Source organism: Cannabis sativa, chromosome 4 (assembly GCF_029168945.1).
Source record: "Cannabis sativa cultivar Pink pepper isolate KNU-18-1 chromosome 4, ASM2916894v1, whole genome shotgun sequence".
In the NCBI taxonomy this organism is placed as follows: Eukaryota; Viridiplantae; Streptophyta; class Magnoliopsida; order Rosales; family Cannabaceae; genus Cannabis; species Cannabis sativa.
In genome coordinates, this window is record NC_083604.1 from 68,723,262 (window position 1) to 68,866,269 (window position 143,008).

At 35.1% G+C, this 143,008-nt stretch overlaps 11 protein-coding genes and 3 long non-coding RNA genes across 19 annotated transcripts; 12 read left to right on the forward strand and 2 right to left on the reverse strand.

Annotated features, from left to right (window-relative positions):
* Positions 1–19,090: 19,090 nt before the first annotated feature.
* Positions 19,091–20,588, reverse strand: LOC133037345 (uncharacterized). The gene is made up of 2 exons (XR_009687449.1): positions 20,137–20,588; positions 19,091–20,066 (listed from the first exon to the last, which is right to left on the reverse strand). It is a non-coding gene; the product is annotated as an uncharacterized LOC133037345 (long non-coding RNA).
* Positions 20,589–32,506: 11,918 nt separating this feature from the next.
* On the forward strand, positions 32,507–33,698 carry LOC115713624 (uncharacterized). Its single transcript, XM_061113925.1, has 4 exons — positions 32,507–32,645; positions 32,687–32,895; positions 33,007–33,504; positions 33,588–33,698. Exons 1-4 carry the CDS (start codon positions 32,507–32,509, stop codon positions 33,696–33,698), a joined length of 957 nt encoding a protein of 318 aa, XP_060969908.1.
* Positions 33,699–34,043: 345 nt separating this feature from the next.
* Positions 34,044–40,402, forward strand: LOC115712620 (phosphoenolpyruvate carboxykinase (ATP) 1). Its single transcript, XM_030640926.2, has 13 exons — positions 34,044–34,346; positions 34,474–34,753; positions 35,244–35,425; positions 36,346–36,499; positions 36,599–36,683; positions 37,532–37,632; positions 37,850–38,148; positions 38,389–38,562; positions 38,662–38,727; positions 39,178–39,356; positions 39,441–39,610; positions 39,709–39,877; positions 39,969–40,402. The coding sequence occupies exons 2-13, from the start codon at positions 34,476–34,478 to the stop codon at positions 40,110–40,112; spliced, it is 2,001 nt and encodes a 666-aa protein (XP_030496786.1). The 5' UTR covers positions 34,044–34,346; positions 34,474–34,475; the 3' UTR covers positions 40,113–40,402.
* A 2,502-nt stretch (positions 40,403–42,904) lies between these two features.
* Positions 42,905–47,448, forward strand: LOC115712648 (uncharacterized). The gene is made up of 10 exons (XM_030640955.2): positions 42,905–43,385; positions 43,615–43,663; positions 43,758–44,011; positions 44,495–44,612; positions 45,113–45,190; positions 45,278–45,401; positions 45,499–46,187; positions 46,297–46,436; positions 46,647–46,739; positions 47,002–47,448. Exons 2-10 carry the CDS (start codon positions 43,643–43,645, stop codon positions 47,114–47,116), a joined length of 1,632 nt encoding a protein of 543 aa, XP_030496815.2. The 5' UTR covers positions 42,905–43,385; positions 43,615–43,642; the 3' UTR covers positions 47,117–47,448.
* Positions 47,449–47,909: 461 nt separating this feature from the next.
* Positions 47,910–56,982, forward strand: LOC115714999 (probable starch synthase 4, chloroplastic/amyloplastic). 3 transcript variants are annotated; one of them, XM_030643779.2, is made up of 19 exons: positions 47,910–48,374; positions 48,743–48,776; positions 48,975–49,038; positions 49,154–49,282; positions 49,869–50,073; positions 50,655–50,789; positions 51,312–51,416; positions 51,513–51,611; positions 51,816–51,945; positions 53,293–53,343; positions 53,434–53,544; positions 54,237–54,346; positions 54,444–54,612; positions 54,961–55,047; positions 55,325–55,396; positions 55,748–55,861; positions 56,340–56,401; positions 56,501–56,597; positions 56,782–56,982. In XM_030643779.2, the coding sequence occupies exons 1-19, from the start codon at positions 48,262–48,264 to the stop codon at positions 56,899–56,901; spliced, it is 2,007 nt and encodes a 668-aa protein (XP_030499639.2). In that variant the 5' UTR covers positions 47,910–48,261; the 3' UTR covers positions 56,902–56,982. The 3 variants fall into 3 exon arrangements, with proteins under 3 accessions (XP_030499639.2, XP_060970374.1, XP_030499641.2); XM_061114391.1 differs by lacking the exons at positions 47,910–48,374; positions 48,743–48,776; positions 48,975–49,038 and having other exon boundaries at positions 49,170–49,282; positions 49,824–50,073; XM_030643781.2 differs by lacking the exons at positions 47,910–48,374; positions 48,743–48,776; positions 48,975–49,038 and having other exon boundaries at positions 49,170–49,282; positions 49,827–50,073.
* Positions 56,983–59,791: 2,809 nt separating this feature from the next.
* On the forward strand, positions 59,792–66,845 carry LOC115714151 (probable sphingolipid transporter spinster homolog 2). Its single transcript, XM_030642720.2, has 16 exons — positions 59,792–60,135; positions 60,283–60,414; positions 60,598–60,699; positions 60,795–60,899; positions 60,988–61,063; positions 61,165–61,239; positions 61,514–61,616; positions 61,705–61,770; positions 62,698–62,746; positions 63,570–63,667; positions 63,955–64,031; positions 64,194–64,307; positions 64,607–64,726; positions 64,923–65,051; positions 65,977–66,055; positions 66,326–66,845. Exons 1-16 carry the CDS (start codon positions 59,999–60,001, stop codon positions 66,457–66,459), a joined length of 1,596 nt encoding a protein of 531 aa, XP_030498580.2. The 5' UTR covers positions 59,792–59,998; the 3' UTR covers positions 66,460–66,845.
* A 1,415-nt stretch (positions 66,846–68,260) lies between these two features.
* Positions 68,261–71,772, forward strand: LOC115712158 (origin of replication complex subunit 2). 3 transcript variants are annotated; one of them, XM_030640403.2, is made up of 7 exons: positions 68,261–68,414; positions 69,537–69,694; positions 69,770–69,876; positions 70,228–70,360; positions 70,487–70,784; positions 71,136–71,363; positions 71,459–71,772. In XM_030640403.2, the coding sequence occupies exons 2-7, from the start codon at positions 69,566–69,568 to the stop codon at positions 71,653–71,655; spliced, it is 1,092 nt and encodes a 363-aa protein (XP_030496263.2). In that variant the 5' UTR covers positions 68,261–68,414; positions 69,537–69,565; the 3' UTR covers positions 71,656–71,772. The 3 variants fall into 3 exon arrangements, with proteins under 3 accessions (XP_030496263.2, XP_030496262.2, XP_060970376.1); XM_030640402.2 differs by having other exon boundaries at positions 68,262–68,414; positions 69,518–69,694; XM_061114393.1 differs by having other exon boundaries at positions 68,266–68,414; positions 68,670–69,694.
* A 1,647-nt stretch (positions 71,773–73,419) lies between these two features.
* On the forward strand, positions 73,420–77,566 carry LOC115713945 (uncharacterized). Its single transcript, XM_030642431.2, has 7 exons — positions 73,420–74,019; positions 74,225–74,313; positions 74,453–74,591; positions 76,170–76,268; positions 76,382–76,501; positions 76,596–76,858; positions 77,013–77,566. Exons 1-7 carry the CDS (start codon positions 73,857–73,859, stop codon positions 77,121–77,123), a joined length of 984 nt encoding a protein of 327 aa, XP_030498291.1. The 5' UTR covers positions 73,420–73,856; the 3' UTR covers positions 77,124–77,566.
* A 4,028-nt stretch (positions 77,567–81,594) lies between these two features.
* LOC133036551 (uncharacterized) lies at positions 81,595–84,980 on the forward strand. The gene is made up of 3 exons (XR_009687154.1): positions 81,595–82,305; positions 82,921–82,986; positions 83,430–84,980. It is a non-coding gene; the product is annotated as an uncharacterized LOC133036551 (long non-coding RNA).
* A 19,612-nt stretch (positions 84,981–104,592) lies between these two features.
* LOC115712211 (kinesin-like protein KIN-8B) lies at positions 104,593–111,136 on the forward strand. 2 transcript variants are annotated; one of them, XM_061114395.1, is made up of 16 exons: positions 104,593–104,726; positions 105,112–105,183; positions 105,299–105,370; positions 105,479–105,595; positions 105,964–106,052; positions 106,566–106,710; positions 106,805–106,900; positions 106,999–107,090; positions 107,347–107,595; positions 107,670–107,820; positions 108,200–108,262; positions 108,345–108,581; positions 108,873–108,977; positions 109,063–109,176; positions 109,487–110,077; positions 110,521–111,136. In XM_061114395.1, exons 2-16 carry the CDS (start codon positions 105,136–105,138, stop codon positions 110,770–110,772), a joined length of 2,421 nt encoding a protein of 806 aa, XP_060970378.1. In that variant the 5' UTR covers positions 104,593–104,726; positions 105,112–105,135; the 3' UTR covers positions 110,773–111,136. The 2 variants fall into 2 exon arrangements, with proteins under 2 accessions (XP_060970378.1, XP_060970377.1); XM_061114394.1 differs by lacking the exon at positions 104,593–104,726 and adding an exon at positions 104,775–104,948.
* Positions 111,137–111,848: 712 nt separating this feature from the next.
* On the forward strand, positions 111,849–114,062 carry LOC115712232 (COMPASS-like H3K4 histone methylase component WDR5A). The gene is made up of 2 exons (XM_030640494.2): positions 111,849–112,672; positions 113,458–114,062. The coding sequence occupies exons 1-2, from the start codon at positions 112,010–112,012 to the stop codon at positions 113,749–113,751; spliced, it is 957 nt and encodes a 318-aa protein (XP_030496354.1). The 5' UTR covers positions 111,849–112,009; the 3' UTR covers positions 113,752–114,062.
* A 3,060-nt stretch (positions 114,063–117,122) lies between these two features.
* LOC133037105 (secreted RxLR effector protein 161-like) lies at positions 117,123–117,517 on the reverse strand. Its single transcript, XM_061113926.1, has one exon. It carries the CDS (start codon positions 117,489–117,491, stop codon positions 117,123–117,125), a length of 369 nt encoding a protein of 122 aa, XP_060969909.1. The 5' UTR covers positions 117,492–117,517.
* A 5,094-nt stretch (positions 117,518–122,611) lies between these two features.
* LOC133037347 (uncharacterized) lies at positions 122,612–134,639 on the forward strand. Its single transcript, XR_009687450.1, has 3 exons — positions 122,612–122,774; positions 131,927–132,073; positions 132,192–134,639. It is a non-coding gene; the product is annotated as an uncharacterized LOC133037347 (long non-coding RNA).
* LOC133037346 (uncharacterized) lies at positions 126,268–127,793 on the forward strand. The gene is made up of 2 exons (XM_061114396.1): positions 126,268–127,313; positions 127,420–127,793. Exon 1 carries the CDS (start codon positions 126,350–126,352, stop codon positions 126,845–126,847), a length of 498 nt encoding a protein of 165 aa, XP_060970379.1. The 5' UTR covers positions 126,268–126,349; the 3' UTR covers positions 126,848–127,313; positions 127,420–127,793.
* Positions 134,640–143,008: the final 8,369 nt, after the last annotated feature.

Consider the following 143,008-nt stretch of genomic DNA (forward strand, 5'->3'; position numbering starts at 1 on the left):
TTAATAAAAAAAATTAGAAAAAATGAGAACGTACAAGATTAGGTATATATATTATATTGGTTTTAATTAAATTCAAAATAGGATAGTAAATTTATGGTTTAAATAATATCACATGAGAACAATATATAATATTGTATATATATAAATAATATCAGTTCAAATATCAAATATCAGTTTAAATTTTTATTTTATTATTTTATTATATATTAATAATATTTTATTATTTTATTAAATATAAATAAAAAGTCACACCCATGAATTTCTCATAAACCAAGAATTTAGTTATATAGGCACACTTTATATAGAATAGATATTACGTGTCAAGTCACGTATGTTAATTTTAGTTTAGTCTTTAGTTTTTTTTAATATCATAATTTTAAAATTAATAATATTCAATGTAGTAATAGTCATTGAAATTTAAAAGCATAATAGTGATTTAAATAAAAACAAAAATTACTATTATACTTTGTAATAATAATTAAAATAAAATTATTATTCGTTAAATTTATCTTCGCAATTAATGAAAATGCTCATCTGATTAAACAATCAAAACATTCAAATTTAATTTAAAATAATCTTTAAAATTTAACTAATTCTAAATATCAAAATTTAAAAATAATTTTTAATAAAAAAATAAACAATATGAACAAATTTATTATTAATTGCAACACTTTAGGTAGATTAATTATATTTAGGTTTAACTAACTACATGGATGTTGATCTTTTACGTAGCAACATCTAATAATTTGTTACCCAATAATTTATCATAAACAATTATGTTATATAGCCACATTTTATATCGAATAGATATACATAAATGAATAAATATTAATTATTTATCAAAAACTTTACCATTGGCAAAACAAATTTATGTGAATCGTAATTTTTTTTAATTATTATATATATAAATAAATTTACGATTATATAAATTGAAATGAGGTGAATTGTAACCTTTTTTAAAGTATAATTTTTTAATTTTTAATTTTTTAAAACGTGATGAAGAAAAACAAAAAATAATTATTATTTTAAAAAAAAAAATGAAAAAAGAAAAAATTATGGGAAAAATAAATAAAAATATGTATTTTTATATTAATTAATATTTATGAAATTAATAAGAATTTAAAAATTAAGAGAATGAAGGAGAGAATAATTAATGCTAATTAATATTTATGTATTTTATAGAACATTGCTATTAGACACCAGTGGTGTCTAGCACTTTGTCGATATGTCGCGTTGCGATTGACTAACGGTAAACCTTAAAAGTTATTATATTAAACTCTATAAGACCAAATACTTAGCTGGACCAATAGCAGTATTAATACAGTACTACTAGTACCCTTTAGCATTTCTCTATTTTATAAATATATAGATGTATATAAAAGACATTTCAATTTCAATCCCCAAAAAAAATCAACTCTGCCGGGAGGAATTTCATATCGTAACATATCTTTCACGACTAATTATTTTTTTTTTGGAAGAACGACTAATTAATTTTTTTTTTGAAACAGAATTCAATCAAAGATAATTACCTTACAAAAAGAAAATTGAACAGCACTAACCCTTTTTCAAAACAAAAAACACTTGAAAACAAATTACACACGTATATTCTAGTCAAAACTTTCCGCTTTTTAAACAAATCTCGTAAGTCTCGCCCACACCTCATTACTATTTTTGTATACTTATTTCTCTTTCTCCAATTTGCTTTTATTTTTGGCTTGGCCACCAGATCAATGACAGGTCTCTCTTCCATCTTCTGGATGCTTGGTGGGATTAATTGAATAAGTTTTGCTTTGTTGATATCATTTGTGATTTTAGGAATATGTCTTCTTTAGCTTATTAAAGTTTTTCATTTTGTATTACTGTTGTCATATAATTCTGTATTGGTACTCATGTTTTCATGTATGTATGAGTATTTTATTTAATGGTTTGATAGTTTGTATATACTTTTGTGTATAATTTGTTTCTTTTCATTAGTAATTATAGATTTTAATGGTTAGAGTTATAATGCATAAGAACTGTTTGATAAAATGTCTCTAAGACACAGTGTATTTTTGTCACTCCTTTCTCTTCCATTCTCAACGTCGGAGTTGGTTTTATCATGTTTATCTACATAATTGTTCCACTTTGTTACTGGAAGTATAACACATTTGATGGTCAGAAATTTCCTATTTTTTTCTAATCAACTGTTTACTACCACTGGTCATAAATATGATACCACTAAGTAATTCTGAGACAACATATTAAAGGAAGGTTGATCTGGGCGATCCTTCACAATGTAAGCTCCCATCTGATCTCGTTTTCAGATTGGATTCGAGAAAAACAGCTGAATTTCTGGATCAATTAAGCATCAGAATGAAAAAGTAGGAAAAAAAGGTATGATCTTGTTTTTCTCTACTCCCATACTCTATTTTAATTAGAATTATTTTATAGTTTTGGCTGACCGTAATACTGAGGGATTTTTATCAATCTCTTTCCATTTCGTATTTCTCCAAAATTTTCTCTTGTTTTGATGTTAAGATGAAATTCAATTTAGGTTCTTATTCAATTTAATAAAAACTTAGATTGTAGATTTCTAGTCATTCATTTTCTGTTATGACAGAGTTTAAATTTTTCTCTATAATGTGTTAATTTCCTGTATATATTTCTAGTGTTTGTGTGGATTTTTTCTTTTAGACTTACTTTAGGGGATGTTTTATTTTATTTATGTATGTTAGTGTAATTAGGTAAATGATTCTGATTGATCTAGTTTTACGATTGTAATGGAATTTGCTGTGGAAGATGATATATTGAGTTATTGGAAATGCGGAAAGGTGGGAGGGAGGAGTTTAGTGCCACGGAAAGTGGGTATTTTGTGCCTTTTGTGGTTAAATTGTGCCTTTGTTGGGGTTTCTTTGTGCCATGTTAGGTGGCTTTACTGATATGAAAAGGGATTTTGTTGTTGTTTTAAGGTATTTTGATGTAATTTGTATCAAGTATCTATTACAATTAGGATTTTTGACCTTTTTAATTTTCTTTTAATTCTGTGGTTTTGACCTTATCTAGTAGGATGATTTAATTATACTACCGAATTTGTGGGATTTCAATGGAATTAATTGTTAAGAATAAATTTGAGGAAATTATATTAAGGCTTTAGTTGGAAAGATTTGAGGAATTTTATAAAATCAGTTTTAATTTCATTATTAGTGATTTGAAGAAAGAAGTTTAATTGGTTTTAAGGGAATTGGTAATTATGATTTTATTCGATATGAATTGGTTTAAATATTTTAATTTTCAATTTTAAAAGATCTCTAATGTATTTATAGAATGGTTTTTACAATTAATTAGATTGGTGTCCCATTAGATATTATATAATTATATGTTGGTATGTATTTATATTTATGGTATAGCGTTAAAAGAGATATGTATTTTGTCAAGCTATTTGTGGAAAGTTTGACTTCTTTTAAAATATGTTATTCTTTAATTTGGAATATATGTGATATGGGTAGATTTTGAAAGGTGATTTAGAGATTAATTAGAATAAAATGTTATAGGAAAGTTTCTTCTTTGGTTTTAATTTAATGGAATCCAGTTTTAATGGTATTGATTGATTTGCAATTTTGGTACTAAATTAGGTAATATACACAGTCTTACTATAATTAAGACAATAATATTTAGGAAATTTTAATTAAATTTAATTTTAATGTTGAGAAAATTTTGGAAAGTTGAGGGTTGAGTCTGTTTTGTTATGGTATATGTGTGAGTTACATATTGGAATAATTATTTACTAATTATATATTTAATTTAATTTATTACTATTTATTCATAACCTTCCTTATTATCCCAAAACTTAATTTATTTAATTAGTATATTTTCTTTGATCGTGTAGGATTGTTTTATTTTATATAAGGAAAAAATAATCAATTTGTATACTCTTTATTTTCTTTTCTTTTTTTAAAAAAACTATTATTTTAAGACCAAGTACGTGATAGAATTAAATGGTGGAGAAAATTAAGCTAAGTAATTACCTTTTATATTTTAATTTATTAAAATTTGTATTCATTTCAAATGATTTTACATTAAATTATTCTTTTGTTGTTATCAATTAGATATTTTATATTTAGTAATTGACAGGTTGATTTGTGCGTCAATTATGTCTTTGTAATTGTATTAATTTCATTCACTTTTTCAAAATCTTAAATAATTTTAAGTCAATCTTACTATTTATATTTTATTAATTATTTCTTTTAAACTTCTTTATATTATTGACAGCCAACTAGTATTTTTAATTATAATAACAATAATTTAGGTATTTAATATTTTCTAAGTTTGGTTTTTACAAGTTTATAGTTTTGAAAGGTGAATTTCTTTTGTGATTTTTGGGTATTTATTTAGAAGATTTACACAATTAATTATATTTGTAATTGATTTATTTATGTGTATTTTTATATTAATTAATTTTTCAATTTATTTATAAATCAATTAATAAATTTAGTTGATATTTTTTACTTTAATTCATATGAATTTACATTACTTTTTTATGTGCTTTTTATGGTTTTTGTACCATTTTTTATGGCTTGTCCTTATTTGTTTAAAGTAGTTTTGTGGTATGCTCAATTGGCAAGAGAAGTGATTTCTTTTGTGCTCATGATTTCTACTTCAACAACCTTTTCACTTTAAACATGTTATTTTGGAGGGCCTACAATAATAGAGAATTTACTCATAACTTTAATTTTATATATAATTTTTCAACAATTTATTTTTAGGTGTTAGTATGTTGTTACTAGCCAAAGGGTAAAACCTTTGGCTAGTTATTCTTAGTAATTTTATTGTTTTTTATTTTTTTTTAGTACTGTTGAGCTAGTGATATGAGTTGCGTGTTTATTTCTTAGTTTGTATATTTATTTTTTTATTTTTTTATTATTTTTTTCTTTTATTTTGAAGATTGTCATTCTAATATAACTGTATTTTTGGTTTGCTGTTGTATTGTTTTTTCAGTTTCGCTAGCTTTGGAGACAATTATTAATAATGAGAAGGCATTTTTTCAATGTGATGTGGTGTTGTTCTGAAGACATAGCTTGATTGTCTAAATTTCCGGGGGCAGTTTTGTCCCATGTGGCTCGGGATTAAAATTCTGCAGTACATGGTTTGGCAAAGCATGCCCTTCGGTTAGACGATGAGCTATCCTGGTTCGAGGAGGTGTCTCCGCCGATTGTGGATTGCTGCTTTGTTTAATCATGTGTGATTTTGATCACCGCGTCAAAAAAATAAAAATAAAAAAAACTTTCCGCTTTAATTTTTCTTTTTTGGTAAGTCGCTTTAATTAATTCTTATTGAGCTTTCTAATGCATTTTCTAATATTGCTAATTCTAATTAAGTAAAATTCAGAATAAGACATGAAAATGACACTTAAATGTGAAAATACTAACGTGTAGGTTCCAAATAAATAATTAACTAAAATGGTATAAGCCTTTATTTTTCAATGAAATTTTTCTTCATTGTTCAGAAAGAAAAAAAAAAGAAGATAAAAGCTTCATAATATTCCCAGCTAAGATTTGATTGAAAATAAATACATAAAAGCGAGTGAGGGTCTGACCCTCAACTCTCAAGTCTCAGCCTAACTTTATTATTTTTCAATGAAAGTAACTAAACTGAACTCCCCTTCATAATTAGAAAACTTCCAAGGCCATGTATAGAAAATATGATGTGAGATTTCATGTATGGCACAATCTCCCTCAAGCTTGGAACTTCCCCCACTCTTTTATTAATTTCTTTTATTTGATTTAATTATTTTTGGTGGTTACCTTTTAATTATATATTTATATTTTCAAGAAAATATAGAATCCACCTCCCCCGCAAACCACACAAAAGCAGGCCACACCATTTCCCATTCCCATTCCATTCATCCTCACCCATCAACGTCCCAAACCATTTTCAAAAGAAAATTGTTAAAATGTATTATTGAAATTATTATTAGTATAATTAAATATTAGGTCTCATATAAATTAAGAAAATAACTTTTAAAAAATATCGCTAACTAATTAATTATAAAGTGTCACTTATAAAAAATATTAGGTAACACTAGTACTTAAAAAAAATCTTTTTCCAAAAAATAATAATATGCAAAAAAGAGGTAAGCCCTTCTGACTGAGCCTCTACCACATATACCCTCCCCTAGTTTCCTCCTACTAGAACCGTTAACACTAAAACCCCACATTAGTTGGCATTTGGCAATCAAGATAAAAGATTTGTGGGTTTTTATTCATGGATAGGTCTTATTGATATCTCCAATAACCCAGCTTTCTTATTTATTTATTTATTATTAATTCATCAAACATAATATATTTAGGGTGATTCTACAATGTACCCCCTTAAAAGGGATGTATTGATGCACCCTTAACTTGTTTCGGCATCCAGAAAAATTTTTTAGTCTAATTTTTTTTCATATTTATGTACGTTATAGCTATTTAAGATATCCTACAAAATTTTGAAAAATTCGGAATAATTTACAATATAGAAAACAATGTTCAAACAGTCTATTTTACACGCGTATAAAATAAAATAATCACGCGTGCAACACACTATTTGAACATAATTTTCGGCGTGTTAAACTTTTCCAAATTTCTTAAAATTTTGCAGGATGTCTTAAATAACTATAACGTACATGACCATGAGAAAAAATTTGACTAAACAATTATTTCGGATACTAAAACAGATAGGGGTACATCAATATATCCATTTTAAGGGGGTGCATTGTTGAATTTTTCATATATTTATTTCTTATTATTTTAATATCTTTTATTTTAACATTTGGTATCAAATGTTAATACATTTTGCATGACGTTTCAACATCATTTTCACTGTGATATTATCACTAAAAGGAGTGAACATCAACATATTAGATTCTTACATGGTTATTCAAAATTGTCTAGTGATGTTATTCTTTTGGTAATTTCCGCTATCTGAATTTTAAGGTTTGGGAAAATCAACTCTTTGAATTAAAATTTTGGAAAAAACCTTTCAAATTTTATTTTTATTTTGATTAAGGTAGACTGCATTGTATACACAAATGTACACATGCTAAATTTTTTTTGTCCACTTATTATTAATAATTTAAATATTAAGAAAATAATATAAAAATACATTAATTATTAAAAAAATATATAAATAATTAAGAAAATTAAAAAATTAAATAATTAATTATTGGATTATTTACGGCATAAATACTAAATATTTTTAATTTTATACAGTTAAATACTACATTTTTTTTCAACGAATTAAATACCCAAATATAGTTTTACTTACACCCGTTACTACTTTTCTGTTAAATATAACTGAGAATATTTCTATGCCACGTGTTACTCAGGTATCGGCCCACTTCATAATTGTCTTAAAAAAATATTAATTAAATTTAAAAATAAGAAAAATAATTACAAATAAATTATTATTTTTTATAAATATTTGTAAATAAATTTTAAAAACAAATAATCATTTTTTTTTCAATCTCTCGATCCCACATTGTAATCCTAAGAGAACTAATTAGATCTCGTTATCATGTGATCTAAGTAGTATTATCCATCAGTATCAATACAACTAAAAGGGGAGTAGGTCATTACCCGTTAACTAAGAGGGTCAAACCACTATAAAATCATGTGTCTATTTACTTTATTGCTCTAATTGTGTAACATGTGGCAAGCATCAACATTAAATTTGACTCCGCTATCGGTTGGCAAAATGTGAGGTCAACAGTCTTGAGGATTGTGTTAGAACATAACTTGACAAATCCTTTCACAAAGACGCTACCAGTGAAATCTTTTATAGGTCATATAAATAATATGGGACTAAGGGAGATGACTAATTTTCTTTTAAGAAATTGAGAGATTGTTAGGGTTTATGCCTTGAAAAGTCTTTAAAGACATTTCTAATTATGAATAAGAATTGAACATTTTGATATATGCATGAATGTTAAGTTATTAATATTTAATATTGAATAATTTATATATAAATATTAAAAAAATTCCTTTTCATAGATGAGGCCATGACTTGTATTGTACGAAAAATTAAGATCACTTAGCCATGAATAAAACAATTAGCAATATATTAAGGTTTAGGAATCTTTAATCAATAGTTGCTAGTGTGATTCACTGATGCTCGTTATTCGGTGCAAGTAATCTCGATTCGAATTTACTAATGTATCATGACATCTTAGTGAAGCAACTATATATAATAGAGATTATAAATGAAAATAATTGATAGATAATTAAGCATTTTTTATCAAACAAATCGTTTACTATAAAGACCTCATTCATATCATAATGATGATCAATGGTAAATCGGCCTAAATCTTAAGTAATCATGAACTCATGTTCATATTATTAGTTGCTCTGATTCACTCGTTAAAGTTTCTCAGAGGGAGATGATTCGTACAACTTTTGTTTTGGGAATCTAATAATGCGGATGGCTGGAACATGATCTACAATTATGGAATCCTAACTTTCCTAATAGATCGAATGTTGGTTCTCTTTATGTGTTAATTCTGAAACTAAAAAGTTACGCACAAATCTAGATTGGATCTAAATTATACTTTCACTAGTAAATTAACGAAACTAAATGATAAAGAAGTAATCGGAACAGTAAAATGATAATTTGACCGAAACTAACTACGAACAGATACAAGGAGGGCTAATCATTAGAATTGATTATATCAATAGACACTGTAGTAAAACTTAATTAATATAATTCTATAATAACTTAGAGTTCAATTCCATATTTATTGTGGAGTAATCATGGAATTAATAAACATGATTATTTGATTTATGAGATTCAATAAATAATCTTGTTTATTAGAGTTTAGAGTTATAGTTTCATGGTCTCCGGATCGCCACCTTAAAATACTGTCAAGGAGAGGAATAAAAGTTGTATATGAAAGTTTGGAAAAATCTATTTTGAATTGTCAAAATAGTATTTTTTTTTTAATTTTGTAATAAATAGTTTATATTTCAAATTAATAAATTGGGAAAAGACAAAAGACACATCTCTTGACTTAGAGGCACTACATGCATTGTGTCCTGACACAGTGCATGCACCACCTATATCGGGTGTCCCCAATGATTTTGTCTTTTTTAGTTAATTAATTAATTGAAAAGATAAATATTTGAATTTGAAAAGTAGTTGAGATATTCGCTCAAGTGGTTAAGACATTCCCTCAATTGGTTATAAGATATAAATATCTATAATAGAATTTGGTTATATTATTTATTCAAATAATTAAATGTGATTTAATAAAAAGATTTGAATTTAAATAATTAATTAAATAAAATTTTATTAGATTTATTTCATATACTGTATAAACCAAAATTCAAGACAGTTTTTGAAACAAAAGAATTTGTATGTAACTTTTCTAAGAACCTAAAAATGATTAACCAATAAATATTTTTCTCTCTATTACTACACCAAGATTGTTCTTGCCCATTAGTTGAGAATACAAGAATTTCATATACACTATCATCCTACTAGCCAACACTAATCTTGAAAGATCTAGAAGATCAAGGTGTGAGTTTTATCATTACCGTTTTGAGAATACAACATACAAAAAGACTCGAGGATATCCTGATAGGCTTTGAGAGATAAATATTCTTTTTATCTATTTACTTTCAATTTAATATATATATATATATCTATTCTATATAAAGTGTGCCTATATAACAGAATTCTTGGTTTATGAGAAATTTATGGGTGACTTTTAATTTATATTAAAAATAAAATGGTTTATTATTAAAAATAAAATAGTTTATGAGAAATTCATAGGTCAGTTTTTATTTATATATAATAAAATAAATCCCATTAAATCCAAAAAAAAAAAATATTATTGGGTTTTTGGTGTTGTACATTTACGATTGAGTTTTCTTTAATTATTTATTGTATTCCTTTTCCTATTGCAATTTGGACATTCTCATGGGATCACACATAATATTCCAATCCGCACTTTTTCATTTTTTTTCATTTTTTTTTATCAATTTTTTTTTTTCTTTTTGAATAAAGATAAATATGAAATTTTAATCGTATAGAGTTTTATTTTAATAAAATATAGTATTTTAAAATAATTTAAATTCAAATAATTTAATAGTATTTTGTTATAGAATACTATCACTTTTTGTTAAAGATGGTTTCACTTTTTGTCGACATTACCATATTCAATTTATCAACGGAAAAATGGACAATCCAGATATATGCGGACTTGGCTAGAATGAAAAGTGTAAAATACAAATATTACACTATTGTCTCTATCGAAGCAAATGAAGATTGAAATCCACCAATGACTATCATTAGTTTTCTTGATCTACAATTTTTAGACAAATACTATCTTCAATTATCAACAATTTAGAGATTGATTTTTAATTTTCTTTTTATCTTACACCCATTAAAGTAATGTTTTTTTAAGTATTGGAACATCAATTCTTAATTTATTTTTGGATTAACTTAAGAACATATTTAAATCATCAAACTTTCTTAAACACTAATATATTGCATTCGGTATTCACTTTTAATTGACAACATTATAAACTATAATATTTAGATACACATAATATTAATCTCACCTAATAACTAATAATATTTTTTCTTTAATTTTTAATTGTATCACTTTCAAATAACATAGAAAAAAACTAGCATAAAATTTAGTATACGTGCTTCGCACGTAGCTTTTTGCTAGTATATATATATAAATATGATAATCTTAGACATATAGTACAATGATAACCAATCACATACGTACATGATTTAGTACCATAAAACTAATATATTATGGGACGATGATTTGTTGGCTAAAAGCTTAATTTAGAAAATTGGTGATGGGATCGAGTTCTATTTGGAAAATTGAAGACCACTGGATTCCTATGAATAGGTACCCATTTTTTTTCTTCTTCTCATTCTCTTAGTACTAATCATGTATCCTACTTTATTACTCCTTCCCGGGATTGGGACTTAGAGAATTTCAGAAGATACTTTGACGAAAATACTATTGATGACATTTTGAATGTATAATTCAATGAATTTTCTGTTAGTTCAGCCTACCATTTTTTCCTCTCGTCTAGAGATATTCCTTCTTCTTCATCTTTTAAAAACTCTAAATCTTTTTGGATTAAACTTTGGTCTTCTCCTTCTCCTCCTAAAGTTAAATATTTTCTTCGGATAGTTCTTTCCAATTTTGTTTCTGTTGCTAGCTCTTAATTTCATAAATCATGGACGCACTTTAATTTTTGTAACTTCAATTGTGATAATAAATGTCATGATGTTATTGATTTCATTAATAAAGTTGTTGATACTTTTGATGAGCGTGATTTCTCACTATTTTTATGTTTTATCTAAGCTACATGGAACCAAAAAAATACAGCAGAATTTATTGAGACTAAAATAATATTTAATATAAACTTGATGATGAAATATAATTAATATACTTTTATTAATATGTTTTAAGATACACTATACAAATTTATAGAGATAAAGATTATTAACCGTAAATGTAATTTTTATTGGAGATTCGTATTATCCGGTTGGTGCTAGATAGATAAAAAAAATTAACCGCACTAGGAAACTTTGTTAATTATCTTCAAATGAATAATAATTATATATGTTATAAATTTTGGTGTAATTTTAAAATAAAATGATTTAAACATATTTATAGCGTTTGATATTTGCTAAATTTACTTCAAAACTAATCTGGGATAAAAACCAACTTCTTTTTCATTCATAAAAAAAAAAATTTGTTAACAAATTCAACTTTTTCCAAAAAAAAAAAAAATGATTTATTTTTTGTGATGTACTTGGCTGGTCTAATTTATACTTGCAAAATTATAGTAATGCTCAGCAGGTCTTCCAAAAAAATATTTGAAGGATACTAATCGGGTTTGTACTATGTGTCTGCTTTATTGAAGCATGAAGATCAACAGTACACTCATGCAATTAATTATAAAATAAGAAAATATAATCTTAGTGTTGTGGTTCGGGATGGTTAAAACAATATTAAGGCAGGAATCATCAAGCCTACGTGTGGTAATATTCCTTCTGTTATAGTGAGATTTCTTTCACCTAGAAACTCGAGACAAGACTCCTATTTAGAGGACACGTATATTCAGATTTCCAATGGGAGCTGAAATGTCCATGAGAGACTCCTCGAAGTTTGAACCTCGCCAGGATAAAGCCAGCGAGATACTGCGAGTACGACCAAAGTCGGATCGCGTAACTGTAACTCGCATTATGCAGGATGAGAGGATGGATCCAACTCGCATGTGTCGGGACATATGCGAGTATCCTCTCTATACTTCTGCGAAAGCGTAGGGATCAACTCTCTATGATGCGATTTGGTCCCAACGACCCAATAGCCTTGATAAACCGGTATAGACTCGCATGTCTAGGTTCTATCAGCTCGATACGCGATGTATACAAGAGGCGATTACCTAAGGACGCAGACATTCCAAACGTAATGATAATCCTGCGAGCTCAACAACGGAACATGAACAGTCAACTCGCAGATGCGGAAGACGCATACGTTGGTGGACTTAGTAACTGTCATTCATTTATTAATGTTAACGTTGCTTGGGTTTAATTATTGCAATTCAATATGTAAATAATGGATTAACAATGAATGTGATCCTTGTGTAACCGATTGGACACCTGCTTTGTATATAAAGGGGTGATCCACCATGAAATGGCACCTACAAATCCTTTGCTACAGTGGACTAAGCAGATCACAATCTGACTGAACCACTATAATTCTTTGTCTCACTGATATTTTCCAGTTTTGTTGATTGTTCTCACATTCCCAGTCGAGTACTCGTCGTTCTAGGTCGAATACTCGACAACATTTGGCGCCGTCTGTGGGAAACGACTAAAGATTTCATTTATTTCAAAGAACACTAATCATCATGGCTGGAAATCACGCTAACGGAGCTAACAACGGGTCCATCAACATTGGAATGATGAATGTACCGTTATCTGGAGCTGGAGTGCCACATGTGGACGTCATTAACGGCGGAGTAGGGAGAAGCAATATCAGACCTCTCAACCTATTCCCAGAAACGACTGGCCCTCAAGTTGGGGACACATCCACGCCACCAGCAACCATGCATTTTCCCCCCGTCACTCCGGCGGTGGTATTCGAGGGAATGATCCAGCTCACCATTGATCAATATGCTGTGATTCAGGATCAACTGCGGGCACTACAGGCCGAAGTAGATGGACAGAGCCGAGCTCGACGCCCTCCTCGAGTTTCCGCTATTCGCACCGATAACCCTCAGGTAACAACTTCTAGACATCATACTAACCATGTACGCAGGGAACGAAGAACCAATCCTGAAGGTCTGGACCTGAACCATCCAATGTCAAGGGATCAATCCGCAAGGTTTCCAAACTAGAGCGCACAAATCGATGAAGATCCTGAGAGCCGTAATCCTCGCAGCCGACCATCAAGAGACAACGACGCAGAATCAGCCTCTTCGTCGTCGCATGGTCGCACTCCAAGCAGGTACACAAGGTCCGGCTCTGTACAGACACAACAGGGAGGACGTTATCAGGTACACCGAGGTGATCTGCGTGATCATCTCAACGCAGTTTTCAGGGCACGCTCTCGCAGCCCACATAATACTGAGACACTCCGTGATCCCCATGCGGGCGATCAGGGTGCCAACACTGATAATAACCCGCCTACCGCGCCGATCGCGACCGCTGGGATTAATGTCCCAGCAAATCTTGCCGCAGTAGTTGCGAGCCCCGCAGTTGCAGCGACTCCGGCTCCTGCGACAGGAGGAATTGACCAAAGCATGCTTCTGCAGGCTTTGAAAATGCTCGAGCAGCAACGTAAGCCTATATATAAGTTGCATGGCACCTCGCCTTTTACTACAGAAGTGCGACAAGCTCAACTTCCAAAAGGGTTTCGTCTATCTGAGTCCCTCAAATATAAAGGTACTTCTAACCCGATAGACTATCTTGAAAAATTTAATACTATAATGGAAGTGGACCAGGTACCGCAGCTCGCAAAGTGCCGCATTCTTGCGGCAACACTCGAGGAAAATGCCCATGATTGGTTCACCCAATTACCCGAGGCATCGATATCGACGTGGGAAACCTTCGTCGACCTATTCCTCACACATTTCCAGGCCACAATGACGTATAGGCCACCTTATACGACTTTGGCCAACATCAAACAAGAACCTGGTGAGTCTTTACAGGACTATTTCAAACGTTTTAACGCAGAAGTAACAAAGGTCGAGAAGGCCCCCGAGTCTTCGCTTGTTTGCATGTTGATAACAGGTATCTTGCCGAGGACCGACTTTTGGAAGGAACTACAAGCTCGAAGGCCCGAGTCCTTAGTATAGTTCTTCGCCATGGCCAAACCTCACAAAAGAATTGAGAATTCTCTAGCGGAGTTAGAGAAGGGGAAGGACAAGCGCCGGTCACCTATACCGCGGTCACGATCTCGTAGTCCGCGAGGGAAGAACTCCAGGGGCCGAAGCCCAAGAAGACGCAGCCCGCGAAGACAGCGAAGTCCGAAGCTGGCCAAGTCTCCTCCAAAGAAGGAGTCCTCGCCAAAAAGGAAGGGTGGACCTCGCTTCGTCAATTATACTGAACTCGCAGTCCCTCGAGACCATATCTACGCAATTGAAGAAAGAAACGGAGTCCTCAAGAAGCCGCCCCCCATCAGGGGAAATCGCGACAGGAGGGACCCTAAAAAATTCTGTAAGTACCACAAGGACATTGGTCACACTACTTTAGAATGTTGGGTCTTGCAGGATGAAATAGAGGAGCTGATCCGGAGAGGAAAATTCGACAAGTACAAAAAGAGCGAGGAAAGTCGTCCCCAAGCGGATGACAAAGGAGAAAACCAGAATGCGAGTGGCTCCAGAACACCTCGCAATATCCTGACTATAATTGGAGGACCTCACATCGCAGGCGACTCTCGCAAATCACAAGAACGATATGCCCGAGAAGCCAAGGAGAAGCCGCTTACCAATTTGAATAATCTTGGTGAGCGGCCCGAGAAGCTCTTTAAGAAAGAATGCGACGACATCATCTTTATGGAGAGTGATGCGAGATGGGTCCATCACCCGCATTTTGATGCACTGGTGATAGTCGCCAATATTGGTGGGGACAATGTCCATCGCATACTGGTTGACAATGGGAGTTCAGTGAATCTGCTGAATTTCCAAGCCTTCAAACAAATGGGGTTACAGGAGAAGGATTTGTGACCTATGACGTCGAGCATTTATGGCTTTTCGGGAGATGTCATAGCAATTAAAGGAATGATCAAACTCCCAATCACTTTGGGAACTGCCCCAGTGACTGCCAAGTCAATGGCAGATTTCGCAGTAATCGACCAGTACTCAGCGTATAACGCCGTAATTGGTCGACCAATCCTGAAGGAGATGAAGATCATAACTTCGATCTATCATCTGACAATGAAGTTCCCTACTCCCGCTGGAGTAGGTTCGGTGCGGGGAGTCCAATCCGAATCACGAGAATGTTATAACGCAGCCGTTAAACTCGCAGAAAAAAGGACGGTAAATGTTATCTACCTTTTGGAAGCACCACCTCCTCGCCAGGAGATCCTCAGAATTGAGGAAGTGCCGCACATAGACGAAACAGACTTAGATCCAAGAATCCTCGATCACACCGCCGCAGCCCAAGCAGCGGAAGACATAATCGAGGTACCTATAGATCCTGTAGATAATAACAAAGTTTTAAAAATTGGTTCTAAATTAAATTTACAGCTGCGAGAACAATTAACGACCTTTTTAAAGCAAAATCTTGATGTCTTTGCCTGGAAACATTCAGATATGGTCGGGATATCTCCGCAAGTCATGTGTCATCGCTTGAACATTGACCCTGAAGTGGGAGGTGTCCGACAAAAGCGCCGCAAAATGGACCCCGCGAGGTACCAAGCGCTAAAAGAAGAAGTCGACCGCCTCCTTGCCCGCGGCTTTATACGGGAGTCGTTTTACCCCAACTGGTTAGCAAACCCCGTACTTGTGCCAAAGCCTAATTGCTCATGACGCACATGTGTTGACTTTACAGATCTAAACAAAGCCTGTCCCAAAGACAACTTTCCTCTTCCTAGCATTGACCAGCTTGTCGATGCCACTGCAGGTCACGAACTCTTGAGTTTCATGGATGCATACTCGGGATATAATCAAATCTCGATGTATGAACCAGACCAGGAGCATACCTCGTTCATTACTGGTCGAGGATTATACTGTTACAAAGTAATGCCTTTTGGTTTAATAAACGCAGGTGCGACCTATCAAAGGCTAGTGAATATGATGTTCGCAGATCTCATTGGAAAGACCATGGAGGTATATGTTGACGATATGCTCGTAAAATCACAACATGCAAAGGATCATATTGCCCACTTACAGGCCATGTTCGATATATTGCGACGATATAAGATGCGCTTAAATCCACTGAAATGCGTCTTTGGAGTTGGCTCTGGGAAATTCCTTGGTTTCATGGTTAATCAACGAGGAATAGAAGTCAATCCTGCGAAGATCAGGGCATTGGTGGAAATTCCATCACCGACCAAGCCAAAGGAGGTTCAGAGCCTCACAGGTAAAGTCGCAGCTTTAAACCGCTTTATATCCAGATCTTCTGATAAGTGCAAGGAGTTTTTTCAGATTTTGAAAGGCAACGACAGGTTCTATTGGAATGAAAAATGCGAGCAGGCTTTTCAAGCTTTAAAAACGCACTTGGGGCAGCCTCCGATCTTGTCAAAGCCATTGTCCGGAGAAGTCTTGTCCATCTATTTGGCCGTCTCAGAATATGCGATTAGTTCGGTACTAATACGCGAGGACCAAGGACGCCAATACCCAGTGTATTACGTCAGTAAGCGATTACTGGATGCCGAGACACGTTATCCCCAAATGGAGAAATTGGCTTTCGCCTTGATTATATCCTCAAGGAAATTGCGACCCTATTTCCAGGCTCACAGCATTGAAGTTTTGACGAACTTCCCCTTAAGACAAGTTCTAGCGAAACAAGAAGCATCGGGGAGATTGTTAAAATGGGCGATGGAGTTGAGTTAGTTCGACATCAAGTATAAACCGAGAACTGCGATCAAGGGGCAAGCCTTGGCAGATTTTATACTTGAATTTCCCAGCACCGAGGTGGCAGTCGTAGAGGATAAAAGTGACCTTGCTATAGCAAGCAGAGAGACTTGGACATTGTACGTCGATGGAGCCTCAAATAGCGAAGGTTCTGGTAGTGGGATCTTGTTAATCAGTCCCAATAATTTCAAGGTACACGCTGCTTTACGTTTTGAGTTTTCTGCATCTAATAATGAAGTCGAGTATGAGGCTTTAATCGCAGGATTGAAACTTGCCCTCGAGATGAAAGTCGAGTATCTTCAGGCTTTTAGCGACTCCCAAATCGTGGTATGCCAGGTGAATGGAGAATATCTAGCAAGAGGCGGGAGATTGGTTAAATACTTAGCCATTGTTCGCGAAATAATGCAGAAGTTCAAAAATGTAGTCGTGTCTCGAGTACCGCGTGCTCAAAATGCCCACGCAGACGCATTGGCCCGTTTGGCCTCAACTAGAGAAGCCGAATTGCTCGATGTGATTCCGGTAGACGTATTGGCTCACCCAACCATAAATCAAGAAGTAATCATGGAGATAGATGCCGTTCAGGAGATTACCTGGATGACTCCTATCCTCGCATATCTGGAAAAGGGGCTCTTACCCGGTGATAAAATAGAAGCAAGAAAGTTGCGACAGCGAGCTGCCCGTTATGTAATATATGACCAAAGGTTGTATCGCAGAAGTTTTAGTCAACCGCTTCTCAAATGTATCAGCGGAGAGGATTGTGGTTACATACTTCGTGAAGTACACGAGGGAATTTGTGGCAATCATACCGGAGGTAACTCCCTTGCGTTAAAAATCATGCGGCAAGGGTATTACTGGCCAACATTGCGACAAGATGCTCTCGCGTTTGCAAAGAAGTGTGACAGGTGTCAGCGAATAGCCACTTATACCCACCAGCCTCCGAGTAACCTCCATTCTATCACAAGTCCATGGCCCTTTGCAATATGGGGAATTGATCTAATCGGTGAGTTACCCAAAGGAAAAGGCGGAGTCAAATATGCGGTAGTCGTAGTTGATTACTTCACGAAGTGGGCCGAAGCCAAAGCACTCGCAACCATCACAGCAACAAAATTGCGCGAGTTTGTCTATACCTCCATCATTTGTCGCTTTGGCATTCCGCATAAACTCATTTCAGACAATGGAAAACAGTTTGACTGCAAAGAGATGCGACAACTATGCGACGATTTGGGAATTAAAAAGGCTTTTTCCGCAGTTGCTTACCCGCAGAGTAATGGACAAACTGAAGCCATTAATAAAATAATCAAACACACCATAAAAGGGAAACTAGAAGATCGCAAAGGAGCTTGGCCAGACAAGTTACCGCAAGTCCTATGGTCTTATAATACAACTCCTCGATCTACAACTGGCGAAACACCCTTCTCACTTTCTTATGGGTGCGAGGCCATGTTGCCAGTTGAGATTGGGGCAGGTTCCCTGCGCAGAGATATTTTCAACATCTCGCAGTATGACGAGAAACAGCTGTTCTGCCTTGATCTTTTGGAGGAAAAGCGTGACCAAGCGCACTTAAAAAATGCGGCTTACCAACAGCGAACTGCAAGATACTTTAACTCCAAAGTGAAGGTAAAAGCCCTACGAGCAGGAGACTTGGTCCTTAGAAGAGTAATGCCAAATACTAGAAACCCGTCACATGGGGCCTTTGGGGATAATTGGGAAGGACCATACCTCATCGTAGAAAAAATTGGTGATGCCACGTACCGACTCGCAACACTCGATGGAACTGCGATTCCACGAGCATGGAATGGCGAGAGTTTGAAATTTTATTATCAATAGTACTCGCATTATTCGACTATGTTCACTCTTGTACTTATACTTAGATATTTTTCATGCAAGGAAAAAATCCTAAGTATAGGGGGGTATATATGCCCGAATGTACTATTGATTATATGAATGAAATTGATTGTTAAATTTTCAAAATTTTCAAAATTTTATCAGCCTTGTAAATATTTCTACTTATTACACCAAGCTGTAATTAAAGTCGCAAATATATATAGAAAACGCGAGTACCCATGTACTGCGAAAATGTTAAAGGATAGTTATCCCCGCGAGGATATAAATTTGTCCAAAATAAAAGGAAATTTGTCTAAGTACAAAAGCGCGAGTACCCCTGTACCACATATAAAGAAAAAAAAAAGAGAAGTAAAATTAAAAAACATAACATAGAGGAAAATTAAACATCTGGAGCAGCAGGAGCAGTCTCATCCGCGACTTTGCTGATGACCTCGTTTTCGACTTCTTCAGCATCCGCACCCTCGACCTCATCAGGAAGGTTCCCTCCACCACCTTGGGTCTGAGTAGGCGACATGGCACGAAAAGCCTCGGCCATCTCAGCGGCTTCTGCTCCGAGGAGAGAGAAGTCGAAGTCTGGAACTTTGAAAAGAGTGGTATAAATATAATCAGACACTGCCTGATCATATTGCTTCTTCCCATTCTCTCTCTCAGTCTCCAAATCGCGGGTCATCTCCTCAATCGTCGCCCGCGAGTTCTTCACCTCAAGCTCCGCCTGCTCCTTAGCCTTGCTAAGCTCTTCGAGCTCCTTCTCCTTCCTAGCCACTTCTTGCTTCAGCCTTTTTATGTTCTCCTGAAATTAGGCATTTTGCCTCTTCAGCGAGTCGGCTTCCTTCGAAGGAGTAGCAGCAGCTTTTATGAATAGGGTCATCGACTGCGCGGCCAACTCAGCAGAACGCGTAACAAGCTCCTCATAAGGGATCTCGGCCAGGAACTTCTCTTGCATGGCTAAGAAGTCGCGAGCTCGAACAGGTGGATCTATTACGACTTTCTTCCCCTTGTCCTGTGCGGTCTTGGCCAGCTTCTTGGAAGAGTCTGTGACAAGGGTAGCCATCGCATCGCTCTTCCTCTTTTGGGCGACAACGGGCGAGGTCGTCGTTGCTCCACCCTTCGGCTTGATCTTCAGGACAGGTGCGGACTTCAAAAAAGTCATATCTGCGAAGATAAATGAAAGATAAGTATAAGTCAAATTCTATCTATTAGTTTATAACAAGAGATAAATTACCTGAGATTGGTCGAGAAGTTTGCTTGGAGAGGCGTTTGTCTATTCGCTCCTGTTGCCTCTCGGATGGTTCTTTGTATACTGGCTCCCTTTGAAGACTTGCGTTCTCAGGAATCAGCTGGTGTTCTCGCAACTTCGCAGTTGTACACAGTAATCGCCAGTCGCGATCTTGTACCGGAAGGCTCCCGAGGATTTCAGCTGTCTCTCTGCGAGTCGCGTCAAGTGCCGGTCGAACTGGTCTATCTGCGAGAGCAAGAAAGAGCGAGTAAGAAAAAGATCTCAAAAGTAATTCAGAAAATGTCTAAGTTAAAACATACGCGACATACTAGGTCTGCGATTAAAGTCAGTTCTAATCCCAGGGACTTTAAAGACATAAAACCACTTCGATTTCCAGTCCCCCATGTTCGATACCATTCCTTCTACTCCATTGATCTCAGAAGTCGCCCATTTGCTAAAACAGTAGAAGCCATTATGAAGACCTACGCTTTTTATGTCGTAAAAATAGGTGAACTCTTCTACTGAGGGGGCCCTATGAACATATTCCATGTACATCGCATAGAAGGTTAGGGCAGTGCGATAGCTGTTTGGAGTTAGCTGAAAAGGTGATACATCATATCGCCTGAGAATAGCTGCGATGAAGGGATGGAAGGGGACCGATACCCCACACCGTAGAATGGGTATTGAGACTACCACATCCTCAGTGGGAATAATCACAGGGTTAATAAACGGAAGATGCGCCCTCTGGGACGGTTTAGGTCGCTGAAACGCGAGTCGCAGCAAATTTAACCTCACAAAGGTAGTGAAATCTGATTTGGAAACCCTCAAAATCAGATCCCCACACGCGAAGGGCTCATTCAGCTGGGTATCGTCAACCGAATCTGTCCCACTCCCTTCCGCCTCCTCTTCGTCCTCACCCGACTCGCGAACTGGGGTCGTCCATTCATCATCCATCTCCTCGACCTCGACGTCAGGAGCATGCCTCGAGTGGATAAGGTAGTCGCGGGCCGACACTGTGGACTCGCTGTCTCGAATATCGATGGTCCCAGGTTCGGCGAGTTTCGATGTCCACAGAAGACATCGGGCCTAGCTCTATTGGAGCGGCCTCCTCTTCGAAAAGCGAGGTTGGGAGAAAGCTGTCCTCCTCCTGGTCAACTTCGCCGTCGAATGCACGACCTCCAGAACCGAGCTGCTGGCTATCCGACAAGTCGCTCATCTGAAAGATAGAAGATCTTTTCAGCGTGATGGATGTGTGAAAAGCAAAATAAGTGATCTCACCCGCATTAAACTATAAAGTCACATTCGAAAGAATGGTCAACATCCTTGCGAATACTGACCGCCCCATCAATATGCGAGTAGAGATAATACCTTCTTTGGCGAGTAATTCACGCATCCTGGGCCAAGCGATATACCTCCAGAAACGGCTGGGAGAATCCCAGTGACTCAAGGGGCATGCGTTTTCAAGCATAACCCTGAAGTTACTGGGATACTCTCACCGTTCCGAGACTACCTATCAGCCAAAGAGTACGATCATTTGAGTATCATCGCATATTGCAAATGGCTGGGTGTATCTCAGTATCTCAAGGGCATATAATCGCATATATGAACATTAGAATACTGAGACACACCCACCATTTGGAACAGCGATTGATACCCTCGCAACTCAACCCACGACATATAAAAATCCTAAAAGATCTAGCTATCAATCAATAGAAAGTAAATCTTGGTAATACGCGAGTATTCGAATTGTTCATCTGAATACCCGCGAGTATTCAAGACGTGAAACAGTGTCTATTCAAGTATATCGTGTGCGGTTATGTCAGTTTACAGGTCATATTCTATGAATTTACCAAGGTTTTTTACCTAAAACACATAGCCTCATAAACATTCATCCTTACACGACACTCATACATACCCCTTACAAGCATACATTCCTAAAAAGCCTCAAAATACCAAAACCCATAAAGAAAATCATTTTTTCTCCAAACAGAAAACGAAAATACAATGACTCGAAACTAACCTTTAGTTTTGGTTCCTGCGATTGCTCTCGATCACTTCTGAGATTGAGGATATTTTAGAAAGAGTGGTAGAAATCTGGGCAAAGTACGAAAGTGGGTTTGAAATCTCTGTAAAGGAGGGAAGAAGGAAGTTAAGAACAAGAGGGAAAAATGGAAGATTTGATTCGTATCAAAGGGTTTAAATACCCATATCCCTTATTAATTGGGATTACGACACGTGGCAACCAGAATGCCTAAGGTCGCCCAATCTAACGGCCAACGATGGCCACGCCTACACGAAAACCGAGGAGTTTTGTGACGTGGCACCATAAATGCAATAAAAAGTAATAATTACAGCCGTCATTTTTCGAAACCCTCGACGGGACAACCAAAAGGTCACCTCCTCGTGACAACCTTTCACCTGTCTCTCGAGTAATAGTTTCCCTCTGTGACTGCACCTGTCACATCGCGAAACTAGGGGCATGTGTTATAGTGAGATTTCTCTCACCTAGAAACTCGAGACAAGACTCCTATTTAGAGGACACGTATATTCAGATTTCTTATGGAAGCTGAAATGTCCATGAGAGACTCCTCGAAGTTTGAACCTCGCCAGGATAAAGCCAGCGAGATACTGCGAGTACGACCAAAGTCGGATCGCGTAACTGTAACTCGCATTATGCAGGATGAGAGGATGGATCCAACTCGCATGTGTCGGGACATATGCGAGTATCCTCTCTATACTTCTGTGAAAGCGTAGGGATCAACTCTCTATGATGCGATTTGGTCCCAACGACCCAATAGCCTTGATAAACCGGTATAGACTCGCATGTCTAGGTTCTATCAGCTCGATACGCGATGTCTACAAGAGGCGATTACCTAAGGACGCAGACATTCCAAACGTAATGATAACCCTACGAGCTCAACAACGGAACATGAACAGTCAACTCGCAGATGCGGAAGACGCATACGTTGGTGGACTTAGTAACTGTCATTCATTTATTAATGTTAACGTTGCTTGGGTTTAATTATTGCAATTCAATATGTAAATAATGGATTAACAATGAATGTGATCCTTGTGTAACCGATTGGACACCTGCTTTGTATATAAAGGGGTGATCCACCATGAAATGGCACCTACGAATCCTTTGCTACAGTGGACTAAGCAGATCACAATCTGACTGAACTACTATAATTCTTTGTCTCACTGATATTTTCCAGTTTTGTTGATTGTTCTCACATTCCCAGTCGAGTACTCGCCGTTTTAGGTCGAATACTCGCACTTGTCGTTTCTCTGAAAATTCTCTTTTGTATTAATCAAATAATATAATTTGGTGTTGCGAAATTCACTCGACAACACCTTCAGACATAGCTACTCTGTATTTCGTAATGTTTTAAACTTTTATTAAAAACTTATTATCTTTTAGTGAAGGCCTTGTAATTAGTTATGCTCCTAGATCTCAAAATACTGTTGCTCATAAATGTGTTAAGTCAAGTTTGGACTAGATAATAATTTGGAATGGTCTTCTACTTTCCATATGGTCCTTGTTATTTGTAATCTTATTCTTGTTCAATAGAATAACATGTTTTTCAGTAAATAAAAAAACATAAAAAACATATTTGTGTTAAAGAAAAAACATGATTTATTAAAAATAGAAAAACACTTATAAGGTACGAAATTTATGCAAGGAAATTTCTTTATCTCATCCCTCCATTTGATCAAAGTGCAAGAATAGAAACTAAAATAACACCACACATGTGGATAGTACTAGTGGCACTCACCTAGGTCTGTATAGATTCGCAACACGCCACCTATACAAGAGAAAATGTCGAGTAACATCAACGGTTTATAATCAATCATCTAAAATCAATGGCTACGATTTAGTTTTAGGTAACCTCTACTTGATGTGGCGACCAGACACAGATAAAAAAGTCTTTTACCTTTCACGAAGCTCAATACCATACAGAATCTCAATCTTATTTATTAGTATGACAAAAAATATTGATGTAAGGTGGAATAGGTTTAACTGGGCCGTAAATATTTGATTAATTATTATAATATTTATATATAAAAAAAACTAACGGTAGATTGACTGCAAAAGCAGACTTGAAATTTTATCCAATTTGATTTAATTTCAACAAATCTATACGCACGAACGATTGCGCATTTGGGATAATATTTTAAAGAGTCCATGCATATGTGTGGGGGCTACGTCGTCTGCCATTTTCGTGTGATTTTATTGTACAGCTTAATTAGCAATATTCCCCTGCCTGCCTGACCACCGGCCTCGCGTGCCACCAACCAGTAATTAATTTCCGAAAAAGCACTTTCTTATTCTTTTAATTTTTATTTTTAAGATTGCGCAATATTCTAGCATTGAGTTGTAAGATTCAAATGTATACCAACATTTTGTAAGAATAATTTTTATAGTAGAATAAATACCGAAATTGATGAAAGGTAAGTTATTAGTTACATGTCGTTTTAAATGATGTGTGGTATTTTTCTTTTTAAGAAATAAATTATATATGGTACTTGTTGATGGTATATGAATAATCTTTTTATTTTATTTTCATAAAAAATTTAAAAATAAGAATTTTAATACTCTAATTTGATAATAGATATTAGTACAAATTGGGACCAACATATATTGTGGGACAAATATTAACTTATCTAGGCTTATATTACTCATAGATTTTTAAAAGAGAAATAATTGTTGAATTTAGGAGTCTAAATGGGTGGGGTCAGATCTGATTCAACTATGATCTGACCTGATCCAGATCATGTAAGGATCTGCTCCACCTCGCCCCGTTACATTAGATCCGACCCAACTTATTTAGATCGGATCTTATCCGACCTGACTCTCTCTCTCTCTCTCTCTCTCTCTCTCTCTCTCTCTCTCTCTCTCTCTCTCTCTCTCTCTCTCTCTCTCTCTCTCTCTCTCTCTCTCTCTCTCTCTCTCTCTCTTTTAAGAATATTAATATTAACTTATAATTTTATATTCATTTTAATTTTGTATTAGTATTATTAAATACAATACTATGTTTGGTATTGACATGTATTAATAGATTGTGTAAAGATCCAGGTCTGGGTTTGGGTCCGAGTCTCGGTCCGGGTCCAGGTTCAGATCCCAGGTCTCGGTCCGGGTTCGCGTTTGGGTCCCGGGTCCGGGTCCGATTCTTGGGTTAGGGTTCGGGTCCTTCTCTCGATCCCAGGTCCCGGTCCGAGTCTGGGTCCGAGTTCGGGTCCGGGTCTCGGGTCAGGGTCCGGGTCCGGGTCCGGGTTCAGGTCCCGGATCAGGGTCCGGGTCCCAGGTCTGGGTTCGAGTCCGGGTCCCAGGTTTGGGTTGTTGGAATTATTTTATCAGGATCTAGATTTACTACCATGTATGTTATTTAACATCCTAAATATGAATATCTAAAACAATGAAATAAACACATATAAAGTTTGAGAAACCTTACAGTGGGTGCAGCGGAATTAAATGACTTCTTCCGCTCAGATCTCTAACCCTTGTATCTTTTTTGTAGCAGAGTATCACCAAGATCTGAGCCCGATTCTTCTTCTTTGTGTTTGAATTCTTCACGGTCTTACATACTCTGATTGAGGACCAACTTGATGTGTGTGGACACTCACTCTATCACTAATGGCTGAATAATATTTGTGAAGAAAGGCTTAGTGTTTTTCGAAATTGAAGAGGAAGAAGAAGAAGGAAGAGGTCTCATCAGAAAGCTAGGTTTTTAGCTTTGGAGGCATTAGTTTGGATGAAGAGACCATAGCCTTCCTTTTATATTATTCTTCAATAGGGTTATGGTTGAATTATTAGGAATAAAAAATTGATAAAAATATAGTAAAATAAGCACCCTATGGCCGACCACTTAATGGGCCCCACATTGGTTTGGGCTTTGTCATTTTTCTCAACTATTTTATCTATTTTTCACAAATACCACTTTTTGCAACTTCAGCCCTATAAATGCCAAAACTATATATTTAATAATTAAAATAACTATCAAATAAAGTCTCTTAATTAAGAAATAAAACCTAAAACACTATTTCTTCACAATCAAACCAGATCTTAGTGAAAAATTCATAAACTAGACATAGTCTAATTTTAGAATTATAATTGATTAATTAAAATCAATTAACTGAGTCTTACAAGCAGTTTGTCTCAACTAGTATGAGGACCATGGGCCTATATAACCGAGCTTCCAATAAGCAGATTTAGAATTTACCAAGTAAATCCACTAACTTATTAATTCCTCATTGCATCTACCATAGAACTTGGAATTGCACTCTCAGTTATATAGAACGCTCTATATGTTCCTCGATATAGATACGCTATTAATTATACATTGCTATAATCCCAATAATCAATGATCCTCTATAGATGATCTACATTGCATAGGGATAAAATTACCGTTACACCATTTCAACGTATTTTATTCTTAAAACACTTGGCCATCTATAAATGATGTTTTGTGAAATAATATAATCACTAAAATGAGATCTCAATCATTTATCTCTATTCAGCAAGCTCGAAGGAAATCATCGTTTTACTTCTATGTCCAGATAGAAGCTATAGATTGTTGGGAATTATTTTACCAGGATCTTAGATCTACTCACAAGTATGTTTATTAACATCCTAAATATGAACTTTCTAAAACGATAAAATAAACACATATAAAGTTAAGAAAACCTTACATTGATGCAGCGGAATAAATGTCTCCTTCCACTCAGATCTCTAACCCTTGATTCCTTTCTGTAGCAGAGTATAATCAAGATCTGAGCCCGAATCTCCTTCTTCTTCAAGCTTTGATCCTTCACAGTCTTCCAATCTATGATTGAGTTGCGCTTCTTGTGTGTGGGCACTTACTCTTTCACTAGGGTCACGAAAAAGATGAAGGAAAAGAGGGAGAGAGGTTTCAGCCAAGGTAGAGAGTGAGGAAGGCTCGGTTCGAAGAGAGAAATTTCTGTCAGAAAGGCTTATTGAAAACTTGTGTTTTGACTGAGCCATCACTTTCTATTTATAGGCAACTTACTAGGTTTAAGTTTAGAATTATTTGGCATTAAAATAATAAAAATAATAATTTGAAAAAGCCTTATAAGTGGCCGGCCATAGGTGTTGTAATGGGCCCCACTTAATTTTGCAATTTTATCAAATTTTATCTCTATTTTCTCAAAAATGTCAATTTTCCAATTCTAACCTTTTAAATGCCAAAACTAATTATTTAATAATTAAAATACATTATTAAATAATATTGTCATTTAATTTAATTATTAATTAGACATATAAAGTCTATTAATAAATAAATAAACCTAGAAAACTCTTTTCCTTACAATTTCACCCCTGCTTAGTGAAAATTCATAAAATCAGACATAGTCTAACTTTAGAATTATAATTGATCAATCACGAATCAATTAATGAGTCTTACAAGCAGAATGTTCTCAACTAGAATGGGGACCATGGATCTATATGCTGAGCTTCCAATAAGTGAACCAAATTTACCAAGTAAATTCCTACTTATTAATTCTTCGTTGAATCCACTCTTAGAACTTAGAATTGCACTCTCAGACTTATATAGAGCATATTGTATGTTTCACGATACCAATATACTATCTCATTTAACCATCGTTATAATCTTATTGTGATTTAAAGATCCTCTATATAGATGATTTACATCGAGATGGGATTTCTTTACCGTTCTCACCCCTCAATGTATTTTGCCCCTTAAAACACTTAGCTACCTGTAAATGGTGTTTAGTGATCTAATAATTAGTCAGTTAAACAAGAGCTCATCCATTTACTTCTATTTGCTAAGCTCGAAGGGAATCATCACTTAACTTCTATACACCAGTAGAAGCTATAGATTCCATATTTATGTTCAGCACTCCCACTCAATCATACTATCATGTTCCCAAAATATACGTATCACCCTGACCCAAAAGTAGACTTAACTAATAAATCAAAGAACATGAATAGCACTCCTGAGTTGAGCCCAAGCATATCAGGATTTAGATTCTTTTTAATCTTAAGATCAACTACTGATATTGACTTGGAAAGATATGTATAACGGTAAGTTTGTAATATCTTAACTTAGTTGCAATATCGGTCCAGTCCAATGTATACTCCATACATTCGAAACTAGTATACTTTACTAATGTCCTGGAAAGAACATAACACTTACTCCAAGTGTAAGTACACATCATCGCTGATTATCACATTAGTGTAAATCCAATAACACTGATGAAACAGGGACCAAAACTTTTGATTCATATGATCACAATCACATTCCACTGTGTTGACGATACTGTAATTGTGAATAAACATATGATCTGGATTTAACTGATTTTGTGTGTATGAATGTAATAAACATATTAAACATATTAAACCATTAGCATGTAAAATTCATGCAAACATCAATCACTTCAAATTTCTTATATTGATAACTAATCAGATTGTAAAGAGTTTTATTTAGGGCATAAAACCTAACATAGATTTCATATCTATGATTAGCGCTCCCACTCAATTGTACTACCGTGTTCCCAAAATGTACGTATCACCCTGACCAAAGAGTGGGCTTAACTAACAAATCAAAGAACACGAATAACACTCTTGAGATCGAACCTAATCATGTCAGGATTAAGATCATTTGATCTAGGATCAACTAGGTGATATTGAATTGAATAGATATTACGGTAAATTTATCATATCTAATTCAAGTTCAATATCGGTCCCATCCAATGTATATTCCATACATCCGATACTGGTAAACTTTGCCAATACCCTGGAAAGAACATAACACTTATCCAAGGTGTAAGTATACCTATCGCTGATTATCATGCCAGTCTAAATCCAGTGAACTGACAAATCAGGGAATTAAACTTTCAAACATATAATCATGATTATATTCCACTCTGTTGACAACACTATAATCATGAACAATTACATATGTTCTGAACTTAATATAATTTATACATTATAAACATGAAATAAATCATGTGAACCATGCAACATAAAATGTGATTTCTGATCTTTATTAATTAGTAAATCTGATTATATTGAAATGGATTTTATTTCGGGCACAAAATCCAACATGTGTTCGAGTCCGGGTCCCAAGTCTGGGTTCGGGTCCCAGGTTCGAGTCAGGTCCCGGGTTTCGAGTCCGGGTCCAAGTCCTGGGTCCCGGTCCTGGTCTCGAGTCCCCAGTTTGGTATTGGTCTTGGGTCCTGGGTCCTGGTGTAGGTCCGGATCCCGGTCCCGGTTCGGATTCGGGTCCGGGTCCGAGTTCGGGTCCCGATCCGGGTCTGGGTCTGGGATCGGGGTCCGGACCAAGTCTGGGTCAACGCTCTGGGTCCTGTGTCCCGGGTTCGGGGTCTGGGTCCTGGTCCAGGTCTGAGTTCGGGTCTGGGTCTGGGTCTCGAGACTCGGGTCCCAGGTCCCAGGTCCCAGGTCCGGGTCCGAGTTTGGGTCCTGGGTCCGCGTCCAAGTCCCAAGGGATCCGAGTCTGGGGTCCAAGTCTTGAATTAAGCTTTTTTTCAAATAAATTGAAATCAGGTCGGATCTGATCTGATCCAGAAAAAAATTAGGCGGGGCGGAGCAGATCTGATCTAAGATCCAATAAGTATCCGAATGTTTCGGATCAGAGGTGATCTTTCGGATCGAAGCTCCAACTAAATGAATCTTTTTGACATGCCTAGTTGAATTCATGTATATAGAAAATCTATATTACGCATAAATTTTTAAAAGATAAATTATTATTATTTTTTTGTATTGAGGTGTCTATATATATAGATATATTAGATTAGATTATAAGTATGCACGCTAGGTTTTTTCTAAAATATAGTGGGTTATAGAAAAAAAATTATTTTTAGACTCTTATTTTAGAAAAAAAAAATATGTAATTTTAAAGGTAGAAAAAATTAGCCCCTAAATCAAGTGGACCGTAACACAAATTTAGCCACCTTATGCCAAAGTCGGGCATACACATACTCTCTTTTTATCTATGGGATATTGGCGGCTAAACTACCTGAACTTTACGGTTTGTAACACTTAACCACAAAAACTGAATTTTTGGCGGCTAAACTACCTAAACTCTGGTTCCGTTTTGCTCTGCACACCTCCGTCTAAAAATTACAGTTAAGTGCCACGGTAGACTATCCACATGTACACACTTGTACACGTGGCAAATTTTTAGTGGTCCACGTAATATTAATTTTAAAAAATAATTATAAATATTAAAAAAATTAAAAAATCAGAAAAAAAAATTACTTTTTTTTTTTCTTTTTCCTTTTCTTTTCTTTTTTTCTTCTTCTTCTTTCTTCTTCGTTTTTCTACAGAATTCCATCTCCAACCCCCCTTAACCCGACCCTCCATCTCCGCCCAGCCCTAGATCAACAAAACTCTGGTCATTACGCGACCCTCACCTCGTCAGCACCCAAATCGCACCCAAATCAGTGTCACAAGTTCAAAGTATCAAAAACAAAACAAAAACATAAGCAGAGAAGTGAGTAGAAATACATCTTGGAAAGCTTGTTGGGGGCACCGCCGGTGACCTTGGCTACTCGAAGGAGAGCGAGCTAGGCCTTGAGATCCTTAAGCTGGGTCAAAAGGTCTGCCTTGTTCTTCTGCCTCAGCTCGTGAACCTTGATTCTCGCTGTCCCATTTCCAAAACCAAAAAAGTTAAATTAGGGAATAATAAGAAAATGATTCAGGAAACTTGTGACACTAAGTAAAAGAGTGAAGCTTTAAGGAAGGAGGGATTAGAGGAGTACCCATTGCTGTGTTTTCCGAGCTCCCAAACGGCGCGTCTCTGTTTCTCCTTCAGAAAATGAAACCCTAGCGATGAGAGGGGTTACGCTTGGGTTATATGGGTCTGTAATAGGGGTATATAAGGGTCCGCCTAATGCATTGGGTTGGGCTCTCGAGTTTGCTACTAATTTGGGTGCATGAACGGAGGTAATGGTGGTGCTGAAGGTGGAGGGTAATGGTTCGGGTTAGGGGGTGGTGGTTCGGGTTAGGGGGGTTGTTTGGGTTAGGGGGTGGAGGGTGTAAGATTTGGAAGATGGGTTTTGATATGGATTTGCTGATAAGAAATGGAGATAATTATTTTGATGTGGGTTTTGATGGTGGGGAGCTGAGGGTCGGCAGAAAAAGAAGAAAGAAGAAGAAAAAAAAAGTAAAAAAAATTAATTTTTTAATTTTTTAAATTAAAAAAAAAATAAAAAAGAAAAAAAAATTCTAATTTTTTAATTTTTTTAATATTTATAATTATTTCAAAAAAAATATTACGTGGACCACTAAAAAATTTGCCACGTGTACAAGTGTGTACACGTAGACAGTCCACCGTGGCCCTTAACTGTGATTTTTGGACGGAGGTGTGCAGAGCAAAATGGAACCAGGGTTTAGGTAGTTTAGCCGCCAAAATTTCAGTTTTTGTGGTTAAGTGTTACAAACCATAAAGTTCAGGTGATTTAACCGCCAATATCCCTTTTTCTATTTACTTGAGCTAGCAAATTAATTATAACGATTGAATTCATGTGCATACAAATCTATTATAATTATGACACAATTATTTTTTTTTTCGAATTAAACTTACCATATTATATATGTGGTCCATTTATTATTGTCAAAATGTTTTAAGTTTCAAGCCTCAAATTAAATTTGCCAAAGAAAAGAACCCTCAAATTAGAAAATCTATTATAATTATGACACAATCATTTGTTTTTCGAATTAAACTTACATATCACATATGTGGTCCATTTATTATTGTCAAAATATTATAAGTTTCAAATCACAACACTACAAAAAATTTTATTTTTAGTCACAATAAATTTTGTGATTAAAATTAAATTATTTTGTGGCTAATTATAAATTATTATTATTATGTTGTGACTAAAAAGTCTGTGGCTAAAAGTATTAGTCACAAAAATTACAATTTGTTGTGACTAAATGTGTTTTTAGTCACAGTATTTATTGTGACTAAAACTAAATTAGTGACAACTTGTAACTAAATACTAGGTTTTAGTCACAAGTAACTTTTTGTTGTGATTAAAAGTCACATTTATTCACAAAAAATTTATATTGTGACTAAAATGTTATCATTAAAAGTAACAGTTTTTTGTAGTGTAAATTTAAATTTGCCAAAAAAAAAACCCTCAAATTAGAAAGAAAAAAATATTAATTTATATAAATAAATTATTTTTTTTGATAATGATCATATCATTAAAATAAATAATAGTGTACAAAAAATAGAATAAATCCATCCAAATAAATGTTGGTTTTATGGTACTAAATTAAGTACGCAGCAGAATAATCGTATATTTGATTATTATTGTACCATAGTCCCAATAGATCTTTAGATGTATAAATATTTAATTAAAACATAAAATGCATATTGATCGTAAGCAATGGGATCTTGAGGTTTTACATGATTTGTTTGAGGCAAGGGATATTGGCTTGATAATGCAGGTTCCACTAAGTGATCATGTTAATGTTGATTCTTGGTTTTGGAGTAAGGAGCCGATAGGTTTTTACTTGGTCAAGAGTTCTTATATCACTATCTCCAAGAGTTGAAAGGTGAACGGGGCCTTCAGTTGGAGCCTGAATTATGGAGGGCTCTATGGAAAGTCAAAGTTCCTCCCAAGGTTCTTCACTTAGCGTGGAAAGCCATCTCGGGGTGCTTACCAACTCGTTCCCAGTTACGTACTAAACATGTTCCTGTTGACCCCCGCTGTGTGTTCTGCAACTCTGATGAAGAAACCATTGTCCATGTTTTGGTTGGATGTCATTTTGCACAATCTTGTTGGAATAGGTCTGGTATGGGCCGGGTTGCAGTTAGTTTTCTACAGAAGCTACCTTTGCTGATTGGTTTAAGGCATTTTTGGTAGGGTAGAGTGGCCTTGGTGGATGAGCTATTGATGGTGGCATGGGGTATTTGGAAAGCCCGAAATGAGTTTCTTTGGCAGGGTCGTTCTTCTCAGGCTGTGAATGTGGTTCGAATGGCTAGGTCTACACTTTATAATTGGTTGTTGGCTCAGAAAAGTAGGTTTGAACCGCTGTTATTTGATGATGTTGTTGCTAGTAGCAGTGTGTGTTGGGAGAAGCCGCCTGCTGGGATGTTGAAAATCAATACTAATGGGGCGATTTTTGCTGCAACGACTCAGTATGGTACGGGTATGGTCATTAGAGATTCTCATGGGAAGCTAATCGAAGCTAGCTCTTCTCTGTATCCTAGGGTTTGTCAGCCAGCTGTTGCTGAAGCTTTGAGTGTCAAGGAGGCTCTCTGTTGGTTGAAGAGGAGGAACTTGTCGAATGTGCTATCGAGACAGACTGCATTGCTGTTGTTCAAGCTATTAATAGCTCGATTGCACTTCCATCTGTTTTTGGTTTGTTTATTCAAGAATGTCAATCACTTATTTCTATTTTACATATTGTTTTTGTTTGTCATGTTAAACGATCTACTAACAAGGCAGCACATTGTGTTGCTTGCGGTGCTTATTTTTGGTCTGATCGTCTTTTTACTGAGAGCAATGTTCCCTCTGCTTTTCAATTTATTGTAATAGCGGATATTGCTATCTAATGAATTACTTTATTTCAAAAAAAAAAAAAATTGAAACATAAAATGCAACATAAGAATACATAGATTTTAATAATTAGTAGGGTATCCTCAAAACTTGTTCTATATTATAGAAACTCTTTCTAAATTAATATGCCAAACTCAAAGAATATTGAATTCTCACGAGCTATGTAAATTCTTACGAATATAATTAATAAATAAAAAGGTATTGACCAAAATTTATTTATGCATTTATTATTGTGTGACAAAGTACTTGATTGAGAGGTGCAGGAGCAGCCAGCTATGGTGGAGGTGAGGACCAGCGGATTCCTAGTCTATATCAGGCTACCGCATCTCGTTTAATGGGTTTTGGAATTTCTCTCATCTGGGTCTTGACCAGGGATAGGGTTTAACCATGGTTAGATCCAAACCCTAGTTAAGAAACCCAACTAGATCGATGAACCTGAACCCTTTATAAGGAGTCCCTCGCCTTGTTTCGTAGCTCCATCATCCCCACTCATTTACTTTTACCTCTCTCAAGAGAAAATCCATTACTTGCATTTTGATGGTTTCTCAATACTCTCTTCATTCCTATCTCATTTCTCATTAGCCTTTTCGATCTTGTACTTATTATTTCTTTCTCTATCCATTTTTCCCAGCTACCGAACTAAGGCACGTCTCTCCTTTTTCTAATATTGATATTACTGATCGTGTTTTGCATGGTGTCCTTATTTTGATCATATGATATTTTATTGTGTTAATGTTTGATATTTTTATTTATTCTCGTGATCATGAACAGATATGGCTTCTAACGGTAACGCTAACGGCGAGTTCAGCTTCGGGACCGGGAAAGGGACAGCACGGAACGGACTGTCGAAAATTCAGACGCAGAAAAAACATAGCGAAATATGCCATGACGACAGTGCGCCAACGGTGAAGGCCCAAACCATCGACGAACTCCATTCGCTGCAGCAGAAGAGGTCTGCTCCAACCACTCCCATTAAGGGTGCTCAGGGCGCGTTCGCACCACCGCTTCTCTCCGACGAGGACCGCCAGAAGCAGCAGCTCCAATCAATCAGGTATATATATTTATATGAATAATATAATTGGTTATTAATTAATAATAAAAAATTTAAATGATGAAATGAAAGGTTACTTAAAATGGACAAAAAAAAGAAAGACTCCACTCCTGTGATGAGTTGGATTTAAACTCCAGTATTTTGTGACGTAAGCATGAAAAAACGTGGGACCCACCAGATATAGTTTATGTTTTGGAGTGTGTGCCATACGCTAAACGACAGTGCTTTGGCTATGTTCCGAGAATCCGATGGAAAATAGGGATTTTCTGATTTAAAGTATATTTTATCTCTGCCCTCTCAAAGTGGGACCCACCGTTTGATCACTTGTTTGACACGTCATCATATAAAGTTTTTCTTCGATAATATTTTTCTTGGAAATTGTGAGGATAATTGATTTTTTTTTTTTTTCTGGGAAATTATTTTGGAGTAAAGTTTTGTTGATATGGTCGTCGTGATCCAACTTTGTTATTTATGAATAATATTGTAACAGTGCATCTTTGGCGTCGTCGGCAAGAGAAACTGGACCAAATGTGGTGAGAGGAGATCCGGCCAAGAAGTCTGAGACTCCGAAGGTGTCACACGTGTCACAACACCACTTTTTCACACCCACCATAAGCGTTAGTGACAGTTCCTTGAAATTCACACATGTCCTCTACAACCTTTCTCCCGCTGGTAATTATCCAAACCTTATTTTTAAATTTGCTCCGTATAAATTTGTATAAAAACATATGGTTTAATAATTTTATTTTATATTAAAAAAAGCATATGTTTAATTTATACTTAGTTTTGCTTAATTTTTTTTATCCTTCCTATTTTTTTAATATAAAAAATATATATTTTAAATAAGTGCAATTTTTTTAATATTGGAGATAAATATAACTCCAAAAAAAAAACCATTTTTTTATTTTATATTTATATTTTTGGGTAAGCCTGTTGTTTCAATGGTATTTAAAAAAAAATAATAGTATTTACTCTTACCTGATAGTGATACCGTACATAAGATAAGTTTTTATTCTATTTTTTTTTTTTAAAAAAAAGAACATGTATGTTAATAGTTTTTTAGGGCTACTTCCAAATTTTGAGAATTTTTGTTTATTTTTTTTAATGTGTAGTGATAAGTATTTATTATTAAAAAGATATTTCTGAAGTTTCTTTATTATTAATCATTAAAAATATTATCATAATTAACTTGTATAAGGTTATTATATTTTCAATGAATTTTTATTGATTGCTTTAAAAAAAATTATTAAAAATATTGAAAAATCTTTAGTCATTCAATCTGATGGCTTTTTCAACCAAAAAAAACGGATGGTTTTGACTAATTTTTAAATACTTTTTTATATATAAAAAGTAGTTTAAAGAAAAAATCCAACTAGCATTGATTTATGATTACCGGCAAGATATATATCTTGGATTTTACATGACATAGAGAAAGTGGTCAATCACATGTTTTATGAGAAAGTACGTAAATGTGATCTTTATAGAATTAATTAACCTATATTTGCATACGTACGTAATATAGAGTTACTATATGGTGAGGGTTTTATTTGGTAGAAAGTAATAATAATAAAATGAGGTTGTATGTGGTGCAGAGCTATATGAGCAGGCAATAAAGTATGAAAAAGGATCCTTTATTACGTCGAATGGTGCCTTGGCTACTCTCTCGGGAGCCAAGACCGGTCGGTCCCCAAGAGATAAACGCGTTGTTAAGGATGACACCACTGAGGATGAGCTTTGGTGGGGAAAGTAAGTTGTTTCTTTCATTTTTCTTTATTATTCTCTTTATTTAATAATATTATTATATTTTAGTAATTTAATATTTATGGTTTGATTTACTCGTTTCAGGGGCTCACCTAACATTGAAATGGACGAGCACACATTTATGGTGAATAGGGAAAGAGCTGTGGACTACTTGAATTCCTTGGACAAGGTCATACATTTTTCTTATTTTTTCTTACAATTAATTAATTCATGGTATGGTTTTTTTTTGTCCAAGTATCTTTATGAGGCCACACATAACTTAATAAGTACATGGCTCTATTGGGACTACTATTTTAGGTCACACAACTATTTGTTGTGGGGTTCACAGAAAAAAGAAAAAAAAAACTATTTGTGGGGGTACATGTACATGGAGTTAATTGGTGAAACCCCTTTACATCTTTCCATTTTATGATGGTGATGGGGGGCAATTGGTATCTTTTTCGTCCTCTTCTGTATATTTATTATGGGCCAAGAGTTACACTCTGATTCTTTGGGAGTAGCAATCTTGTCGTTTATGAATGATTCCACTTATCTACGTTTAAGCGGTTCTCCTTAGTTATTCTTGTCCTTGTGTCGTTTTCCACATTATACAAGATGTCTTGTCTACCGTAGGGTTATGGGGAGGGACATAGCATATATTGTACTCTAGAGAACAAAAACAGATGTATGTAAATAAGATTGTAGGTTTACTTACTTTTTACTAAATTGAACCAACAAATAACACCTTCCCTGGTTTCTTTCTTTCTTCAATTCTAATTTTATGGAGTAAAATAGAGGATTAAGATGCTAATTCAAAGCTAAGCAACCCTTCACGTTTAACTTAATTAAAGTCTTAATTCTAATCATTTCTTTTGTTAATTACTTAATAATTTGATTTGGGGGTTTTTTGTCAACACTGGAAAAAAGGCCTTTGGTATCTTATCCCATTTAGAACAGCCTTCACACTTGTGATATTTTCTCTGTGTTTGACCATGCTCTGTACATTCATTTGCTAAATTTCATTATTAAAAATTTCAGGTGTTTGTGAATGACCAATTCTTGAACTGGGATCCAGAGAACAAAATCAAAGTCAGAATCGTATCAGCCAGAGCTTACCATTCACTTTTCATGCACAACATGTAAGTAAAGAAAAAGAAAAAAAACTTTTATAAAAGAAAAATCACACACTCATATACAACAGCTCCCCAGATAAGTTTCCTAAACGTTATATATACATATAACAGTAATAATAATATTTGTATGGTTAGATGTTAATAAAGTCCCAACTGGCCAAAAAAGAAAAGAAAGTGTTTAGCTTAGTAGTGTACGTACAATGGATAACTGGGTAGGTTGCAGGTGCATCCGACCCAGTCCTGAAGAGCTGGAGAGTTTTGGTACTCCGGACTTCACTATTTACAATGCTGGGCAGTTCCCGTGTAATCGTTACACTCACTACATGACATCCTCGACTAGCATAGACCTTAATCTTGCTAGAAGAGAAATGGTCATCCTCGGCACTCAGTACGCCGGGGAAATGAAGAAAGGTCTTTTCAGTGTTATGCATTATCTCATGCCTAAGCGTCAAATCCTCTCCCTACATTCTGGCTGCAATATGGGAAAAAGTGGAGATGTGGCTCTCTTCTTTGGACTCTCAGGTATTGTGTCATCATCGGCATCATTATCATAATAAAGCCGATGATGATCGCAACAATTCATCATATCCCGTCCCATCCCTTTTGGCGTTTAAGCCCCGCCAATGCCATGACATATCTGATATTTGCCTATGCTATGCTATGATGATGATGATGACTACTTGGTGTTTTTGTTTTGATGTTATTGTTGTGAATTGTGATGATGAGTTTTCTCTTTTGGTGTTTTTTGTTCTGTTTTTCTAGGTACTGGGAAGACTACTCTGTCTACTGATCACAATAGATACTTGATTGGAGATGATGAACACTGTTGGAGTGATACTGGTGTGTCGAATATCGAAGGCGGTTGTTATGCTAAGTGTATTGATCTTTCGAGGGAGAAGGAACCTGATATTTGGAATGCCATCAAGTTTGGAACTGGTAAAATTATTGAACTCTTTACTTTTTGTTCATCTGTGTTGATGGTGATTTAGGTGAATGATATGAATTTGATGTTATGTTTCTACTTTGTTTCTTTAGTGGTTGAGAATGTGGTTTTTGACGAGCATACTCGGGAGGTGGATTATACTGATAAATCTGTTACAGGTAATTTTCAAACTCTTTTAATTTTCTTTAAAAAATATTTTGAGGCAACTTTTCCATCAATGGTATTTGATAAAGTTCAAGATAAGTAATGTGACTTGGATTTGCATTATAAATTTGAAATCATAATACCATTTTCAAATGAAATGAGCTGCACATTTTAAATATGACTCTGACAATGAATGGTGGCAATTATGCCTGTTGACCTTATCTGTTTACTTTTTTTTTTGCTAAACACAGCTGACTTTACTTAATTTAATAGTTTACTCAACAGTTTAAGCAACCTAATATTAGATTACCTCAAGTCAATACCTCTCCTCTCCGTACAGATGAGCTCAAGTATATTTTTTAGTTTATTATAATAATAATGATGCAAACAATTTAGTCAATAGTCAACCAACTCTTTTATTTTTATTAATAATTATAACACTTTTTTTTTTGTTCTTGTTGCAGAGAACACTCGTGCAGCCTATCCAATCGAATACATTCCCAATGCTAAGATACCTTGTGTTGGTCCACACCCAAAGAATGTCATTCTTTTAGCCTGTGATGCATTTGGTGTGCTCCCACCAGTGAGCAAGCTCAACCTGGCTCAGACCATGTACCACTTCATAAGTGGCTACACAGCTCTGGTGAGTGGTCACTAAAAAATTAAAACCTCACCCAACTATCCATTGGCTTTGGCTAAACTCTCTGGCTCATTCATGAAAATTCAGGTGGCTGGGACAGAAGAGGGAGTGAAGGAGCCTCAAGCAACATTCTCGGCTTGCTTTGGTGCCGCTTTCATTATGATGCACCCTACCAAGTATGCAGCCATGCTGGCTGAGAAGATGCAGAAACATGGCGCGACGGGATGGCTCGTCAACACTGGCTGGTCTGGTGGAAGGTATAGATGACATGACGATCATGTACTTGGTTGTGACACATACCACATTTCATTAATTGCATATAGTTTACTCTATTGTGACTCTTTGAACCCTGCAGATATGGTTCTGGAAAGAGAATTAAGCTTCCTTACACAAGGAAAATCATTGATGCCATTCACTCTGGTAGCCTCTTGAATGCAAATTACAAGAAAACCAAAGTGTTTGGACTTGAAATTCCCACTGAAGTGGAAGGAGTCCCTTCTGAAATCCTGGACCCTGTGAACACTGTTAGTTGACTTTTTTATCTTCCTTTCTTTGACCTTTCTTTCTTATGTTAGAAGTTTTATTGGGTCATTTTAACTCTTTTCTTTTTTCCAGTGGGCAGATAAGAAAGCTTATGATGAGACTTTGTTGAAGCTGGGAGGACTTTTCAAGAAGAACTTTGAGACATTCACAACCTATAAGATTGGGAAGGATAACAATCTCACTGAAGAGATCCTTGCTGCTGGTCCAAATTTTTAAAGCTGGCAAAAGAAGAAATTACTAGTGTCTTGGGAATTGGGGGCAAAAATAAAAGATCTTAGTATAATTATTATATTATATATGTAATCAAAATGTGGTCTGAGCACCCCAAAAAAGAAGAGGTGTGGGGAGAAAAAGTTGGGTTATGTGATATGTGTCAAATGGTTATTGTAATAAGTTGATTTATATTAGTAAAAAATGTAGGTGATGAACAATCGAGTCAGTCGCGCCTTGCATCAGTTCATATTATATACCTTGTATTTCAGTGGAAAAGCATCTTTGCTCAAAAAGCTTTGGCCTATTTTCTTCTTCTTCTTTGTCTTTTATTTTTAGATTCTTTTTTATTATTGCATTAAAAAAGTCCATTATAATATATACCTAGCACCTCAACGTTAACTGTTTAGTATTTATGGAAGATTAATTTTTTTTTTGGCTTTCAAGTATTCTTCCGTTAGATTTTTCTTTTTGGCATACAGAAGATGGTTTCAAATACTCATGTTATGTTATGCCATGTTATGTTTTATGTTTTGTTGTTGTTGGTGATTATTGGATAGTATTGTCCTACATGGATTAATAAAGATAAAATATTAAATCATATATAAGATTATATACTATTTTTGAAAATTAATCTCATGTTTATTGACATGGTATTAGAGCCATGTCTAGAGGAAGGGAAGGAAAGTTTATTTCTTCCGTCTAAGATTTATATGTTTATTTTTCTTATCTTATTTATATTTTAGTGATGTAAATGTTATTTTAATGTATTTTTCAAGCCAAACTTGTATTGTAGCTGTGGTGCTAGACTGGTTGTTTGGGATTGGACTTCCACTTAATTTTATTGAGTCAAGTTGTTTAGTTTGATCTCTGATTTTTATAGAAGATATTCGTTTTGTAATAATTTAGGCTTGTTAGAAGATAGTACTAGTTTACTTTCTAATTTTTTTTGAAGCGTCTTATATTTGTAGTCTGACTATCATAGCTACTCATGAATTAGTTGTGCATGCGACACACAACTCTTTCCATAAAATTAAGTGGAACAGTTCAGAACCTAAACAAATGACTTGGCAACTCACTTTACTTAGGCAATCGTTTTTCTTTCGCTAACTGTTTTGAACATACTTCACTTAGGTATTAATTTCTTTTGTTGGAGTTATATAGTGAAACTTCTATGTAGCCTTAAGCAATAAACATATAATATTCTAATTATACTTATAAGTGAATGTTTGAAGATAAGAGATTATTCCAATGTAAGTTGAGAAAAAATTTAATATATTTTTTTATGTATTTTAAATTTTATTTTATTTCATTATATTTTTATTTTTATTCCTGTATTTTTATTCTACGCAACCAATCGTTACAATTACTAAGGAAAACAAGAATAATATTGTATCTAATCTAGCTATGACTATTGATAGATTACATGTAATAAATTGGTTGATAGAATTAGTTAGGATATTTACAGTTAAATTAGTTAGTTAATGACTGATTGATACACTTGTACAATTCTGTTACAAAGTTCTTGTTACAACTCGTTGACTTTTGTAAGCTTTTGTCTAAAAATAAAGCTTAGTTTAATGACTTGATCAAAATTTTTACAAACCTTTGAGATACATTGTCAATTTTGTGTCTAAATAGAGTTATATTATGGCATCAAGAAGCCATCGACGAAAGTCGATCATGGATCTTACTCATGTTTCCACCTCGTTCCACTATTTAGAATCCCACCATCGCCATTGCTACTCTGATGGATGTCGTTCCTCAACAACAACCAAATAATCGATTTAACAATTCTTTGAATTCTTCCCTCACTGTTCGTCTTGATCGCACGAATTTCCTTGCCTGAAAATTGCAGGTCATTCCTATTGTCATTGGTTATGGGCTTGATGATATTATTCTCATAAGAATTAATTCACTTAAAAGACTAATCACCAGTATCTAAATCCTGAGTACCTTGCATGGAGAAGAAATGATCAACTACTTCTAAGTTGGCTTCGGTCATTTGTGTCTAATACTGTTCTTGGATCTTTGGCTTATCACACCTTATCATATGCTGCATGGAAGGCACTCAGACAAAGATTCTCAAGCCAGTCCAAAGCTATTTATTGCAAAGCAAATCTCAATTTTTGACTATATAAAAGGGTAATCTTTTAATATCAATTTACTATGACAAAGTCAAATTACTTATTGATTCATTATCCACTATTGGCATGGGCGGCTCTTATGGAGTGCAAGCTGGGCTATTGCACAAGGTCCCAAAAAATAAAGAGCCAAAAAAAATAGACCCTTTATAAAATGATAAAATGGACTTTCTGTTATTAATTGGACTTTATGTTTTGTTAAATGATAAAAATAGACCCTGTATTTTTCAAAATAGTACAAATATGATCGTGAACTGATTTTTTGTCAAAATAAAATTTAATAATAATCCGATCTAAAAGTGATATAACAAAATTGTTTACATTTTTTGTATCTGTTCGTGTTATAAATTGTCTTCAAGTTGGTTATATTAAAAAAAAAGTTATCAAAAATTAAGTTAAGGGTCCTATTTTTACTATTTTAAAAAATACATGGTCTATTTTATCATTTAACAAAATAGAAGGTCAAATCGATAACTTTTGCAAAACAAATACTCTAAAATAGTATTTACTATTTTTAGTAGAATATTTACCCATTCTTAAAAAGAATAAATAAAAAATAAATAAAATTTGATATAATTTATCACCAAACAAAATACAGCTAATTTTCATAAAAAATAAATAAACAAAATAAACTGTCTTCATAAATTTTAGGGTTGCAAACAAAATTAAAATGAATATAATTTTGTATTGTAAATTTTGGTGTATATGAAGTCGACCTTCCGGCCCAGACTTCAAACACGCTCTAATCAGAAACATAATGGACCTCAAATCTTACGGAATGAGAGCGAAAAGAGGCGGGCAAAACAGAAACACCCAAAAATTAAAAAAACTAATTAATAAAAAAGGAAAAACCAAAATAAAGAAAGGAAAAAGAAAAAAAAATTAGGGTTGAGGGGTGCGCACTACGCCACCCGCGTACACTAGTATTCATCCCCTTTATTTCTGGGACCTTCGGTTTCCGTCCTCTATATCCCCCGTTATCTCCTTTTCTTGACGCCCAATTCGTTCTCCTTCGTTTCACACAGATCTGAGATTGCTTCGTTTTCTCCATCCTAGACTTGCTTCGTCTCGCCGCGATTGGACGCTGAAATCGCATTATTTTGCCGAATTTCGTCGATTTCGGCCACATTTTCAGGTATTTCGTTCAATTTCATGTCAAATTCGATTTTTTTGATCGAATCTGGTCGGTTTTGATGTTTATTTTGTATTTGAGTACGTTTCTCTGTCTATTTGATTGGTATAACGCCATCGTGAAGTCGATGGATTTTGATTTGGACGGAGGAGAGGAAATTAGGGTTTTGGATTCGACGATTTTTGTCAAAATCGATTTAATTTGATGATCGGTGGACTTTTTTGCGTTTCAGGTTTTTGCGTTGAAGTGATTTTTAAGCTATGCGGGCGTACGATAGAGAAGTTAGTACTCTTCAAATCTGTACCTTTGTTGCGTATTGTTCTTTTTCTATTTTTTTTCTTATTATATTTGGCAATTTCAATTTTTTTTGTACAGGAACGGCATCCACAAATGGAAGATGAATATGAAGACTACGATGATTCTGGATACGGATATGAGGAAGAAGGTGATGAGGAGGAGGGGGAAGAAGAAGAGTATGAAGAAGAAGATCCAAATCTTAGCAAAGAACGGTTGGAGTACCTTGCGTACAGACAACGTGTAAAAGAACGAATCAGAAAGCAGAGGAAGAAAGAAGGTGGTTCTGGTCCCAACAATTCTTATGGCGATAGGAAGAAGCTTCCGTATGATAAGTGAGTGATTTAGTTCACTGTTGATGGCACTTTTGTTTCAGAAGTATACCATACCCCATATGTGATTCTAACATTTTGATCAATCGGTATCTTGTTTAAGGATTTGTAAATTTTGTAACTCACGGATTAGGGTTTGTAGAAGTCATATTGGTAGGGTTTTTTGTTTTTTTTTTTTCCTTTTTTCTTTTAGTTAGCTGGTTTGGTTTTTCTGAATTTTCTCATGATTATTTAAACCATGACCATGGACGATCACTGAAGTTTTAATTAAGGAGTTTGTTGAGTATGCATCATGGGAGCATTTAGGTTTGCAATTCCTTTCTCTACGAAGAATTATTTTATTTTAGGACTATCAAGTTTGATTATTGTCACGTTGTATTGCTTTCGGATATGGCATTGCAATATGCTGGTGTGCTCATATTTTCTTTTCTGGAGTATGACAGAATGATGTTTGTGCTAAGTAATTTTGTTGTGTTGTTTTTGCAGTTATGGATCCTTTTTTGGCCCATCCCAACCAGTTATTGCTTCAAGAGTAATTCAAGAGAGCAAGTCATTGTTGGAAAATCAACATTTGACACCTCAACTTTCCAATGCCCTTCATCCTGTATGTAACGCAATTACTATTTGATTTTCACTTAATTGGATGCTGCACTGGATGATCTTTTTCGTTTTACTGAAAGTTCCTGTATTAATTAACTGAGGGTTGTTACCTTTTAATGATCTGTTTTGTCTTTTGTGTAGTAATTTTATGCTTACCTTGGTTATGGTTGTTATGATTATGCCCTTTGTGTGTTGCAGCTGAAGCAAAACAATAAAAATTAAAGTTAGAAGCTGAAGCATACAATGAAAATAAAAATTAGGAATAGGAGCTTAGTTTTCATACTTTGACACACACACACACATTTATTTGATATATTCTCTTTAGCTTACATAGGACTGCCAGAATGATATTGCAATGCTGGATACTGTTCCAGTTCCTTGCACAGGTTTTAAACATCTGCATGTGAAATCTCTTTTCATAAGCACGGACTTCGAAGCTTTGTTTTTGTTTTTATCTCCCCCTCCCCTAGTGTTTAAGATTCTTACTGCTGATTTTCTTGGCAGAGAAAAAAGAGCCCAAGTTCATCCTCTGCTCTTGCAAAACCCGGAGTACATAGTCTGAAACCGAAAGTTGTAAATGAGGTATATTTAGCATACATTATTTCACTGGTCCTTGAACATACATAATCTTTATTTTGCTTAATTTGACGGATCTTTTGGCGCATGCAGGTTAAAACTAAAGTCCAGAAACTAAAAGATACAAGAGACTATTCCTTTTTAATGGATGATGATGCAGAGATTCCAGCTCCTGCAAAGGTGCCTCCTCAGAGAAATGTCTCTGCTCCAAATTCTGGTGTGTTGCTAGATCTTAACTTGCTCTTGGCTATGGGGCTTGAAAACTTCTATTTTTCATTGAGGAAACTTATACAGGTTTTTTGCTGATGTTGAAGATGCACGATCTGCTCAACTGCCGATGAAAAGTAAACAAGCATTGGGAAATAACGTGAGTCACTCACAGGGCAGTCATGCAGAAAGGAAATCAGCTCTTATGAATGGGCACTCTAGTAAATTACCTTTAGCAAGTAGGCCCAGTTCGGCAGTAATGGATTCTAGAAGACAGCATAGTAGCAGTAATGGAAGTGGATCTGGCCGGCATAGTATCAGCAATGGAACTGGGCCTGGCCGGCCTAGTAGCAGCCATGGAACTGGGTCTGGCCGGGCTAGTAGCGGCAATGGAACTGGGCCCGGCAGGCCTAGTAGCGGTAATGGAACTGGGCCTGGCCGGCCTAGTAGCGGCAATGGAACTGGGCCTGGCCGGCCTAGTAGCAGCAATGGGACAGGGCGGCCTATAGTGACAAAAAATTTGCCGTTGAGGAGTCCAGCTCCTGTTGTCAGAAAAGTTGCCACACCAGCTGCGAAGAGTTCCATCCCAAGTTCTAAGAGTTCAATTCCAAGTACTAAGAGTTCCATTCCTCGTACCAATAGCTCATCCATGCCAAGTATGCAGAAACCCTTTTCTTCAAAGTTGCAGCCCTCTATTTCTAGGCAGCAGCAGCAGTTAGGACAGAGAAGGGAATTACAGGCTCCTGCTAAGGCTAAATTGTCGTCCAAACAGTCAACAGGATTATCAAGACCTCAGGTTTTTATTGTTTTCCTATACTCCCATTGGTGTCAAGTTTTTACTTGGCTGCTGCTGCAGTCTTATTGAATTGTAAAATAACAATATCTATTTTTCATGAAATTGGCAGATTAACAAGCCACAAAGACAAAGTTCATCCCACCTTACATCGCATGACAACCGCCCCAAGAAAAAGCCGATGAGACGATACTCTGATGATGAGGGTGATGAGGGGGACCAAGCCATTAGCATGATCAGACAAATGTTCGGGTAAAAATACTTGCTTTTTTCCCCTTCTAATTTCTGGTTTAGGTTTATTTACTGCCAGAGCCTCTATTTGAAAATTTCACTTGCTATCATGGTAGATAAGACCCTTTGAGGCTTAGATGTCACCTATCGCTCATTTTACTGCTTTTGTTTATAGTTTTTATATTCATGTACAATATTCCTAATAACAAAATCTGGAATCTTTTATTCCAGGTATAATCCCAAAAAATTCGCCGGTCGTGATGATGATGATGATAGCGATATGGAGGCCAACTTTGACGATATTCAGAGAGAAGAGAAAAGAAGGTTGAGTAGCATGATCCACTTAATCCTGTTTTAAATGATTTTATCCTGTTGTTACATTAAAGAGTTTAAAAGAGAAAAATGAAGGCCCAATATTGAATTATAGAGTACTTGAAATCAATAATAGCAAATTTGGGTTTTGATTTCTAATCAAATTCCAATAGGGACATAATCAAAATGAGTATATGAATTTAGCTGCTTCTTTGATGTTAATAGAGGAGGTTTTTGTGTTATTTTTTTTTTAAATATATTTTGTATTTTGCAGTGAGATAATTGCGAGAAGAGAAGATGAAGAAGAGCAGCGTTTGATAGAGGAAGAAGAAAGAAGAGAGAGAGAAGCTAAGATGAGAAGATTAAAGAAGCGAAAGCTGGGGCATTAGAAGTATTAATATTTGATTTGAGTCTTTAGGAAGTGCTCAGTTTCTATTTTTATTTAAGTTTTGCCCAAGTTGTACACAATCAATCAAGTTTCTTGTTAGGTGGAAAAATCTTGGTGTTTTCTTTTTGGGGTGGATGGGGTCAAATATTGAGTTAATTATTCACTAGTTTAGGAAGCTGTTGGTGGTGCCAATTGTACGTAGAGGGTAGTAATAACATGAGGTGATTTTTTTGAGTTTCATCTTGTTATTGCCACTCGCAGCCAAGTAAACTAGTTCCACCCACTTAAGTAAATAATATAATGTAAAAAAGCCAGATAACATTTTTTTGTCTATCCCGGACCTCTTACGTCTAACTAATTTTCATAATCCTTCCGTCAAATAAAAACTGTAAAGACCAATTAAAAAAAGTGTAATCATATTAATTATGAAAGTCAAATGTATGTATATATTAAAAAAATAAAGAAAATAATATTAATAAAATAAAGATTTCCTTCTTTTTACTATAAAATAATGAAAATATAAACTTAATTGAAGTTTTTCTACGAGGAAAGAATGAAAAATAATGAAAATTTAATTTGTATTGATATTACTATAAAAATCTATCTGGAATTACATTACTTCAAAAATTAAAATACAACCTTCTTTATAATCTTTTTTTCTTCTCCTTTCAACAAAGTAGTTGGTTTCTTCTTCAAAAAAGTAGTTGGTGAAAAATAAAAACATTTCTATGTCTTATAATTTCATGTTTTAATGAAGGCATAATGTCATGTTTTTAGGAAGGCATAATTTGACGTCTTGTATACTTTTTTATCAGGAAAAATAAATAATAATAATAATAAATGAAAAAAAAAGACAGTTCTGCACGGCCTAGATTCAGGAACAACAAAGGTAGAGCAAATTGGGTAAACTTCCACTAATTACTACCTCCACGTGCGTTTTCATTTTCCATTAATCATTTCCCTAATTTATCAATATAGAAAAATTTAATAATAGAAGTAGAGTCTCGGATCCCGTGAATGGTGATTATTTATTTCTATATTTTTTTTGTTTTTTGTTTTTTGTTTTTCCAAAATAATGAAATGAGTGTTTAGTAGAAGAAAATTGAACTGTAGTTTTGTGAATTTAGGTGGAGAGTGAGTGAGAGAATGAAAGCGTTGATGATAACCACCACCACTGCGATTCAATGGCAACGCTCTCCTTCTTCCTCAAAGTTCAACCATGCTTCGCCCAAACCTCCTCCATTTTCTTCTTGCTTAAGGTGACCTCACTCTCTACTTCCTTTTTTTCTTATCCTCGTGATTTTTGATCAAAATTCTATGCTTCCTGGGCTGGCTGTATAACTCTAGTTGTGCTTTTTAAAGGTCTTTACAAAATGTGCAATTCTACTTGTTTATCTGTACATTTTATATAGTATTATCATATACGTACTGTTCGTATGCTTGTAATATCTATCTACACGTAAATGTGTGAATTCTGAAACTGAAATTACTAGATTCGGTCATGCTTTAGTCATTGGATAAATGATCTTCTATTATGGTTTCGAATTATTTTATTTATTTAGTTTGTAAAGTTTTCTGTATTTGTAAGTCTTTAATAAGAAATTTTTATGTGTGCGCGCATCTTTAGGTTGGAAGGTCCTGGAAATGCAGAAATTTCTGAGGTATGCTACTAATACAGTTGTTGGTTGCTACTTGCTACGAAATGCAAATCGATCAAATTTTACTTATTTATTATTATTTTTATTATTTCATTGTAGTTATTTTTACAATTATATTTTATATTTAGCTTTTGTTTTTCTATTTAATCTTTAATTTGGTTCTTGATTTTTTCCGTTTCATTGTTCGATTTGAATGTGAAGTCTTCGAATGGTGAGGCGAAGAAGCATACTGAGGTTTGGCAACTATTCAAAGAAGCTCAGCAGAGTGAGTCTTTAATGCAACTAAGAGTTTACTTTGATAAATATTTCTTCTTGAAATTGTGACTCTTAAACACAACATTTTATTAAGATTAATGTATATGGTTTGCTTTTATGTATAGATATTTTGTACTTGAACAAACAACGCCTAAAGGCCATGAGGGAGCTGGACAGAACAAACAAAGAGAAGCAGTTGTTGCTGGATAAGATTGAGCAATTAGAGTTGGAAAGGCAGTCTGGTGCTGTAAAAGGTAATGCTTTCATAGTGTGAACTGATTAATTTTGACTAGTTCTATAATTTGTGGTACATTGTGTTGAGTTGAGAGAGAAAGAAAGAGAGAAAGAGAGAGAGACAAAGAATTCTGTTATTGATTAACTAAGGAAATCAATACAATTGTTTATATATGTACAACAGAGCTAATAGAACAGTTGGAAAGTGTAACAGAAAGTTGTTATACAATCAGCTAACAACCAAAACTGAACTAACTAACTAACAACTGTCTTAACTAACTAATCATTCTTTATGCATAGCAAAGCATCTATGGCATTCTCATGGTATAGATTTGTCCATGTGGTCGTTTGACATGTGGTTCATCAAATCTAACCGATTCTTATTTTGATTATAACAAAGAGAGATTGTAAATTTAAATTATTTTTTAGTTGTCTACAATACTAGAGTTATATGAGGATAAGGAACTACTGAGCTGTATAGTTCTTGTGACATGTAAAATATCTTTTCATATCAGTTCCGCCCAATGCAATATTCATTTTTCTCAATTTTTTTTTGCATAGTAGCCAAATTGAAGAATTATCTTTAAATTCATCATCTCAAACCAGATAAACTATCATATTGTTGGGAAATGCTACTTCGGATAGATTCAATGGTCCTCACTGGCATGATTAGCACTGATGAGGCATCTGACTTGAGAAGGCTGATCATGGATCACAAAGAAAGTATAGATGATCTTCTTGTTGACACACTACAGAAGAAAGATGTTGAGTTTCTAGCTGCACTTCGACACTTTTCAGACAGAAGAAAAAAGTAAAATTATCTTCTAGATATTTGGGTATCATTTTATCATTGTTCTTACTGAAGTTATTCATTTACACATTTATCCCTTGAAACTTTTGGATGCTATGCCTATGGTAAAGTATTGCATTATAAGAAATATCACACTTGGTTATTTGTGTATAACTTGTAATCCTTTGCTGCTGAGAAGGCTAGATTCAAGAAATGCATGCACATGAATGACAGATGGGCTCTTCTTTGAATTTGTTTCCGATACCGTCTCAGTTATTGACCTGAAATAAATATAACAATTTCAGAAGCATATATGCAATTTAGAATGTTCTTTGTACCGCAACATAAAATCTGTATAATATGGAAGTGCCTTTAAATGCCTTTTTCTCATCCCTGTCACAATCAAAGCTTCTTGTATCTATCATTTGTCTTTGTTATGTTTTCAAGATTTTGAAGATATTTTGCTCCTTTAAAGTTGTTAATATATTTGTTTCCTCTATTGTCTGTTGTTTAATTATTATGTTTCGTCTTTCCACTCTATCTATTCTCTTGCCTCCTCTCCTTTTTCTTTCCCCTGTTTTAACATAAATTTCTTAATCCAGGAATGGATTTTACATTGTCCACATATGTACTGAAATGGCACCATTGATCTCAGTTGGATCTATGGCGTCTTACATAACAGGCTTATCTCGTGCATTGCAGAGAAAGGGTCATTTGGTGGAGGTCATATTACCAAAGTAATCTCTGGACCATTTCATTGTTCATTCTTTAATAGCGACTACATAAATACCGCTTCATTGTGATGAGATACTCTTCATTTGAAATTACTTTGCAAAACATAATTCTAGTACCTAAATAGATTGTGGTAACATGATGCGTAAATGTTATATAATGAGGTTGCTTTCTGCCTGCCTTTGAATACTTCCTTTTAGGGAAGTAATGAGTATAGAAAGTCTGGTCTATTGTAGTGCAGTGCATGTTGTCTTTCCTACATTGATTATTATGGCATTCTTTAAGGTTCAGGCAGGCAGAGGAATTCAAGTGTGTAACTATATTAGGCAAGAGAGCATTAGATTGATTCCATACATTTGAATTTGCAATGGTCCACTTTTATTTTTTGTGAAAAGACAATCTGAAATTGTAGGCCCATGGTATTTTGGATTAATAGTTTGCAAGGAAGAATTTTTTTTAAATTATAATTTTGCTAGAAGTTGTATACTTACTCTTTGGTTTCCTTCTGGAATTCACCATGTAAATAGGTATGAGAGCCTCAATCTAAATGAAGTTCAAGGGCTGCATAAAATTGAGGTGGAATCTTATTCATATTTTAATGGTCAATTGCATGGAAATAGAATATGGACTGGGTAAGTTCAGCTCCTTGTTTGGAGATTTTCATTTGTTTGGTTAGTTCAAACTACATTTCAAACACAGTATAAGGACTCTTTATCTATCTTTTACAGTGTTGTCTGTGGCATTGGAGTTACTTTAATTGAACCACAGTACTACTCATCCTTTTTCAGTCGTGAGAGGGTGTATGGGTATCCAGATGACTTTGAACGGTTAGTAGTTAAAAGTTACTCTCTTAACACAGTCTGCTAGTTCACTACACCATCATATTAATAGTTTTCCTACTTGGCCTTTATCATAGGCACTGCTTTCCCCCTCTCTCTGGGACTATAGACATTTCTTAATGTGAAAATGTTGGGGCTTTCGATAAATTTCTATGCAATCCTAGTATCAGTAATACATCTCGTTTCTTTCAGGTTTTCCTATTTTTCTCGAGCCTCTTTGGATTACATAGTAAAATCAGGAAAGCATCCTGATGTGTTACACATCCACAATTGGGAGACTGCTATCATTGGGCCACTTTTTTGGGATATTTTTGCTAATCAGGTGGAAATAGCAATATTATTATAGAGATGTCTTAATTTTGTGTGCATCTAACAGATTCTGCTCTTAGTTTCACTTAATAGTTAAACAGTAATGATCAAAAGTTAGCTCAAACTTTGATGGATCTCTTCTGTCAATACTATGACTTGTATATTATTAAAAATAAAAAATATGAAGACTTTTACGTAGAGATGGAAATTGGTCGGTTAATGTACGGGGAATGCAATCTCCGCCCCCATCCCCGCTACCTATTTCTACCCCTATCCCCACCCCATCCCCGTCTAATAACCAACGGATTCGGGGTAGGGGAATACCCATCGGTTATGGGGAACCCATCGGGTATCCATTAAGGTAAAATGAAAAAACAAATTAATTTATAATAATTGAAAAAAATAAATTAAACTAATATTCTTACAAATATTTATTATGCATTCATAATTCATAGAAGATAAAAAATAAACCTACTTAAAAAAAGCATAACCTAATAAAAAATAAAAACTAAATATGTCTCAAAGTTTGAAAAAAAAACAAAAAAAATTATATATATCTATATCAGGGTCGGATATGGTGCGGATAGTATTATCCTCGCCCCCGCCCCATCCCCGCTTCGGATATTGAAATTGTCCCCCACCACCGCCCCATTAACCACCAAGATGGGGAATCCCCACCCCATTAGAGGCGGGTCCCCGCGGTTACCCATCCCCGCTGTATAAATTTCCATCTCTACTTTTACAAGTCTTTGTTCTTTAGCATGTAACATGCGGGAAGTTTGATTTAGTACATGAAGGAAAGAGGAATCCAAACATAATCATTAGCAGTCAGGTAAAAGTAGTTAATCGTCTTGGTCCATTGACAATTTGATCTCCAATTTTTCAATTTTGACTTTGGTTGTGATGACTGATGATTTGTTCCCTGAAGTAAGTTATTTATACTAATCATCAGTTTGGTTCATAAGTAACAATTATGGAGACTAAATCATCATAACTTAAATTGTCAAGGTAGCAAATGAGCCCAAATTGAAAATTCAGAGACCAATAATCAAGGACCAAATATGCCAGAATTGAAATGTTTGGGGACCAAATTGTCAATCTTAAATAGTCAAGGGATCAAATGTACTAATTAGTACGTATGCTTAAAAGTTTAAGAGTGAAGAAAAGCAAAGCCTTCCTGAAGTGAAAGGTGTTGATATATTCCAACTGAGCTGATATATTCTGCCATTGAAATGGGGCAACTGACTTGTTTTAGTGAAACTTAGTTTTATAACAGCAATGAATAATTTTTATTCTCTCAAAAGAAAGCTTTTCCCTTTTCCCTATGCTCATGCTAATGATTGTTTTACCTCATATATAGGGGCTTGGAGGTACAAGATTATTATGGACATGCCATAACTTGAATATGTCGGTGAGTTTTGTGAATTTTCTTTTCTGACTTTACATATTTTTAAACGTCTATTTGACATTAGACCACGTGCTCCATGTTTTGACACCATAGCATCTTGAACACCCTGATAAACTAGAATTATGTGGACTGGATCCTGCTAGGCTTCACCGTCCTGATCGTTTGCAAGATAATGAAAAGACACACCTCGTCAACATTTTGAAGGTACACATGTTTCTCATGCATGGTCATTCTTTCTTTATGGAGATAATTTTCTTTATTGAACAAGAAGTTTCATCAGAAGATGCTATATAAACTTGTAATTAACATTAGTAATATATTTCATTTCTTGCATATACATGTATAAAACCTCGGACTTGGATGAGTTTTATTTGATTTGTTTAATTCATAGATAATCAAATACTACAACTGCAAGTCAAGAACTGGTTGTCTGAGTAAGTTAGGAGCAACTCCTTACACCTTTCAAAATTTATAACAATATTATCGTTTTTTGAGATTGATGTTAAGTTGAAGTGTTTATATGCATCAATCTTATGATTCACAAAGTGCAGTTAGACCCTTTTCACCTAAAAGCTAGTTAGAATTTTCAAGTGTAATTGTCATATAACATGGTATACAGGATTTTAATTAAATGCCGTCCTGAAAATATACATTGGTATTTATCAAGATTTGCAGTCCAATGAGCTCGTTCCCATCTTTATCTTATGTTTGGGGTTTAGATTCTATGTATGTTGGAAAAGAAATCACTGCTATTAAGGTGTTATTATGACAGAGGGGGATACAAACTCATTTCCATTTATTTTATATTACAGCACATGCTGCAAAATCACTTATCTGTTAGAGGCTCTGGCCTTTTTAGCATTGCATCGTCCATTGAAGTTTTTCATAATTTGCAGGGTGGAATTGTTTACGCCAACAAAATTATAATTATGTCATCCATACAGTCAAAAAGCAAAGTCATTAGTAGTCAAAATCAGGGTTTGGAACCCACATTGAACATTCACAAGTAAGTAACATCTGAATTCCAGTAATGGAATTGGAATTTGTAAATAAAATCTTCAATGACATTCAATTCCTTTTTCCTTTTCTATCATTTATTGTAGGGACAAGCTGGCTATTTCTCCTTTTGGATTTGATAGCTCTACCTGGGATCCTTCCAAGGATAATTTTCTTCCAGAGAACTACAGTGTGGATAGCATGGAAGGGAAAACCACTTGCAAAGTTGCACTGCAAAAATATATGGGCTTATTTGAGAATGATTCAAAAATTGTTGTAAGTATTTTTATCTTGATTAGTTATGGAATTTAGTTACTGATTTCTTAGGTGTTTTAGTTTTATAACATGGTATGACTATTTTCCATGATTATTTTTAGCTGTTTCAAGTGACCATTTAAAGGTGAAGATAATTTTTAAGAAAAAATAATTGCAATTTTTAAAACAAAACAGTGTGGGGAGACAATGGTGTGTTTCACTTTCCAATCCTTGATGTAATTTTACCCTACTAATTTCTCTTCAGTAATGAGTTTTGTATTGTTCATGCTCTCTAATTTTAACGAATTCATGGTAAATGGTGGTATGTCTTGAATGGTCATTGGAAGTTATGAAGTTATGCTGTATCAGGTGGGATGCATCTTGTCTGAAGGTTCAGATGTTGATATGGTGAACCTGAAAGCTCTTGCGAGGAATGCAATTGGGAGAGGAGTCCAGGTTGCTTACTTGTATTCCACCCCGCCCCACTTTTATTTCCACTTGTTATTTGATTTTGTTTATCTAATTGTTAAAACTAGAGCCCAACTTATCAGAAGGGGTGGAATAAAATCAAAATCACATACTAGCTGCAGAAATTTTACAGTAATTCAAAAAATTAAAGTTGGTTAAGGTGGTCTTATAGAAATGAAGCAAGTAATGAGCCACGTCTACGGAGAAGATAATAATTTTGTCCCAGATTTGTTTCTCATTCACATTATTTTCTGGCTTCCTGCAGTTTATTGTCATGGGGAATGGTAATATGCCAGATACCAGCAGGGGGCTTGAATCTCTTGAGGATGAGCTTAAGGTACGAAATGCTATCATTTTTCTTTTCTTTTTTTGGGGGTAGAGAGTATAAGAAATCGAGAAAGAATAAAAGAAAAATGATAATTAAAACATTAGAAAACACTGAGTTTTTATTTACTTAATTTTGATGTCTTGGAATATTTTATAAAACGTTTATTTAAAATTCTATTGAATATACGTTTTATGAATAACAGATACCATTGGCAGTATCCTTTATTGATTGCAAATAGACTAATATCTCAGTCACCAATTCTTTCCATTAGAACTGTTAAAGTCTCTTATATTACTAAAAATTGCTGGTTTTCTTTCCTTTTTGGTACTAAAAGTATTCATATATTCTTAATATCTGCAGGATAAAGATTTACGCGTTGTTCTCAGATATGATGAAGAATTATCACATTTAATCTTTGCAGGGTCTGATATTATCCTGTGCCAATCTTTTCATGATCCTATTTTTCAAGCTCCGGTTTGCCTCTCTTCCCTTGTTATTGTTTTTCATTTTTCATTTTCTCCAGAAGTGCCTGGAGGCTGGAAGTCAGTGATATTTTGAAACCAAAATTAAGTCATGTGCCACGCAATTCATTGAAATTATACACTTCCTCAGAGCATTATGCATTTTTAATAGGTTTTATACAGCGCTGAGTGCATTCTTAAATGCATTCTCGTAGAACTCTTCTTGCACTAATCTGAGGTTTAAAATCCAAATTCATAATAGTGACAGAATTTTTCAAATCCTTGGTTATTTATTGTGCTTGATACTATCTCCTTCTCAACCCATATTTTGACTCTTTTGGTTTTTCTTTTCTGTCTTGACCGTGCTGGTAACGAACTTGTATTGAAACTTTCTGACTCTGGAAAGTTTCATTTGTTACCATCTCGATAAACATTTGAATCATCTTCAAATGCTTTTTCTTTTCTTAATTCATTTTCATTTGATAATTTAGCTGAAGGCTTTGAAGTACGGAGCAGCTCCGATTGCGCTAACCTCCGAGAATTACAAATTCAGGTAACTTCATCTTCTTCATAGTAACAATGAACTGCATTTTTTTCCCCTAAGCTCATAAAAAATGAAATGATTCTTAACCATCTTCTTCTATTTGAGAAGATATTTTGTAGATCATGATTTTGAGTCAACTAAATTCTCACGGTTCATCAGCTCTACTTTTGGAAATTTGTCTCTTGACGAAGCATTGAACGAATTTGTAAGTTTTCCACTTATCAATAGTCATTAGAATTATTATTCAAAAAAAAAAAAGAAGAAAAACAGTTAATAGAATGAGATCATATAAGTTATAATTTGTTGTATATTATTAAATTTATATACATATATTAAACAAGAGTAAGGTGGTGTATTTGAAACTTGTTGTTATGGCCTGTTTTCTGTAGAAAAACAACTCATCAAATTGGAAGCAAAACGTAATGGAAGGGATGAGAATGGACTTCTCATGGGATGCCGAGTGCTGTGACATCCATGTTTCTGCTTATACAGCCTTAAAGAACTTGTAAATCGTTTTGTTATGTAATTATAAAATTGTATATATGGGTACATTATTTTTATTATTAGAGAGTAGTATTTATTATTTGAGTAATTTGCGGCAAAACCCCCTTAACTATCAATTTACTTGCAAAAAATCATCCAACCTCATATTTTGGTGGGAAAACCCTCCAAAGTACTATTATGTTTACATTTTAAGATGTCGTCTGTCCAGCTCCTAATTTTGCCCATAAGAAGCGATATGATGTGAAATCACTAAAAAATTATCCTATGTGGCCATATTTTACAAAATAAAAATAAAACTTTAAGAGTAATTTGCGGCAAAACTCCCCCAACTATCAATTTACTTGCAAAAAACCATCTAAAAAACTTTAAGGTTGGATGGTTTTTTGCAAGTAAATTGATAGTTGAGGGAGTTTTGCCGCAAATTACTCTTAAATTTTTTATTTTTATTTTAATTTTTATTTTGTAAAATATGGCCACGTAGGATAATTTTTTATTGACCTGTCATTGCCACGTGGGCAAAATTAAGACTTAACGAGGCTGAATAGACGGCACCTTAAAAATGTAAACGAAACAGTACTTTGGAGGGTTTTCCCACCAAAATATGAGGTTGGATGGTTTTTTGCAAGTAAATTGATAGTTGAAGGGGTTTTGCCGCAAATTACTCTTATTATTTTAGTGTAAACATAATTGTTCCTATTCCTAATAACAAAAACACACATATAAAATATGGAAATTTTAATTTTTTGATAAAATAGAAATTTGATGCCTCCTTCCCACACACTATCAAAATTTCGATCTGATGATTCCTAAAAGTGATACAATCACAATAAACTACATTCAACAACATAGGAAAGCAAAAAGAACCACCAACAGAGACAAATTGTCTCCACAAAAATATAATATTACTTTTCATCAAAATGAGAAACATCTAATTTTTTCTCACGGATGGCCCTGTGCCAATCCTCCTTTAATGGGGTGAAAATTTTCCATCTAAATGAGCAATAGAAAGTAGGGTTGGAGAGCATTTTTTATCTGTTAAACAAGACTCAGACAAAAATATCACTTCTTACCCTAACAGGAATCATTTAATATTTATTTTATTTTTTGCTAGTGTTTTATATTATTTATACATTTCTTTTAGTATATTGGTAACCTTTTTTATATGTATATTTTTAAGCTGTATTTGAATAATTAATATGTTGGATAATAAATAATGTACAACATATTAATTTTTATATAATTAAAATTTTAATATAAATGTTACTGCTACAATGAGTTAACGTAGGAGTTTCCTGTTCATTAATGATGAAACTATATGAGAATATGGATTGAAATTTTTAGTGGGTACGAAAATGGGAGAATACTCTCTGCCAATTTCTTAAACTATGTGCATTCCTACCAGTGACTTGTATTGAAAATCAGATTTAATAGTTTTTCCAATACAAATGAATGCTTGAGAGCAATTAGAACGTATCTTTGAGATGAGTTTGCGTCTTTGTCGCTAGATTTGCAAATTTATATTTGTAATGTTAGTTGGGTAAATAAGGATTTGACTCTTAATTTATGGAATCATTTTTACTTTTTCAAAAAATCAATATTCTCTATGTGTATCATCTAGATCTTTAACTATTTTTTTAGCGTGTAGGTCCTCAATCTCTCCGCCATTAATTAGAATTTACAAAATAGTATCCTAAAGTGCTAAAATTCAACCACATCCACTTACATAAAAAATATTTTGGACTTTCACAATTTACATTTTATCTTAGGTTTTTGTGGTTTGAAATTGTTGTTCTTCTTTATGCCAAAAGGTTCATTGTTGACCTTATGTGCTATTCAAAAATAAAACAATAATAATAATAATAATAATAAAAGATGATTAAAGGTGGTGTAATGGCCTGTTGAAGAAAAAGAGAAAGAAGAGGAAGTGAAAAATGTGTATTTTGGTCTCAATTGCTATCATTTGCATATTTCAGAAGTTGGTAAAAATTAAGGCAGATGATGAGTTAAGATGACATTGATAAATGCCACAACACAAGAGAATCTAACACATAATATCTTGGAAGGAAGACAAAGTCAACTTAACTAAATTACGTGCCACCAAGTAACCGTACCATATCTATAATTTTTTTTGATAAAAAAAAAATAAATAAAGATTTTATAATTTAGCTAACACTACAAACATATTCTTTTGGCATCTTATTAAAAATGATTTGATTCTCTTACATTCCAACTTTTTGAATATCTGAATTTTATTTGATTTACAATTACAAGGTTGTATATTGTAGTTAGTGTCATTATTTTTCATTTTATTTATTTATTATTAAGAGAAAAGAGGATCTTCTGTTAGGAATAGTATCAACCATTTAGTACAATGACGCATTTCATCGACAAATGAGTTTTTTCTTTTTTTTTTCCTGAGCATGAGCTCTTAAAAATTAAAATAATATAGAACATACTCTCAAAAAAAACAAACAAACAAAAAAAATCAGTCAACTATTATTTGGCCAAGGATGATGATCTGACATAGTTTGTATAAAAATATTTTTTGATAGCTGAAAGTATAAGAATATTACTTATTCATATTTTTAAATGAAAAAACAAGTAGGCCAATGATTTTAATTCTTGCCATTCGAAGCAAAAAGGAGTCAAAAACAGCTAATTTCACTATATCTTTAAAGTTATATCCTTAAAGACTTTCCTTTCACTAAAAGACTATTTGCTCCTCCCATTTAGCTTTAAGATTTTGATAGACTAGTTTCCATAAACAAAAATGTACTTGGAGAAATAGTACATGATAAAACATAAAAGTATACGAAAATTAAATGCCCATTTTATGAGCCATATAATAATAATAAAAATAATATTACCAGACTGTATTTTCCCCCAATTTAATTAAGTTTGTCACTGACAACTAATAATTAAAATTATAAATAAGAAAAGAAGAAGAAGATAATTATCTGAATTATAAATAATAATTTTAATTTAGAAGAGTTAAAAAAGAAAGAAGGTGAAAAAGACATGCGGTGAAAGAGGGAAGAGGTTGGGGTTGGACTTTCAACTTTGAAACATATAATTTGGTTTGCAGATATTAATTTAAAGACGATGAATATCGAAGTTAAACATTCCTCTTCTGACCCAAACCCAAACCCAAATATCAACGGAGCTCAACCTCCACCTCCAATGGCCACCCTTCCAATTCACGATTCAGATCGCAAGCCTACATGGTTTACGCCCAAAAGGTACCTCCTTCATACTCTTTCTTCCTACCTCTCTCTTTTCAAAATTATGAATAAACTTCTTCAATTGCTTGAATTGGGCTCATGCTTTCTATTTTTGATTCTCACCTTTCCGTCCATGAAATTCTTGGTTTGTTTGTATTGCTGCAGGTTGCTCGTTATCTTTTGTATAATTAATATGGTGAATTATGTGGATCGTGGAGCAATAGCAAGTAACGGTGTTAATGGTAGTCTTGGAACTTGCACCGATAGTGGAGTTTGTACTTCGGGAACCGGAATTCAGTAAGGCTTTCTGACACTTATAATAAGAGTATCAGAGTGGCTCTGTAGAGTTAATTGGGGATTGAGTTTAACCTTAGACCATGTGTTGTGTAATCATGATACAATACAAGAAAGTTTAATTTTTCCATGTTTATGGGCACTGCAGCAAGTGATTTGCTTTATTTATTTTTTTTTTTCTTGTAGGGGAGATTTTAACCTCAATAATTTTCAAGATGGTGTTTTGTCATCTGCATTTATGGTTGGACTCCTTATTGCTTCTCCAATATTTGCTTCCTTGGCAAAGAGGTGACTACCTCATTTTCTAGTAAAAACTTTAATTAATTTCTGGTTGTTGTTTTGCTGGATTAATTACAAGTTGGTATATCTTCTTCTTCTTGCAGCCATAGTCCTTTTAGGCTTATTGGAGTTGGATTATCTGTTTGGACATTTGCTGCAGTGGGATGCGGTATTTCAATTGATTTTTGGTCTATCACAATATGTAGAATGTAAGATAAAAGTGTTAGCTTTTCCATTTCCTTTTACCCTTTTAAGGGGTGCTACTTTGTCAATTATAACACTATGCTGTCCTTTTAGGCTGGTTGGTGTAGGCGAGGCATCTTTCATTAGTCTTGCTGCCCCATTTATTGATGACAATGCCCCGCCTGAGCAAGTTAGATTTTCTTCTTCCTTTTCCTTTGTATTCTTATTTTGTTTGTACGTGCATTTTCTTCCTTCACTCTATCCTAAATAACTTTTTGTTGTGGACCTCAGAAAACTGCATGGCTTGCTTTCTTTTACATGTGCATACCCACAGGAATTGCACTGGGCTATGTCTATGGTGGAGTTGTAAGTTTTCATATCCTATGTTTAGGCTCTTAAGTGCGGTCTTGCAATAGTTACAAGTTAGATCTTTTAAATTTTCCAGCCATGAAAACTGAGAATGAGAAATTACAGCAATTGCCGTTCTTTATGTATGGGTTTGTTCTAGGTTTTTATTCATAATATTGGATATGCACTATGTCTTTGGTTCATCTAGTGTCATATCTATATTGCTTTACTTTGCTTGTAGATCTCCTGGAAGTATTAACTCTGTAATGTATTTTGTATTTTGCTCATGAAGGTTGGAAGCAATTTCAGTTGGCGTTATGCATTTTTTGGCGAGGCACTCCTTATGCTTCCTTTTGCTGTTTCCGGATTTCTGGTGAAACCTTTGCAGTTGAAAGGTGAACTTTTTGAGATGCATATTATGTATGTTGAATAGCCTTGCATAATCTTGTCATTTATATATTCACTTGCTATACATGACTGTAGGATTTGCATATGTTGGTTCAAACAAAGGAGTGACAACAATTGAAGCAAATAGCCATGTAATGGAAGGTAGTGCATGTGCTTTTATCTACTGTTGCCAGGTTTTACTTATCCTCTCATTTATCTTGAAGTACATTAATAAACTGTAAGAGTGTAAATGTGTACATGCGTGCACCTGTGCGTGACGTGTAAAAGACATCTAGAAAAATAACTGTAATGGCTACAATATTGAAGGTGTCAAAGGCTTAAAGGGCTTCTTGTTTAGCATGACTTTTAAAGTGGGTAATTGACACATTTAGTAGTTCTTCATTGGTCAAGTAGTGATGATTTGGTCCCCAATCTTTCAATTTTGGCACATTTAACCCTTTATGAAATTTAAAGTCAGATATAATTGTGCGCCTCTTTATATCATTTTTTTTTTCATTATAGGATTTTTTATTTTGTAATGTTATAATACATATTCTAATTTTGATTCTATTTCTCATAGAATTAACTGATTTTCACACATGAGATGATATTTTTTTAAAGATTTTGTTTTTACATATTCTCATTATATGAGTTTTCAAATTAGACACATACCAAACAAATTAAAAAGGTATGTAATTTCTGAAGTTATTTTAAAAGAATTTCCAGTTAATTACTTGAATTAAGCTTTTGCTTAAGAAAATTATCCTGAAGAAGAGGACACCATCTTTGCATATACTCATGGTGATGGTATTGGAGAACGGCATAATCTAAGAAAGTAATGTCATCTGCACATAGTTGGACCTACAGTTCTGCATTTCATTAATCTGTAACGAAAAAATTTATATAGCTATGTTGCATGTCTTTTTCCTTCTAATGATGCAAATTTTGGCTTTAGATAAAATTGCTGATTGTCATTCATATATGTGCTGAAATTACATCCTGTTGATGCTGTTTTCTGTTTTTTAAGACATGCTTGTGCAGCAATTCTCTTTTTTAAGACTGCTGATAACCTTATAATTGCTGTTTCAGACGGATCAGATGTAGATTCTGTGCTTATTCCTTTAGATGAAACAAAGAAGTAAGTAGCTTTATGTTTGGATTCCTTTTATATCTGCCCCGTTTGGCTAAGCTTTTCTAAGCTCTTTTTTAGTTTCTAGGATTAAAAAAAATCCTTTTTGAAGCGGTCGGATAAAAAAAAAGGTCTTTTCTAGCTTCTCCAAAAATGACTTTTGAGAAGCTATTTTCAAAACTCAATCATTTCTAATTTATTCATAAAAGATCTTTTTTAAATATCCAAACACTTTGAAGATGTCTTTTCATTAACGAAAAATATTTACAGAATAGTTATCCAAGCAATAAAAATAAGTGTACAATTTTTACTTATCTTGTGCCTCTAGCTTTAAGCAAAAGCATAATAAGCTTAGCCAAACGGGCTGATTCATTGTTTTGGAAAATACTAATGGGCAATTGTGAAGCCCAAAAACCACACTAATACCGATAGATCCTATTGTATTAAATCCTCATATAAGTCCTACACATAACTAATTGTGGCAATAGAGTAATTAAGGGAACTGTTGAATTGAAATCCATTTAAGGGAAGGGAGGTAGCTTAGTTAAAGAGAAGAACACTAGAGAGTTTCAAATAAAAATTGGCTATAAAACTAATGACAAATAGAGTCTGCAAAATATCTAGTAAGTGAGGCCAAAATTCCTTGGATTTGTTTATTTAAAGCTTTTGGGTTTGTTAAATATACATTGTCATCCTTCTTCTAACATTTGAGAAAAAATTAAAATACTTTTTAGCGTCGTAACTAATTAGTGTAAAATTCTTTCACAAAGTTGTGCCTGACATGCTATTTTGTTGAATTTAATTTGATTGGGTTTTCTCTTGTATGTTTCAGGTTATCAGCTTTCTCTAAATTATCGAGCCAATGCTCCAGATTTACTAAGGATATGAAAGTACTTTTGCTTGATAAAGTGTATGTTGTCAATGTTTTAGGTACACTTTTATATTCATTATTAGTACTTTGTTGCAGAGTTTTAGTTCATGAACATTATAAAATTTGTGATAACATATTTACATCTTCTACTACTGTTAGAGTGTGTTTTCATTTATATATTTGTGCGCTCCCAAGGATCCAAGTTTTTAATCATTCTTTGATGTAAGGAAATACTTATTTTTTGTAAAAACTAATTCCTTAAGATGTCTCCAGACTCCAGCTACTAACTAAATTTGTAAATTCATTATTTTATTTTTTTAAATGAACTTTTTTTTTTGATTGGCAGGTTACATTTCATACAACTTTGTTATTGGCGCCTATTCTTATTGGGGACCAAAGGCTGGTTATAATATTTATCATATGGTAAAGCTATTGCTACTTTTGCTACTTTTGCTTTTTAAGTATTTGTATACTTTATAATGAAGTTTTTGTCTGTCTTCAATGTCAGCCCTTATAGCTTAGAAATTTCATTTTTTTTATATTACAGCACTGATGATAATTCTGATTGATTGAAACTTTCTCCAGAGTAATGCAGATTTGTTATTTGGAGGGATTACAATTGTCTGTGGAATTTTCGGCACATTGGCGGGAGGGTTTATCCTTGATAAAATGGATGCTACAATTTCTAATGCATTTAAAGTGAGTTCTTTCATTGGTTTGCATGTATTTAAAATATTATTGATGTTCTATTTTCTACTTGATTTCTAATAACATAATAGGCTGCTTTTTTTTATATTTGTTTAATTTCTTACAAATTATATCTGCCAAAGTACCTTTCAAGAGGCCTAGGCATATCAGAGTAAAATAGTTCATGTATCAGTAGTCAGCCTTTTTCTCATATCCTCTTTAATATTAAATTGTACCATCTCTGCTAGAAATTAAATCAAAAACTCTGATGACACTTGTTGTTTTATTGCTTAACCTTCTGCCTTTTGCAGCTTCTTTCCGGAGCCACTTTTCTAGGTGCGATATTCTGCTTCAGTGCCTTCTGTCTAAAAAGCTTATATGGCTTCATAGCTCTTTTTGCAGTGGGTGAGCTGCTTGTATTTGCAACTCAGGTAATCTTTTAATGCACGAATGTTTTGATAGGATACTGGTTTCTTGTTTATGGTTTCTGTGATTTGTCATGATTAAAAACAGTCTTGCCCATCCCCAGTATGTGGTAAATGAAAGGGGTTCATTTGATTGGCTAACTTGGCTGTCATTATATGACGATGCTTTAGTAATGTTTCATTAATCATAATGTTTCTGCAGGCTCCAGTTAATTATGTTTGCCTCCATTGCGTTAAACCAAGTTTGAGGCCATTGTCAATGGCTATGTCAACTGTTTCAATTCACATATTTGGTGATGTTCCTTCCTCACCTCTCGTTGGGGTTCTCCAGGTGTGTCTTCAGAGATTCATTTCTAGTTTTTGTTGATAATTAGCTGCCACAGTCAGGTTTATGTTGTGATTTGATAATCACTCGTTTTAGTTTAATAATATATTTTTGTTCTGAATAATATTTTGTAAGGATGTTAAATCTAGTAGTGTCTGGGGAAGAGAGTTTTCCAGTTAATATAATGGCAGCAGCCACGACAAGTATGGCGTTGATTGCTTTATTGTCATAATAAACTCACTACTTACCAATGTGATATTTTTAAGGTATAATGTCTTACATGAGTCAAACATCACATCTTAAACAAAGTTGGGCTAAACTGCTCGAAGAACCCTGTTTGAGTTATGGATTCTGTGAATTCAACTAGTTAGACACTTTAACCTACATTTAGTTTCTTAGTTGATGTTTTAATAGGATTCAAATAGCTGTCCTTTTTTGTCTTTCATAGATGACCTCTTTCTTTAGTTAAGGTTTCTGCTTAAAGTTGCATGCCAAACTAACTATTTCAAATACTAAAATTTGTAAAATAATCTCACTTAATTTACTCGATTTGGTCGCACAGTATAATGGTCGTTTGACGACCATAATAGTCGTTTATAGTCGTGCAATGTAATTCATGGTCGTTTTTGCGACCATAGAATGTTATTTTGCTAATGAAAATTTTTGTAAAGTTATTTTGCTAGTAAAGATTTTCATAATTTTTACAAAACACTCCTTGAATTATATCTTCTACCTTCTAGTGTCATGCCAACTACTCCTGTCATTCTATGGATCGAATTGCTTCTTGCCTACATTAGATTATACAGACTCCATTATTTGTAAAGGATTAGTCTTGGTGATATAAGTTCCTGCATGCTTGTATTTTTAGCTTTCTCCTCTCACCGAAATATTCTCTTTTGTGGCATCATATTTAAATTCTATCATAATGCAGGATCATCTTAACAACTGGAGGACAACAGCTCTAATTCTGACTGCTATTCTGTTTATTGCTGCTGCAATATGGTTCATAGGTGAGCAGCTAACTGTTACAAATTTCGTACATATTTTAACCTGTGAAAAAACTACACTCTATGTTTGTCTACAATGAAAGTCACACATCCTATGTTTCATAAGAGTAAAGTTGAAACTTCTCATTCTTGATCTATTTGCGGGTGTGTGAGCACGTGCATCAGATATGACTGCTCTATTTACTCGACATAATAAAAAAGAGTTGAAACTCTATTGTGTGCAATCGCAGAGTAGCTAATTTATGAATTATTTCATTTCGTATGCATTTACAGGTATCTTCCTGAATAGTTTTGACTTGTCCAATGAGGATGATGAAAATCAAGTCGCTGTAATTAATAGAGACAACAGGAAGCCTTTGCTCGAAGAAAACAGTAATGAGGAAGTGGGTGCCCCTGCTCCAGCATAGAATTTTTTTTTTTAACTTTCTAAAATTCACACCTGAACATCTTTTCGGAATCATCTATTTATATCCTTGGAAGGAAAATGGGATGGATTATTCACTTCAACCAGATTGTTGTCCACAGCTTAAGATTATCAATTGTGTATAGGAAATCATGCAGATGTTAAAATGTATTTCCTCCTTAAATCAGCAGGTAACTTATTTCTTGTGAGTTTCTGTTTGAGCATTACTTCTTTCTTTCAGATGTAATTTGTTGCTGTTCTAAAAGGTGGGAGAAGATAGTAGGGAGATAATTTCTTTATTATTTGAACTAATGTCTCTACCATTTTCGGTATCTTGTACATATTTACTATTATACGATGTTTATAGAAAATTTTAATTCTGTGGAGCCATATTCAAGGGTCTTTCTATATAATAATGTCAACTACAGTTGGGAACACCAAAGTTGTGGCATCTATATCATAATTTAATGTAGTAGAACTTGTATTAGTGTATGATATTCAAACATCACACAGGTACTTATGGTATCCACATTTAAGACATGTTTGTTACACTCAAATCCCATCACTTTTATATTATGCCATTTTTTTTGTGATGTAACGATCTTTTAGGAGTTGGCCCTAACAATTTTCTTTAATTATATTATTATTACCACATTCTAATGTACTTTTCAAAATATGGGTTGTATGTGATAAAAAAATGTGGGTTTTTTCTTTTTTCAGTTTTAATCAAAATAAAAATAATAATAATATTACAAAAATATCTTCAGCTGCCAAATAAATAAATATACAATCTAAATAAAAAAAATTACACATATACCACTTATACACACTTTCATCTCAGGATCCATGTATTCTGGGCAACTATTGCGCAACCATTGCGTAACCATGCAGCAACCCAATGCAACCGAAACAAAAATTTAACCAGAAAGAGAACCACTATTAATTTTGGCGACTTCACTTGAGAAGACGACCAGAATCAATCAAAACAAAGGTTGTTTCGAATTCATGAAAAAAAAGAGTGTAGATTAACTATTACGAAACTAAAATTTAATCGAAAATCTAGTTTAATTTGCATAAAACTAATGTCTTGACTTCAATTTTCAGATCCCATGAAAGACAGATCTCATAAATTTGAACTGGAGTTCCCAAACAATCCAATTCAAGTATAATCTAAAAAAATTACATCAATACTATAGTAAAATATTTATCCTGGCGTATTTTTCGTTGTTTTCGAATTTCTAATGGTGAATTTGTTCATATTAAATCATAAAGAGACATATAGATAGAGTTACGTTTGTGAAAATACTATTATGATTTTTAATGTTTCATAACAGTTGCATTATAGCTGCATAAACATTTTGCTAACAGTTATTTCGTCCAGAAACTTTTTTCTGATTGGAACCTTCGTCTAATGCAACCTTCGGCCAACCACCGAGAAACTTTTGTCTGATTGAAACTTTCGTCTGATGCAACCTTCGACCAACCACCCAGCAACCTTCCTACAACCATCGTCTGATTGAAACCTTCATCTGATGCAATCACCGCGCAACCACACAACAACTACCCTACAACTATCGTCTGATTGTATAAGTCATAATGTAAGAGGTATTTTGGTAATTAAAATCACATAAAAAAATATAAATGTTGTTCATACCTTATGGATGTATTTTTATAAATAAAGTGTCAATTTATATTTTCTATGAAATATTAAAAAAAAACTATTTTGAATTGTAAAAATTAAAAAACTCTATCAATATTTTGTAATTTTCAGATAATTTTTATGCAATATAAAATATAACCCAATTTTAGTGGTTGTTCCCGTAGTAATAGATAATTTTCCCGCTCAAAACAGAAGGCATCTCCTTCTCCATCATCTTCCCCTCATATTCTCTTCTCTTTCACATCGTCACTCCAAGATTGCAAGAACCTCTAACCACAACCACCCTCACGCCACTCTAGGTATACCCACCTCTCTCTCTATCTCATGAACTTCTTTTCTTATGTCTCTCTCTCTCTCTCTCTGACAGACAGTGTCATATAATTTTATGTATAGGATTAATGGGAATCAGCAGATCTTTTTCTATTAATATTTTATAACGTATCTATATCTGCAAGAATTATATTATGTGTGCATGGGATAGAATCATTGGGTTTTGTTCTCTTGGTATTGAAATGATAAAATCACTTTAAAATAGTATGATTTTTTCTGTGCAGTTATACAACTAAATAGGCTTTGATGTTTCTTAATATGGGGAAGTTGGTTTGGGGTTCCACATTTGGCAATATGATATTGCGTATACATGCATATATAATGTTTGATAAAATGATTGTGTGAAAAATTAGTTTATAAACATTCATAGATGATATGGTTTATGGGTCATCATGTGGTATATTATAAATGCTTTGTATATAAATATATCTATATATATTTTTTTTTTGAGTAAGTATATATATATTTTTTTAAGTCTTGTGAATTCATCAACTTTGCTACAAGTAGTTGCTGATTTTGATCAATTCTTTTATACTTCTTGCTTCTTACTGAAATCACGTTCCATTTTGGATATTAAGAGTGAAAAAAAGCATGTATTCTCTGTGATTGTAATTGCTATATCATATTATACTAAGAAGAAAAACTAATAAGATAGTGTTTACCTGCTATGAGGTGCACACTACGCATTTTGTATTCTAAATAGAACAAGAGCATGATTCTCAAGGAGTCTGTGGCAGAGTTAACTGGTTTATTTATTGGCGGAGGTTGTCTTATGTGTTTTGATGAGTTGCTTTTGTGTGATCTAGATTATTTAACATTATTAATGATCTTGCTTGAGAACCCGGATGGGACAATTTGATTCTTTTTTGTAAATTTATGATTATTTTTATTTTTGCCCAAGGAAAAAATTGTAATCTTTCAACAATATTTTTATTGTTAAATTTTATTTTTCCCTCATTTTCCTTTTTTTTTTACCCTTATTATAACCATTTGTTTGCTCCATCGTGAGTTTAGGTTCAAATTGTATATATTTTTATTAAGCTTAACCTTTGGTCACTTTAATTCCTGCCAGTTTCCCATCTTCATTTCAGTCTAATCCTCCATCTTGAAAGTAGTAACGATGGACGTCAATGAAGTCGATGACGATGAGTTTGGATTCTCAAGAAACTACTTTCTGGCAAAGGAGTTTAAGGGTTCTACAAAAAAATCGAATCATAAGCTCTCAGACATTGATCTTGTTGAGGAACAGGTTATTCTCGCTTCCAGTTTTTTCCTTGTGATTTTACATTTGTTTTTTTTTTCTCTGAGCAAATTATACTTGCAGGAACTCAGAACTGCGGCAGCTAACATTGAGCCCAAACATGAGAAAGAGGTCGAGGAACTAGTGAGAAGCTATAGGACTTTGTACCAGAGATGGGTTTTCAAGCTTAGGTATAACATGTTATGGGGATTGATCAAGAAACAACTTTATTTTGTTATGAAAAAGTGGCGTCTTTATTTTGTTATATTGCTTTTTTTAGGTCGTGGGCTAGTATATATTTGTAGGTTATAGCTGCAATTCTTCCTCATAATTACTGTTATTTAAAGTCCAAGTATTACTTGCTTAATATTGGTTGTGTTTAATGTTCTATCATATGCTAGAGTCTAGATAGGGAATAATATCCGACCACAACCCAACTACTTTCAGCATGTTGGAATGTCTCTTAGTTTACAGGATTTAGTTGATTTTGATGGAACATCACACTTGACAACATGCTTATCATTCTATTTTAATATTCTTAGGTGTGGATTTAACCTTCTAATGTATGGATTTGGATCTAAGAAAGCCTTGATTGAAGATTTCGCTTCGACTTCATTGACTGAACATTCTGTATTTGTAATCAACGGTTATCTTCAGTCAATAAATATAAAACAGGTTCCTATATTAAGCACATTATTCATTGATTCAATTCATTATTAGTTATTATAAAATAGGATCAGGCAACTGAGTTTTGAGGCAAAATGGTGCTTTGCTAACATACATATCATGCTCTAAATGCAGGTCTTGATTGCCTTGGCTGAAGTTCTGTGGGATCAATTGAAGGCCAAACGAAAGAATTATTCAGGGAATTCATCAAGAGGAGGCCAGCAGCCTTTCAATTCTAGATCCATAGACGATCTTCTTGAGTTTTTGGATGAACCACAAGTGGAGGAGAAGGAAAGTTTTATATGCATCATCATTCACAATATCGATGGGCCTGGATTAAGAGACTCTGAAACTCAACAAATTCTTGCACGCTTAGCTTCTTGCTCCAATATCCGTGTTGTTTCCTCCATTGACCATGTGAACACGCCTCTTTGTAAGTTCGTCCTCAAACTTATTCTATTGTAGAGTTTAATAACTAGCTGGAGATGATCTGCCTTTCACATTTACACTTTGAGTTTAGAGAAATCATCATTTGTAGATATTGACATATTGCATAGTTTTGATTGAATGAGAAATGTGTTTGAATTCTTAGGCTGTTTTCAGGATACAAATTTTCTTGCTATTGTAACTATGAATGTTGAATAATGTTGTGGGTGGTGAAGGAAAGAGTGTCAGTATCTTTTAATGTACTTCAGCGAAATTCATTACAAACTGCACCAAATGAAAACTAGCAACATACAAGCATGGATGAAATTAAATGACACTATCTTTTGTTTGTCTTTAGTGTGGGACAAGAAGATGGTCCACACACAGTTCAACTGGTGCTGGTACCATGTTCCTACTTTTGCACCATACAAAGTTGAAGGAATGTTTTTCCCACTGATTCTGGCGAATGGAAATACCGGTCAGAGTGCCAAAACAGCTGCACTAGTTTTGCAAAGTTTGACACCCAATGCTCAGAGTGTTTTCCGAGTCCTTGCAGAGTATCAGCTGTCTCATCCTGATGAAGAAGGTAATTTTCCCAAGCGTTCATCTCATATCTCATTCCTCGTTTTTTGTTTGCCATCCACTCGAACTCACATTTTTCGTCACAAAATTTAACTTCAGGGATGCCAGTCGATAATTTGTATGCTACATGTCGAGAACGCTTCTTGGCAAGTAGCCAAGTTACTCTTAACTCCCATTTGACAGAATTCAAAGATCATGAGTTGGTCAAGACTAGAAGGCATTCTGATGGACAGGACTGTTTGTATATCCCTCTCACTGCAGAAGCCCTGGAAAAACTTCTACTCGAGATAAATTAGTTGTGTTATTTTTCTTTCTTGTATTTCATTTCACTCAATTGTAACACTAACATATAATTATTGAAATGCAGTGTAAGACTCAGATTTTGATATCAGAGTATTTGAATTCATTTCTTACCGACATATATAATTGATCGAGTGGACCAATTTGGACTTGGGTAGGAGTGTGTTTTTGGCTTGGTTCTAAGATTTTTGAAAATTAAAAAATAAAACAAATAATGTGATGTATAGAATTTAATCAAATTCCCCTAAGAACAAAAAAAGATTCAAATTACTAGCCTCCTCTAGACTTTAGTTAGTGTTGCTACCTATTTAAATTTCACAATGGGAGACTCTCTCCTAAGCATGAAAGCATAAAAATGTTTATAGTAGATTAGGTCAACAACAAAAGCTCTTATCAATGGCTATGATTTGTATATATGATGATTGAATGGTAAAGAAGAAAGAATTAGAAAAAAAAAATTGAATATTGTGATTTTGTTAAGAGCATCCCATCAGCTATTTTAAAATAGCTAAAATTCACCATCTATCATCTCTTTCAAATGTTTCTTCATTTTAAAGAAACGTTAAATCCTTAGCTAAGATTGGATAAAACTTCTTTAAAATTATTTATTCTTTTTCTTTTGTTATAGCTTATTTATTTATTATTATAGTGTAATATGAAAATTTAAGGTAAAATAGAAAAAAATAAAACAAAATTTTAGTGATATATTTTAAACTTTGATAGATAGATTATAGAGTAGAGAAGTTGATGGAGGCTTCTAATAATTTTGTTTATATTGTGATAATTTATTAAAAAATTAATATTTTTGATTGAGAAGGTTTAATTTTAAAATAACTAATTACAGAGTTGGAAAAACAATTATTATAGAATAATGTCTCAATGTTCACATTATTTAAAGAAAATATATATACAGAATCACGATTCTTTTTCCTAAAATATTAAATGAAATTATTTAATTGTAATAAAGATGAATACAACTAAAATGAGCAAAGTATATAAATAGGAATGCTTTATAACTTTTCTTAATGAGTAGATGCTTTGCATGATGTATCAAAATATAGATGTAGTTCTTTATATTTCAAATAATATTTATTTAATATTAATTTGAAATCATGTATATTCAATATTTTAGATTCAAATATTTTTATTAAATGAAATTATTCAATAGTTATAAAGATAAATATAACTAAAAATACGTTACATTTATAGAATTATTTATTATTCTAAATATATTTTATTAATTTTTTTATGTTTTAATAATTATTTTTATATGGAGATATATATATTAATAATATATATATTTAAAATTGATAAAATATAATAAATTTTTTAAAAATATTTTGATAGTATATTTTAAAAAAAATTATTATATGATGTAATATAAAAGTGTGCAATAAAATAAAAAAAAAATTACAATATATTTTGATGGATAACTTTTATCAATAACTACTATTTTATTACAAATACAAATTTCGCTTTTTATGTTTTCAATAATATTTATTAAATTTTTTTAAAAAAATAATATTTAATATATTTTTTTTTGAAACACAATATTTAATATTTTGGATTCATTTTTTGCATAGGTGTATTTTTTTTTTTGTAGCATTTTTTTATAGGTATTTTTAGATTATTACCACCTATGAAAAAGTAACTTTTGTAATTAATGAAATTAGATTAGGGTGACATGGAGCATTGCACCACCCGTAGCGCAAGTTAGTTCGAAGCGTAGAGTGCAAGATAAAGTGCACCACCGCACGACCCTGTTCCTTACCCATAAAAAGAAAAAAAGAAAGAAAAGAAAAAGAAAAACAGAGGGGATCTTCATTGCTCACTCCTCCCAAACAAACCGCCATAGCTAGTTATTATCAAATCCTGTGTCGTTCTTGGTGTTAACAATTCCTATTTGCTAATTCTAATTATAGAAGTAGCTCGTGCTCAGTGCAAACATCATTAATATATATATAATATTATATGTATATGTATTTGTATATAGGGAGAGAGATATCGAGAGAAAGAGTGTGTTTAAGTGACTGGTGAAACGCGAAAGTTGCTTCTTTTTGGGTTTTGTGTTTGTCGACTGAAACTGGTGCAGATTGGTGGTTTGGCTGATCTATCTATTTGGTTGATCTGAGAGAGAAAGAGAGAGAGGGAGAGAAAGAGGGATATGGTGGTGGGATGAGGTTGAGGAAAAGGGGAGATGGCGAGGGGAGAGTGGGGATATCAAGGGAGAGGAAAATGGGGATGTTCGTACAAGAGAACCACTCTAATAGTTTGCCTCATCAACATTGTAGTTGCTCTTTTCGTTCTTCGTTCTCTCTACGCTTCTCTATATATCTATTCCGATCCCTATTCACGTCCAGGTTTGTCTAATCCAATCTTCTTTTTCTTCTTTCGCTTCCGAATTATGAACCCATTTCTGTGTTTCTGTAAAGGAAGTTCCTTTAACGAATTTTGAGGCAGATTTTGTCAATTGTTTTTTTCTTTTTCTTTCGATAGCCCACTTGGTACTTTTCGGGTAAATAAATGATCTTCGATTAAGGTTTTTTTTTTCCTTCCTATTTTTAGTTGTTAATTACACCCCGGATCAGATTAGGATGATGGAAGAATCAATTCAAATTCGAAGAGCAGCCGAACCATTGGAGCTTCTTAAATTGGTAAGCTTTTATCCAGGATTTTGGGGAAATGATTGGGATAGATCTGTATTTTATTGAGCTTTTTGGAATATGTGTACTTTGAGACGTTGTTACTATTTTTAGTTTTATCTATTGACTAACACGTTGTAATGGGCAAAAGGTGAAGAAACTTGAAAAGGAGCTTTCCAGTGAAGTGATGATTAGTGAACTCCCCCAACATTTGAAGCAGAGTATAGCTGACGAGGTTGTTCAGAGATTGAAAACATTGGGTGCCAGAGCAAATATTAGTGAGCAGAGAGGTAAGTGTTTTTAATTTTATTACTTTCTGTGTAATTTTTATAAATGACTTTCATATGTCTGTTTATTTTCTTGGTGGTATTGTAGTGATTCCTAGTTTTGAGTAGAGTTGCTAATTTTTCCTGGGCAATTGTTGAATGTAGCTAACTAAAATATATGGAAGGCAAGCCTTTTGACAAAGGTGTGGTGCCAAACATAGATTGTAACAATTCCTGAGTGCAGCAGAAATTTGCTATAGCTAGTATTATTCAACTCTACCTTTTATAAAATTGGTAGCTTTAAATTTGTGTTTTGGGCTTTTATTGTACTTTAGCAGGTGAGTAACTTTGTGAAAGTAGGTAAATACTATAGACTTAAGACTCTTTTTCCTTGGTGGAGTTAATATGGGCAATCTTATTTCCAATTTGATGAAATTTTAGACACTTTAAAAGGATTAGTAAAACTATTAATTAATTTTAAACTAATACATGATGAGATAGTTTTTTTCTTCTTGAAAATATTTAGGCAACATCTACTTCAGTATAGCGGCTGTTGGCTTGCATCATCTTGTCAAGTTTGGCTGTCTGTGTCTAATTATCTGATATCATTGTTATTTTGTTTACTGGACTCAGTACAATCACTACTGTGGTTTTCTCTATCACAGTTACACAACACAAGTGTATCGTTGCTACCATTCATTTTGTTGAGGCCACTTCAAAAGTCACTTGTGTAGCAGTTCTAATCTCCTTGATATTTGCTTCACCACTGTTATTTTGAGTTGTCATAAGTAATGCTATGACCAGTGGTTCTGGCACTAACACAAGATATCTAGTCTTACATCATTGCAATAATTCCTGAATTCCCATCGTATTCACTGGTTTCTTGGGTACCATCAAAGTTCCTTTCATTTTGATACACTTGACTTTAATGTGTTTGATGGTACCTGTTTCTAAAAGTTGGACTAGCTTCTAAATTATCTTGGTGGCTGGGGGTATTTAAATATTATTAAATTAATGGGTGAATATTCTTTGTATAGAACTTTGGTTGTGATTAGATAGTTAATATTATCAAGTGAGATAGGTCAAATTTTAATTTTAAAGAAATGCTGTAGTGAAAAGCTTGGCTGAATTTCCAATAAATGGGAAAAGATACAATGTAAAAAATGAAATTACTTGGGACAAGTTACAGGAAGAACTACATATATATGCACCGAGTCAAATACTATTGTTACTTCTTGTAAAAAATGAAAAAAAAATAATTGAAATTTCTTGGCATACAAATGGTTCATTCTTCTATATTTCTTTTGAATATTATGAACAAAATAATAGACATTTTGGGCGATGTGTACGAAGATACTAAGAATTATATGATTGTACAAATGACTCTCTGCTAGCTTGCCATCGTTAAATTGGCCAATATGAAGCAATTATGATGAAGTTTTCACCGAAATCCAATTGACTGTTTTTGTTTCTGCTAATAATTTAGATTACGAGTATAACAAGAACAATGTAATATACCAAATAACAGAATTCTAGTTTTTTTTTCACTTGCAGAATTTTTGTATCTTGCTTACTCACTGCTGTTTTTCTTGTTAATTACAGAAGCAGTTGAAAGATGGAGAATGGAAAAACTGAACCAAACTAAGCAGTTGACCCCTGAGAGAGATAATGCGGTGTCAACTATTTCCCGTGAGGAGGCGGGTATGCTTTTTGTAGAATCTACACATTATATTTTATGAAAATACTTCAATCTGCAGTACTTTTAGTCCATAAAGTCATTAACACATTTTCTCATGTATATTGTTGGGTTGTAGATATGCTAGTAAGAGCTTTGGAGTCGAACTGGGCTGTGGTATCTGAAGAAATTGGCCTTTGGATACCTCCTGAAGCTATTAACAAAGAACATGATGATAAACCCGAAGGCGAAGAGGAAGGTAATATATTGAATTCCTCAGTCATGCTTGTGGTAATTTATTATTGCGAGTGGAAATTTATCATATGTTGTTGTTGATGTACTTTTTCTTCCAGAGGAAGACATTTTGCCCGGCAGACCAGTTCCAGCCGAATGTCATGCTGAACTTCATACGGATTACGGTGGTGCAGCCGTGAGATGGGGGCTAACTTTCCACAAAGAAAGTGCAGCTGATTGCTGCCAGGCTTGCTTAGATCAAGCTAAACATGCCAAGCCCGGTGAGAGGAAATGCAACATCTGGGTTTATTGCCCGTCTGAGGGTGGCTGCTACTCACCGGACATTTATCAACATAGAAATCAAGAATGCTGGCTTAAATTCGTAAGAACCAAGTTATTCTTTTATTGTTTTTTATTTTCCATTTATTTGCAGAATCATGCAAAACCGAAGTTTAGAAAGTCCCTCTCACTCTACTCATTCAGTCCACTCTAACATCAACATTGTTTCTCTTTCCTTAAACACTATCAAATTACAGGCGGAGAAGCCAAAAGTAAATTTCAAGGACAAGTATTCGGAGTCATACAGAAACTCCCATCCAACTGCACCACTCATTGTTCCATGGGTCTCGGGCGTCGTCAGTGCATAAATTGTGTTCAACCAACAAATGGGGAACACACACACATTATTGGAACACCATTATTACACACTTTGAACAAAGTGAGTTGAATTCTGAACTGGCTGAAGGGAGAAAGAAGTAGGACTATGCTGCTGCTATTCAATCCCATCCCTCCATCCTTTTTTGAGGTTTTTATTTTTACAAAGTTATATAATTTTTTGTAATACGAACTATTATGGGAATAGCAAGTTTCAACATTCTCTTTGGTAATCAAGGCGAGCTTAATCAGATTAGATTGTTTGAGAAGTGTTATGTGGATTGATTGCTGCTTATCAAACTAGATATTACGAAGGAATTGATTTGATCTTTGTACGATGCCCTTATTCCTATATATAATGGATTATTAGAAGAAAACGATGTACAAGATTGTCAAGTAAACATATTTGCTGAAAATGTGAATATTTTCTATTAAATTTTTATGTCTTTTAGTATTTAACTCTAAAATTTGTTTCAACTTTTTTTTTTCTCTTAATCTTTTATGCATATGTACTTTTTGGAAAATTATTAAGTTAGAGCATTATTTTTCGTATTGTCACTATATAGAGGAATTGTAAACTATTTAGCCGAGATTTTATCAGCAGGTTTTGCAGCTGCAATTTATCACATTTGAATACAATTGTATGTATGAAGATTATACTTAAAGTGTGGCTCATATAGTTGAAAAGATTAAAAGAGATGGTTGTATTCAGAGGAAAATGAAAGATAGAGAAGAGATTTATGTTTAGAATCTACTTGATGTAATTGCTTGATTTTGGGCCAGATTTGACTTGTTTTGTATTGGCTTTGGTTTGGAATAAAAGTTTTTTTTTTTAACATGTTTTTTATTTTAAAAAATAATTGAGTTATTGTCAATTTTTTTTTTAATTTTATCTCACTTCATTTTTCTATTCATTTTTTTCTCATTACTTTTTCTCACATTTTCTCTCGCATCACTTTCTCACATTTTCTCTCCCTCATTTTCTATCTCTCAGTTTTATCTTTCATCACTTTCTCTCTCATAGTTTGGGGTTCGTGTCTAGCTCCAAGGCCTTAACCTGTGTTCGGGATTGGGTTCGAGTTCAGGTCAGCGTCTGTGTTCGCGTTCGCAATCCAGTGTTGGGATCCAAGTTCGGGGTTCGAGTCCATGGCCAGGGTCTGGATTTGAGGTTCGGGTCCATGGCCAGGGTTCGGATTCGGGGTTCGGGTCCATGGTCAGGGTCTGGATTCGGGGTTCGAGTCCATGGCCGAGTTAGGGTTCGCAGTCAGCATCTAGGTCCGAGGACGGGGCCAGGTATGGGTCCACGACCAGGTCCGGTTTTGGGTTCAAGGGTCTGTGTTTGGGTTCGGTGCCAGGGTTTCGATCTAGGTCCGAGGTTCGTGTCTAGGTTCGAGTCTGTAGTCCGGGTCCAGTGTTGGGGTCTAGGTTTGGATTCGGGTCTAGTGCCGGGGTCCGGGGCCAAGTCCAAGGTCTGTGTCCGGGTTTGGTGCCAGGGTCCGCGTCCAGTTGAGGTCCCAATCTGGTGCCAGTAGGAATGACAATTTGGACCATTTTCCCGGGCCGGATCGGGCTCCCGGCCAGACGGCTCGACTTTGGCCCGAATGATTCGGGCTTTTATCGGGCTCACAGCCCGGCCCAATTTCAAATATTAAAAAAAAATCTCTATTTGGTTCCTTTTCAGGTCCACTTAACGCATCAAGCTCTGATGCTACACGTTTCATGTACTTCCTTGCCAATTGGACAGAAGAGAGCTTAATCTGCAATGAGAAGAATGTTTAACTTTTAACAGTATATAACACATGAAAATAATTTTTCTTCTTGGCTCAACTCTTCATATAAGCCTACTAAGCAAACTAAAACATTAGCAGAACAAAGAAACACTTTGTTATTATGAAACTGAAATTATCTATGATGGTTAACTATAAAATTTTTACTTGCCAAGTCTGCTATTTTCTTTAGTATAAATGGTGCATATTGTTTTCTTATTAAGAAAAATATAAATGAATTGTGTGAGTTTTATTGATAAGTAGCAATAAATAAAGTGATTAAAAAAAAAATAAAAAAAGGAGGTCGGGTCGACCCGGCCAATTATTTCGGGTCGGGCCTGACCCGCTAAGATGAAGAACGTGGCCGAATCGGGCCGGGTCTAGGACAGTCCCGGCCGATTGACATTCCTATTAAAGATAAAAAGATATATATTGTGGTTGCATACAATGTATTTAAATTACATCATATTAATATGAGCCAAGAAGATAAACCTTGACTAGAACTTTAGAATATTGAGGCTATGCTGTCGAAGCTTCAGTCAAGGCTTTCTTAGTTGTTAGATCCAATCCAATAGTTGGCTGTGTTGTGAGAGTCAGCAATTAGTTTAATTATTTAGTAGCTTTTATAGTGGTCTGGTGGTTAGGCTGTTGTGTTAGGAAGTTGGATTCTTTTTAAAGATTATGTCACACCAACAAACAACAATTCAGTACTTAATTTTTACTTTCTAAATTTATCACTGAGAGCCAGATCTCACTGTTTTAGGTTATTAATTAATCATAATAATAAAGTAAAAGCAATCTTAGGAAGAAAAAAAATCATAAAGAAAAAGAGAAAGATTGATTGAACTTATTTCAGATCCTATATTTCACATATGTTATGTTGGATGTATTCACAATTAGAACAACTCTGGACCATTGTAGATTGATTTTAGACCATTTTAGATTTTAGCACAATGTTACACGTATAGGTATATTTAATTATATCACACTAAAAAAAAAAAAAATTATCACAAAATAAATTTTTTGTTATAATAAAAAGTTGATTTTTAATTATAATAAAAAGTTAATTGTAACTAAAACATACAAGTTGTCGTTAATTTAGTTTAAATTGTGACTAAAAACACATTTAGTCACAATAAATTATGATTTTTGTAACTAAAAACTTTAGTCATAGACTTTTTAGTCCCAACATAAAAATAATAATTTATTATTAATCACAATTTTTTCACTTTTAGTCACAAATTTTGTTGTCACTAAAAGTAAGTTTTTTTTTTTTAGTGTCATACCATTTTAGATTTATTTCCAATTGTTTCCAAACTTGTTCAAAAATAATTTAGAAATAGGGTTCAAAATGAAATGGTCTGAAGTAAGGTTTGATTCATAGCGGTATCTAAACATTATATGTTATGTTCGGATGCAGGGACGGACCCAAGTGTATTAGTTTGGGGGCTATAGCTCCCACTAGCAAAAATATTGCCTTTTAAAAATTTAAATATAATTTTTTAAATTTAATAATTATAGATCAAAATCGTAAAAAAAGCCCCCATAAAATTAAATAAATCTAGTAAGAATAATTATAATATAGGTATAAATATTTTTGAATGATAAATAAGCCCCACAAAGTAAAATTTCTGGGTCCGTCACTGTTCGGATGTATTCACAATTAGAACAATTTTTGCTACAAAAAATAACTACATTTAGTGACAACTTTTTAATCACAACATATATTTTTTGTGACTAAATGTGACTTTTAATCACAATAAAAAATTACTTGTGACTAAAATATAATATGTAGATATAAGTTGTTACTAATTTACTTTTAGTCACAACAAGTATTGTGACTAAGAACACATTTAGTCACAACAAATTGTGATTTTCGTAATTAATACTTTTAGCCATAAATATTTTAATTACAACATAAGAATGCTGATTAATAATTAGTCACAATTTTTTCACTTTCAATTATAAATTTTATGGTGACTAAAAGTAAATTTTTTTGTAGTTCTGACCATTTTAAATTAATTTTAGAGCATTTTAGATTTATTAGTACAATGTTAATAGCATGTATAAATAAATTTATTTATATCATAGCATTTTAGATTTATTTCTACACTTGTTCAAAATAATTTTAAAATAGGTTCAAAATTGTCTAAAGTAGGAATTGAATAACGGTATCTAAACATAAAAAAGTTCAAAAAAAAAAAAAAAATCGTAAGGAAGAAGCAAATGTAGCAAAGATGCAAGACCCTTCTCTTCCAACAACGTCGGTTACCAGACCACAACAAATTTCTAAAGAGAGCTTTTTTTAGAATGTAAAAAGAAATTGAAAGAGAAGCATATAAATGAGAAATTATGCTAAATTAAAAGGTATTTTGAATTAGTAAAATGTTATTTTTGTTAGAAACTTTAAAAAGGCTATAAACTTTATGGGTACTAATTTTTTTTTTTTTTTTTTTTTGTGAAGTTCCCAAAAATACATTATGGTGGAAGCAGGGATATTTCTTTTTAATGACAGTGCTTAAATATTGCTGTCGTAATAAGCTTTAAAATTTTGAATAATTTACGTACTCAAATTTGTTTAAATAATTATTTTCTTAATTATAGTTTATTTTGTACTTTTTTTGTTATATAAATATTTACTTCATTTTCTATTTAATCATTTTCTCTCACGACTTTACTTTTTCTTTCTTCATTTAAATTAAAATAAAAACTTACAAACACATTTTTGTTAGAAAAAAAAATTGCATTGTTATATTTGTTGTTTAAGAAATTCAAAATCAAAACTTTTACAAAAGCCACTCTACTCTAATCTGGTGTGAAAGTGTAACATAAAAGGGGATATTGTAGGATGGTCCAAATAAACAGAAAGAACAAATCTGAAAACTGGATAAGGAAGAAGTGAGAGGAGAGCTAGACTGTTTTCTTTTTTCTTTTTCTTAATCATATAAATATAATAATGCCATAATGGGTTAGCTACGCTAATTATGAGTAAAGCCGCGTTTGGTTGGACCACTTCCATTCCATTCCATTATTCAGTCAACTTAATTTTTGTCTCACCCAATTATATGTTACTCATTTAAGAGAAATGTAGAGACTTTTTAAGACCTCTTCCAAATATTTTTCTCATTTTTTTGGGTGGGAGTGGGACCAGCTACTTATTTCAGTGCCATACAAATGTAGGCATCGTCATAAAGAAGTATGAAGTTTTGTGTATCTGCAATGGGTCACCAAATCACATTTAACGTGTTTGTCAGTATATTATAAATATGTATGTATGGACTCGGACTAGGTTTTTTTAATATATATTTATATTAGAAAGGTAATCATATATTTTTACGAATTATACAAATACAATTAGTGTTTTCTCTCAAGCAAGTTTCTCTAAGATTTAGGAGTGCTTAAGCTTTAGGTAAGCTTTTGACTTTATCCTCTTGAGTTTCTTGAATTTAAAGAAAATGGTTATGCATGATTTTTGTAGTTTTTGTTGTTGTAGCTGCTGTTAGGGTTTGATGTTGTTTTCTGGAGGTTAAATATGTTGTTTAATATTGATTTGAGCATGTTTTAGTGGCTGATAGAGGATTTAACCAAATTTTGAGTTTTAGAACTCAAACTTGGAGCTTTAATGGTGAAACTTGTTTCTGAGCTTGTAGTTGTGTTTTATTGCCTTGAGTATGTTCTATGTGGTTTAAATAGCAGGTCTGGAAGTTATTGTGGTGTTTGGGGTTGATTTGAGGTTATAGTGAATTTTTGAAATTTTTCTGCACTGAACTGGAATTCCGGTTCAGAGGGACCTGTAGGAACTGGAATTCCGGTTGGTCCCCATGAAACTCCGCAGAACCGGAATTTCGGTTGGGAACCGGTCTACCGGTTGGGACAGTTTTGGGAACCCTAGTTTTTCCCATGTTTATAATATTTAGGGTATTTCCATGTTATTCATCGATAGGAAAACTTTTAGTTTCAAGTTTAAGTCCTCGGAAAGTGATTTAGCGTGTCACTTACCTATGTTATGATTGATGTGATTTAGGAGCCTGTAACTCGCCGAGCAGTTGTTCCACTCAGGTTGGCCGACACACCTGAATTTGAAATCAAGGTAAGATTAGTATAATGTTATGCATATGTTTATACATGTTTAGCGTACATATTAGTTTCCGTCAGAATAACATATCAGGGTATCAGTGAGGTGTACATAGCGTTGCACCGAGATACCAACAGATATATGTTAGGCAAATCTATAGCCATCAGATTAGCATATGAGGGCAACAATGAGGTGTACATAGAGTTGCACCGAGATGCCATCAGATATATGTTAGGCTATCAGATAGTATGAGTTATCTGCTACCACATCAGTACGACTAGAGTACTGAGTATAGGCTGGATTCGCAGTTAGTCATACTTTGTCGTAAACGTTCCTGACTCAGTTAGGGTTATGGTTAGGTGTATGGGCGCTTGATTATAACCCGGAATATTAGTATGTTTTTATGTTATGCTTTTCTTACTGAGTCTGTCGACTCACAGTGCTATTGCTATGTGTAGGTAAGGGCAAAGCTAAAGTTGAGGAGCCGTGAGAGCGAGCAGGTGAAGATTGTACATGTTGGGGCGGTTAGGCCTGGAGCATACGATCCTCAAGACATCAGGTATTTTGCTGTTTAGTCGCTAGACGACAAATATTTTGTATATGAATAGTAAACTTTTGTAACCCTATTTTGTAAACGGGATCCCAGCATTTTATAAATGTAATATATTATGTATTAAATAAATAAGCAAAATTTTAATTATTCACGATTTCCAATAATCTTGTTGATTAGCAACGAGCTGCACAGTACGTTAAAAAATCACGCTAACACGCCCATAATAGTTAGGGTGTTACAATCAACTTTGAGAAATGGCATTTAAAAAAGAGATGAAAGTGAGACTCAGGTTCAAGATCACAAATCGGACAATTAGAGGACTCCACCTTCAAGATTCTAGCAATGAGATCACGGGTGAGAAGGTGCTCGTTGATAGCCTGCCACAAAATCAAACGATGCTTCGGGACAATAAGCTTGTGCCACACAATTTTGTGATAACTCACATTTTCAGCAGTTATTAGAGATAGGTAAAATTATTTTGCTTTGAACTATCCCACAAAACTGGCAGCCAACAACTCTTCTTTGTCAATGGTATTCCTCAATCTTACCAATTTCTTGAAGTACCAACTGGTATCTCCTCCGGGATAGGTCTAGAAATCATGGTTCTTTAAATACACACTATTGATCCAATAAACTCAAAGGCAATCCTGTTTGAGGAAATTACACTCTATACCCTTTTTATATTGTCCTCTTTTATTTTTACCCTCTTTTTTAAAGTTTATCATTTTTACCTCTTTTTTTAAACATTGTATCAATTTTGCCCCTGTCACTTCAAGATACTCTCCATGTGACTCTCTTATGTCAGGGTACTTTGGGTACAATACATATAAAAAGAGGTATGTTTCAATTAAATATAAAATTAGAGGTAAATTTGATTAATTGATTAATAAAAGTGGTATTTCTCAACTTATGCCATCTTGTTTAGTGGAGATAGCCCATATGTATTTGGCCATAAGAGCAATATTCTATTTTTTCCCTTCCCTAAGACCAATTCCTCCATGATTAATTTTTCGGCAAGCAAACCTAGCTCCAAGAAGTGAAGTGCAACTTACTCTTATTCTCAGACTTATCCCATAAGAAATCACGACACAATTTGTCAATTTCAGTCGTAACTTCTTACGGAAGAATAAAAATGTTCATCCAATAATTTCTAATGCCCAAGAGAACATAATGGACTAGCATAGCTCTTCCAGCAAATGACAAGTGACAACTAGACCAACCATGGAGCTTTTTTTTGTATTTTGTCCACTATTTCACCACAATTTGAAAAATAAAAATGTTTATCCAATAAGTGTTTTTTTTACATAACTAAAATTAATTAATTTAAGGTAGCGTTTGGTTGGATGTAATAAAGCAAAATGAAATACAAATGATGCAATTTTTATTTTATTTTTTTGTTTGGTTACATTTTAAAGTATTGAAATGCTATTCTAATAAAATGATCTTTCTATCATTTAAGTGGAATGACTATTTTTTTAAAATTAATAGAAGAAAATTTTAATTTAACATGAGAAAAAATTTAATAATTCTTTTATAAATTTTGTTCAATTTCATTCATATTCTATCCTCATTTTCATTTCTATTCTAATGTTTTAATTTCTCCCAAACAAACACCACCTAAAAATTTAATAAAGGGAAGGTGTCCACATTATATTATAGCCTTGTGTTGCCCCTGAATTCGCCCAAAATACGTGGACCAGTCGAAAAGGGACACGTGGATCAGATAACTTGTAAATATTTGATAAGTCTTTGTGCGCCACAAGGAAGCACCCTGGGCATGGGTCCCGGAGGAGGCACCCGGAGCACAAGGTACTCCCGGAAGCTCGCGTAGCATGAAGCCTCTCCGGGATGTGTCAGGCCTCTCCCGAATAGTCAAGTCGCATTTAATGCCGCATGGGAGGAAGCGTGTTGGGACTGTAACACGCAATAAAGTCTGACGGCACAACCCCCAAACAGCAGCGCTACAGTAATGATCATTTAAGTCTAGCGACGGCTACTCTGCGAAGAGTCACGTCAATCACAAGGCAAAAAGGACATTCCTCATAAAAACCCTACAGCGCCTAGGGATTTGACCATGCATCACCCATGGTATATTCATTGGGAATACCCAACTTTATGGATACTTACAGATACATTTGTAAGAACACTCCTAGGGATCACCCCACCAAAACACTATAAATACCCCCTCAAAGCTCATTTAATGGGGTCGAGAATCTTGGGTTGCATAAGAGCAAGAAGAGAAAATACTCACCAAGAACATTCTCTGTATTTATGAGAAGAACATTCTCTCAAGTGTGGAATCTGTAGTAAATACATCCATTAATAACAAAGACTCGTGGACTAAGGCTCATTAACGCCCCAACCACGTAAAAATCCTCATCTCGCTTTCTTACAGCTCACTACTATAATCATATTTTAATAGTTGCCGAAAATCTCGGTCAACATTTTGGTGCTTTTATTGAGAGCTGAGGAAAGCTGCTACATAACAAGCATTTGACTTCACAAGAATGGTGGAGACAAGAAGTACACGTCATCCTCGCCCTCTAGAAGATGCCCAAGATCCAAATGAGGAAGATGTGGCCTCAAGGGCGGCAGAGGAGTCCGAGGAAGAAGAAGAAGAAGAAATAGTCCCCGACGAGAACTACGAGAAAACCTCGACGAGTATGCCTACGACGGAGGAAGTTACTCAGAGCTGGTGCTCCTCAGACAAAAAGCTATCGATCATGAAGCCGAGATCGAAGCTCAGAAAGCGCAAAATCAAAAAATGCAGGAAGTGATGCTAGCCATGCAGAAAGCCATGGAGGCAGCTGGTATTCACGTGCACCCCAAGGCAATGGCCGCTGGGCTCGACGGAGAGCCAGCGACGTCTTCGCCTAATTCCCAGCAGCAAAAACCTAGGGAACCTAGCCCTATAAGGCACCCTGCTGAGGAAAATCAAACAAAAAACCCTACTTCTACCCCTGGGCGAAAGAAAAAGGTGCAGGATTCGCGAAGGGTCCGCTCAGATTTCCCTAAAGGGAAAGGTCCGCAGAGGGGCAAGCCCCAAAAAGGGAGTCTTGGCCCTCAGGATCGAGGGGACCGGAAAAGCGTTTCTGTGCACCAGGAACCAGGGGGTAGAGAAAGAAGAGGACAGAGATGTCCTCCCATTGATCTGAGAAATCAAATCAATGGGAATCAAGGTGACCTCCGGGATCACCTTGACCAAAAAAGATACATGCCCATGGTTTCTTCGGGTACGTTAAACGAAGGGATTATGGCGGAACTTGCCATACTTCGAAAAGACATTGCTCGAGTCTCCCGGAGGCAGAAGGGAGATGACTCCGACTCGGACAGCGAGGATCGGGAGCCGTGTGCCAAGCATATCCTGGAGGCAGAGCTCCCTAAAAACTTCAAGATGCCCGAAATGGCGGCATATACTGGGAACTCCGATCCCAGTGACCACCTGTCACGCTTCAACCGTGTCATGACAGTCATGCGGGTCAGCAATGACGCCAACAAGCTTGTGCTTCCCCCTCACTCTGAGCGGATCAGCGGAGGAATGGTTCAAAAAGCTGGAACCAGGATCCGTGGGTTGTTGGAACAAACTCCAAACCAACTTCCGGAGACAGTTTGTCGCCGCCAGAAAGGTTAACTTGGAGGTTAGTGCCTTGACCAACATCAAGCAACTGCCCACCGAGACCTTGAAGAATTACATCAAGAGGTTCCGAGAGGAAGCCTCGAAGACCAAGAAGGTTGATGACGGACAACAGCTTGCACTTCTCCAAGCAGGAATCCGCACTGGGACTCCCTTCTGGAATGAATTGCAGCAAGAAGGTGCTGCTAGCCTCCAGGACTTCCAGAAAAGGGTCCAGAAGTATATTAACCTCGAAGAAGCCCAGATCGTGGCTTATGGAGGCTATTATCCCACCGGGATAGCAGGATACATGCCAGGAGTGTCGCCCTCGGGTACTGCCCCGACCGCGACTCCACAAGTGAGTGGCATACAGTTCTCTGCTACTCCCGGGTACAGCCAGGGCCAAGCTTTGGCACCAGCATCTTCCCATTACGGCAACCCGTCCGGGGTGAATGGACGAGCTCCTTCACAGGCTGCCCCGACTGCTAGCTTAACAGGCCCTACCCAGGGGTCAAGGAGCAAAAGGTCCTCCAAGGGCAGCACCCGAACGGGAGAGAAGCGCCAGAAGAAGGGGTACACACCCCAATATACTCAGTACACAGAGCTCACGGACTCCCAGGAACGTGTGTACTTTGCCACTAGGCAAAACACGCACTACCGGAGACCACAACCGTTGTACAAAGACAGCTCCCGGAGAGATCCGAGTAAAAGATGCGAGTACCACAACGACATTGGTCATAGCACCAATGAATGTAAGAATCTCAAAGACAAGATTAAAAATCTAATCCGCTTGGGCCACCTCTATGAATGGATCAAAAATAGGTTGCCCCACCTTAATCCAGGGCAGGTGGCCGGGGGTATGCCTCCGGGAACACCAGGGGGTACAGCAGGAGTATTGCCTCCAGCTGCTCCCGCAGGTGACACCCAGCATATTCCCGGGCTACCGCCCCGGCCTAATGGGCGGGTAGCCATGATCTCCGGAGGTCCCCATATCGGAGGAAACACTCGCAAGGAGCAAAAACGATATGCCGAGGCCGCGAAACACAATGAGGTGTGGGAGGTTACTCAACTCCCATCTCAAAGGCCTCGGCTAATGGACCAGCCCATAACGTTCACGGAAGAAGACGCCAAGACAGTGTGTTTTCCTCACCACGACCCGCTGGTCATAGAGACCCCCATCGCAAATAAAGTAGTGGCTAGGGTCTTAATTGACAATGGGAGTTCCGTGAACCTGCTCTTCAAAGAAGCCTTCACTGCGATAGGATTGACCGACCGGGACCTCTCGCCTAGTGGGTCACAGCTCACGGGGTTTAACGGGACGACGCTTATCCCAATGGGAAAAGTAAGGCTCCCGGTTACCTTGTGCCCGGATACCCCCCAGAGAACATTTAAATATTGCACCTTCGTGGTGGTAGACTGTCCGACAGCCTACAACGCGATCCTTGGTCGGCCGGCCCTAGTGGACTTTGGTGCAATTACTTCAATCCGACACTTGTGCCTAAAATTCCCTACCCAGGAGGCCGGAGTCGGAACTGTGAGGGGAAATCAAGGAGAAGCCAGGCAGTGTTACAATGTTGCCACCCACCTACCTGTACTCATGGTCCGGGGGTCTCCTGAGATAGAAAAGGCTGAAGAGGATGAGTTGGATCCTCGCATAGGATCCGAAAGGGTCGTGGAACCAATGGAGGACGTCGAAGAAATACCAGTGTGCGACGACGACTTCACTAAAGTACTCCGGATAGGGAAAAGCCTGGATCCGGAGGAAAAAGACAAAATAATAAAAACACTGAAGGGCGCCATCGACATCTTTGCATGGCGCCAAGAAGACATGACCGGCATAAGCCCTCATGTCATCACCCATGTACTCAATGTCAACCCGGACATGCCCCCTGTACAGCAAAAGAGACGCCCGCTCGACTCGGTGAAAGCCGAGGCCTTAGAGAAAGAGGTGGACAAACTTTTGTCCAGTGGCATGATCCGCGACGTGTACTATCCGGAATGGCTGGCCAATCCGGTTCTGGTGCCCAAGCCGAACGGGACTTGGCGAGTTTGTATAGATTTCACAGATCTAAACAAAGCCTGCCCAAAGGACTGCTTCCCGCTACCCAGGATCGACCAGATGGTAGACGCCACGTCCGGATTTAAACTGCTGTCTTTCATGGATGCCTATGCTGGGTACAACCAAATAAAAATGCATACGGCGCAGACTGTGGAGTGCACTAGCTTCAGGACCGATAAGGGGGTATACTGCTACCTAGTCATGCCTTTCGTACTGAAAAACGCCGGAGCAACCTATCAAAGAATGGTTAATCGGATGTTTAAAAGCCTCCTGGGACGAAACATGGAGGTATATGTAGACGACATGCTCATCAAATCCAAAGCATGCAACAGCCATGCAAGCGACTTAGAAGAATGTTTCGAAGTCGTCCGGAGATACGGTATGAAGCTCAACCCGAAAAAGTGCACCTTTGGGGTCAAGTCAGGAAAATTCCTGGGCTTCATAGTCAGCCAAAGGGGGATCGAAGCAAACCCGGAGAAAATCCAAGCTCTCCTGGACATGCCATCCCCCAAGAAGCATAAAGACGTGCAGAGCTTGACCGGAAAGGTAGCCGCACTGAGCCGCTTTATCTCACGATCCACGGACAAGTGCATACCCTTCTTCAACGTACTGAAGAAATGCCAAAAGTTCGAATGGTCGGATGAATGCGAGGAGGCATTCAAGAGGTTAAAAGACCACATGGCCAAACCGCCTATCCTATCGAAACCCGTCCTTGGAGAGGACTTGTTCCTTTACTTGGCCGTCTCCGAGCACGCGGTCAGCGCTGCCCTGGTCCGGGAGGAAGAAAAAATTCAGCACCCCGTGTACTATGTCAGTAAGCGCATGATAGGAGCCGAGACAAGGTACCCGGTCATTGAAAAATTAGTATTCTGCCTCCTGATGGCATCAAGGAAGCTGAGGCCATACTTCCAAGCCCATCCGATCAAAATCTTAACCAATCATCCGCTCCGGCAAGTTCTCCAGAAGCCTGAAGCATCCGGAAGACTCCTCAAGTGGGCAATGGAGCTAAGTCAATTCGACTTACACTACGTACCCCGGATCTCCATAAAAGGCCAAGCCTTGGCAGACTTCATTACCGAATGCAATGAAGCCGAGGCAACAGCTAATACGCCGGTACCACCAATCCCCACCTGGAGGGTGTTTGTAGACGGAGCTTCTAATGAGAACGGTTCGGGAGCCGGAGTGGCTATGATATCACCAACTGGATTACGGCTCCAGGCAGCACTCCGATTTAACTTCACAGCTTCAAACAATGAAGCCGAATACGAAGCTTTGATAGCAGGACTGAAATTGGCAAAAGCTGTAGGAGCCAAAAGAGTGGAAGTCTACAGTGACTCTCAACTGGTCGTAAACCAGGTATCCGGAGAATACCAAACTCGCGGCGAGAGGATGGCCGCGTACGTAACAATAGTCCGAGAACTGCTCCACGAGTTCACAGACTATAAAATAGAAAGAATCTCCCGAGAAAAGAACGCTCACGCGGACTGTCTGGCTAAGTTAGCCTCGGACAGCGAAATCGAAGAGCTGGGGGTAGTACCAGTGGAACGCTTGGCAGAGCCAAGCATCAAAATAAAAGAGACCACACTAACGGTTGGGCAAGAACCCAGCTGGATGGTCCCCATCATAAAATACATAACCACAGGTGAGTTGCCCCAAGAGAGGGCACTATCTCGAAAGATTCAGTATCAGGCTCATCGTTATGTAATGATGGACCAAATTCTCTACCGGAGAGGACTCAGCATGCCTTATTTAAGGTGTGTATCGGACCCTGAAGCTAGACAAATCATGCTAGAGGTCCATGAAGGGTTCTGTGGAGATCATACGGGAGGACCCAGCCTCTCAAAGAAAATATTGAGGCAGGGGTACTTCTGGCCAACAATGAAAAAAGATTGTATAGACTATGTCCAAAAGTGTGACTCGTGCCAAAGGTACGCGAACATACCGAGAGCTCCTCCAAACGAGATCACCCTGATGACCAGCCCCTGGCCCTTCGCGGTCTGGGGAATAGATCTCATCGGGTCTCTACCTACGGGGAAAGGAGGGGTAAAGTATGCAATAGTAGCAGTAGACTACTTCACCAAATGGACAGAGGCTGAGCCTATGAAGACAATAACTGCTAAGAAGGCGTTGGACTTTGTTATCAAAAACATAGTGTGTCGATACGGCTTGCCTCACAAAATAGTCTCAGACAATGGAAAGCAATTTGATTGCGAGGAATTTACCGACTTCTGCAACCAACACAGAGTAGTGAAAAGCTTCTCCGCGGTAGCCAGGCCTCAAACAAACGGTCAGGCGGAAGCGGTCAACAAAATCCTAAAGGTCACCTTGAAAAAGAAGCTGCTGGCCTGTAAAAATAACTGGCCTGAAGAATTGCCAAGGGTATTATGGGCCTACCGGACGACCCCCAGAACCACAACCGGCCACTCGCCCTTCTCAATGGCGTACGGTTGTGAAGCAATGGTCCCGGTAGAAACATTATTCCCATCCCACAGGAGGACGACTTACGATCCTGCCACTAATCAGGCACTGCTCCAAGAAGCTTTGGATCAAGTCAAGGAACTCCGGGATGAGTCTCAAATACGGATGGCTGCTTATCAAAAGAAGGTGACCAAGTATTTTAACTCCAAGGTTAAAAACAGAAAATTCGCTATTGGGGATATGGTCCTAAGAAGGGTTTTCCCAGCCACCCAAGAACCCGGAGTGGGGGTACTTGGACCAAATTGGGAAGGACCATATGAGATCGAGGACGAGATCGGTTCCGGCACTTATAAACTGAAAAGAATGGACGGAACCACCGTCCCAAGAGCCTGGAACGCCGATCACCTCAGGAAATATTACCAGTAGCGAAATAAAACTAGAGTTTGTTCAAAGGGTTTGTACCGTCCAAATGTATACCTCCTCTATATTAAATAAAACTGAGTGCCTTAAAAACGAAGTTTCTATGCCACTCAGGGGGGTACTAGGGTATACCGCACGGACGAACAGAAAAACAAACTAAGTAAAATATCCTGACCCAAAGGGCAGGTCAGAAAGTATGCACAAAAATAAAAAGCATAAGTATAAAAACCCTGATCCAAAGGACAGGTTAAAAAAAAACATAAGTGTGACAAAAAAGATCGCATAAAAAATATCCTAGCCCAAAGGGCAGGTCATATACATATAAATGGCCCGGGGACAGGCCTTAAAAATATATAATTGTCTCCCCTTCAAATAAAAGCTGCTACCTATATATATATTGTTCTAAGGCAGCAGCAAATATGTACAAAAAAAAGAGTTATAAAAGAAACGGGTGGAATCTTGGTCAGTTGTATGGCAGCTCAGTCAGCCCGCGGAGGAAGGCGAGGTCCAATACGTGCCTCTAGCACGGCATCAAGCTTTTTCTTCTTTTCCTGAAATTTAGTAATCATTTCCTCGGGTTTGGGATAAAAAGTAAGCTTGATATTTTGATCATTGGTGGACCAAGCCATGTAGACTCCATCGTCAAAGCGCTTCGGACACCGGGCGCAGGAAACGGGAGAGAGGAGCTCGGCCCTTTTGGCCTTCCTGATGGATTGTTCCTTGAAATCCCTAAGCTCCTTCAGCTCCGCAGCTAGAGCGGCCTTGGACTCAATGTTCACCTGGTGAGTTTCCTCTAAAGATCTCACCTTGGCGACCATTTCATCCAAAGCCTCCCTGGCCTCCCGGAGGTCTCGCCTGGCCTTGTCAGCAGCCTCGGTTTGAGCCCTTAGTTCCTCCTGGTGCTGGGCCTCCATCCTGTCCCTCCGCTGGGCCTCGTCCCGGATCATGGCCTCCGCCTGAGCCTCCCTCCGTTTGGCCTCCTCTTCCTTGGCCTTGGCAGCCGCCTCCTGGCGCTCGGCAGCCTCCTGGTAGATCTGCCTCTCCGCAGTGAGGTCCTGAAGGACCTTCCTGACATCGTTCATATCCCCAAAGTCGGACAGAACGAAGCCATGATTTATGATGTTCTTGGAGAGGCGGCCAGCCTCAGCAGCAAGCTGAACCATAATGCAAGGATAAGAAGGAGAAGTTTCTCAAAGAAAAAAAAAATAAAATATAAACGATAAAAGGAAAAGCAAAAATTGCGAAGTACTTACCACCGTGAGAGAATGACTGAGGTCCTGGACCTGGAAGATGGAGTTCAGGGAAGCGCAAGTGGCGAACCGCTTAGGCGCGCATCGGGTGAGCTGAGAAGCGAACTCGCCGGTCATCTCCGCGGCAAAAGGAGCCAAGGTGGGCCCTAGGAAGCGGCGGAACCAGTCCGATAAGGGGTCCAGATTAAGGTCCCACGGATCCTGGTAATCCGGGTGGTTGATGCTCGCCTCAACCTCCGCCCGCAGGATCCTCCTAAGGGCTTCCACTTCGGCGTACCCCCGGGAGTACTCATCCATAGCATAGTTATGCTTGGCTATTCGAAGCTCCTGCCTCACCTCGTCCCCCGGAATTGGGGTAAGCACGATGTTGGGAGGAGCAGGATTTTCCTCCATGGGGGAGACCCCGCCGTCCAGACCATGAGCAGGAGTGTCGGCCCTCCGAGGCTTCTTGGGCTCATCCTGGGCAATCATCTTGCCCTTGCGCTTACGAATCAGAGCCACCTCAGGCTCCTCTTCGCCCTCCTCAGCTTCCTCCGGAAGGGCTCGGGGCTCTCCCGCACCCTCAGCGGCTTCCTCCGAGAAGTCCCATCCCTTCCCTTGGCCTTCTCCCGGAAGCACCTCCTCGTCATCCACTAAGTCAATAGTGTCGGGGGGAGCGCTGGAAGAAACCTTCAAGGAAGGGGCCGGGGGAGAAGAGGTAAAGGCCGGAGGAGCCACGGGAGTATGAACTCCGGCAAGCTGGTCCAGAATGGCATCCATGGAGATACCTGTTTCACAAAATAAGCAAGTGTTAGAAGTCCGTGAGGAACCACTTATACAAGATACAACAAATAAGCTACTCCTACCCGAACTTCCTAATTCGGCCCTAGCAAAGTCCTGAACTTTAATGCTGGCAGCGTCATCTCCGAGATAACTGTCCGAGGGCCGGAACCAGCTGGACGTTATGTAAGCTGAAGGACCTAAGGGAATAGGTTCCGGAGGGCCGGAGCCCATCCGGGACCGACCTAGGTAATCTCCTAAGTTCGAAAAATAAAATTCCTTCAAATGATCCCCCCATCGGGTCGATGGCATCCTAAATCTACGAAGACGCTCGTCGAACCCTACGGGCCTACGACTGGTGTATTCATCAACGGAAGGAACATAACGAATTATCAAGGGAGACTTACCGCCGGCACCGGAGGTGCTAGCACCAGGAGCCCCCGAGTTTGGTTCGGGGACCGAAGGCTGTGGCCGGGAAGTTTGCTTCTCGGAAGAATCTTCAATACAAAGGGGCCTCCTGGCAGGACGATCCCCAATCTCTTCTTGAAGAATCTTGTCAAAAAATTTAGCCTCGGACTTCCCGGCAATTGCTTGACTCCTTCGCACCACCGGACTCCCCACGCGAAGTCCTCTCCCAGAGGCAGCCTGGGCCTGAGAGTATGCTTTCTCCTGGGCCTTCCGGTAGAGATAATCTTGATATTTTTTCTCTGCCGTGGCAATGAGCTCATCCCGGAAGGCCTTCTCCGCAACCGGCGCCCTCACATTGGGACAAATGACCCGCGAGAGGTTGGAGTCCTCCACGGATTGGTGAGGAAGGATAAGTTTGGCCTTCCTACAATTCTCCGTGGTGACTAAGCCCCCAACATCGAGATCGGCGCGGTCGTAGGAAGGAAAGGCTTGGGCCCTTCGGAGGAAAGTCTGAGTAGGGGGCGTCCGCTGGTAAGGTGGGATCCGCACCCACTCCGTGAGGAGCTCCGGGTGGTCCACGGCCCTGAACCCGGAGGAGAAGAAAAAGCGATGGCGATACTCCTTAACGTGAGTCTGCCTATTATACGGAACCACCCCCTCGTTAGCAGGATGGATCCGGAACCCATAAAAACCGTCCTTAAGTTTGTCCCCTTTCTTGGGGACGGATACAAGTTCATAAAAATATAAAATTTCCGCCGGGCTGGGAGATCCCCATCCGCGGGCGGTATAAAAAATAAATAAGCCTGAAAGCAGGCGGTAAGCTTGAGGAATGAGTTGGTATGGCGCAAGGCGGACAAATACAAGGAAGTTAACAAAATAATCTTGAAGCGGGAGCATGGCACCGGCCATCAAATGAGTCTGACTCCAAGCCCCGAAGCCGTCATAGTTGTGATTAGGCGTCTCCGAATCGCGAGGAGGCCGGTGATAGGTCCCTAAAGTGGAGGGTTTGATCCCAACAACTTCTATAATATTCTCCAGCTGGTGAGGACAAGTTAGGGTGGTGGATCGGCTCGCCCGCTTCCCCACCTTGGCCGCTCGGGATTTGTACCCCTCCTGGGCAACAGGCCCCAGGGAAACCTCCTCCAACGTGGCCATGCTTTTCCCACTCTTCTTCGAAGATTTCGAACCAGAAGCAGACCAAAAAGGGAAAAAGAAAATTCCAGCAGTTAGGTCCCATACCAAACCCTAAGTCAAGAAAAAGGGAGTGGGGGTCCCCTAACCGCTGGAAAGAGGCCCCCTCCGGACACGTGTCACATGGGAAACCCTAGAAAGATCCCCTGAACAAGTGTCGGGTGCAGTGAAATCGCAGAAAGTGGTTTTACAGAATAAAAAGAAAAAAACCATTCTATGCCCTAAGCAACTGTTGAACGAAGAACACATGGCTCTCTTCAACAAAAATACACATTATAACAGAGACATGATAATGGCGATCCTACAACTAAAGCAGTAGACATAAAACAGAACACTTGAAGAACTTAAACACTCGCACACCCAGAAATCTCAAAGTACGAACCCAGAAAAACGAACGAAGCAAGTAAAAGCATGTTATTATCTAAGGATGCAAGAAACTTACAGTAAGTCGTTGAACTGGGGGTCCTGAATGTGGTCGAGTAAAAGTTGAGAAGAACTGGTGAAAGCAAACACTGGAAAAGTGGAAGAAATGTCTAAGTGCTAAGACAGTTCGTGCTGTTTTGAAGAATTTTCTCTCTGGGAAATTCGAACAAAAATGGCAAGGAATGGAAAGTAACCAAAATGAAGGAAAGATGGTGGCTTTTATAGGCAAAAGTGCATGAGGAACAGGCGTCACCACCTACCAATCGTACGGTGGGGGAGATGCACGATTCGAATTCCCGAAAATCAACGGATCAGATCAAGCTGCCATAAAGGCGGTGGAAACGTTTGAGTATCCGTCTGACACCATTAATGCGCCGCATCAATCAAAGGGCGTGAAACGAATCGACCTCTGCAAAAAGCGAATCGCAGCATTTAATGCCATCATTAGACGCACCCTCACGCGCCCCAAGCTCGTGTCAAGAAACCGAGGAAGCGGGCGGAGACATCCCTGCAAAAAGCGAATCGCTGCATTAAATGTCATCATTAAATGTGCCCTCACGCGCTCTGGGCTTGAGCCAGGGAAACGAGGAGTCAACCGGAGGCACTTGAACAAGCCTTGGTTTATTTTTCCAAGTAAACAAGGCTTGGGGGGTAAATGTTGCCCCTGAATTCGCCCAAAATACGTGGACCAGCCGAAAAGGGACACGTGGATCAGATAACTTGTAAATATTTGATAAGTCTTTGTGCGCCACAAGGAAGCACCCTGGGCATGGGTCCCGGTGGAAGCACCCGGAGTACAAGGTACTCCCGGAAGCTCGCGTAGCATGAAGCCTCTCCGGGATGTGTCAGGCCTCTCCCGAATAATCAAGTCGCATTTAATGCCGCATGGGAGGAAGCGTGTTGGGACTGTAACACGCAATAAAGTCTGACGGCACAACCCCCAAACAGCAAATAAGCATAAAGAATGATCATTTAAGTCTAGCGACGGCTACTCTGCGAAGAGTCACGTCAATCACAAGGCAAAAAGGACATCCCTCATAAAAACCCTACAGCGCCTAGGGATTTGACCATGCATCACCCATGGTATATTCATTGGGAATACCCAACTTTATGGATACTTACAGATACATTTGTAAGAACACTCCTAGGGATCACCCTACCAAAACACTATAAATACCCCCTCAAAGCTCATTTAATGGGGTCGAGAATCTTGGGTTGCATAAGAGCAAGAAGAGAAAATACTCACCAAGAACATTCTCTGTATTTATGAGAAGAACATTCTCTCAAGTGTGGAATCTGTAGTAAATACATCCATTAATAACAAAGACTCGTGGACTAAGGCTCATTAACGCCCCAACCACGTAAAAATTCTCATCTCGCTTTCTTACAACTCACTACTATAATCATATTTTAATAGTTGCCGAAAATCTCAGTCAACACCTTGCAAATATATAACTATACAACTTTAAAAGTTTTCTGTCAATTTTTTTTTTACAAGTTTATATATATAAAAAAATAATAATAAGTATTTTTTTCTCTTTTTTTGAACAATAATTATGTAAAGACAACAATTCGTTCAAGACAATTCTACTTTTTATAGGATTATTTTTCCTACCTTTAAGGTTTTTTTTTTTTTAATTATTTTTTAAGATGAAAAATATTCAACTAGGAAAAAGATAAAGTCCAACAAGTCATCTAAAACAGGAAGCCTACTATCAATATTTTATTACAATCTTTTAATCAACTTTTAAAAATACACATCAAAATTTTTATTTTTTTCACACTAATGTACGTTATAGTTACAACATCCTCCCTTAAACTTTTAATAATTTTCAAATAGTATACAATATTAAAAATAGATATAAAGGTTTTTGAACACGCATGATAAATTGAAATATTAGTAATTCTATTTTTTGTTCTATAAATTATTCAAAAAATTTCAAAAAGTTATAGAAATGATATTGTCACTATAACAAATACTACTGTATAAAAAATCCAACATGTAATTTTCGAGTGTAAAAATTGACTAAGAGATTATAATATAATATTGTATTTAGCACTACCGAGAAAATAAAACTACACAAATCTAATAAGAAAATGACCAAACAACATGCCGATTACACATAAGAGCAACAAGCTCAACTAAAAATGGCACAATGCTAAAGTCTCCAAGAACATAGCGAAAAATACAATTATTACAACAAAAAAGGACAAAACCAACCAAACACAACAATAGTAACGACTTGCACAAAAAAAAAAGGTTCTTATCTACCCAAACAAAATGACCCAACATTGCACGCCACTATGTTGTGATAAATCTAATACGTAAGTATACGTATCGTTTTAACAAGTAATACTCATGTAAGTGAGATCGTTCCCACGAGAACTATAATTAAGTACCAGTCAATTAAATTCTTGTTTCTATTTGGCAATCGAATAAATAAACCTTGAACTAAATAAACTATAAAAATTAAATAAAACAAACAAATAAAAGATTTAATAATAGATGTGAAATCAGGGATATGATTTCAATTGCTTTGATTACCCAATTGTTAATTAACCATTCTTTTTCCTCCTATGTAATGATAGATTATAAATTAACCTAAACTTTTTTCAGATCATAAAAGTCCTAAATTGCATGTCAACTACTGCATCTCTGAGATAGAATAACATACAATTCGCATTAAGCAATAATCTAAAAGTCACATAAGCTATGTGAATACTCTCATTTCACATCAAAACCTATGTTTATTCATTTAGAGCATTCTCAATACTCACTTTTTAGATTTTGTATTGAGATCATATATCATGGATAAGGTGGCCAATCAAACACATGTAATAAGTACAAATATAAATAAATCACAATAATAGAGAAAGAAAGAACAACAAAATAACATTAATCCATAAAATAATCTCAGTCAATATCCATCAAATCCTTAAATAGAGAGTTAAGCTCATAATCAAATCCATAATTAAACTATACACAAATAAAAACATAAGAAATCAAGAGAAGAGAAGAAAACTAGATGGAAGATTGTCACAGATCGTCCACGTTCGCTTCAAGAGCCTTCCTCTTGTGTTTTTAGGGTTCTATTCTATCACCCCTTTTATAATTCACGACCCCCTTTCATTAAATAGAGTTTTTCAGCCCAAAAATGAGAAAAGATGAAATTATCCTTAACTTGTACGGAGTCGGCACTGCGGTGGCCAATAGCCTCACAGCGGCAGCTGTAGAACAGTGAAAAAAATGGGATTACTGTAGTCCCTCGCCGCGGCCACTGGACCCTTTTTTTTCTGCTTCTATATCTCCCAGTAAAATATGCATAACTTTCACATACAAACTTCAAATAAGCTGATTCAAGATGCGTTGAAAAGATAAAAAAGAGATCTAAAACTTTAATGTTTTGACTTTTTCCAAAATCTGATCTGAACATAGTCGAATTCATGCTTGAAGTTTCAGTTTTATTTTCTTGCAAAATTTTCTCTATTTTATAGATCACCATTTTTCGAAATTCGACCAATTTATACATTCCAAGTGTTGAAACTTGAAATAAAGACAACAAACATAATTATATTCCAAAAATAATAACAAAAAAAATAAACAACTATAGAAAGTGACCCAAAACTTAAGCTAAAAATAGCCTAACACACTACCCGAGAACCAATTGCACGATTCCAAGGGCAAGCTCGTGTCCTTCCCTCACTGATTGCAACCTCCACAAGTGCGTGAGGTTGGAAACGCCAATATAAAACCTCATGACAATCTGCTATCCAAGGTCAATGGGAAGAGAAATCCCCTTTGTAAAAGTTACAAACAAAAATTTAATGGCGTATAAGGGTCGTATTGTATTAAATAATATCGCTTGAGACAATACTGCTTGTAAGACTCAGTTAATTGATTTTAATTAATCAATTATAATTTTAAAATTAGACTATGTCTTATTTATAAAATTTCACTAAGTTATGACTTAATTGTGAAAAAAGAGATTTTAGGATTTATTTATTAATTAAGAGATTTTGTGGAGTCTAATTAATACATAATATAAATGATAATTTTATTTGATAATTAATTATAATTATTAAATAAATAATTTTGGCATTTACAAGATTAAAATTGGAAAATATGATATTTGGGAAATAATAGATACATGGTTGAGAAAATGGCAAAAAATATAATTAGTGGGGCCCATCTCATGGCCGACCACTATAGGGTTTATTTTGCTATTATTTTATCATTTTTTATTCCATATAATTCAATCCTAATCCTAATTGAAATAGTATAAAAAAATAGGATGGTCTCATTATCCAACGAATGACTCATAACCTAGTTTACAACTTATCAGACAACTAGAGAGTTCTTGAGACTTCTTCTACTTCTTTCTTCTAATTTCAAAATCTCATTGAGTGTTCTTCAACAAATTTCGAGCCATTAGTGAGTGAGTGCATGCCCACCTATAGCAAGTCTAGTACTCAATCATAGTGTGTAAGACTGTGAAGAATCCAAACACCTGAAGGAGAATCAAGCTATGATCTTGATAATACTCTACGACAGAAAGGAACAAGGGTTAGAGATCTGAGTGGGAGGAATCATTATATTCCGCTATAATCAATGTAAGGTTACTCAAACTTTATATGTGTTTAAATTCTATTATTTCAGAAATTCATATTTAGGATGTTAATAAACATACTTGTTAGTAAATCTAAATCCTAGTAAAATATAATCCAACACGTCAGTCTTATGAACAGATGACAAAACTTTACCCGATTATTTAAAATGGTCTCCTTCACCCTTTTTTTTAGTATTGGTCTCTGTTGTTTGGGGCTTTGGGGTGTGATTCCGCTCATTTTTTTAGATTTTGTCCCTATTTTTCAGGTGTTCTTTCATGTGTTGTGACTTCGGTGCATCAGAGCTTTTCTTTGAGTACTCGAATGTTCAAAGACGACAAGGGGGGACCCAGGTTACTCTCGAAGGGAACTGCGTCTCTTGTCCTGCCTTATAGAGTTGAGTGTGGGTTGGATTGTTAGTGAGTGCTTCGATGCCCGTCTTCAACTAGTATTGGGCTTTGGTTGCTGTTGCACAACTTCGTTTGAGGGATGATGATTTAGTTTATTTTTTATTTTTATATTTGCGTTGTAATAACGGTGTTTATCATCCTTTGTTCTATGTGACGTTTAACTTTTGACTGTTTTGTGGGGTTTATCCCTCGTGTTTTTCCTTTATGGGCATCAAGCTTTTGCTCATCTTGTTAATTGCCATGGTTAGCCATTTGGTTGTGAGATTTGTTCGATTTTGTTTCTGTCTAACTTTGTGAGGCTTTGACATTTTTTTTAACTAGTAATAAATCTCCTTTTCATAAAAAATAATAAAATAAAATTGAACATCTAAAAAACAATTTTAGCATATATATATATTAGCAAAAATTACGTGCGAGACACGTATACTAAATTTTATGCTAGTTTTTTTCTATATTATTTGAAAATAATACAATTAAAAATTAAAGAAAAAATATTATTAGTTATTAGGTGAGATTATTATTATGTGTATTTAAATATTATAGTTTATAATGCTGTCAATTAAAAGTGAATACCGAATATAATATATTAGGAGGCGTTTGGTTGGGAGGAATGAAAATATAGGAATAGGAATGGGAATGGGAATAGGAACAGGAATGGAATGGAATAAAATTTAAAATGCATAAAAAAAATTATAAAAAAATCATTAATTTTTTTTTCTTGTTACATTGGAGTGGTCATTCCTTTCTTTTTAAAATGGAATAACCATTCCACCAATACTTTAAAATGCAACCAAACAAAGGAATAGAATGAAAATTATTTCCTTTCCATTCCATTCCATTTCATTACCTCCAACCAAACGCCACCTTAGTGTTTAAGAAAGCTTGATGATTTAAATATGTTCTTAAGTTAATCCAAAAATAAATTAAAAGGTGATGTTCCAATACTTAAAGAAACATTACTTAAATGGGTGTAAGATAGAAAGAAAATTAAAAATCAATCTCTAAATTGTTGATAATTGAAGATAACATTTGTCTAAAAATTGTAGATAAGAAAACTAATGATAGTCATTAGTAGATTTCAATCTTCATTTGCTTCGATAGAGACAATAGTGTAATTTTTGTATTTTGCACTTTTCATTCTAGCCGGGTCTGCATATATCTGGATTGTCCATTTTTTCATTGATAAATTAAATATGGTAGTGTCGACAAAGCGGCAGTGTTCCTACAAATCGTGATGTATTTTCATTTAAAATGATTAGACATGGTGTGCATAGCTTATTTAATTAAAAAAATCAACTTATGAAAGGCATGTAAAACTATTTTATTTTTTTTAAAATTACACCTTTGCGGTATATTTCATTAGTTGGGCAGCAGTACACGAAAATATTTTTTCCACAATATCTGCGAACATGACAGCAGATAGACTCTTTGTATTGTCATCAAGTTCAACATATGTTATAGCACTGTAAAATGCATAATGAGATTGTTAGTATCTTTTTTTATTATTATTTTAACTTAATTTCAATAACATCATATGTTTTTTGTAATATACCGTGGTGTAAGAAATCCTTCCTGGCTGCATGATGGCTTGTCACATATAATTTTTTCATTGCGATTGTATAAATCTATTTTTTTATGACATGCGTCACATAACATGTATTAAAAACTCTGGACAGTATCAATTATTTTTATTGCCGCCTCAATCCAAAAATATTTTTTCTACATCCAAATTAAATGGTGTTAATAATAGGAAGATATTGAAACAAAAGTTTTATAAAGTAAATATTGTAGTAGTCTTTACCTCATTCAGTTGCAGATTTTTCATCAACTCTGAAATTTGGATGTTAGTCACTATTTCGCTAATATATTTAATTGTGCTTCTAATTTATGAGCACGTGATCAAAAAAAATGTTGTAATGTACTCTCTGATTTATTTTTACTTTTTTTTTTGTTTTGCATCTAATGCCTCAAGTTTAATTATGATAAGTTTTGGTGGGTTTTAGTAAATGTTTTTCTTTTTCTGGTTTGCATTAATAGCTAGAACATGAAGAAATTAATAAGATTGACATTCCTTTTTGTCGCAGCATGTACAAAGCAGCATAATTATAATAATGCTTCAAGTTGCTATTATTTTTATTTAACAGAAGACGAAATTATAAATTTTATGACTTCTTAGTTATACTGTATGTGCTAAAATATAACTTTTTCTTTTAATGAGTGTTTTTATAAAAAAAATGGTAATTCTAGAAGAGAAGAAGAGAAGAAGAGAAGAAGAAGAGAAAAATCATAAATGTACAACAGCAAAAACCCAATCGTATTTTTTTTTAGATTTAATGGGATTTATTTTATTTATTTTATTATATATAAATAAAAAGTGACCCATGAATTTCTCATAAACTATTTTATTTTTAATAATAAATTATTTTATTTTTAATATAAATAAAAAGTGACCCATGAATTTCTCATAAATTATTTTATTTTTAATAATAAATTATTTTATTTTTAATATAAATAAAAAGTCTCCCACGAATTTCTCATAAACCAAAAATTCAGTTATATAGACACATTTTATATAGAATAGATATATATTCAAACTTTAGCTTAATATTTAAGGAAAATGAAAACAAACAAATAAATAGATAACATAAAAACGAACACGTTGGGGATATTACTAATATAAGTGAGATTTATAACAATTTGACTATTGTTTGAAATCATATTTAAGCAACTTTGATTATGAGTGATTACTCTTGTCATTGTTTTATTCAACTCAAGCCGAAAGGGAGCTTTTCTAATGATTATATGTTGTACAAAAAGTAATGTTCCATAATCTATTGCTTGAATGAATCAATCAATCAACTTAGCAAAATCAAATTAAGGAAAAAAAAAAAAGAAGATTGATTTCTTTTTCTTCCCTTTACTTCATTTAGGGAAGTCCATAGTTTTTCATTTACATTTTATAGTTTAAATAAAACTTGAGAACATACTTCTTTAAATCATATTATGTAACACTAAAAAACTAACATAAAAATTAAAAAGAATCACAGTATCTACACATGCATTTTTTTTAATAAAAAATTCTTTATATGTATATTAATTAGACATCTAGACATAGAAATGGACAAACAACTCGAAACCAAAATTGATTGTTAACCCAAGGTCTATTAATATTTTATTATACATCTATGATAATTATTTCACCAATATTCATAAACTTTATTTTACCACACACGTGTGACGCGTGCACCTAAACCTCGGTTAAAGGCCCCAGAGCACTCACAGACCCCTGGACACTGGCTAGCCGTTACAAATGAAAATTTAAAGAGTATAAAGACAATAAAAATTAAATAAAATAAAAAATTAATAATTGTCTCAACTCAAAGCTCAAAAGTTTCATTTCAGATCAGATCACGACCTAAGCAGTAGTACTAGTAATGAATGAACTTCCGGTTCAGTCCCTACAAATATTGTAAAATACCAAAACTAACCTCTACCAGTTAAGCCGACCGTCACGATCTTTCACTTAATTGATCATTTATTGACACAGTAAGACGTTATACCATAAACCACAGAATCATTTCCTCTTTCTATATGCCAACTAAGCATAAACCTCTCTCTCTCTCTCATCTCAACTCTCATGACTCATGTACGTATTTAATCTTTTATTTTTAATTTATTATTTATTATTATTATTTTGATGAAAATAAAATGGACGGGTTCTCACAAATTTTCTCCAATATTTTCGCGCATTATTAATTTTATTACTAGGATGGGAAATTATTGTCTTCCCTTATTTATTTAATTATTTTTAAGTTTGTGTAAGCCTGGAATGCCGGCCACTCGTCCATACCCTTTCATTTTTTTTATGGTTAGAAGAAATTTGTGTCTTAGTTTCCGTTTTTCTGTTTGGTTCGCGAGAAAATCTCTTATTCTGGATTACGTTTTTGATTTCTGAGTTGCAATGTGATTTTCGAGTTTTCAGCACCTAGTCTTGAATTTTTTCTTTCTTTCTTTGTTTCTTACTGAAAAAGCAAAGAAATCGATGTTGATTAAAAATGCCGAGCATTAGAGCCCCTGCTACAAAGAAAGCTACAACTCTCACTGTAAGTACTTATATATGTATATATGTTGTCGAGTTCTGCAATTGCATTTGTTTTCTTCCTTCGCGTGAGTACTTACTTTGAGTCTCTCTGATCATTTCTTTTTTCCTATTTATAGGTTGCCGTAAAATGCAGGCCATTAGCCGAGAGAGAGCATGGTCGCGACATCGTTAGAGTTATTGACGAGAAGGTTTTGTGGTTTTTTGGATCATTATTCATTGATAGTTTGAGATTTCATATCATTTATTTCTTTTTGGATTGATATATTGATGATGATGATGTTTTGTTTGTTTTCTAGGAGCTGCTTGTTTTGGATCCTGACTTGTCTAAATGCTACCTTGAACGCATACAAAATCGAACAAAGGAAAAGAAATATAGTTTTGATTATGCATTTGGTCCTGATTCCACAAATCTGGTACTTAGCACTGAATATTTTTTGATTTGTTTGATCATGATGTTGTATGACATATTGAGCCAACTTGAAGAACGTTGCTAGTTCTAGTGTTTGAAGTTATGTTAGGTTTATACATTTGTGCTAATTACGACGCGTACTGCATATAGCAGGGCAAGATAATTTTTATATTAGCTACTAATGCTCTAAATAAACAGACACATGATGCAATTTTAGTAAAAGCAACTCATCACGGCTCACATAATTAACAGCTGATGAATGAAATAATGGTTTTGTACTATTGTTGCTTTAATACTTTGAGGATATCCAAGGAAATGAATGATACTTGATAAGCAGCTAGTAATTTTTGCAATAACTATTGTTTTATGCAGGATATTTATATGAAAAGCATATCTTCTGTGATATCTGGGGTTGTTCAAGGTCTCAATGCAACCGTCTTTGCATATGGTTCAACTGGAAGGTATCTTTAGCTTTTTTTATCGTTGAACTTAAAGTGGAGCTTGCTTGCTCATGTCTCATTTAGTGTTATTAGTAGTTGCCAGTTGTTTCTGCTGTTATTGTTTTCTTAGATCCATACTTGCTGTATTATTTGCTCCTAAAATCTTGTGTGCTGACGATAATAACAATTCCTTTCTATAAATAGATTACCTTTGTATTATTTTAAATATTGGATGTGGCATAAGTTCAACTAAATACGAAAATTGAGACTATATAATTAAGGTCACCTTCATAAAGTATTTAAATGGTGATGAGGTGGATTCTCTAAAATCCTTGACATTCCACAAGTTTGGCTAAATTATGAAAACTGAGATCACAAGTACTAATGAAAAATTGAAAATAATCATTTCCTTTTTCCTCAACCATTTTGCAATCACCTCGCATTATCATAATACTACTCTTTGTTATTTGCATTGTCTATCTATAATTTTTCATCTATGAATTTAATATATAAATCGTGTCTAAATTTTTTCAGCGGTAAAACCTACACTATGGTTGGAACCAAAGATGATCCTGGACTTATGGTTCTTAGTCTGCACAGAATTTTTGATTTAATCCAAAGGGATAAGAGTTCTGATGAGTTTGAAGTTACCTGTTCCTATCTTGAAGTCTATAATGAAGTATGGTGTGGCTTTGTACTAAAATATACTATGCTACAGTACTTTTCCTATCCTATATATACACATTTTTTAATCTTTGTTCTGATGAATTTAGGTTATCTATGATTTACTTGAAAAGTCATCTGGTCATCTGGAATTGAGGGAGGATCCAGAACAAGGCATAACTGTGGCTGGGCTGAGATGTATCAAGGTTTGTTTGTTTTTTTTTTTGATATCTAAAAAGCTTGTGCGTCAATTTATATAATGAGGGTAATTACTAGTTGTTTATGAATTGTGCTTCTAATTCAGGTTCACTCAGCTGATAGGATTCTTGAACTTTTGAACTTGGGGAATAGTCGAAGGAAAACTGAAAACACAGAGGCTAATGCAACATCCTCCCGGTGAGTTACATTTCCTTACCTAGTATGAGCATGTCTCCATGGTTATTACTATTCCCAAACGATTTTTGCTTCTCTTTCCATGTATATATGTCTATTCCACTTTTATTGGAAGTTGGGACTAAAACTCATTATCCTACTTGCCCCCAAAGTACACCTTGTTGTAGCATCCTCTCCAGCCCCAGTACCTCTTTCTTGCTTTCAATTTAATGAATAAATTAATTTAGCTGCTTCATGAAATGGTTTTGTTTTTAACTAGGTCTCATGCTGTTCTGGAGATAACTGTTAAAAGAAAACAGAGGAACAAGTATCGGAATCAAGTAATGCGGGGAAAACTAGCACTTGTGGATCTTGCTGGCAGTGAAAGAGCTTCTGAAACAAATAACGGAGGCCAGAAATTACGTGATGGAGCTAATATAAACCGTTCGCTTCTTGCATTAGCAAACTGCATCAATGCTTTGGGGAAACAGCACAAGAAAGGCCTTGCTTATGTTCCTTACAGAAATAGGTGGGTATTGGTAATTAGAAATTTCTAGCTGTATGAAATTCTTGCTACAGTGGCTGATCTAAATGGTTCTGCAGCAAACTTACACGAATACTTAAAGATGGTCTTAGTGGTAACTCTCAAACTGTCATGGTTGCTACAATATCCCCTGCAGACGGTCAGTATCACCACACTGTGAATACCTTGAAATATGCTGATCGAGCTAAGGAAATAAAGACACACATACAGGTGAAATTTCTTGAGCGGTGTTATTTATTCCAAATAATTCAACATTTACATGATATTCTCGAAGAGTTGATTTTGGTATTGATTTTATTATAGATGTTGTGTTGATTTTCATTAATCTTTGATTGCCATTGTTACTTGGTATTACTGACACGGGGGCTGGCTCTTAACTAGTTGTGTTTCTATGGTACACTTTGCTTTCTGTTGGTTGCTAATGTATATTGTTATGGGTGGTTTTCCAGTTTTGCTTGATTTTATCTAAATCAGGCAAAATTGTCCACTTTTTGTTTACCACCATCTGAAGCTGAACTGCTACCATTAACAAGAAATCGTTCTTCTTTAACTTATGTTAACTTTGAGATGGTTATGGTTTTGTTCACAGAAAAATATTGGTACAATCGATACTCATGTCTCAGACTATCAGAGGATGATTGACAGTCTTCAGGTAAGCTTTAATTTTTTTTTTTGTCTGAAGAGTTTCAGCATAGAGTTCCACTTTTGTTGTATTGACATTGTTAGGTGTACAGATTGAGGTTTGTCGATTGAAGAAAGAATTAGCTGAAAAAGACTCCCAGCTAAACATCAAACCTGCTGAGAAAGCTGTTGATGATGAGCTATCCTGGTTAAATACTTTGAGTCATCAGACCAGTGAAAATGTTCAAGAAAGGATAAACTTACAAAAGGCACTATTTGAACTTGAGGAAACCAACCTGCGTAACCGGACAGAACTCCAACATCTTGATGATGCTATTGCGAAGCAACAGGTAATGATTATGTTGTGTATTTGTCAGATTGTTATTCTTCTTTTGAATACCATGGCCAAGTTTAGTACAATTTTTAATTTGGATGATCTCTGGAGTTGCTTTCGCTAGAGAAGTTAATATTATTGAACATAATTTTTCTTTTCTTCCAAAAAAAAATGATTATAATTCATAAGGATGGGTGAGGAGGATGGGAAAGGCACTGATTGTATCATTTGAGAACTGTTAGGAAAAATATATATTTTTTTTGAATGAATAACTATGTATGCAATTTAACTTTTTCGTTTCTCATAGGCTATTGAAAAGGAAGGATCAGTTGTTGAGGCTCTGAGAGCGAGGAGACAAGTCATTCTAGACAACATCCGTGAAAATGATGAAGCTGGTGTTAACTACCAGAAGGTAATGTATCAAGATTGTATCTCAAGTCATAGAGTTATGAACTTTTGACTGTTTCACATCTTACAGCAAAGTTCACTGTCTATAGGAAATTGAGTCCAACGAGAAGCATCGGTGTCAACTTCAAGATATGATTGAAGAGGCCATTAGTAATAATGGAAATAAAACATACTTGCGGATTCTTAGTCAGTACAGGCTATTGGTAAGCATTACATGTTTATAACTGTATAAAATCTGCTTTGATTTTTTTGATTGGTGATATGCTTCTGCAAATTATGCAGTTATCGTGTTGGAGTAAAATAGGGCTTTTATTTATTTATTTTTAGTAAATTACTTAAGTTAGAATATTTACAGTTTAAAATCTTTTTTAAGAACCTGATCTTACAGGTGTTCTTGGCATGAGATTTACTTTATGTTATACCGTCATTAGTTATCATGCTAAAGATTGCATGGCCATAACTTGTCTGGGTTACACGTGTTTAGTTACATTTTTCCTGACTTTCATTTCTCAGGGAATGACCAATACAGAACTTCAATTTGAAATGGCAATGAGGGATCAAGTCATCCACAATCAAAGGGAAATGGTAAGGAACATGTGGGACTTGCTCATGGGGTTGGGACTTGATGAAAGACGGATATTGGACCTTGCTGCCAAGCGTGGAATAACAATAGAAGATTGGACAATGACACCAAATCTTGGACATTTAGCTAGTAATCAGTCACCTGATTTAGGTTTTGGTAGAATTTCTCCATCTGGATATTTTGACGTAGGCCATTCATATTCTAGATCATCTTGCATATTTGATCAATATCAAGATTCTGGCTCGCGGTCGTTGCCCAAGCAATGTAGGGAATCACCTCGTGCTTTTTGTAGAGAAGAGCGTCATGACTACTCCTTCTTGGTCTCTCATGATCACTCCCCATCGGCATATATGAGACTGAGGAAGAGTACTGAGCATTGGGTTTGTGGCAGGCAAAATTCATGGATCGGCAGTCCTGATAAACCTTCTCAAGATTTGCGAAGCTCATGTCCAGAGATGAGAGTTCGGTCTGTACCTTATCGTGAAAGTTGCATATCTGCTAATTCTGGCGAGCAGCAAAAGGTACAAGTGCCTAAAGTATATTGTTGCTATTTTTACTTGCAGTTATAGTTTAAGATAACAGAATTGGCCAATAAGCTGCCGTTATAAGTTTTCCCTCTTAATTCATTCCACATATTTGCAAAACATCAATAGTTCATAATTCATTTTCATATTGCATACTTTGTGCTATTATGTTTTAGACAGTGGGTAGTAATATTCTCTTCTTTTTAAGGAGAAACGATTCAACTCATCCTTTTGAGAACGATCCGCTTGTTAAAGGGACATATTTCTGTTATTGAATTGGATAGACTTTGGCGAGTTTACTTGCACTAAATTGCATATTTGATCCATATTAAGTAATTGGTGGTCTTTTACTCGATTTCTTCTATTTGTGATGAAAATGTAATTATAACATTTCACAATATTAATTACCACGTACATTTTGTATATGTTATCTGACACAGGTGGGATGGAATAATACTTTGAGTAGGCAAGGTACGATGGTGAATCACCTCGGCACAGCCCGATGTTTGTTCGGATTTAGCCCAATGGAACAAGGTTCTGGTATGTTGAACTCCAATCATAGTTTCTCAAATACCGAATGCTCAAATTTTCCGCAATTCTCCAACATGCCTAGCTTCGGTACTACAGGGGCATTTCCTTTTGGCTCGAGTAACCCCATGTCCAGTGGTCATCCTCAGCACAATTTTGTATAGTCCTAATCTCTAATCTTTCTTTCCCTGATTTCTGTACCCTTCTTTCTGACTCCTGATTTCTTCTCAAATATGTACATAGGTATAGTAGTTGAAGTGGTAATGAAATTGAGGCCGTCCATTGTTGGTTTCACTAGGAAGTTATTTGTTAGCTTAGACAGGATTTTAAGATGGGCTTTGGATATAGAAAAAAGATGAGAATAGAAAGGGAAAAAAGGAGTGGCTTGTGTTGATGATGTTTTTGGCTAGTCAGTCGTCGACAGAGTGCAGAATGTAGTTTTTGGGAATGAGATCATTGTAGTGAAATCGTTGTACATATTATTATGTCATATGATTAGAAGAATGTACAAAATTGTCACATTGCTTTTGCCTTATATTTCTCCATTAGTCTTTCGGAGTCTTTCTAGTTTCCGTGTATCAGTTTATTTATTTAAGAAAAGATATTTGATTTTAAGATTATATTTTGAGTTAGAGAGAAGGTTAAAAGTAATGGTAAATATAAATATATTTTGGATAGCGTAAAAAAAGTGATTTTTTCAATTAAATAGTAAAATTAAGTACATAAATTTTATTTTTTTTATCGGTCATCGCATTAAGCACATAGAGGTGTATCGTTGTATTCTTTTTAAGGGATACATTATAGAATTTTTTAAATTTTATTTCTCAGAATTAGATTCACTGAATGATGTAGGGGTGAAAATCGGTTGGTTATGGTTGGTTTTTACACTGACCGGTCGGTTACGGTTTTTATTTTACGAAAAACGTAACCGACAGTTTAGAAATTATAACCGTATAAACCGACCATACGATTTTTGGCAGTTTTAAGCGGTTTTGGCAGTCTAACTATTTTTTTATTTTAAAAACAAAAACCGACCGCCATGTCAAAAAAACCAAAACCGAAATCGTCCGCCAAATACGGTGATGATGTGGAACCGAAAATTCGGTTACGGTCTGATCGATTTTGGTTTATCGATTTTTATGAACACCCCTTTAAATGACATTGAAAACAATTAGTTTTTTTTTTTTAAAAAAAATCAATTTAAAATTTAAAATATCTAAATTTTTATTTAAAATACGTTAAATCTATAAATAATTAAGATCTGTGAGAGAAAAAAAATAAAGAAAACTTCATTTTTCTCCGTTTTCTTTGTTTTGGTAAACACTAAACGCGCCATAAAAGCGTTACACTCTAATCGAAATCCGCAAAATTACTCGTTCAAATCAAACGCAAAATCTTAGGATGTCGACGGAGTCAGCGGAACCGTTCAAGCCCTACACCCTCTCCCAAACCCTAACCGGTCACAAGCGAGCTATCTCCGCCGTCAAATTCTCCTCCAATGGCCATCTCCTCGGCTCCTCCTCCGCCGACAAGACCCTTCGTACCTACTCCGTCAATCTCTCTGATGCCGGCGCCGCCCTGACCCCTCTCCATGACTTCCACGGCCACGATCAGGGAGTCTCCGACCTCGCCTTCTCTTCTGACTCCCGCTTCGTTGTGTCTGCCTCCGACGACAAGACCCTCCGCCTCTGGGACCTCACCACAGGGTCTCACGTCAAGACTCTCCACGGTCACACCAACTATGTCTTCTGCGTTAATTTCAATCCTCAGTCCAACATGATCGTTTCTGGTTCGTTCGATGAGACTGTTCGCATATGGGATGTCAAGACCGGGAAGTGCTTGAAGGTCTTGCCTGCCCACTCTGATCCCGTTACCGCCGTTGATTTCAACCGTGATGGGTCCCTCATTGTTTCCAGCAGCTACGACGGGCTTTGTAGGATTTGGGATGCTTCGACTGGGCATTGTATGAAGACTCTAATTGATGATGAAAACCCCCCTGTTTCATTTGTCAAGTTCTCACCCAATGGGAAGTTCATCCTTGTTGGGACTCTGGATAATGCTCTGGTAAGCTTCTCTATTAGGTTTAGTTTGTAATATTCATTTCAAGCTTGAGTTATACTTTATTAATTTATATGTTTGTAAATATAAAAAACTATCTTTGGGTTTGGCTTTTTAGAAACTGAAAGCTATAGTGGGAGGTATTGTTGTTACCTTTGATATTCTTTAAGTACACATGGATGTTTGTTTCCATGCTCCTGCTCTAGCTTATCACATTTTCCTTGAATAGTACTCCCAATCTAATACGCTTTATTCTTTTTGCTATATGCTTTAACTTTCTAGCTTAGGACTTACTCTTGAAGCTTGGCAAAGTGTAGAATTTTGATTTAGAACTTATAGGCTGTGGTGTAATTGTTAATGCTTGTGTTCAATTTGGTCCTGTTGCTAGCTTTGTATCTTTATCTTTAGCTCTTGTTTTATTTGGAAAGCTTGGTCTTGGTTTCGGCATCTCATGTAAAGGGGATTTCGTATAATATACTCTCAATTTGCACACTCAAATTAGTATTACACACACGTATGAACCTGCAAGTAATCTTAACGATGAATGTTTTTAAGTAGAGATCACATCATATTTGTCAATATGTTGAGATTATTTGCACATGATAGTGTGTATTGAAACTGTATGTCATTACTCTTTTTTGCACATTGGCAGTTGGCACCGATACATTTTAAGCCAATTTGGCTAGTTTATATGCTGTTCGACCATGGTTTCCTACCCATTCCATCCATAGTGGTTTCTTTTCACTCTAATGTTTCAAAGCTCATTTTTTAACTTGATTTTGTGTTAACAGAGGCTTTGGGACTTCTCAAAGGGCAAATTTTTGAAGACCTACACCGGTCATACTAATTCGAAATACTGCACTTCGGCTACCTTTTCCGTTACAAATGGGAAATATATCGTTAGTGGATCTGAAGACAACAGTGTATACTTGTGGGAGTTACAGAGCAGGAAAGTAGTACAGAAATTGGAAGGTCACACTGATACAGTTATATCAGTAACTTGTCACCCAAATGAGAACGTAATTGCATCGGGTTCACTAGGCAATGACAAGACTGTGAAAATCTGGACTCAGTCCAAAGATTGATCTATTTCTCCAAATGGCTGTGTAATATAATTGCGCACTGGTGGCAATGGCTGAGATTTTGACCTGAGCAGAAAGATTGGTTATGGTATTTAGCACAACTCACTTTTTAGAGGAATTATAGGTAGGTCGCTGCTGCATGATTCTCACTATGTAACGCTGTTATTCTTATTGTCTCATTTGACATTATATTCCTTCTCAAATATCAGGTAGAAATTCTCTCATTGTATTTAGTTGTTTCGTGGATCTTTTTGTAGTCTCTGAACTGGGATCATATGTGTTCATATGCTAATGAAATTATGTCTTGGGGTCAACTGAAGAAGTTTGTGGTTCCAAGAATTTATATGTGGTGTTGAGGACAAGTGACTGAGAAAAGCACACTCTTGGAATTAATAAATGCATTACAATGGTTCAATTCATAGCAATTGTAGCAGATCTCACTCCCCCAACTTACGCACTCTCAGGACTCACATACGAAGCATAAAAGAGTTAATTTCATTGGACATTGTTTTTTCTTTTAATAGGTAAATTGATATTATCTAATATCTATTCGATTATGCTGATGTAGAAATAGTCAAATAGATGTAGGAGTCTTTCTTCTTCAAATCATATCAGCATAAAAGTAAGGAGTTACAATGCAACGACGAGTAAATAAAGAATCACAAAATAATTTGATACATTTTTATTGACACTTCTCGAGTGAGGTACAAAATGTTGGGGGTATTTATGTCCCCAATTTGATGCTGGGTATTTTTGTCTGTTAACTTATCTTGAAAATTTACATCAAATATTTTTTTTTTGGTAAAATTTTTTAACTTTTATGTTCAAATATATGATGGGAATTTGAAATTCTATGCTTAAAATACCTTATAATTTTCCCCCTAAATGTATAGTCATTAAAATTGGTCATATATGACTATAATGATTTTCTTAAACTACCCCTCACATTTCAAACCATCCCTCTCTCTTCCTCTCTCTCAGCCGAACCAAGAACCCCATCCCAAACCCACTCTCAGCCGACGCCACCCCATCCCAAACCCACTCTCACCGACGGCCGTCTACGGTGTACCCAGCTCCGGCGTCGACGTCAACCCCGAACTACCCAAACGCTGCACCCCATCTCAGCCCCCTTCTCTCTTCATCTCTTTCTAACCGAAAAAAAAAAAAAAAACCACCAGGTCCGATGGTCGGACCATTGAGTCCGATGGGGTCCGACCAATCGGACCCATCGGACGCCATGGTCCGACCATCGGACCCCTTCTCTCTTCATCTCTTTCTAAAGAAAAAAAAAAACCACGTGGTTTTTTTTTTTTTTTTTTTTTTTCTTTCGGTTAGAAAGAGATGAAGAGAGAAGGGGGCTGAGATGGGGTGCAGCGTTTGGGTGGTTCGGGATTGACGTCGACGTCGGAGTTGGGTACACCGTGGACGGCCGTCGGTGAGAGTGGGTTTGGGATGGGGTGGTGTCGGCTGAGAGTGGGTTTGGGATGGGGTTCTTGGTTCGGCTGAGAGAGAGGAAGAGAGAGAGATGGTTTGAAATGTGAGGGGTAGTTTAGGAAAATCATTAAAGTGGTCATATATGACCAATTTTAATGACTATACATTTAGGGGAAAAATTATAGGGTATTTTAAGCATGGAATTTCAAATTTCCCTATATGATTTTATATATAAAATGTAGCTATCTAATGTTATTTGTTGGTTTAACGATTTTTTTTTTTAAAAAAATAGATAGTATGTAAACGTTAAATGTTGAAAAAATAATTAAATAAATTAAAAATAAATATTAAGAATCTTTTACGATTGAAGACCTTCTTTAATTGAGGACTACAACTCCTTTGTTCTCTCAACTCATTCTGACTCGCTTCGATTTAAACATTGTCCTTAAGAAAACTCGATTCTAATTGTTGCAAGCCTAGTTCTGTTAACTGTGGACCTCGCTCTTCGGCTACCACTCCAATCTGGAGTACATTATCACCTCAACCGGAGAGCAGAATGCGGTCTCAGATCCCAAAGCTGAGTCAAATCGTCTTAGATCCAAATTCTCCTTGGATTGTTTCACCCAAGAGAAGGCGAAACAACTCAGGCAAAACTCAGTGATCGCTTCTAGACTAGCGTTGATTAGAAGAACCAACCCAAGAAGTAACGGTTCTTGTTCGGAGCTCTTGTAACTTCCTCGTTATTTTTTTTTTAATTTGGCAAGGTTTGGAGTTTTTGGTTTGTCATGTTGTTCTTGGCTTGGCATTGTTGGAACTTTGTATGAAATATGTAAAAATAGAAAAGTGAAGTGTGTGAGTAGGAGTCCCACATGGGATAGAAACACTACATTTTAAGTGTATATCTAGTGCAAGTTTGAGATATGGGTTTGGGCCCCAAGGGGTACCCAGTTTTGCGCGCATGGGTGAGGACTCACACACTGGACCACCACGCGCGCGTCGCCGTCCGTCCGACCAACCCAACCCGGCTCGGCTCGGATCGGTCGGACGGACGGCGGCGCGCGCGTGGTGGTCCAGTGTGTGAGTCCTCACCCATGCGCGCAAAACTGGGTACCCCTTGGGGCCCAAACCCATATCTCAAACTTGCACTAGATATATACTTAAAATGTAGTGTTTCTATCCCATGTGGGACTCCTACTCACACGCTTCACTTTTCTATTTTTACATATTTCATACAAAGTTCCAACAATCCCCCACTTGAAATTTTTAAAAATATTTTCTCGAGCAACCTCAACAACTATAAGACAGTGCTTCAGCAAAGATATCTTTCGATTTGAATCTTGCATAGTGAATACGATTTAGATTTTACTAGAGTGACTCGAAGTCTTGAACTCTATCTCTAACGTCGTACCACGCACCAATCTTTCAAGGGTGTATTCAAATAAGCCCGTGCGTTAATGGCCATGCACGTCTATCCCAGTATAGTGAACGCTCTAGAAATTTTGCCCCAAATTTCATAGGAAGCGGCCCCACTCCCACATTCACATAGGTGAGTCTATCAAGAGTACTCCTGTAGCTCGGTACTCCACTCCACATAGAGTATAGATCTCATTAAGAGTTTCTATTAACTCATCCTCTTATCGCTTCAGGACTTCATGCTTCTCGTATAACTATAGCATGATCAACACATATCAACTCATAATTTTTTATTACCCGTTGAACCTAATTCTTGGGATCTCCAGTCATTAGGTTGGGTTACCATTATGAGTGACTCATTTTTCTAAGGGCAATAGTCCCATTCCTTTCGAAGTTTTATAGACTTTCTCTCTAGCTAGTCCTTTCGTCAAAGGATCTGCTAAATTGTCATCAGTGCGTACATGATCCACTCTAACAGCTCCTGTTGAGAGGAACTCTCTAACAGTGCTGTGCTTACGACAGATTTGTCATTTCTTACCATTATAATAACGGTTCTGGACTTTTGCAATAGCCGCGGTACTATCGCAATGGATCAACACAGCTGGTATCGGTTTTTCCCATAAAGGGATCTCAGCTAGCAGGCTTCTAAGCCAACCTGCTTCTTCACTAGCAGAGGCTAGTGCTATCATTTCAGACTCCATGGTGGACTGTGCTAAAATAGTCTGTTTCTTTGACTTCCAAGAAACAGCGCCACCAGCTATGCTAAAAATATAGCCACTTGTAGCTTTGGAGTCATCTGACAAAGTGTTCCAGTCTGCATCACTGTATCCTTCAAGGACAGCTGGAAACCTTTGATAGTGTAATCCAAGGTTCATGGTTCTCTTAAGGTATCTCATTACCCTCTCAATAGCATGCCAATGCTCTATACTGAGCCCTCTTGGTAAACTCCGCATAATAATCCCACGACATAGGCAATGTCGGGTCTCGTACAATCAGTGGCATATCGAAGACTGCCAATGATGCTCGCATAATCAGATTGTCTCACACCATCACCAGTGTTATTGAATAGCTTTACAGTTGGATCATATGGTGTGCAAGCAGGTTTACAGTCAAAGTAATTATATTTCTTAAGAATCTTCTCAATGTAATGAGATTGATCCAAAGAAATTCCCTTTTCAGACCTAGTAATCTTAATACCAAGGATTACATCAGCTTCTCCGAGGTCCTTCATATCAAAGTTAGCACACAATAATGATTTCACAGCATTAACAGCATGGATATTTGAACCAAATATAAGCAAATCATCCACATATAGGCAAATAATTGTGCAAATGTCATTATGAGATTTATAGTAAATACATTTGTCACTTTCATTCACTTTGAAACCATCTGAGATAACTAAATTGTCAAACTTCTCATGCCATTGCTTAGGTGCCTGCTTAAGACCATACAAAGATTTATCTAACTTGCAAACCTTATGTTCCTGGCCTGGGATCACGAACCCTTCAGGTTGATCCATGTAAATTTCTTCTTCTAATTCACCATTAAGGAACGCTGTTCTAACATCCATTTGGTGCACAACTAAATTGTGTATAGCAGCCAGAGAAATTAAAACTCTAATGGATGTTATTCTAGTGACAGGTGAAAAGGTGTCAAAGAAATCTACATTCTCTCTTTGTCTAAAACCCTTTGCTACTAAGCGAGCTTTGTATTTGTCAACAGTTCCATCAGGTTTCAATTTCTTTTTCAGAATCCACTTACAACCTATAGTTTTGCACCCAGGTGGTAAGTTTGTATAATGCCAGGTTTTATTCTTAATAAGTGAGTCCATTTCATCATCAACGGCCTCTTGCCACAGGTCAGCATCTATGGAAGACAAAGCTTCTTGGAGGTTGGCAGGATCCTCCTCTAAGGTGTAAGCACAAAAATCTGAACCAAAAGTTTTTTCTACTCTAGCTCTCTTGCTTCTTCTAGGTTCTATTTCATTACTCTCAGTGTGCTCATTATCCCTAATGGTAGGAACATTGCTAGTAGATGTACCCCCACTATTTCTTAATTTAAAAGGAAATCTATGTTCATAAAATTCAGCATCATTAGATTCCACTATAACATGTGCATTCAGATCATAGAATCTATATGCTTTGCTATTCACCGCATATCCAATAAATACACATTCATAGGCTCTACTAGCTAGTTTTATTCTCTTAGGATCAGGAATCCTAACATAAGCTAAACAACCCCAGGTTCTAAAATAAGACACATTTGGTTGCCTATTTTTCAAGATCTCATAAGGTGAAAATTTACTCTTAGTTTTAGGAACTCTATTCAGAACATAACAAACAGTTAATAAAATTTCACCCCACCAGTGAGATGCAGCACCAGAATTCAACAAAATAGCCACAACTAATTCAGTAAATGTTCTATTTTTTCTTTCAGCTTTACCGTTCATTTCAGGTGAATATGGTGCAGTCCTTTCGTGTATCATACCATGTGAATTATAAAATTCAATAAACGAGTTTGATTCATATTCAGTTCCTCTATCACTACGAAGCATTTTTATTTTCTTATTATATTGATTCTCAATTTCAGCTACGAATAATTTAAACATGTCAAGTGCATCATTTTTATTTTTCATCAAGTACACATAAGTAAAGTCAGAACAGTCATCTATGAAAGTAATAAAATAACGTTTACCATTTCTGGTTAGCGTTCCATCAAGTTCACATATATCAGAATGTATCAAATCTAAAGGTTCAGTTTCTTTAGTAACTGATTTATGTGGTGTCTTAGTTATTTTTGCTTGACTACAAAAGATACATTTTTCAAAATCCTTTTCTGACATTTTCGGGATTAAGCCAATATTACTCATATTCTTAATGATACGTTTATTAACATGACAAAGTCTAGAATGCCAAACATTAAAATCACACAGCATGTAAGCAGAAGAAGATACTTTATTAAATTCAACATTTAATTTAAACATTCCATCAGTAGCATAACCCTTCCCCACAAAAGTACCATTCTTAGTGATGGTGTACAAATCAGCCCCAATTGTTTGAGTAAACCCAGCCTTATTAAGCAAAAAACCAGAAACCAGATTCTTTCTCATCTCGGGAGTGTGCATTACATCTTTCAGCAATAAGGTTCTTCCCGAGGTAAACTTTAGCTCCACGTTTCCAGTTCCAGCAACAATAGTGGTGTGGGAATCTCCCAACAACACTTTCTTGTCATCAGCAGCAGTGTATGTCTTAAACATAGCACGATCATAGCAAACATGGCGAGAGGCGCCAGTGTCTACCCACCATCCTTCTGATCCACCAATCATATTGATCTCAGAGATCATAGCTATAAAAGCTTCTTCAGTCAAGTTAGCCTGCGGAGCAGAGCTAGGCTTGTTCCGACACTTTCGTGCCATATGACCCGGCTTGTTACAGTTGTAACACAAAAACTGTGCGGGGTCATTCTGTTTATGTGGAGGTGGCTGCCTTCCATGTTGGTTCCTATTATGGTTCCAACTCTGATTATTGTTACGAGGAGGGTTGTTGCGGTTAGAATTAGAATTCGAGTTGCGGTTCTGATTCTTAAAATTTTTGCCATTAGGCTTCAGAACCGCTGGTGTGGATTTCTTAGTGTTGTTGTTTGAAACAACAAGCACTTCATCTTTCTGGTCTTGTTTTCTTGCTTCCTCCTCTATACGAAGGCGGGTGATCAAACTTTCTAAGGAAAATTCCTTAGTCTTATGCCTGAGAGTACTTCTGAAATCCTTCCAGGAAGGGGGTAACTTATCAATTAATACAGCAACTTGAAACTGCTCATCTAAAGTCATACCTTCTGAGATGATCTCATGTGCAATTTTCTGAAGCTCGTGAGATTGGGCTTCCACAGGTTTGTCGTCCACCATTTGATACTTGAGGTAGCGACTGACAGCATACTTTTTAGTTCTAGCTTCTTCAGTATCGTATTTCTTTTGCAGAGCATCCCATATTTCGTTTGCTGATTTATCTGAATTATAATAGTCATACAGATCGTCAGATAAACCGTTAAGAATAAAATTCTTACAGAGGAAGTCATTTTCGACCCAGGAGTCCAAATCCTTTTGTTGCTTCTCGCGTTCAGCCTCTTTGTCCTTGTCGGTAGAAGCTTCAGAGACGACTGGCTTCAGAGCAGTGAGAACGAAAGCAACTTTCTTCATCGTCAGGTAGAACAACATCTTCTGTTTCCATCGCTTAAAATGTAATCCCTCAAAACGGAAAGGCTTGTTAATATCGTTAGAAGCAGAACCAGAAAATTCATCGGTAGCAGCCATAGCAGAACTGAACGTCTTAAAATTGTTATACCGAAATTAAATACAGTAAAATTGGAACGAATTACCGATAGAATAATCTGGCTGAGTCACGGACAATGTCGCTCTCTTTAAGACGTTTCGCGGCTCTGCCCGAAGTGTGCACGGCAGTCTAGCAACCACGGCGTCCCCAGGATAAAACAGCCTCTGTCTAAGTACGATACGTTCTGCACCGAACTGTATCGCTCTGTAACACCCTACTGTTTGCTCTCAGAAAAATCGTAAAGAAAGAAAAGAATTTTTTTTTAATATAGAAAAGATGTATTCTTACGTTGTTCTGATACGACTTATATAGAAGTCGATCCAAGAAAAAACGGTAAGAAAACGGTAATATTATCGTTCGTGGGAGGAGTTGGATCGTGGGAGGAAACTGATCGCGTTTTACCTCTTCTGATCACGTGTTAAAATTAATTAATAAATAAATAAATAAAAATAAATCTTTATTTAATTAAATAATTTTTCTTCAAAAAATAAAGTGACACCTCACCCGCCCGCCAACCCAACCCGGCTCGGATCGGTCGGACGGACGGCGGCGCGCGCGTGGTGGTCCAGTGTGTGAGTCCTCACCCATGCGCGCAAAACTGGGTACCCCTTGGGGCCCAAACCCATATCTCAAACTTGCACTAGATATACACTTAAAATGTAGTGTTTCTATCCCATGTGGGACTCCTACTCACACACTTCACTTTTCTATTTTTACATATTTCATACAAAGTTCCAACAGGCATAATCAATAAAAAATTAGGCGATGCAGTCTCACCTCGGCCGGATTCCGCTTCGGATCCCGAGGCTGAGGAGATGGGTCGGAGAGAGCGGAAGAGGAAGACGTTGTTGAAGCTCAAAGTTGGGAAATTGACCAGTGAGAGTATTTATCGAATACCTTGTGTGCAATGGAGGAAACTACACTTCAGCTCCAACAACAACGACGTCAAACGATAATTTCAGACTCTTCTCTATTACTTGAGGTTTCACGAAACCTCTCAAGCTTACCGAAAAATGGTTTACAGATGATCAGAGAACATGCAGAGCGACCTTTACTTGACCTACTTTTTAGTCGCAACATGTCACACTCAAGTTTACAAGAACTTATAGAAGCCACCATTATGAATCTAGCTACCTTAATTGTGTCTCAAGACTCTGATCAACTACCTGATTCATTCTTGGAATATGATGAAGATATTTTCACACTCTTCTCTTAGTTGGCTTCACAGGACCTAATGTCCAGATAGACATTATCAGTCCCACTCATCCACAAATATTAAAGCCAAATTAATAAAAGTATTTATTTTCTAGAAACTATGACCAAAATGCTATATTTTTAGAAATTTCCACCATACTTTGAGAGCTTATAAGATGGTTTGGATATTTAAGTTTTATTTTTTTTTGTGCATCACAGAATTATTTTCATAATAAAAAGTTGCATAAAAAGCATGACTCATTATTAGTTTGTATTATCAATGATCAATTTTTTCGAAGAGTTGTTCCGAAAATCTTGAACTACATGATTCTTAATGCGTACTAACTTTTTTTTTTTTAAAAAAAAAAACCTTTAATATATAAATGATATAGAGAGAGAAGAGAGAAGATTTGTGTGACTACCTTTTTTGTTAAGTATTTGTGTCAACTTCATGTATAGCATTGTTTTCAATATTAACTGATTTTTCAACATTTGCAGTTCTCAGCTTTGCAAGTGTTGGTCCAACTGTGTGAGAATAATAACCTAAAGTTTCGAGCAAACTCCATCAAGCTGTTCTGTTGCATGGTAGATGGTGTAGATGAACCCATTCTGCGAATGGTTTCCGTTTGTGGGTCACTGGTTCAAGAACTTGTGTTGCAGGTAAATTGAGGATTTTTCTACTTCCTTCTTCTTATGATTTGTTTGTTATTATAATGAAATTAGAATTTAGGAATTTAAGTTTTTTTTATTTGGTTATAATTAGAACGTAAAATGTTCGTTGAATTGGGACAAATCCAACTATATAGGATTCAATTGAGCTTAAATTTTATTGACATAATAACACTTAAATTTTGTTAATCATATCAAGTCCTTTACTAGCTCTCATATCGATGCTCTTGTTGAGAACGATCTTGGCTTCTCTTGGCGCTTTACGGGCTTCTATGGCAGCCCCGATCCCGGTGGTCGAATGGAGAGTTGGAAACTTTTAAATCGGCTCAAAACAGTGTTCTCTTGTGCTTGGATATGTGGAGGGGACTTTAATGAAATCATTCATCAAAAAGAAAAGAAAGGGGGGGGGGGGTCCTAAACCGGAGTACTTAATGAGGAATTTCAGACAAGCCATCTCTAATTGTTTATTAAGTGAATTGAAGGCGGAAGGAGGAGAGTATACTTGGTGTAATGGAAGGTCTTCCAATCTTATTTTTGAAAAATTGGATAGAATCCTTTGTAATGAAATGTGGAAAAGGAAGTTAAAAAAAAATAAGGTGTCTCTTTTAAATTGGTGGAACTCGGATCATAGACCTATTTTAATTCATGCACAACTGGGGTCTCATGATTTCGGGTTCACTAAAAAATGGGGAAGTAGATTTCATTTTGAACAAGCATGGGCGGAAAATGAGGAGTGTCAAAAAATTATTACAGAAACTTGGGGGCAGCAAAGGGTGTTACAGCCGGTTCATACACTATCTCGGCTTCTTCATACGTGTGGGACTGAGTTGAATAAATGGAACAAGAAGCAGAAATTAGAAATGATGACTCGATCAAAGGAAATCAAGGAGAAGATTGAAAGAATTGCAGATTCTACTAAGATTGAAGATTGGATCACCAAAAATCGGCTTGAGAAAGATCTTAATTGTGTGGAGGAAAAAAGAGAAATTTATTGGAAGCAACGAAGTCGGGCACTTTGGTTAAAACATGGGGATAGAAACACCAAGTTTTTTCATTATAAAGCCTCCAATAGACGAAAGAAAAACACAATAGAGGGCCTCTTTGACGAACATCACCAATGGAAGACCAAAGATGAAGACTTAGAGAACATTGCTATTTCCTACTTCAAAAAGCTCTTTTCTTCAGCAAATGAGGGCGTGGAGATTCAAGAGACCCTTTCTCGTTGTGTTCCAAACCGAGTGAGCCTAGAAGATAATGTCATGTTGATGGAACCATTTACTAGTGACGAAGTGAAATCTGCCATGTTCCAAATCCACCCTTTGAAGGCCCCCGGAAAAGATGGTGTACCGGGTCTTTTCTTCCAAAAGAACTGGGATACCGTAGGTAATGAGGTAACTTCAGCTTGTCTTGACATTCTCAATAACAATGCTGATTGCAGCCCCATTAACGAAACTCTTATTTGCCTCATCCCAAAGATTTTTAAGCCAACAAAAATGACCGAGTATCGCCCGATTAGCCTTTGTAATGTGGTATATAAAGTTGTCTCAAAATGTCTTGCTAACCGAATGGAAATTTGTTTGGATGCCATAGTTTCAGCAAACCAAAGTGCCTTTATTGGAGGTAGAATTATACAAGACAATGCTATCATCGGCTTTGAGAGTCTTCATTGTATGAGGAAAGGTCGCTTTGGAAATGGAAAGAAAATGACAATAAAGTTAGATATGTCCAAGGCTTATGACCGAGTCGAATGGAACTTTTTAGAAGCTATGATGAATTCTCTGGGCTTTGATCATCAATGGATTACAAAGATTATGAACTGTGTTCAATCGGTCTCCTTCTCTATCCTCATCAACGGTTCAATAAAAGGCTTCTTCATTCCTAAGCGTGGTCTTCGCCAAGGTGACCCACTATCCCCTTTTCTATTTCTATTATGTTCTGAAGGTCTCTCTTGTTTGATTTTTGAAGCGGAAAGAGCTGGGAAAATCCATGGGTTGAGGTTCGGTAATATGGAACAAAGGTTGTCCCATCTCCTGTTTGCGGATGATAGCCTAATATTTCTTGATGCAACTTTAGAAGAAAGCACTAGCTTGAAGAAAGTTTTGGCAACATATGAGACACTTTCGGGTCAATGTATAAACTTTGACAAAACCGAGATGTGTGTTGGTGGGAAGATTAGTGATGCTACGGCCTCGGCTTTAGCATCTAATTTGGGAGTCACTCTTGTCGAAAATCATACCAAGTACTTAGGTATGCCCACCTTTGTGGGGAGGAATAAAAAACAAGTTTTTGGCAACATTAGAGATAAGGTTGAAGCCAAACTTCAAGGGTGGAAAATGGGTCTCTTTTCTCAAGCGGGGAAAGAAATTCTAATTAAAGCGGTTATCCAAGCGCTTCCTTGTTATGTTATGAGTTGTTTTAGAATCACCAAAGGAATTATTCATGAAATAGAAAGTTTAACAGCTCGGTTTTGGTGGGGATCAACCAAGAATAAACATAAGCTGCATTGGGGCAATTGGAAGAAGCTTTGTAGATTGAAAGAACAAGGAGGAATGGGGTTTCGAGACTTAGAAGATTTCAACCAAGCACTTTTGGCAAAACAAGGGTGGAAAATTATAACAAATTCGGAGTCTTTGCTGTCAAAAATTCTCAAAGCCCTTTACTTTCCTTCGGTGAGCTTCTTTGAAGCTAATTTGGGTCATTATGGGTCCACTATTTGGAGTAGTATTCTATGGGGAAGAGATCTTCTTATCAAAGGAGTTCGTTGGTGTATTGGTGACGGTAATACGATAAGAGTAAATGAAGATGTGTGGCTCCCGAGAAGCTATCCTTTCAAACTTCGCACTCAAATACCAATCCCTCAAGATGTAACAATTAATTCTCTCCTCAAGCCGAATGGAACTTGGAAAGACAACGAAGTAATTAGTTGGTTCCATCAAGATGATGTTCCTTGGGTCCTTGGAATTAAGCCCCCTATGAATACACCGGATTGGATTACTTGGCATGCCAACTCTAATGGTAATTATTCGGTGGCTAGTGGTTATAAACTTCGCTTCAACAATCCTACAGCAGCTGAATGTTCAAATAATTCCAAACTCAAGGCGTGGTGGAAATTTGTATGGGGGTCTATCCTTACGCCAAAAATGAAAAATTTCCTTTGGAGGGTGTTCCATCATTGGCTTCCAACAAAATCCGAGCTTACTAAAAGAGGTATGACCTTAAACACTTATTGTGATCTTTGTCAACAACATGAAGAGGATGTTTGCCACGCTCTTTGGCAATGCCCAGAGTCTCTCAAATTGTGGAAGGTTCTCGGTTTCTCGAAATATTTTCCCCCTCTCATCCATCATGCAGCCGACTTCCTGTGGTGGCTAAAAGATCTTATCCCAACAAAGGACCTTATTTGGTTCATTGGATATTCTTGGCTGGTTTGGCAAAGAAGAAACGCTTTCATATTCCAACACAAGCCTTTGAATGATAATATTTGGCTTCCTTGGGCTCACGATCTGCTTGAAGAGCATCTGGGTTCACACCAGAAACTCCACCAAATCTCAGCTACTAAGCCGAATATGTCATGGTATCCTCCTCATCCAAATTCATTTATGATCAATACTGATGCATCTTTGATCATGGGACAGGCTGGTTATAGTATTAGTGCAGTAATTAGAGATTCGGAAGGCTCGTTACTGGTGGCGGAGACAGAATTTGTGAATGGCTACAGTTCAGTTTTGTTGGCTGAAGCATCTGCCATACTGTTAGGCCTTCGGTTGGCCCTCAGCCGGTCCATTCTTCAAGCTCAAGTTGCCTCTGATAATGCAACTATCATCAACAATATCCAGCTGAAGTCGGCCAACAAATCGGAGTGGAATCCAATTGTGCAGAATATTATTCATTTTAGAGATTCTTTTCAGTCTCTTGATTTTTTATTTGTTCCTAGAGACTGTAACAAAGTGGCTAATAGTTTAGCTAAGTGGAGTCGTTTGACTCAAAAGTCTGCTATTTGGACTGATTGTTTACCCAATTGTGCTGCTGCTATATTAATAGCAGATAAGCCTAGTGTTGCTTAATAAAGTTTTTCCTTTTAAAAAAAAAAAAAACGATAAATTTTCCAATCCATCTGATTATAATGTGATGCACACATCTATTGGTGATGATACGACAACATCAAGTACGCAACATCCAAATATTCATATTAAATATACCAATAACAATGACCAAGTTAGTATTCAGCAAGGATTATCTAAGAGACAACAAAGTTCTCGTACACACCCCTATATAGACAAAGAGGGATCGTCTCATGAAGAATGTGTTTCTCTCGTTCCCGATTATGGTGTGACTTATCTCTCTGCAATCGCTTCTTCCACAAATGATAACAATAAGCAACTTGTTTATATGCAAAACAATATTCTCATCTAACTCAACCACCCTTTATTTTTCTTCATTGACATTTTAAATTTTTTCCCCACAAATAGAACCCGACTGTAACTATTGAGGAGCCAATCTGCCAAGCAACCATATCAAGACCTTGTAGGGGTAAGGAACTGATTTTAAATTATATGTTCTTATTGAAATTCATATTTCATACCAAAAATTAAAATAATTTTGATCTTTCACGTTCTTTATGTGGTCAATTAAATAGGACAATTGATTCAACGGTACACTTGATATCGATAAATTCTGAAAGAGGTGCCATCTGAAGCATTTTCTCTTCTACTGGTGTCGAAATGCATGCATTGTGAAGCGAAGCGATTCAAACATGAATCAAAAGGCTTTTGTTGCGCTAATGGACAAGTTCATTTGACCACCAATGAAGTTCCAGATGAACTTTATGCATTGTTAATTTCTGACACTCCTGATTTGCACATTTTCAAACACTCATTTGAATTTATAATAATTATTTTGCTTTTACTTCTTTGGGAGTTAAATATGATAAAACTCTCTATTAGAGGGTCAATGGGATATACACTTTCAGAGCTCAAGCACAAATATATCACAACATAATCGATTTGATCCCTTTTGATGGCCATCCTTCTAATCTACAGTTATATTTCTATGACACTGAAAATGAATTAGAAAATTGACTATCTGATTCAAAATACAAAATGGATGCATCCATTGCAACTCAACTTATCAATATTCTACGGATTAATCCTTACTCTATTTTCTTTCGTTCGCTTGGTGATTTGCAAGTTTTGGAAATAGAAATAATTTGTGTCAGATTAGCGTGTATACAATGCCCCAACATCATCATAAGTTGGAGCAATATGGGTAGAAAATGATGACGAACATCACCAAGGAGGACGTGACATTTTTGTTTATAATTACTTTGGTAGACAATATAAAGTTCAATATTATTATGGTTGTTATGATTTACTGTAATATCCGATATTATTTTCACTCGGAGACACAGGTTGGCATAAGAAGATTAAAAGGATTACAGGAAACACAACAAGATATGTCAATCAATACCAACTTATAAATCCTCAACAATCATTTACTGTAGAACAGAAGAATAAGGTTAGACTGTAATAATCATGATCTTAAAAACATTCTATCATTATACACTATCAGTTGAATAACACTCCATTCACATTTCAATAATCCAACATCAAATGAAGAAATAGAGGACCCGATAGTTTTTTGCGAGAATATTATTGCTTCAAGTTATAAATAAGAGAAGAATCAAGATCAATTTTATTACTTTCCAGTCGACTACTGCAACAACATGCAGTAGACATGTATGTGAAAATGGAGTCCACAAGATTAAATTATTATCGACTCGAACAAGCACATATTCGATCAGAGTTGTATCAAGGTAAAGTTGACACAGTTATGCTGGGGAAACGAACACTTCCAATGTTGGTAGACGGATCATATTCCCTTCTTCTTTCATTGGAGGACCAAGACACATGAGAAAAAGATACATGGAGGCAATTGCTTTAGTACAATGATATGGAAAACCAGACCTTTTCTTAACAATGACATGCAACCCAAGCTGGAAAAAAATCACAACTGAATTGAGTCGGCACGAGAAAAGCCAAAATAGACCTGATCTGTCGCTTGAATTTTTCATGCAAAACTAGAAGAATCAAAAGACAAATTATTCAAATGGGAAATATTTGGCAAGGTTGCAGCATATGTATACGTTATTGAGCACCAAAAAAGGGGTCTCCCGCATGCATACTTTTTAATTATTTTACAAAGATATTGGAGACTACATGCACTCGAATCATTTGATGAAATCGTATCTGCAAAGATTCCTAATAGAAATACTAACCTCCACTTGTACAAGGCTATTTTGAAGCACATGATGCATGGACCATGTAGAGACTTAAATCAACAAAATGTTTGCATGAAGGGGGACAGACCACGTTGCAAAAGTAATTATCCAAAAAGCTATGCACTATTTACCTCTGTTAGAAATGATTACTTCCCAATATATAGGCGCTCAAACAATGGTACGACTGTGAATGTTATGGGATCAACCTTAGACAATAGTTGGGTGGTCCCATATAACCCCTATCTCCTCGCAACATTTGATTGCCACATTAATATTGAAATTTGCTCCACAGTAAAAGCTGTCAAGTATCTCTACAAGTACATATATAAGGGTCATAATCGTGTTGCATTTAATTTGGTTTCTGATAACAACACTGAAGTAGTTGATGAAATCCATCAATTCCAAACGGCCCGATGGATTGCTGCCCCCAAAGCAAATGTGGAGGATATACAGTTTTATTCTTAATGAGATGAACCCGTCAGTGTACAGTTTGCATTTACATCTATAAGATTAACATCCAGTCACATTAAGATGAAATACCAACCTAAGTCGCATTGCCAATTCTGAACATTACAAAAACTCCATGTTGACAGAGGTCTTTACATTAAATCGAGTAGATGAAAATGCAAAGACATTATTGTACAAACAAATTCCAGAATATTATGTTTGGAACCATTAAAACAAAAAATGGACTCCTCGGAAAAGGAAAAAAGTTATAAAGCGTATTATTACCGCAAATCCAATTGAAGGTGAGAGATATTTTCTGTGCATACTACTAAACCTTGTAAAAGAGCCTTTGTTGTTCAAAGATATTAGGACATTTGGTGGCATTTTGGTACCAACATATCGTGAGGTCGCAACATTGCATGGACTGTTACAAAGAGACAGTTGCTTAGAAGATTGTTTACATGAAGCATCACACTATCAAATGCCTTTGAGTTTGAGACTGCTGTTTGCAACCATATTGGTTTATTGCAATCCAACTAATTCAAGAGATTTCTGGGAACGCTCTGAGGAAGAAATGTCAAATGATTTCAAAACTCCAAGAGATTCATCATAACATGTTAGATATGAAGTACTAAGGTCAATATCTTCCACAATTGAATCCATGGAAAAAGACATTAACTCATATCAAATCCTTTATGATGACATCTCTTTCGACGATGATGAATTTCAGTTTAGGGAGATCAATGATGAATTGGTTGTTAATATTTCAGAAGAAGCTGTTCCAGCTTCTGAATCACTTAACGACGAGCAACAGAAAGTCTTTAATACAGTGATGGAAAATATTTTGTCAAACAAAAGTCATGCGTTCTTTGTAGATGGTCCGGGTGGAACAGGATAAACGTTCTTATACAAGGCCATCCTTGCAAAAGTTAGATCACAAAATATTGTGGCACTTGCAATTGCTTCATCGGGGGCTGTAGCTTCTATTCTTCTAGGTGGTCGTACAACACACTCACGTTTTAAGCTTCCACTCGATGCCGACAAAAAAAGCATATATTGTGTCAGCAAACAAAGTGCCCTCGTAAGACTACTTCGTGCGACAAAGTTAGTAATATGGGACGAGACTCCAATGACAAGAAAACAACAAATAGAAGTATTGGATAAGATGCTACGAGATATAAACAATACAAACAAACCCTTTGGCATAAAGATAATTGTTTTCAGGGGAGATTTTTGTCAAGTGTTACCCGTGGTCCGTAAAGGAACGAGACTAGAGCAAATAAATTCCAGCTTGATTTGTTCCTACCTATGGCCGACCCTGACTAAGTTTCAACTCATTCAAAATATGAGAGCAAGACTGGATCCAATGTTTTCAGATCATGTATTGGCTGTAGGCAATGGCATGCCACCCCACACAATTAATGACACCATACATATACCAACTAATATGCTTGTTCCTTATCATGATGACAATAGTTCTTTGAAACTGTTGATAGAAAAGTTTTCCACAACATTCAATAATATTCAGATAATGTGTCTACCATGATGAACCGTGCAATATTGACACCAAAGAACATCTTTGTCGATGAAATAATTCGTTGTTAATAGGAAGGTTCCCAGGAGAAGTACACCTCTACTACAGTAGGGATGAGACAATAGATAATACTGAGTACTCGGTAATGGAAGAATTTTCAAATGCTCTAACTCTCAATGGATTTCCCCCATGAATTACAACTAAAAAAGAATTGTCCCATCATGCTGCTTAGAAACATTAATCCTTCTGAAGGTTTGTGCAATGAAACCCGTTTAATATGCCGGCCATTCAACCAAACTATCGTAGATGCTGACATTGCTGTCGGACACCATATCGGAAAAAGAGTGTTCATTTTAAGGATACTATTCTTGCCAAATGTAGATAAAAATAGTGGGTTTCCATTCAAAAGAATTCAATTTTCAATATGATTAAGTTTCGCGATGACTATAAATAAGTCACAAGGACAAACATTGGATTACGTTGAAATCTATTTACCACAACCTATTTTCTTACACGATTAGTTATATGTAGCAATATCAAGATTAAAGACATCTTCGACAGTTAGAGTCTTAATCCGACCTGTCTCAACTTTTCAACAAGATAATAACTCGATTAAAAATATTGTGTACACAAAATTATTATCATTATCATGTTTAAATTAACCTCTTCAAAAAACTTTCTAGGTGACTATGTAATTATCATTCGTAAAATTCTAAATGTTTCTAATACCCACTCTAAATGCTTTTAAAATCTAAGTTTATATTATTTCCATAATAATATTATTTTGCAATGTTATTTTATTATATTTGAGGCATTGTTTCGTATCACTACAAGTTTTTTGTTCTATTTATTTTTCAAAATATCAATATTAATTGTGCATATTAGATGCCGACTCTACAATAATCAGTAGATGACATTACTCCAATCACTGTTGGATGGAAAATCAAAATGACAGTTCAACATAAATTTCCACCACGAACAAGTATGAATTCGCCAGTCCAATATCAAAAGCTATTTTTATTAGATCCAAAGGTAGACTAATTCATCTTTTAGACAATAATATTAGTTGCACAATTCTAGACTATTTTTAAATATAATATTTATCTAATACAAAATCTTGTTGTATGTCTTATTGATAAACTTTACATAGGAAACGAGAGTCGATGCAGTAATTTTTGGTGAAGATATTGAAGCTTTGGAAGACAATTTGCATGTTTTGGAAGACACTTTGCATGTGTTACACTCTTACTACATCGGTGATGCTCGTGTCAACAAGACACCTGCAAAATACCTTAAAAATGACACAAATTACAATTATAGCTGGACGCTGAACTCAAAAACACAAGTTGTTGAAGTCCTAAAAAAAGGCAAACAAATTTCTTAACCAATCCATGAATTTGTTTCGTTTAAGAACTTGTCATCTGACAAATACTCCAACAAACCACAAGGTATTTTCGGATCTCTACAAGATAGCACATAACAAATAATTTATAAAATTTTAACTAACATTGCATTCAATTTTCAAATATCATAGGTTTAGCTGTCAAAATAAACCCAACAAAAGTGGTCAACATAGTTTATGGACAGCAGACCATACAAGAATTATATCTAATCGATAACAGGTATATAAAATATAAAATATAACATCTAAATACATAATGATCATCTTCATTATAACACACCTAATAATTTATTATGAATTTAAATTGATTATACATAGCAAAATAATAAGCCATTTCTCTTTTCAGTCAAAGTTGTAGCTTCAACCCAACATGTTTGACTTTTTGGGGTGCTTTGGTCCAAAATAATAGTGAACAACTATTTGAAGTTGTCGGAACCAACCCAATAATAATAGAAACAAAACTGATTGTTCAAACTAAAAGAGGTACTTATATACTAACAAACACCGTATATTGTTAACAATATTGTCCACTAATATTGGATTAAAATATTATTTTTAAATAGGATTGCCGTTGTCAAATCGTGAATCAAGTACTATCGAAATCAATCCAGATAATCCTAAAGCAACAACACTACATGAATGGTAATACTCATGCATAAAATAATAAGATTTCATTTAATAATATTTTTAAGCGAATACTATTGAATGACAATTACTTTATTAACTAATTTAACATTAAATTTATACTATCAAGGGCTGAAAATAACAAAGAAGCAATAAATAATATTACTATTCAAACACTGTTTTATCCATATTTTCCAAATTCATTTGCCGCAAAATGAGAATATGTAAAGAACAACGAAATTACCGATTTTATGAAGAAACTTAATCCAGCCCATGTATATAAACTTAAATAAATATCGTTGATTTTTTTTAATTGATATAATATTGAATTTTTTTAACATACATAGCTCATTTTTTTTTTTTTGCAAAAAACATACTATTGGATTGAAGCTAAAATGATATTAAAAATCTCGTCAAGCTTTCTATTACATGTCATGTGATTCATGTAATACGAAAATTGTATTCTACAACGACAATGGAGAAACTGATCATGAGAATCCAAAGTGCAAAAAAAGAAGTCTCCTTACACCACGATAAATACATTATATTTAAATTGACATTTGAACTTAATTTACATTCATACCAACGTCAATATATTATGTATGGATCATTAGTGTAAAAACATATGTACAACTTGATGATGGTACCAAAATACTAGATGTTGTGATGTTCAGAGATTTTGCAGAAAATATATTGTCATGTACTGTAGTTCAATTAAAGTCGTATTCAGATGAGGTATATTTTTACATTTAAAATATCATGTATTTATATATGTAATATATTTCCTGCAATTACAAGCATATTGAAATTTATTTCAATAATCATAAAAGTAGTATCAAAATTAAATTTTGCAGAAATATCGCTTGTTCCTCCGAAAACCCATAGAGAAATTATCAGCCAATAAATATAGAATCCAATTGTATATAGATCCAAAATGACAGATGAGTCCAAAGTACAATCAATTCACTAATCAAACTGCTGAGTCGAATGAAGATTGAGATAAAGTTTCACTATGCTTAGTTTTATTTTTCATAGAGTTTTCTATATTAATAATTCTTTTCCTCTATTTTAAGATGACACTTTTTCATTCATTTTCGCTACATAATATTTCTTTTAAATTTTACAAAACATATATATTGATCTTTTTAATTTTCCTAAAACAAAAAATAAATGTTAAAATCATATGTTGTTATGACTTATCATAAATTATTTCATTACATTAAGGGGCTGTTTGGAATTCATTAATGTTAGGGGGGATAAGTAATCTTAATGATTACCCTGTTTGTTATGAAGTTTTATATTTTTTAAGCCCTTTAATGCTTTTACAATAGGATTCCAGCTACCCTGAAAAGGTATAATATTGACCCCTTTAAAAAAATGTGGGACTCAAATATTCCCTCAGTTATATTAACGTAAGATTAAGATTTTTATTAAATAAAAAATCAAATATTAAATCTGAATAAAACAAAATACGACCCGTAAAATAATTATATATTGCTCTTTCTTCCGCCATTACTATTATCCATCATCTTCTTCTCCTTACTCATTCAAACAATAATAAATTAGCACATCTTTTCTTTCGAAATTCGGAAGCTTCGGTCGTTGGTTGTTACAGTTTGAATTTTGTTCATCATTTGGAATAGGTTAGTAAGTTCTAAAACATTGGCTTTCTTAAAATATACTGCACATATATATGTATTTTTTATATATATGAATCAGAATTATTGGCATTAAAATTTTTCCTAATGTTAATATATGATATCCATTATTTGAGGAGTTGGTTTCTCTTTCTTTTCGAATCCAACAACGGCAGTGAACATCTATATATATACATATATATATACTAGTAAAAAATTACGTGCGAGGCACGTATACTAAATTTTATGTTAGTTTTTTTCTACGTTATTAAAAAGTGATACAATTAAAAATTAAAAAAAAAATATTATTAGTTATTAGGTTCAACATCATTACCCTGTGTTCATTTTTAAGGAAAAAAAAATATTTATGAAATAATAATTTGTTGCAACGCGAGTACATGCAAAATTCAGAAAATATAGCATTTATTAGTAGAGTATTGACAATTTCAACAGTAAATTAACTGATTGTATACTTTTTTGTCTGTTAACATTAAGCTTTTGATATTTGAGTGGTGAACTCTTATTTGTCCGCTTTTCAAATTTTTCTAACACTCTCATTTTATTCTTCCAACTTTTTGTAGTTGGAATGATGTCCTTAATTATTGTATATAGTGTAGTCATTTATTCACCTGTTTTCAAATAAAACAATAGATATACAAAATAAAATTAAATATAACTAAGCTCATATTAAAATCAATCTCACCTTTCAATATAGTAAAAGTTTTTTGAATTGATTCATTCTCACTTAATAATAATTGTGACAGACCTAACGAATAATAATATTATGTTACCTAATAACAAAATAGGAATCCACCAAACAACATTATGAAAATTTATTCCAGGTATAATTATATAAATCTATTACTCATTGAAGTCTATAAGAAACTCTAAAAAGCTCACAATACGAAATTTCACATCAAAAATCTAAAAATGATCAACAATGTAGCAGGAATAATAATACAATAACCAAAATTGCCTAGTCATATACAGTCTTAAAACTTAAAAGAGTGGCATTATTCATTCAAGTTTCGACTAAGTGTTTCTGAGTTTGAGTTATAATATTGTGTCCTGTGTTTATGTCCAAATATTATGTGTCTCTGGCTAATCTAGTGAAGAAGATTGAAGTTTTGATTCTCAATAAATAGAATGAATATAAGTGTATACTTTGTAGTAGGTCATTATTGTGTCATTTTTAAATTAATGTATCAACTTGAAAATAATTCATTTAATAAACAGAATGGAGTCAATCTAAAAATATTTTTCTACCTTAATAAGTAGAGCTATAGAAAACAAACTCAGTAACTTTTTGAGTGTTAAAAAATTATAAATGGTTATAAATTCAGAGTAAGTAAGTTGTGTGTGGCAGCTGGTTAAAGAAGCCAAAATTGAGGTTTATGATTAGAAAGTAGAAGCACCGCTAGAACTTTCCTTTGTTTGAAGTAATAGTATAATAACTAATATTTTTTATTACATATTAATAATTAATTCAAGATGAACTTTTCAAAGTATTTTTGAAACATCGTGGGATATATAAATGCAATACTTTTGCATCTTTAGCAATATATATAATATATAAATAGTAGTAAATTCTTATTTAATTTTTAATTGTATCATGGCATAAAATTTAATATATAGCTTTTTACTTACCATGCATGGTCGACACCTCAATTGAATAGAGTCATATTCAATTAGTTTCTGTTTTTCGTGTCTTAATTTCAGATTATAAGAAATTATTATTTTTCTTTGAACCTTGACCACTTAATCTATGATCGTATAGTTTTGGAATAAAATTCTTATATGATCGTAGATGTATATTTATGGTATTGTTTATTAATAATTAAGATATCAAATTAAATATTTTAAACCATAAATTTCTCATAAACCATTTTATTTTTATTAATAAATCATTTTATTTTTAATATAAATATACATCTACGATCATAAACTATATTCGGTTCCCTACTCATCCTTTCAACCTCAATTATCTCTTTGTGATTTACAACCAATTTTGTCATTTTTTTCACCAACAAAATTAAATTTATTTAAAAATCCACCCCATATATATCTATTATCAAACTGTACATATATATATACAAATGCTTGATTAGTTTAAAATTCAAAAAAGTTTATTTTTCTGAACTTTAAAAGATGAGTACACACGAAATTTTTTGATTGGTTGGTAGTTTTAAAAATCTGTTTGGTTTGGTTTTGTTTTTGCTTTTTAATTTATAAAATTGTATTTTCAAAATTAATAAACCACTTTATTTTTATTAATAAATTATTTTATTTTTAATATAAATAAAAAGCACCCATAAATTTTTCATAAACCAAGAATTCTGTTATATAGGCATACTTTATATAGAATATAAATAATTATATAATATTCTTCGCTTTTATTTATTTATATATATCACAATTGGTATTCTTTTTTTTTTCCTCTCTCAATGCGATTCTTTGAGTGTGTTTACTGAGAATATTTAATGCTTAATAATCTCTTCTCATTCTTTCTTAGTTTACTATGATTTTGAACTACATTTATGTTTTTGCCACTTTTTCTGTTCATTGTGATCTTCAACCACAATGAATTATTCTAAATAATATAAATAAAATGGACGATTATTTTATATCTATTCTATATAAAGTATGCCTATATAACAGAATTCTTGGTTTATGAGAAATTCATGGGTAATTTTTTTTTAACATTTTTAAAATATTTCAAATCAATTTTTTAATATTAAATTAAATAAAATTTAATATTAAAACTAAAACTAACACACAATTTAACATCCATCTCGGAACATCCATCTAGGCACATGAATTTATTTTAATTGTGTGTTCTAGGTCTTACAATATATAGATGTTGATGAGGACTAATATTGCTGAGGGATTGGTATTTTACGTTGCTATTCTGAATTCTTCTGAATTGTAAATTTTATCAATCCTAAACTGAAAACAAAAGCAGAGAAAAAAAGAGAGTGAGAAGATGTGTGTGAAGGATTTGTTGATGAGGGTCGACATAATGTGTAATAATTAAATATGAAAACTGCTGTCTAGAAAAACGTAAAGAAGCTGGGAATCTCCATGGAAAAATGATGATTTTTCTTGTTTATTTGGCGTCGTGGAGACCGAACATGACTATGCTCTCCAAATTAATTAATTGATTTTTCCTAAAAATTTAAGTAAGAAAAAAAACTATTGCTTATTTTGTATTTGTTGAATATAAAATTTTTATATGATTGTTACTATTGGAAAGAATTTTTTTTGATGAATTTTGCTTTCATGCTTCACAAACTTAGATTTACATATATATATAAATATATATATATATATATATATATATGGCAAGACTATGATAGGACCTAGCAAAAGTTCCCTATCGGTAGGGAACTTTTTTGACTATTGATTTTAGATCATGTGGTTATTATGATGTAAGGTGTATACTCTTACGATAGGACTGCTTGTATACAATTAAAACTTTATACATATTATAATAATATTTAATTATATTTATTTTTTTAAAAAATAATGTTAATAATTAAAAATTTTATTAATTTTTATTTTGAATTATCTTTTTAAAAGTTATTTTGAATTATTTTTTTTTTTAAAAGTTATTTTGAATTATTTTTATATTGGTATTTATTTTCAAAAAAGAATTATTTTTTCTAAACTCATTTTTTTGGCTTCTTATTTTTTTGGCTTTTCATAATTTACTGATGGTTTTTTTTTTTTTTTTTTTTTTTTTTTTTATGTTTACACCTAGTCTTTTCTTTGTTTTTCTTTTAGGTTTGTGTGTGATTACGGTGTTATTATTTGTTTTTTCAGTGGTTTTTATTTTGTTATTTGGCTGCTGTTTTGAGACGCCACTTATAAAAAAAATTAATTAATTCGGTTTGATATTATTTTTTCTGCCAAAAAAATTGAGTTTAAGAGAAACAAGTTGGTACGGTTCCAATTAAAGAGCATATAAAATCATTCAAGCGATCCGATATCAGAAGAATTTTTGAAAATAAATATATATATAAAAATAATTTAAATTAATTTTAGAAAATAATAATAATAATAATTAAAAAAATAAAAATTAATAATTTTTTAATTATTAATATTATTTTATTTTTTAAAATAAATATATTATTAAAATATTATTATAATATGTATAAAGTTTTAATTGTATACAAAGCGTTACATAGTAAGAAAGTATATACCTTACTTCATAATAACCACAAGATCTAAAATCAACGGTTAGAAAAAAAGTTCCCTACCGGTAGGGAACTTTTGCTAGGTCCTACCATAGTATTACCCTATATATATATTTGAATCATTAAAAAGCTGAGACGATTAAAGGAGGTGTTGAAGCAGATTAATAAGGCAGGGTTCTCGGAAATTCAAAAAACTGAGATGTTGACAAAGTCTTTGCTTGCAGAGGTGCAAGGGAAATTAAGTCATGATCCACAGAATGAAGAATTGATGCAGCAGGAACAGTGTGTAAGGAAGAAATATGCAGAAATCAGCAGGGCATTTGCAAGCTTCATGACTCAAAAAACCAAGATAAATTGGACTAAATTTGGGGATGATAATTCTCACCTATTCCATGCTTCTCTGAAATTGAGAAGACTCCAAAATAAAGTTTTCTCGATTGAAGATGAGTTTGGCAATTGGTGTGATACCCCAGATTCAGTTCAAAGTGCATTCCTTGAGTATTACCAAAGGCTGTTGGGATCGAAGCTACCAGTTAGAAGGAAAGTTTTCCAGTCAGTTGTTGATCTGGGACCTAAAATCACTGAGCAACATAGACAGATTCTATTGGCAGAGTACACACCTGAGGAAGTGGAAGTAGCTGTTTTTTCCATAGATAAAGATAAAGCTCCAGGCCCGGATGGTTACGGGAGTGCTTTTTTCCAAGATAATTGGGACTTAGTGAAGCCTGAGTTAGTAGAAGCTGTTAGTTCTTTTCTCAACTCTGGAAAGATTTTGAAAGAGATTAACACTACTACTATTACATTAATTCCCAAAGTTTCTTGTCCTAAAAGTGTGGTGGATTTCAGACCAATATCATGCTGTAATGTAGTGTATAAGGTGGCAACCAAGGCAATCTGCAATAGATTGAGGAAAGTGCTTCCTGATCTGATAGCAGAGAACCAAGGGGGATTTGTTCATGGAAGATTCATTGCACATAACGTGTTGGTTTGTCAAGACTTGGTGAGGTTCTATGGGAGGAAAATTGTAGGCCAAGTTGTATGATAAAAATTGATTTAAGGAAGGCCTATGACACTATTGAATGGGAATTCTTGAAGGAAATGATGACTGCATTGGGATTCCCTAGCCAGTTCATCAAGCTCATTATGGAATGTATTTGCACTCCCAAATTCTCTTTGCTATTGAATGGCTCTATGTGTGGCTTCTTTAATGCTAAAAGAGGATTAAGACAAGGTGACCCGATGTCTCCCCTTCTCTTTGTGTTAGGAATGGAGTACTTATCCAGAATCTTCACAAGGGTAGGAGATTGGCCAGGGTTTAAATACCATGATAGGTGTACATCTTTAAGATTGAATCACTTGTGCTTTGCCGATGATTTGTTAGTGTTTTGCCATGGAGATTTCATCTCTATTCTGCTGCTTCTTAAAGGTCTGAAGTTATTTTCAGCCACATCTGGTTTGCAACCAAATGAACAAAAATCAGCAATCTATTGTGCAGGAATGCAAGAATTAGAAGTGAATAGAATCATTGAGGCTTCAAACTTCACAAGGAGTACCCTCCCATTTCGATATCTTGGTATTCCTATATGTTCAAAGAAGATTTCAAGAGCAGATTGTCAATGCCTTCTGGAAAAAATGACAAGCAGAATAAGGATGTGGAGCACTAGAAATTTATCTTATATGGGAAGAATCACTCTGATTAATTCAGTTCTTCTTGCCATTCATACATACTGGGCTCAAATTTTTATTTTGCCAAAGAAACTGTTGAAAGACATAGAAGCTGTGTGCAGATCCTTTCTCTGGAAAGGCATTCATGAAGGGGCTGGACCTGGTCTAGTGGCTTGGGAATCAATTTGCAAGCCCAAAGCAGCAGGGGGATTAGGATTCCGAAATGTTCATCATTGGAACATTGCAGCCTTGGGGAGGTATGTATGGGATATAGCTAGTAAAAAAGATTGTCTTTTTGTTAAATGGATACATAATGTCTACATCAAGGATCAAAATTGGTGGAGCTATGAGGCTCCACTAGACTGTAGCTGGGCTTGGAAAAAAATTGTGGCTGTCAAGAGTAAGTTTCAGCAAAAGATCTCACTAGCAGGTTTTGTAATGCAAAAATATAATATACAGCAGGGATACCATCTGATATTTGCTGAATGGGAAAAATTGCCTTGGATTAACCTGGTTTGGGATAGACTCATTGTTCCAAAGCATAGGTTCATTCTTTGGCTAGTCTTTTGGGGGAGATTGAATACAAGAGAAAGACTCGGCAAGTTTATGCCTGCTATAGACACAAAATGTCTGCTATGTAGCAGGGAAGAGGAAACAATTGCACATCTGTTCTTCGAGTGTGCGTATAGTCAGACATGTCTGCAACAAGTGAAATCGTTCCTGCAATGGAACACACCAGCCAGGAATATACAACAGCTTTTGCAAGCTTGCCATAACACGAAGAAATTCTCAGCAGCTAAGAAGAGTATGGTGAAGACTGTTCTTGCAAGCTTGGTGTATTATGTGTGGAAAGCAAGGAATGAGATGTTCTGGAATCAACAAAAATGCCTCATTAGTAACACAGTTGAAAAAGTTCAGCACATGAGTAAATGTCGAATTAAAGGGATGATTCCTAAGAAAGCTAAAGATGAAGACAAAGCATGGATACTAATGATTTGATTGTATAAAACAAATGTAATTGATAGCAGATTGTAAAGTTTAGAATTGTAAAGTGATGTAAAGTTTGGTTGGAGCAATAAAATTTTCTTATTCATCAAAAAAAAAAAAAAAATTTGAGGCTTCGGTAAGTTGGCAACAGGGAAGACCATGGCTAAGATAGCTATTAGAAACTCCAAATCAAATTAAAAAAGTTATTGCATGGCACATTCACATTGTTGTTGAATATTAATTTTGTGCTAGTATATATATATATTTTTAATTTCTAGAGTTATAGTTGTGATTATATATAGAGTTGAAATATGTTAAATATCAATTCAAATATTAATAGAATTTGTTTTATTATTATTTTATTATATATAAATAATATTTTATTATTTTATTAAATAAAAATAAAAAATGACCCATAAATTTCTCATAAACCAAGAATTTCAGTTATATAGGCACACTTTATATAGAATAGATATATATATTTCTAAATCGTTTTTTTAAAGACTAAATCGTTGTTGTTATCTTAATATATATATTTTTTATATATATAATAATATGATAATATATATTTTTAAATCCTTACTTAAATATATATATAATATAATATATATATGTGCATTAACATAAAATTAACTCAAAATATATAAATATAATAATATATATACTTTTAAATCGTCAGTCATTTCTTTTTTTTTAGCAATTGTCAGTTATTTAATAATATATATATGCATTAGCATAAATCAAAATACATATTAGTATAAAATTAAAATAATTATTCTATTTATATTTCTACAAAGTCATCATCAAAATTAACATTTCTAAAATTATATACAATTATAATAAAAGATTGTTTTGCTAAATAAATTATTGAACCTATATAAAAAAGATATAGTGATAAACAAATCTATACTCAGATCTAATTGATCCTTTTATCATCCATTATTTTTGCCTAATTGTTGATTCTTCAAAATTTTACTATAATAATATAGAGACTCAACATAAAATATTTATCTCTTAAAACTTTATCACTTTATTTGTTCACTTTCTCTTAACAACATACATTACATATATACAGTAGAACCTCTATCTAAGAATACTATATTCAAGAATAACCTCTACTTTGTTATAAAAAAATCAAGTCCCAATTTGGGCCAATTATAAATAAGAATAACCGCTAAATTGTAATTAGTTATACATTTTTTAAGTCTCATATTAACAAAGTATACCTCTATATAAGAATAATTACATATTAATAAAAAATATACATATATTTTTTAAAATTATTTACGTAGAATTAATAATTTTATTCTAAATTGTAATACATGTATAAATATTATATTTACTCAAAAATAATTCTATTATTATATAGTATTAAGGATTGTTTAATATTATTATTATTACATTGATATTTATTGGTGTTTTAATTTTTTTTCCTAGTGTACCTCTATATAATTAT

Bases quoted from the DNA above. Each gene is read 5' to 3' on its own strand.
- LOC115713624 (XM_061113925.1), top strand. From the start codon at position 32,507: ATGCATATTGATCGTAAGCAATGGGATCTTGAGGTTTTACATGATTTG. The intron at 32,646-32,686 runs GTTTTTACTTGG...ACTATCTCCAAG, and splicing joins TTGGAGTAAGGAGCCGATAG to AGTTGAAAGGTGAACGGGGC. The intron at 32,896-33,006 runs GTTGGATGTCAT...CATTTTTGGTAG, and splicing joins AAACCATTGTCCATGTTTTG to GGTAGAGTGGCCTTGGTGGA.
- LOC115712620 (XM_030640926.2), top strand. From the start codon at position 34,476: ATGGCTTCTAACGGTAACGCTAACGGCGAGTTCAGCTTCGGGACCGGG. The intron at 36,684-37,531 runs GTCATACATTTT...TAAAAATTTCAG, and splicing joins ACTTGAATTCCTTGGACAAG to GTGTTTGTGAATGACCAATT. The intron at 38,728-39,177 runs GTAATTTTCAAA...TTCTTGTTGCAG, and splicing joins TACTGATAAATCTGTTACAG to AGAACACTCGTGCAGCCTAT.
- LOC115712648 (XM_030640955.2), top strand. From the start codon at position 43,643: ATGCGGGCGTACGATAGAGAA. The intron at 45,191-45,277 runs GTATATTTAGCA...TGGCGCATGCAG, and splicing joins AACCGAAAGTTGTAAATGAG to GTTAAAACTAAAGTCCAGAA. The intron at 46,188-46,296 runs GTTTTTATTGTT...TGAAATTGGCAG, and splicing joins CAGGATTATCAAGACCTCAG to ATTAACAAGCCACAAAGACA.
- LOC115714999 (XM_030643779.2), top strand. From the start codon at position 48,262: ATGAAAGCGTTGATGATAACCACCACCACTGCGATTCAATGGCAACGC. The intron at 48,375-48,742 runs GTGACCTCACTC...GCGCATCTTTAG, and splicing joins CCATTTTCTTCTTGCTTAAG to GTTGGAAGGTCCTGGAAATG. The intron at 53,545-54,236 runs GTACACATGTTT...CATAATTTGCAG, and splicing joins ACCTCGTCAACATTTTGAAG to GGTGGAATTGTTTACGCCAA.
- LOC115714151 (XM_030642720.2), top strand. From the start codon at position 59,999: ATGAATATCGAAGTTAAACATTCCTCTTCTGACCCAAACCCAAACCCA. The intron at 60,136-60,282 runs GTACCTCCTTCA...GTATTGCTGCAG, and splicing joins ACATGGTTTACGCCCAAAAG to GTTGCTCGTTATCTTTTGTA. The intron at 64,727-64,922 runs GTAATCTTTTAA...ATGTTTCTGCAG, and splicing joins TGCTTGTATTTGCAACTCAG to GCTCCAGTTAATTATGTTTG.
- LOC115712158 (XM_030640403.2), top strand. From the start codon at position 69,566: ATGGACGTCAATGAAGTCGATGACGATGAGTTTGGATTCTCAAGAAAC. The intron at 69,877-70,227 runs GTATAACATGTT...TAATATTCTTAG, and splicing joins AGATGGGTTTTCAAGCTTAG to GTGTGGATTTAACCTTCTAA. The intron at 71,364-71,458 runs GTAATTTTCCCA...ATTTAACTTCAG, and splicing joins GTCTCATCCTGATGAAGAAG to GGATGCCAGTCGATAATTTG.
- LOC115713945 (XM_030642431.2), top strand. From the start codon at position 73,857: ATGGCGAGGGGAGAGTGGGGATATCAAGGGAGAGGAAAATGGGGATGT. The intron at 74,592-76,169 runs GTAAGTGTTTTT...TGTTAATTACAG, and splicing joins AAATATTAGTGAGCAGAGAG to AAGCAGTTGAAAGATGGAGA. The intron at 76,859-77,012 runs GTAAGAACCAAG...ATCAAATTACAG, and splicing joins AAGAATGCTGGCTTAAATTC to GCGGAGAAGCCAAAAGTAAA.
- LOC115712211 (XM_061114395.1), top strand. From the start codon at position 105,136: ATGCCGAGCATTAGAGCCCCTGCTACAAAGAAAGCTACAACTCTCACT. The intron at 108,582-108,872 runs GTAATGATTATG...CGTTTCTCATAG, and splicing joins ATGCTATTGCGAAGCAACAG to GCTATTGAAAAGGAAGGATC. The intron at 109,177-109,486 runs GTAAGCATTACA...TTCATTTCTCAG, and splicing joins TTAGTCAGTACAGGCTATTG to GGAATGACCAATACAGAACT.
- LOC115712232 (XM_030640494.2), top strand. From the start codon at position 112,010: ATGTCGACGGAGTCAGCGGAACCGTTCAAGCCCTACACCCTCTCCCAA. The intron at 112,673-113,457 runs GTAAGCTTCTCT...TTGTGTTAACAG, and splicing joins GGACTCTGGATAATGCTCTG to AGGCTTTGGGACTTCTCAAA.
- LOC133037105 (XM_061113926.1), bottom strand. From the start codon at position 117,491: ATGAGATACCTTAAGAGAACCATGAACCTTGGATTACACTATCAAAGG.
- LOC133037346 (XM_061114396.1), top strand. From the start codon at position 126,350: ATGTCATGGTATCCTCCTCATCCAAATTCATTTATGATCAATACTGAT.